Genomic DNA, 130,557 nt, shown 5'->3' with positions numbered 1-130,557 from the left:
TCGCGTCTCTCTCGCGCTCAAGGACGGATTACCCCTATCAATATCTGGACGAGTTTCCCTTCGAGTAACCTGGGACTGGCGCGTGCCACCGTTTGGCACACATACACGCGCTCTTACACACACTCTTGCCCACACACACACACACACGCACGCAGGCCGGGGAGGCCCGCGCTCGTGTGGCACGCATCGCTTCGCAGCCTCCTCGCCTCCGCTTCACACTTTCAAATACGAAAAATTCCACCATTTCTGTGAACAGATGAATTCTTCTTGGGCAAACGAGAGCACGGACGCGCGCCAGCAGCAGCGGCTGGAGCGGTTCGATGGCGAAAAAAAGGAAAATATAAATCTCTGTTTCAGGAACCGCCGCTCGATTCCGGTGCGGCGTCCGCCGGAAACTGGGCGCCCTGCAGGGCCCTGGCCGCGGCTGTGGCGGTATGAGGATCTGAAAGGTTAGTGCCGTTGCCTTGCCGCCTTGCTGCCTTGCTGCGTTGCCGTTTGACGGCCGGACCCGACGGCCAGGACGGTCCGGACCAGAGCGAAAAAGAGGAAGACTTTCCACTCGAGCGCATTACAACGGTCCGGTCCCTGTCGTTTCAATCACACATTCCGGGGTGGCCGATATTCACGCGCGAGGGAGCCTTCGGCCTTGCCTTCGACCCTCACTTTGAAGCGCGGCAGCGGCATGGACCGGCAGCACGGGCAGCGCGCGCACCGAGCGGCAGCGTCCAATCGCTGCGCTTCGCATTGGACAAGGCCCGTGCAAGGGGCACCCAACTCAAGATAATCATTGCACGTCCAGTTGGTAATCAGTGAAATAATCAACATCATCCAATGAAATGACAATCATGCTTTCGGGGACTCAATCACTTTTGACCATTTTTGCGAGACCACTGCTCCCAAACTATCAGCGGTCAAAGCCTTCCCGAGGCGGGGCATAACAGAGTAGGGTCTTCAGAATAGTAAGGCGTCGAGGGGGACCTTTGACCGCAACTAAATTGGATGCAGTGACCGCTCAAAGTCAGCAAAAACGGTGATTTTCTGAAATTCATTCACTTTTTGACCATTTTTGCGAGGCCACTGCTCCCAAACTATCAGCGGTCAAAGCCTTCCCGAGGCGGGGCATGAAAGAGAAGGGTCTTCAGAATAGTAAGGCGTCGAGGGAGGCCTATTTACCGCAACTAAATTGGACGCAGTGGCTGCCCAAAGTCAGCAAAATATTTTTAATTTCACACTTTAACAGCTTTGCGAGGTCGGCGCTCCCCAAATAAACCCCCAAAGCTTCCCAATAAAAGAGAATCTTCAGTAGTAACTCAGGGATATTGAAAAAATTTGAGAAATCACAGTAAAAGTCACAAATAATCAGTGTTTTCTGAAAATCTTACTTGGTTACCTTTGGGACGGCCCTGGGGTCCCAATGCTTCAGCGGACAAAGCCTTCCCCGGACAAAAAGACGAAATGACACGCAGAATAGACGGGCGGGGCGAACAGACAAGACGCAGGCAAGGCAGGGACGTGCAAATGTAGTCGGGGGAATCTGGGGTAAGGGCCGCGCGACTAACAGCTGTCCGGTCCCTCGTCAAACAAACTGCTGCCAAATTTTCCATAATCACATAACCTCCTATAATCAGTGATAAATAATAAAATAACCAAAAGAAATCACATGTAATCATACTCTAAACCTAATCAGTGTACATGAAAATCTTGAGTTGGTTACCCCTTGGGCCCGTGCCGTGGCGTCGCCTTGCGTCGCGGAGCGCATGCGCTTCCCCGGACAAAAAGACGAAATGACACGCAGACGGACCTGGAGACGGGCGGGCGAACAGACGGAAGACGGCAGGCAAGGAATGGGACGTGCAAATGTAGGTCGGAGGACCTCTGGGGTAAGGGCCGCGGCGACCACACTAGCTGTCCGGTCCTCGTCAAACAGCTGCTGCTAACCCGGCGACTGCCACGCCACGCGCGACGTCCTAGCTCCGAGTAACGTTCTTTTCCGGACCACAGTCAGGTCGTCGCGTTGGTCGGTCGCGGGGCGGAAGGGAGGGGGGAGGGGGGCATGCGCCGCAGTGCGTATAGCAGGACTCGTTCCAACAACAGGACGAAAGTGAAGGTTTGTTCTGGTGTTCTCGTATACCGTGCCGCCTCGAGACTGGGAAGAGCCTCATTCTACGCCACCGGTTGCTGGCTCGGCTAGTCCTTGAAGAAGGTATTGAAGTCCTTGGAGGCGCCGAGCTCAACGTACTGGAGATCCCTTCAGTTTGTGCTTCCGTTTTAGGAAGCCAAGAAAGTAACAATACGGGTATTTAAGAGGATCCTGAATAAAGAAATCACAGGCTTTCAAGGAACCGAAACCACTAAAGTCCACATTCCACGAAAGGTCCTGCTGACTCGAGCGGTCGGAGGAATAAGCTGGAAGCTCGAGCCACCGACTGACAGAGTAGCAGGGCCCAGCAAGTCTCTGGAGGCCCTGGAGGCCCTGGAGGCCCTGAACCACGACACACACGGGGAGCCCCGGCCCGACGCGCGAAAGCAGTGCTGCAGACTCATCAAGACAAGACGCCCGCTCGCCTACTGGCTGCTACTGGCATGGCCTGTCGGTTTTCGATATCTCATGTTCATCGGTGCATGCTGGAGCTAAGTACAAGTTGCGAGGGTGGCGGGGAAGGCGCCGTAGCCTGCCCTAAAGTTTCACACGCCGTGCCCTAGGCCGGGCCCTGGGGGCCTGGGGCCCTGGGCTGGCCCGAGGGCAGTGCCCTTCGAGGCCTTCCGGGCCGCCCTAGGCAAGGCCCTACGGCAGCCGGTCGCGTCAACATGACTCGGCTTGGCTAGCGCGCTGCGATTTATCACTACCACGCTGACCCCCTCCCCGCAGGAGATATAGACGTTTTGCGGACTCGAATCAAAAAGAGACTTACACCATTGAAGGGCAATATGGCCATGAAGCCCCCAGATCGAAGAGCATCTGCCTCTTCTTTGACCCGAGAGTACTTTTTGGTGGGGGCGCCGCGCTGGTCCAGCCTGGCAGGCCGCTGTGCGTAGCTGGGGACCTAGGGGTGTAAAAATACCGGTAAGATTCAAAGTTACGTAAATAACGGTAAAATACGGTATTTTAGCGTATTATACGGTATATTTGGGTAAAGTTAAATTTTATCGTTTTGATCAACTTTGCTGCAATACCGCTCCCAAACTAAGGTGGCCAATCGCACTCCGTAACAAAGGTGTTCTAAAGGAAGGCCCAAAGACCACCCACCCGTTGGGGGAGAACGATTATCCCCCTTAGATTAGACGCAGTGGCTCCCCAAAGTCAGACCAAACCATGATTTCTACACATTTGTCATCGTTTTGACAAACTTTGCTGCAATACCGCTCCCAAACTAAGGTGGCCAATCGCACTCCGTAACAAAGGTGTTCTAAAGGAAGGCCCAAAGACCACCCACCCGTTGGGGGAGAACGATTATCCCCCTTAGATTAGACGCAGTGGCTCCCCAAAGTCAGACCAAACCATGATTTCTACACATTTGTCACCGTTTCGACAAACTTTGCTGCAATACCGCTCCCAAACTAAGGTGGCCAATCGCACTCCGTAACAAAGGTGTTCTAAAGGAAGGCCCAAAGACCACCCACCCGTTGGGGGAGAACGATTATCCCCCTTAGATTAGACGCAGTGGCTCCCCAAAGTCAGACCAAACCATGATTTCTACACATTTGTCACCGTTTCGACAAACTTTGCTGCAATACCGCTCCCAAACTAAGGTGGCCAATCGCACTCCGTAACAAAGGTGTTCTAAAGGAAGGCCCAAAGACCCCCCACCCGTTGGGGGAGAACGATTATCCCCCTTAGATTAGACGCAGTGGCTGCCCAAAGTCAGACCAAACCACGATTTCTACACATTTGTCATCGTTTTGACAAACTTTGCTGCAATACCGCTCCCAAACTAAGGTGGCCAATCGCACTCCGTAACAAAGGTGTTCTAAAGGAAGGCCCAAAGACCACCCACCCGTTGGGGGAGAACGATTATCCCCCTTAGATTAGACGCAGTGGCTCCCCAAAGTCAGACCAAACCATGATTTCTACACATTTGTCACCGTTTCGACAAACTTTGCTGCAATACCGCTCCCAAACTAAGGTGGCCAATCGCACTCCGTAACAAAGGTGTTCTAACGGAAGGCCCAAAGACCACCCACCCGTTGGGGGAGAACGATTATCCCCCTTAGATTAGACGCAGTGGCTGCCCAAAGTCAGACCAAACCACGATTTCTACACATTTGTCATCGTTTTGACAAACTTTGCTGCAATACCGCTCCCAAACTAAGGTGGCCAATCGCACTCCGTATCAAAGGTGTTCTAAAGGAAGGCCCAAAGACCACCCATCCGTTAGGGGAGAACGATTATCCCCCTTAGATTAGACGCAGTGGCTCCCCAAAGTCAGACCAAACCATGATTTCTACACATTTGTCACCGTTTCTTTTTTTCGTGGTCCGTTTTGCTTGGCGTCCTCACTCGAGGACGCCTCTGCGGAAAAATTGAACCGAACAGCGGGCCTGGCCGGGGCCGGGCGCTCGGTGTGCCGTGGAACCGAAACATTGGGAGGTTTGTTCCGCGCGGCGCGCGGCGTACTGCGCCATCTCCATGGGTGGTCGGGGCGGTCGGTCGGCACCGTTCTCTTCTGTTTTCGCCGTTCGCCCGGGGCGGTTTACCTGGGTCTGCCTCCCGCCTGCTGCGGCGGCTGTGGCCAATCCGGGGGCGGCTCGCTTGTCGCTGCCGGTTTGATGGTTAGGCCGGCCCGATAAAATTGGAGGGGGGGGGCAACAGTCTGCGTGGCGCACAACAAAAACACCCACACCAACATGCCCAGGGCTGAAGCCTTCCTCCTCTTGCCTCCGTGATGAGGGTTGGAGACGGAGGACAGCCTAACCTAACCTCGCCTCGGACACGTATTCATTGGCCGCGTGCATACAGTGCGTGGCGGTGCACGCACGTGACCGAGAGTGACCGGTCCCGGAGGTACGTGCGTGGCACGGCGCGGCGCGGCACGCCGGTCGAGGATTACTTGTGATGGGTGAAAGCAAAAGGATATACTACGCACATTGCGCACGGCGGTCGCGGCTTGGTCGCGGCCCGGTCGCGCCACCCCTCGGCCCTCGTCCGCGGGGAAGGGCAGCCGACGGCAGCGTGGCGGCCGGCAGGCCCGGCAGCCCGGCAGGGAAACGGGCTGTCCGCGTGATACCGCAACGCGCCGCAACGCGCCGCAACGCGATAGGGGCGAATCGGAAACTAACATGAAAGTGGCGGCGGCCGGTGCGTGCCGCGAGGCTGGCCTGGCCGGCTGGCATGTCTGCGGCGGCCGTCGCGTCGCGTCGCGGCGTTGTCACGAACGCGCTCGGTCAGAGGAGCGGACTTCCCTCGGCACAGCCAGGTGATGAAACCCTCCGGCCGGAGGTGCAGGCAGATGCTTTGCAGAATCAGTTTCGCGCCTCGCTCGGCTGCCCACGGAGGTGCTGGATCTCATTGTGCGGGGCGGGGCGGGGCGGGGCGGGGCGGGGCGGGGCGGGGCGGGGCGGGGCGGGGCGGGGCGGGGCGGGGCGGGGCGGGGCGGGGCGGGGCGGGGCCACCCTTCCACTTAGTCGCGCCCAGCCAGCAGCACGCAGCCACGCGACAGGAAGGAGAAAGTGAAACTGTTATTGTGTCGCGTGCAGGCTGCAGGGCGGCGGGGCGCTCCGCCTGGCTCTGCCCCGCCCTGTTGTGTAGACTTATGAGTGCCGGAGGCGAAAAGATGAAACCTCGGTTTAGCGCGCGGGCCGCAGGCTGGCCCACGTTCCCGCCAACTGTGCAAAATTTGGCAAGAGTTGCTCTGAGGAGAGTAGCCCTCTTGTTTGGTTGTGCGCGGCTCAAGTGAGACTCCGAAAAACAAAAACAAAAATATGAAAATAATTTCGTTTCCTGGATTTGGTTGCACCCGGATGCACTTCTGTCAGCAGTTCGTGTTACGCAGTTTATTTTGTTTGACGTGGGCTGGCTGCCTGGCTGGCTGCCCGGCCGGCCCTTCACCGCCCTGTGGTTCCAGGAGGCCTCGCTATCGTGGGAAGACAAGGCCATCAAGCGCAGGGGAAGTGCGGAAGGAGAAAAGAATTTGTCTGAGCGCTGCTAGCGCGCCACGAACCTACACACACCGACACAGACACACACGCACTTTGCATATCTCATAACGTCATTGTCTGCACGTGGGCGCGCGGCGGCCCGCGACACGCCAGGAAGCTAATAACACCGATGGACACCGCGTGGCCGCGCTTTGCCGCGTTTCTGCCCGGCATGGACTTCTCGCCGGGCGGCCGGGCGCCGGGCCGGGACGGGCACTCACATAAACTTTCATCGGGGACTTCCTTCTGCTTTATCTGCATCCATTCGGCCGACCCGTCGCGGCTGGGTTTCTTTTCTATCTTCATTAGCTGGCCGCGCCGCCTGCCCGGCCTGCCCTGCCCGCGTTGCGTGTTTCACAGTTTTAGAGCGCCGCTCCTCATATCCAACAGGTGGCGACGCCGGCGACGCCCCGGCCGGCCCAGCGGTGTCCTTCCCGTCTTAATTACCCCAGCACCCTTGCGTGCCGCGCCACCGTTTTCGAGCTCTCGATTTCGAGCTCTCGTTTTCGAACACTCGAAAGTCTCAAGGCCGGTCCCAGTAGGGCAGGGCAGGGCAGGCAGCCCGCGGCGACAAAGTCGGGATTGCAAGGCGACGACTGTATAATAATTCACAACAAGAAAACAATTTAGTCAAATTTCCGGGGCGGCGCGCGAGGCGGCCCGGCCGAGGGCCACTTTCCACTTGTTCGTCGTCCTTGTTTTGGGGCAGTCCACCGGCCCTTGTCGACGATGCCTCGCCTTGACCTGGACCAATAACGTTTATGCGTTTGCTCCACATTTCTCTCCTCGATGAATGCTGTGAAGCAGGGGCCGAAGCCGAGCCGAGCCGGGCGGGGCCGAGCGGAACAAGCCCGAGCCGGCCGCAGGAGGCAGGCGCGCGGTGCGCGGGGCGGGGCGCGGCGGGGCGGGGCGGGGCGGGGCGGGGCGCGGTGGGGCCTTGCGGCGACCACTACTGGACGAGCCCGAACGGCCCGGACGGTCCGCCGTCCTAACGGGACGTTATACCTCTCGTCCACTTTGTTCTCGCCTCCCCCCCTTCCCCCAATCGGTGGCCCTGCGCCGAAAACCGTCGGCCGCATCGCGAGACCATCGCGACGAGTGACTCGCGCTGCAGACGAGGCGAGGCGCCATCCATCAAGCGATCAATCATCGATCATGGCGCCGCGGCTCCGCTGGGCATCGCGTGGGGATCTACCCGTCCACCGACTACCCGCCGCGACTAATTCATCGGCAAACAAGGCGAACGCGAACGCGCTGGGCCGAGTCGCATTACGCGCTCGCTTGGTCCTGGCCGCGCGGCGCGGCCTGGTCGGAACGTCGGAACCCTTTGTCGCCGGGATGCAATTGGTCCAATCGAATAAAGGGCACGACACGGCACTCGTTGTAGGGCGGCAGGCCGGGCCGGGCCGGCGGGCGAGCCCGAGGCCAAAGGGCCCGAAGGCCTTGGCGACGGAGCGCCCCTGTCGCGTACCTCTGCTCTGTGATCTCAGCGGCCGAGGGGCCGAGCACTCCGCCCCGTCCCGGCGAGATTAATTTCGCAACCGCACGCCCTTCCACGGCCTTGCCCTTTAATTCGTCCCCCCGTACGCGGTCTCGTTATCGGGTTCTATTGTCCGAATCTTCCGGCCTCTCGTTAGACCTGGCACATGTTACTTTACCACCAAACTATGCAACTATTCTCCAAGACGGGATTTTCCCCGCGCTGCTGCGGTATGTGGAGGGCAGTGGCCGCAAACTCAAATAAAACAAAGTTTGATTCTGATTTCTAGCTCTCCCCCCTTCTTTCCCCGCCCCTTTTCGCCCACCCCTCGTAAACGCTAAACAAAACGATGGCGGCGACGAAAATGGCGCGCCAAATGACACGGGCGGCGCAAAGCGGGGCAGAGGCGTGACAAGGAAGGGGGAAAGGAAAGATTTGTCCCTTTTATCTTTTTGCTCCCTTTCCTCCCCGCCTCTGGAAGGGAAACTTTGCGATGAGACCCCGCCTTGCGGACGCCTTGGGGACGTCAGGCAAAGGCGGGGCGGGGACGGACGGGCTGCGGTGGGGCGGGCCGCGGCGGGGCGGGGCGGGGCGGGGCGGGGCGGCGACGCATTCAAATCATCGACCCATTCAATTCAGTTCAAAACCGCCGCCGCGACCGGGAATCGAACCAGGGGGCGTGGCGCGGCGCACGTATCAGGCAATTACACGGCCAATGGAATCTGATCACGTGCCGCAGCAAGGCGGCCAGGCAGGCAGGCAGGCAGGGCTGCGGCGGGCAGGGCGGCGGGACAGGCAGGGCTGGCAGGCAGGCAGGCCTCGCGTGGGGCTGCAAGAGCAACTTATCATCTTGCACAGATTCCCCCTGGGACGGCGGCATCCTCCTCCTCACCCGGGGCAGGCAGGGGCAGGGGCATGGGCAGGGGGAGGGGGAGGGGGAGGGGGAGGCGGTATTGACGAGGGCCTTTGTTAGCCGCTAACGCCAAACAGAGTCACACTAGTCGCTCACGTCGCCATCCACAGTGCACTCTCCTGGTGCCAAAAATACTAATACGCTGGTGGTGGACACGCATCGCTCGCTCGCAGGCAAGCAAGTCCCGCACCGGACCCACGAATCCGCCTCTAACACACCAGCACTCCGCGCTCACCGCACCGCTACTCCTCCTCCTCCTCCTCCTCCTCCTCTGCCTCCTCCTCCCGCTTCCCGGAATTTACAGGCGCTGATTCTTGTCTGTGCCACCGACTCCCATTTTTACGAGGTTGCTTGAGGAACGGGCTGGCGGCTGCCGTCTGGCGGGGGAGGGGGAGGGGGAACGCAACCTGTGCATCTGAAATTAGAGTTATGTGTTTTGGCGCGCTGCTCTATGCAAGGCGCTATGCGCCCGCCGCGGCCTGGCTGCAGCCATGGCCGTGACGTGTGTGTTATCGCCTACAAGGGGCGTATTTTCAACGAGAGGGACAGAGAGAAAAAAGTGCGCGTCGCCGCCGACGGTGGGACTCGAACCAGCCCCTCCCGCGACCACACTCGTTTCGCATAAATATGTCGGGCGGCTCGTCGCGCGTCGGCGGTATCCGCGAGTGCATCTCGCGCTGAGGCGCTGCGGCCGAGGCTGCGGCGCGCAAGTGCAGTAGTCACCGGGTTCGAAACCCGCCAGAGGCTGTGTGTCACCGCGTTGTGGCGACGAGCCAATTAGGGCCAGAGGAAAACCCCGTCGGATTTCAAGGCATGCACTTATTAATTTTGCGAGCGCGAATCACACATAAGTTTCGTTTCTCTCCAGGGATTAAATTTTATTACCTTCGACTATAAACGGCGTAAACTGCGTGTGGTCGGTCGGCCTATTCCGATGCTCTGGAACCAATTTTTTTCTTCATCCGGGTATTTTTAATGGTGTCGTTACGGCCATAGCGCCCTCCTCGTCCCTCCACGTGTTTCTCCTCTCTCACTCGCTCGGCCGTCCGGGCCGGGAATCGCGGTATAAAGATGTAAAATCGGGCGTAAAACTCGGCGCGCCTCTTTCAGACTCTTTGTCTCTGTCCGGCCGTTGGCTGCGTTGGCTGGCGCGGCGCGGCGCGCTCCGGGAAGAAGGGAGGAGCTGAACCGACTTGTTGAATGCCGCCGGGGTGGGTGATGCGGCGCCGTGGCGTGGCGTGGCGTGGCGTGGCGCGCTGTGGCGTGCCGTGCCGTGCTGTGCCGTGGCGTGCTGTGCCGTGGCGTGGCGAGCGCATTTCCGATCAGGAATGGTCAGGGGCCGGTATCCCTCACCGCCCTGCCCGCCCTGTTGACGTGTGATTTCCAAAACAGTTTTCTCTTCCGGAGAGGAAGCCAATAAACGCAGCCCGGGATGCCGCTCGCTGCGCCGCGCCGCCACCGCGGCCCGACTGGAGAGCGCTGGAGAGCGACGGGGCAGGGCGGGGCGCCACACAGTGGGCCAGAAGACGGGTGGAGGCGGCCAAAACTCTAGACGCGTTTTGAGCTCCAGAGTCGCTAAATGGGAGTCGAACCGAACGTGTGACCCCACCAATGAATTGCTCTCCGAACGAGGAATCCATTGGTGGGGTCACACGTCCGGTTCGAGGCCTGCCTAGCGACTCTGGAGCTCAAAACGTGTCTAGAGTTTTGGCCGCCTCCACCGGTCTTCTGGCCCACTGTGCGCCACCGCGGTGGTCGCCTGGTCGTGGCGGAAGCAGCGAGCGGTCGTCCACCACGGGGCGCTGCTTCGCTCCGCGCGGCATAATCCAGTGGAGGCGCCGCGGAAGGGCCCGACCACGACGATGGCGACGATGACGCGACGCGGCGAAAGTGACAATATTTGGGATCCGCTCGGGAAACAGGCGATTTGAAGCGACTTTCGGCTGAGATGCAACGGGGCAGGCCCGGCCCGGCCAGGCCGCGGCTGGCGGTTCGATTGACAGCTTTAGAGCCCTGTTCTGTTTGTTAGGTGCTGATCTGGCCGCGGGGAGAGGCGACGAGAGAGCCAGAGCCGCGCCAGGCGGGAGGCGGGGCGGGGCGGAGCGTCCCCGTCCCGTCCGTGGCGAGCAAAACGCCGGCCGCGACGATGCGCGCTCGGCGCCGGCAGCGGGCCGCGCAGAGTGCCTCATGAGTGCGAGAGAGACAGAGCGACGACGGCAGGAGGCAGATGAGGCGGTCGCGTCGCCGCGTCGCGCAGAATGGCGGACGCCGTGGACGCCGTGGACGCGGATCGACACCATTCCGACTAATTTTAACGGGACGCGTGCCGCGCTGCACGTCACCGAGTGCCCCAGAGTGGCCGTGTGGCCGCGCGGCCGGCGCACGCAACGGCGTGCCTTGCCCAGCCCTGCCTGCCCCTGCAGGCCGCCTTACACTGTGCCGCCGCACTGCCGCCGCACTGCCGCCGCACTGCCGCCGGCCCATCGGCGACGGCGACACGTCTCGGCATCATTTCCAGCGGCAGAAGCAGCGGCGCTGCGAGTGGCTGGGGCTCGCTTCCCACCGTGTAGGAGCGGGGCACACGGCACGGCGAGGCACGCGTTCCGCTGTACTACGAGCAAGGCGGGCCCCACCCGGGCCTACACTGTAGGCGCCTCCAGGCCGGAGAGCAACGAGAGCGCAGCCGGTAACATCTTACTCCCCGCGACTGGGTCAAAACCGCCTCGCCGCGCCGCGCCACGACGCCGGGGCACGCGACCGCGGCTGCACAGTGTGCTCTCCTCGCTCTGTCCCTCTCGCTCTCGAGGGGCACAAAGCGGAGCGAGAGGGACGGAGCGACGACTTGTTCCAAGTCGTTGTGATTCTGGCCGCATCGCGGAGCACGCTCTGCAGGCGGATGACAGGCGGCGCGTCGATGCGTCTGCTCCGACACGCTGTATGTCTCCGCAGCACATGCCCGTGGCTTGTTAAGCGACTGGCAACACAGCGGCGATGTGAAACAAGTTATTTTAAAAAGAAATGCTCAACTTTCAAGCACACAACTTTTTCAAAGATACGCAGAAATGTTGTCATTTCTGTAAGTGTGTGGCGCATTTCCAGCGCGGCCAGAAAGCAATTGGCGGTGTCCCCTTTGATGTGTCGCGCCGCCTGTGCGTCTGTGCGTCTGTGCGCGCGTTTCGGTGTGAGAGTGGCGGCGAGGGGCGCCGCGCGACATCCTGTTGCTTGTGTCGCCAAAGTCGGCAAGCCCGGCCCAGCCCGGCCCGACCCAGCCGCCCCCTGTGCTTCCGCGGCGGGGTGGAGGCGGCGGCGCGCTGCTAAACACACGCGCCTCACTTGCGCAGCCAGCGCCACACTCAATGAATGCCCCCGCCCCGCCCCGGCCCGCGAGGCAGTGCCAGCTCCCTAATGAGCAAAGGGACGTGGAAAACAAACACGACGACGCGACTATTCAGACCTATGCTTCAGGCCGGGCTTCCTTCCTCGGAGTTTTCGTTGAGGCCTCGTCTGACTCCAGCACGCCCCCAGCGGCGCCAGTAGTCTCACTCCGAAAAGTCGCTCTCTGTCTCTCTCGCGCCTGCGCGCAACGCCCCGGGAGTGCGAGAGAGAGGGGGCGACACGCTGCCCGGCTCGGAATCAGCCCGCGTCGCCTCCGTGCGCGTGAAATTAATGCCCGCACGTTCCACTGCGACGCCCCTCTGCCGCGCTGCCGCCGACACGCAGGCCGGGAGTCGTTTTCGTCGCTCTGTCTCTCTCTCTCTTGTGGGACGACGCGTATGGGTGCGGGAGAGACAGAGCGACGAAAACTACTCTCGGAGTCAGTCTAGTCTGCAGGGCGCACCACGCCGCCTACGTGCCGCGCCGCCGCCTTCGAATCTCACCGAATCCAGGATTCCGTGTCGCTTGATGGCAGATCCGCGGCAGTGCGCGCTTCGCGACGCCGGGGCGCCCCGCGACCTGCGAAACCTGAGAAACCTAAGAAACCTGACAAACCTGACAAACCTGCGAAACCTGACAAACCTGCGCAACCTGAGAAACCTGAGACACCTGAGAAACCTGTGAAAGCCGCGGTGGCCGTGACGCCGAACCGGGTTTGGGCTGCAGCGCTGCGCTCCGCTCGAGCTGGTCCGCCTGCGAGGTAGGCCAGCGCGACTGCCGCTCGACCCGCGCGTCGCGCAGGCTGGCCTACCCTGGCGTTGACAGGCGCTAATGGGACGTGTCTCGCCGTCGGCCCGCTCGGCTTGTCTCTCCGACACTGCCTCTGAGCGTCGATCTTGCCCAGATTAGTCCGTCCACCTTCGACGCAACGCACGCAACGGTACTGACAGTGGCGCGACGTCGTGGCCCAGTGCGGCGGAGGCAGGACACAGCCAGGGCACAGCGGCCTCGTACCCAATTCCTGCCTCCATCCTTCTCGGAAGCGTCGCGCCGCAGCTGGCCGACACGCAGTGTACCAGTCCATTCTTCGCAGACGGTAGATGAGACGGTCCGGACGTAACGATCCTTTCAGAGCGAACTGGACAGTGGACTGGACGGACGGGCCGATACCGATACCAGGTCGGCGTCGGCACGTCGCCACCGGGACTCACTTCCTAGCTCCACGACGTTCTGCAGGCAGACTCCGAGAGTCGTTTCCATCGCTCCGTCTCTTTCGCACTCTTGGGGTGTCCCGTATTGGCGCGCGAGAAACTACTTCGGAATCAGTCTGCTGCACCGCGTGCCGCCGTCTGTCACCGCCAGGCCCGGCCAGGTCTATACGGGACGTGTATTCCCGTCCACTCCACTCTCATCACTGCCCACTGCCCGTCGCTCCACTGCCGCCACTAGTTCACCGGCACAGCGCGACGCGACGCGGAGCCTGCCGACCGATTCGCTCCGTCTCTCTCGCACCCCTGCAGGCCGTGCGGGCCGCCCCACGAGTGCGACAGAGACAGAGCGACGGGATCGCTGGGCGGGGCAGGAAGCTTAGCGGGAGTCCGGCCGGTCCCGTAGCGCCGCGTAGCGCACCACTTCTGGCCGGCTCAGTCTCGTACGGATGTCATTACCGAGGGCGGCTCTTCTTTCCGGGGACCGCATTGAATGAATGCAGGTCTCGCCTGGGCCTGCCTCCACAGTGTGCCGCACTGTGCCACAGTGTGCCGGGAGACCCGTTTAGGCCGACGGCAGGCTCGACCGCGGCCCGTCGGCCCTTCGGCGCGCCCATGTCCCTTCAATGGGACTCGAACCAAACACGGGCCGGAGACGGAGCTGATGGATTACCATTGGAGCGACGAGTCCATCTGTACCATCGGCATACTGTTTGATGCGAGTTCCATTCGAGGGACATGGGCCCGCCAGGGTTGTGTCCACACAGACTGCTGGCTCTCAGCAGTCTGAGTCCGAGCAGTGCTGCCGGCGCGCCGTCTCTCCCGCGCCCCTACGGAACGCCCCGTGGGTGCGACGGAGACGGCAGCGTGCGAGGCGCGGCAGGCTTCTAATTAGAAGGAAATGGGGATCGGAGGCCAGGACGGCCGCCAGGCCGCCAGGCCCCGGGGCAAGGGTCCCGGGGGAATGGATGCTGGATGCAGCCAATGCAGCCATGCTTTGCCGGTGCCATTGCGGGCTGTTACGGTACAGTTACAGTTCTGGGCGGTACGAAGAGACGGCACCGAGGGCGGGGCGGGGCGGGGCGGGGCGGGGCGGGTCATTTCATCTCGTCGGCGTCCCTTCCCTTCCAGCACAACGACTGGCCCACTTCGGAGTCCGTCGCTCGAGGCCGTGCACTGCGGCCGTGCTGGAGGCCCTGGGGGCTGCGGGGGGCACCGGGGGGAGGCCTCATTGACGAGCCGGACAGAGCCGAGCCGAGCCGGGCCGAGCCGAGTCGGGGGTACGTGAAACCATCTGGGAGACGCACGCGCCGGCAGGCCGACGGCAGCCCGAGGCGCCTCGGGGCAGAGACGGGCATAGAGGGGCGTGGCTGCGAGCGTCTGCGTCCTGGACCCCTCCAGGGGCCCCAGGGGCCCCAGGGGCCCCAGCCGGGGAAGCTGCCTGATGGTGAATGCAAGTGCGGTGGTCTTTTTCATTTCGACGACAGGCCTCGTCACGGCGATAATTGCACCGCTTGAACCCCCCTTCCCCTTTCCGCTCCCCTCTTCTCCTCCCCCGTTTTTGCGCGAGACCGCTTCCATAGCTGAGAATCAAGTACCCGTGTCGCGAGCGAGTGTCTGCTGCCGCGGGCGGGGCGTCCCGGCAGCGCCGGCCGCGCAGCTGGATCCACAGCAACAGTGCGCGGTGCTGGCTGTGCTGGCTGTGCGCTGCCAGGCCGGCGGACTGGCGTGTCGGCGGCTCGCGGCGCTGACGCACGGGTAGCTAACTACTACTTGCTGCCTGCCTGCTGCACGGCGCCCGAGTTTACTTTCGAAAAGCAAGCGGCCCTCCCGCGCCTCCCGCGCCGCTACAACCAGCACATGAGCAGCCTACGCGCAGCCTGGCGCAGCCTAGCCGAGTCCAGCGGCCACGAGACTCAGCCCAGTAGTCTGGCGTCCAGGAGTCCACATTTCCCATAGCTCGGCCAGTTATTAGCAGTGTGTGTGTGTGTGTGTGTGTGTGTGTGTGTGTGTGTGTGGCCGGCTATGCGAACACCGTGTATACAAGTACTTCACCTCCGCGTGTACCGCCCAAAGTTTGCCACTCGTGAGGCTTCTGGCAATACGGCAATGGAAGTTTACCCTGCTCTACAGCAATGTTCGGGAGAGCGCCGGCCTCGTTAAGACGAGCGCTTAGGGTGGGAAGGTGCTGGGAAGGAGGGGGGATATTCCGTCGGACAAAAATTTGCTTTCGTAATTAACGGGCAGCTGGCGGAGGGGGCGGTGGGCGGCGCGCAGCAAACGAGCAAGCCGGTGTCGAACACGCCGAGCACGCCCCCGAGCTTCCGTTCTCGGCCGGAATGATGCAATCGGAACCCCGCGCCGCGCCTTCGGAGGAATTTGCTCCCGGAGAAAGATGGGCGGCGCGCAAATGAAGTGGCGATGAGTCTGGCAGTCAGTCAGCGAGTGGGTGGGTGCTCCCTGTCTCCGCGCGCGGTGCGCGGTGCGGTACACCTGACAGCGTGCTGCTTACGGGCTAATTACAACCTCAGCAGGGTTATCTGTCTCCACTTACTTGCCTGCCTCGCCTGCCTCGCTTCTCGCTAGCTCGGTGGTGCGGAACAGTTCTCAAACTTCTTGAATGTGGAGCCCCCCACCCCCACCCCTTGGCCCCCGGTGGGGCGCGCGTCCCTGCTTATTGCACCGTCAGCCCGTTTCCTAGTGACGTCATCGGCGCGAGGAAAGCCAAACTCTTTCTCCCGCGACACTTTTGGCGGGACTTTTGTTAAATGGCGACACCGCTGTGGCGGGGCGGCGGGGGCAGGCGGGCCGGGCGGGGTCCCTGGAGGGGCACTCCGCCGCATCCTGCCCTCCTGCCGCCGCCTCGACTGCCCTGGGCGGCCCTGGGCCCCTGGGCCCCGAGGTGCAAAGCAGGATGCGGGGAGGACCGGGAGACAGGGCCCCGTGGGAAGGCGCGGCGCGGCTGCGGCTTCGCGGGTCCTTTTGGCCGTGGCGGAAAAGTCCGTCGGCATGATAGGCTTTTGGCGGCCGAAGGCGGAAAGCACGGAAGGCGCGAATGAGGCGGGAAATGGGGAAGGGGTGCGAGGCTATCGGCGAGGCCTGCCAATAAGTAGGGCAAGGAGTCATCGCGGCGCTGCGGCCATGCCGCCGCCATGCCGCCGCAACGCACACATGTCCGGAGGGAAGTGAAAACGAGCAATGGCATCGGGGATCGATTTCTCGCACCTGGAGGGCGGCACCGCAATCTCATTCCGTCTCTCTCGCACTCACGGGGCGTGCCGTGTGGGTGCGAGAGAGACGGCAATGAGCCTGGCGCCGCTCCGTGGGATAGTGAAGGAGCGGTGTGTCCCGATACGTAGATCGGTCGGTCATTTACTCTGAGGCGTTGGGCCGCTGGGCTCGGCCTGGTCGGCCGTCAACGCGGCGGGCTGCATCTCCTTGGCCAGGCGGGGCCGCCGGCCCGGGCCGCGCGAGGGGCGTGGCTGGCTGGCTGGCCGACGGGGACCGCACGCAGGCTATAAGTCTTCCGAACAGAAGCCGGCGCTGATGCGCGCCGCGAGGGCCACCCTGCGCTGCGGGCCACCCGGCACACTGCCGCCGTGCCGTCGACGAGCTGCCCGCGTGTCGGAATAAGGTCATTTATTTTTGTGACACTCGCTTTCAAAATTCCCCGTGGCGCCGTCCGTCGCTCCGCTCCCCTCCCCCCCCCTGCCACACGCCAGGTGACGTGATCGCCCTGCCTTGTGTGTTCCAGATTCTGCATTCCGTGTCCGGCGGTCCGGCGCCGAGCACGCGCGCCCTTCTTCGCGGAACCGGCTGCGCGGCGTGTCGTTGCGCGGCGGCACGGCGGCACGGCGATGCGGACATGATGGGACAGCATTAGGTGCCGCAGTAGGCCATGCCGGCCGTGCCCGTGTCCCTGCCCGAGGCCGCGGCCCGCGCGGCGCCCCTGCGGACGTAGCGCCAGCGCAGCCATCACCATCATGGTCAAGTGCGAGTCCGACCCCGACGGCGGCGGCGTCCCCGGCGGCACGGCCGCCATGCTGCTGGACGCGGGGGGCGGCTTCCGCCTCGACTCGGACGGCGGCCACGAGGCGGACGCCCTGGAGGCGCTCACCTGCACCTCGACGTCGGCCTCCTCCTACTCCATCTACAAGCAGCGCATCGACTCCATGTTCGACGAGACGCGCTCCCTGCTGTCCGGCTACGGCTACGTGAGCACGGCCGCCGCCACCGCCAACACCGCGGTGCCGGCGCCGCCACCGCTGCCCACCAGGTGGGTGCAGCCTGCAGCCGAGGGCCATTCGCATGCGCAACGCGTTCGCCCCACTGCTCGAGCTGCTTTTCATCAACAATCACTTGCCTATTTGTTTCGTTATCAATTTCGCGGTTTACGCGGGCAGTTAAGGGGCGCGGACTGGTCTGTCTCGTCTCGACTAGTCCTGCTTCGAGTCTCGGACTTCATCATTGAGATGAGTGCCCCGCCCCGCGCCGCCCCGCCCCGCCCTGCTGATTGATAGCTGGAGGCTCGCGGTTCGCGGCCCGCGGCCCGCGCTCGCAGGCTCGCCGAAGGAAACCTGTCAGCGCGGCGATTCGGCATTAGGCCGTGATGAGAACCGGAACGACGTGGGGCTGCACCGCGTCGCGTCCGCTCCTTGGTCCGCTCGGTCCGTTCAATTAGCTCCCTGCCGTCGGCTCGGCTCGGCTCGGCTCGGCTCGGCTCGGCGGTCCGTGTCGGTCGGACCCCGCCCCGCCCGGTCCGAACCGTCCGAACGCTACGGAGCGCTGTCGGTGGCCACAATGATGAATCTGTGCATACTGAGCAGGAATGCACCCGCGGAGGATTGTGTGAGCAGTGCGTGCCACTTTCGGATCGGCCGTGAGCACCGTGAGCAGCGTGAGCGTGAGGGAGAGACTGCTAGGCTCCAATTGTGCAGTGTCGGAGTCGGAGGGAGAAAGTCCTCGGCTGCCTGCTGCTGCGCTGCCACCTGCTGCTCATGTCAAACGACGGGGGGTCGTCGTCGCTAATTCGTCGAGCCGCGGACTGATTCCGAGAGTCGTTTTGGTCGCTCTGTCTCTCTCGCGCCTGTGGGGGTCGCCCCATGAGTGCGAGAGAGACAGAGCGACGGCTGGGGGAAGAGCGCTGCCGCGGCTGCCGCTGACGGACTGACGGCGGGCCTCGGCCTGGGACTCCGTAGGACTCCGTGACCGACTGGCGGCTTCGCTGGCTTCGCTCACACCATCCTTGTTGCAGGCTGGAGGCCGCGGCGCGGACAGAGGCGGAGCGGCGCTCGAGGAAGAACGCCAACGCGGTGCAGGCCCGCATCGAGAAGATGTTCGCCGAGATGTCCACCGGCGGCTCGCGCAGCGGTAAGCTTCCCTCGGACAGGCCCGGCCGTTTCATGTCCATAGGGGAAACTTCTTCAAATTAATATGTACACTGAACTGTACCTGTTGCAGGCCTGGTGGAGCAACGCTTCTCCGTGGACTACCTCGGGTCCGTGCCGCTCGTGGACAAGGTGACCACGCTGCAGGGACTGCAGGGCCCGCTCAAGGACCTTTACTTCGGCTACCGGCGCGCACGGCGCGGCTCGCAGGCTGGCGCCGAGCCTGCCACCGCCGAGGCCAAGCAGTGCGGGCAGCAGCCGCTGTGGACGCCCGGCTTCCTGGAGATCTCCGGCAACGGGCTCCGCGTGCACCACGCCCTCCCCGACGACCAGCAGGCCGGCAGCCTGGGCCAGCTGGAGCAGCTCAACCCGTTCCCCAGGATCGCCGTGTGGGCCGCCGTGCAGTTCGTGTGCCGCGAGCGCGCCGCCACGGCCCAGGCCATGGAGTGCGCCTTCCTGCCGCTGATCCCGGACCCCGCCCACGGCGGCGTGGACAAGGACGCCCTCTTCCGCGACCTGAGCGGCGCCGAGGAGCGCGTCATCCGCTCCATGCGCAGCATCCTGCGGCCCGGGGCCGACGCCGCCGACAACGAGGACGGCCACCGCGCGCCCATGTTCGCCGTGGTGATGCGCGGCAAGGACAAGGCGGGCGCCTCGCGGCAACTCGAGTGCCATGGCTTCGTGTGCGCGTCGTCGGAGGACGCCATCATCATGGCCGCCAACCTGTACCAGGCGCTCATGGCCAGCATGCGGACGGCCGCGGCGGCACACGCCAGCAGCACCGCGGCAGAGGGCGCGGCGGCGGGCATCGCCGCGGCGGTGGCGTCGTCCGCCATGGACGCACCACCCAGCGGCGGCAGCAACAGCGGCAGCGCGCCGCGCCTCCTTGGGGGTCGCGAAGCGAGGATGCACCACGAGAACGGCATCGGGCGGCTGAGCATCGCGGGCAGCGTGTGCGGCGACGGCCCGGCCGCGGACTCGGGTTCGGGGCTGGGCTCCATCACGGCCTCGCTGTCCGGCGCGGGGACGTCGGCGGAGAGCAGCTGCAGCAACGTGGACAGGACTCCCGAGGACGCGGCGAGCTTGGCTGCCCTGCAGGCCACCAAGCAGGCTGCGAGGCAGCCCGTCAAGCAGCCCGTCAAGCAGCCCATCAAGCAAGGCGCCCAGCCCAAGAGGGGCTCGCCACCCCCACTGCCCAAGGTGCCTCCCCCGGTGCCGAAGCGACCGCCGAGGAAGAAGAAGACCTCGGGATCCTCCACGGACGGCGAGGACCTCATCGTCCTGGAGGACACCAGCGAGCTGCCTCGCAACGGCAAGGCCACCGTGTCCTCCATCCGAGGCAGCTACCTGCCCAGGGCGGGGGGTGGCGATCGCAGCGGGGGCGGCCCGGGCCGCTCGGCCGGCATGCGGCGGTCTCAGTCGGGCCTCATTCCCACCCCGGAAGTGGGCTGCGGCACTGGCTCGAGCGCGCCGGGGGACATCCTGACCAAGGTGGCCATCCCCCGCAGCCACAGCTTCCTCAACGCCAACGGGCCGCTGACGCGCTACAGCCGCCGGCCGCCCAGCCACACGCGGCCGCCGGGTACCGTGGACCCGACCGCAGGCTCGGCCGCCCTCCACGGCGGAGGCGGCATGGGTCGCGCGGGGGGCGGTGGAGGTGGCAGCCCTCTCGGCTTCAACGAGCTGTTCACCGAGTTTCGCCAGCAGGAGGGCCTCGACAGCCTGGACGACATCCTGGGCGCTATCATCGACGCCGAGGGCATGTCCTTCAACGACCTCAAGCCCATCTACAAGGAGTTCCTGCTCAAGCTGGCGCTGACGCTGACCAAGGACGAGCTGTACCACCGCAGCAAGGCCATCATGCGGCGGCAGCGCAAGAAGCAGCTCCTGGGCGCGGGCCGCTCCAGCCGGCGCAGGGGCATCGCCTACACGGCCGTGTACATCAAGAAGGCCGTGCGCCGCTCCATCAACAAGCTGCGGCCCAGCAAGCGCCTCGGCCTCGGCAAGCTGCTCTTCAGCGACAAGGCCAAGGCCGCGGCGCCCAAGGCCAAGGTCATCGCGCACAAGAGCAAGTGCAAGAAGAGGGCCAAGCCCGTGGCCGTCGTGTCGTCCTCGTCCATCTCGTCGTACCCGTCGTCCAACTTCCGCATGAGTCGCCGGCCCAGCATCAGCGTGAGCCAGGCGGCCAACGCGGCGTGCAACGTCAACGTCAACGTGAGCATCAACAACCGCGCCGCCAGCAACGTCACCAACGTGACCGGCAACAAGGCGCGTTTGCCGCGACGCCGCAGCAGCAGGAGGAGCAGCCGGCACCACCAGTCCGCGCTGCCGCCGCCCGTCACCAGCACCTCGGAGGACAGCGACTTCTTCACCATGATCCGCTGCGACTCGGCGCGCGGCGGCCGGCCGGGGGCGGCCACGGCGTGGGGCACCAAGGGCGGCGCTGGCACGGCCGGCGGTACGGGTGGCGGTATGAACCGATCGTCCAGCGGCTACGTGTCCTGCTCGGACTGCAGCTACGACAGCGAGTCCTGCACGTGCCTGTCCGCGGAGCGCTGCTACTGCTCGCTGTCCAAGTACCGGCCGCACCCCGGCGCGCTGCCCGGCAAGCTCCCCAACGGGCTGGCCAACGGCCTGGCCAACGGCTTCAGCGACCGTCTGAGCTCCCTGCCGCCGACGGCACTCTCGGGGCAGCCTCACGTCTGCGGCTGCGACACGGACTCGTGCCAGGGCAGCGACAAGTGCTACTGCACCCAGCGCACCCACAAGGGCGACCCGCTGCCGTCCCTCGCGCCGTCCGCGGCGTGCTCGAGGCGCAGCGCGCGCGGCCACGGTCACCAGGGCCACGCGCACCAAGGCCACGGCCACCAGGGCCACGGGCCGCGACAGCGACAGCGGCGAGGCTCCAGCGCGTCGGCCGTGCACATGACCACCGCCACCGCCACGCCGCCACCCGCCAACATCTTCGAGCAGCTGCGACAACAAGGATTCGCCGCGTCCGACTCGAGCCTGTCGCGCGCCGAGTCCCCGATGACGGCCTGGTGCAAGAACGAGTCCCGCGTGTCCCACGGCGCGCGCCACCGCGGCAGCAGCGGCGGAAACGCGGGGGGCGAGCGACGACGACAGCGCGCGGCCTCGTCCGCGGGGAGCATGCGGTCGTCCAGGAGCCTCGAGTTCCTGCAAGGCCCACTGCTCGGGCACCTGCAGGGCCAGCACCTACTGCCGCAGCAGCAGTACCCCGGGCCGCAGGGCTCCATCTGGGACCGGCCCGGCGGAAAGCCACCCAAGGGCAAGGGCAAGGCCTCCAAGGCCTCCAAGGCCTCCAAGCAGTCCCCCAGCAAGGCCGTGTTGGATGGCTTCGGCTCGGCGCGCAGTCGCTGCCCCAGCAGGATGGACATGTACCGCTCCAGCTCGCGGTCCTGCTCGTACGTGGCAGCCGCCGTGCTGGAGCCCCTAGGCCTCGGACACAGCATGGGCTCTGGGCGGCACGGCCGGTCTCGTTCCGGTTCCACGTCTGGCCTCGGCCTCGGCCCCCACCAGAGCAGAGCCGCGTCGCGCGCAGGCAGCAGGCCATGCAGTAGGCCGTGCAGCAGGCCGTCCAGCCGCGCGGGCAGTCACTCCGGCAGCTGGGTGTGCGAGGACGAGGACGCCGACGAGCCCGTGGACGAGACCGTGGACGAGGACGACGTTCATCTTCTGCTGGGCGATGCGTCGTCATCCTCTCGGCGCCAGTCCTCTCGCTTGCAGGCGCGCCAGGCTCGGCAGCAGCGGAAGGTGCTGGTCGTGTCGGCCCGCGACCCCACCGGCCGCGTCATCTACATGGGGTCGTCGGCGTCGGCCTCGGCCAACGGTGCCAGCAGGGCGCGGCAGGACAGGCAGGACGCTGCGCAGGGCCTCGGCCAAGCCGTCAAGGCCGGCCAGTTCTTCCCCCGGGCGTCGCTGTCGCACGGTTCGTCCAGCCGTCGGCAGTCGCGGGGCAGCATGTCTCGGAACGGTCTGGACCTCGGCATAGGGCTCGGCGTGGGGCACGCCGCGCTCACGGCCAAAACGTCGGACCGGTCGGACTCGTACCCGGACCGCCCCAACGGCAGCATCACCAGCATGGCCGTGACCGGCGAGGCCCTGTCCGTCAAGAAGTCAGCCGAGATCGCCGCCCTCTTCACGGGCGTCAAAGTGAGCCAGACCACGGACATCGTGGCCACGGCGCGCAGCACGGACTGCACCGTCACGGACAGCAGGGACAGCAGCACGACGACGGGCGACGGCGACGGCGAGGACATGGTGTACAGCTCGCTGGACGGCCGCGGACAGGGCCAGGGCGGCCCAGGCGGTCAGGCACAACGCGCGCGCCCGGGCATGTACCTGAGCCACACCGTCAGTGTCGGCAGCAGCCTGGAGAACAGTCTGGGCTACCTGCCGTAGTCGGTACCTACGTATCTGGGTTCTTAGGGTAGGTAGTCTCGGGGAACCGACATCATTCAAGTCAGCCCCAAGAAAGGGGCGAAAGTGTTCACGAAAACTTAAGAGTAAAAGTGTCTTGTGATTTGTAAAAAAATTATGCTGTAGCACTCAGGTGGGGTGTACTTCAATCAACTAACAAATTGGTATTTTTCTCGCAACACAAAATTGTTGTTAAGTGATATGCGGTAATGTTATTATGATATTTTTATAATTTATTTTCTATAGTTTTTATACTGTGATGGGTGTGACTGATAAAAGTATATTACAACGTTTGAATAGAGGACTTAGTAAGTTGCCCTGTGTGGATTTTAATTTTAATCGTATGTATAATGCCATTACATGTTCTTTAAATAAAATCCTCATCGTGAGAACAATGTGTATAGCTGTTCAGATACTTGTCTTTTTAATCTTCCTTCCAACGTCCCTTCATTCCTTGCTGCAAGGGTTCAGAGTCAAATATGTGGTCTACCTTCCGGGCAATTGGTAGTAATGCAGTAATAGTGATCTGCTGATCCCTTGCCTTGTGTGACTCATTTTAATAATTGGGAATTGATACTTCTTAAAATGATAGAGCCAATAAATAAAGTTTTCATTTTTTATTATAACAGATTTTCTTTTAAACAATACATTTTAAGCCTTGGAGTCTGATTTCTTCTTCTTCTTCTTCTTGAAATTGGTTTTCTTCTGTGAAGATCCATTGCTGTGCCCTTCTTGAATTTTCTCAGTCTTTTTAGATGAGTTATTACCTGACACTTTCCGTTTCTTCTTACTTCCACCAGAAATAGATTCTTCTGCCTTCCTCTTCTTGATCACCTTTGGCTTCTCAGGTAGAGGAGGTAGACCTTTCTTTCTCCTTTTACCATTTTCAATTTTTCGCCTGAAATAAAACTTAAAGTTAAAAAGAGAATATTGTAACATACAAGAAGATATTCAATTAAATAAATACATACTGTAAGTTCTCCTGTTTCTGTTTCTCTCTCAAGGGAACTGTAGATATACTTTCACGCTCAGGTGCATGGTTCTCGCGCTCTCGACGCACTTTTTTAGTCACTTTTTTCATTTCAAGCATGTAAGCAGGGACATCACAACCAGAATCTTTCATCACAGTGGCAATGCTGTTTGAGAGACAAAAGATACATTATTAGCAAACAACAAAAATACAGACAGAACCATTCACATCCAAAAGTACGTTGACTTTTACCTTCTCAAAATAGCAGAATCTGATACAGTGAAAAAAGTGACAGCTCTCCCTTCTCTCCCTGCACGGCCAGTTCTACCTGAAAAGAAATTCCCAACATGTTAGATCTCAGATATGAGAAATGTGAAGGAGTAAAGGTGTACAGAAACAAGATCGATATTGAAAGAAATCATCTTACCTATTCTGTGAATATATGATACAGCAGAAGGAGGGAAATCATAGTTTATAACCAAATTAACTCCTTTGAAATCAATACCTCTCCCCATAAGCTCTGTACATATAAGGACCCATATCTTCCCTTCCCTAAAACTTCTTACTACGTTGTCTCTCTGCAACAAGGAAAAGAAAATCCAGTCACGCACATACAGAAGATATCAAAACACAATCATAGGAAAATCATACCTGAAGTTGGGTGCGCTCTGAATGAATAACATCAACATTAATTCCATCATAAAGAAGCTCAGAGAATAACTCCTTTGCTCTGTCCTTAGACTGGACAAATACAAGCACAGGTGGCTGTAAACCCTGTATAACATAGAGAGCATGTCATGCAAACAGAAGAGGCACTAAAAATGCTCACACATGTGACATTTTAAGTCAGTTCCTACCTTACTGATCATTTCTCGCATAGCTATCAGTTTCCCTTGTTCACCTCCAACAAACACTAGTTCCTGCTTCACTTTATCTGTTGTTGTATTCCTAATTGGTGCAAAAGACAAAGTTCAATAAAAGGTAAATACTAGACAAAACTACAAGTTTTCAAACTTTAAGGACATACCTGTGGCCCACAGTGACAGCAATTAACCCTTTGAGGTTTTGCTTGCACCATTTTGCTACATGAGCTCCATGAGTAGCACTAAACATACCCCTCTTTATGTTCTTGGATTCACAAGCCTGATAAATAGCTGCTAGTTGATCTCGAAAACCCCTTGGGCCTGCTTCAAACAATTTGTCAGACTCATCAACAATAAGCCACTGTACACTGAAAATAATAGGAAATTAATACACTATCATGAGAAAAATTCATATTTACAGAGTAAAACCATTTTTTTTTTTTTTTAAGTACCTCTTTAATGATATAATGGCTGGTTCCTGATTCAGGAGAAAAAGAAGCCTATTGGGGGTGGTGATAAGAATATCTGGAAATTAGATTAAAAGTAAAATTAGATAGCTAAACAGAGGACAGTTTTCTTTTTGTATTTCCTCAAATATCACATCTACACTCACCAAATTTATTTGTCTTTGCAAGGTTTAGCTTGGCATTGGTTAAATTTACTTTACTAATTATGTGTACATTGAGTCCAGTATTTTCTGCAAGTCGCTGACATTCTCTAAAGTGGGGTAGGACAACAATGAAAATGGGAAATTATACTTCTTGACAAGTCTAAGGCTGACTAAAAATATCAAAATGAAAGTAAGTTCCATGTGTTACCTATGAGTTTGTTTGGCCAATTCTCTTGTTGGACTAACAATCACAGCACGGATACCATCCCTTCTTAATCCTCTCAAATTGTGAAGTAATGGCAACAAAAATGCAGCCGTCTTACCAGATCCAGTAGGAGCACAGGCTAGTATTTGTCGGTTCTAAAATGTTGAATATTAAAATAAATTAGACTACAAAGAAGGTGTGTAAATGGTCATATTGTAATAAAAGCCCTTTACCTTCAGCATGACAGGCCATGTTTGAGACTGAATTGGTGTAGGTTCAGTGTACCCTGATTTGCGAAGGTTGTTAATCAGATTGGAGGATACACCATAAATTGTTTGCAAATCGTCAAATGATTCAATTGGGGCAGGAACACCATCGCCACTAATAGATAATCGGAGCTTCTTCCGAATAGCATTAATTCTTTCTTCTTCTTGAGCTTTCAACTTCTCTTCAGGAGATAACTTTTTCTTATGCAGTTTTTTTTCCTTTTTAACAGTGATAAGTTTACCACTTTGGTCAGAAGACATATCTCCAAGAAGAGTAAGAGGCTTATCATTGTCTTGTATCACTTTAACTTCATCTTCCAAATCAAGTTCACTTCCATTATGTCGTCTGTTTTTCCGAGGCATTTCTTGCTGACTCTCGTTGGGACTGTCATCGTCATCGTCATCGTTGTCATCATCGTCGTCATCACTGTCATCATATTCCCCATGACTGTCATCCTCATCACTGCCTGAATCCAAACTTTTCTTTGGATCTGCATCATCATCATCATCAGAGCCAGCATCACTCCCTGCTTTCATCCATTCTTCTGCAGCATTGAATACCTCCTCTTTTTTCACTTGAACTGGACCAAGCGGTTTCTAGAAAACACAGCAAAATGTTAGGGATGTTATACTGGCATTAATAAATTACATTCAATTGATGGGACAAAATGAAACGAAACTGAAGAATTAAATTAGAGTGTGTTTTGACAGAGATAAAAGCCATGTTCAAAAAATTAATGCAAACTAAACAGTCACAAGAAGGAAAACATAACCCTCTCGAACACGTTAGATGTGCAGCAGACAGGACTGTACACTGACCTCTGCATGGGCTACAGACGGTCCGAATTTTTTTCTGTTAAATCTGACTCCGTTGGATAGTTTCTTAAATAGATCGTGAGCATCCATATTTGCGTCGTTTCATAAATTTACAAATATATATGTATGCTTAAAATCACAACACATGCAAGGAGGGGAGAAGAAGTGGGGAGTAAGAAAAGTCACGCAGCATGTCCAGGCAAGGAGATGGGAGTAAAAAACCTCTTGTAATGAGATTAATTTTTATTTATTTTAAGACAACACCATTCATTTCAGACGAAATGCTGAAAAAACTGGACAAGTGAAAATTTAATGTGGTACACATTTTTAGCGGGCATACCTAAAAATGAGATCATCTATACATCCCCTTCAGAAAAGCTATGTTGGCAAACCTGCTACCTGCCATTGGCGCCACACTACAAATATTGAAACGACCTCTCCCGGTGAGGTCAGAGTGGTGCGAGGTGCATTGATGCGGTACGTGCAGTGCCACTGACTTAAATGTTAATCGGACGCGAAAGGGGAAGGAGACTTTGTGTGGAAGGCGTTTAGTCGGTAAGGCGAGTGCGTTCCGAAAGGGCGCGCGGCGCCTGCGCACTGTACTGCGGCACTGCCTCCAGGTTGCAGTGCAGGGCGCAGGGGGTGGAGGGAGTGAGGGGGGGATCGATAGCCGCCTCTAGGAAGTCGACGACCCCTTGGGCCTTGCAGGCCCTTGTGGCATGAGGCACCCGCAGTGCCCCTGGGCTCAGAAAAGCATTCTCAGTTGCCGCACAGTGTAAAACACGCGCACGGGGATCATTTCCTAACGTAAAGATCTGTACTGCGGTTGATCATTTCTGCTGTTGGGCCTTCCCCGAAGCAGCGTCCAAAGGGGGTGGGGGTACCCCAGCTGGCGACCCCGGCGGTCCAGGGGGCCGTGCGCCCCACCACAGATCCATACCTAAACAAAACGCCCCAGTGCGGACGTGGCACCCCCTCAGGCAGGTCGCCCCTCGCAGCATCCGCAGCCCACTTCCCCGAGTGAGGGTTCGCGGCCGTGCTGCCCGCGCAGCGTTCCCCGGAGCCGAAAGTCGAGTCCACGTGGGAAACCGGGCCTGTGTCGTGAGCCCGGTCCAGCCTTCGAGGGTCCTGCAGCTCAACAAGCCACCAGAGAGAGAGAGAGAGATGGCCGGCGAGAAGGCGTCCAGGCGGCGCGGCACTCAAGGCTCGCTGCACCGCGACATGGCGTACGACGACAAGCTTCGCGCCCTCAACGAGGAGCTGCTGTCCTTCCACCAGTACTGCCAGCAGGCGGGCTTCACCGCCGAGGAGATGGAGGTGATCTGCGCCCCGCTGGTGGACGCGGTGCGGGCGGCGCGGCTCCGCTCCACGGCCAAGACGACGGCCTTGGTGCTCGTGGCGGTGGGCGTGATCGCGCTGCTGGCCGGCACCGTGTCCACCAGCCCCAGCCTGCACCTCACCGCGCTGGGCAGGCTGGTCATGATCAAGGTGCTGCCGTTCTGGGACTGGACCTCCATCTTCTACGAGTCGTGCCTGGTGGCCAACCCCTTCTTCGGGCCGCCGCCATTCGCCGAGGAGGATTGCATCGTGAGTGTCCCGGACAGTACGCGCGGTACGCGGTGATTCACTCCTGAGTTTACTTCTGGTTTTCATCATCTTGCGATTTAATTTCAGGCGTGTGAGTCACTGGAGCGCGTCGACCGTCTCGCTGGAGTGTCCTACGACCACCTCCTGGACAACTACCTGAGCAGGGACGCCCCCGCCATCGTGGTGGACGCCATGGAGAGCTGGCCGGTCATGGCCACGGACCACTTCTACTTCGACAACATCACTCAGGTGAGTAGAGAGGCCGAGAGTGGGAGAGTCCAAGTCGCGTCAGTTTTGACACCTGCGTGACTGCCTGGCCGTGCCCTACAGATCTACCTCGAGGACGACAAGCTGCTGGACACCGTGCCCTGCATCTTGACCAGCAACCTGCGCACCGGATCGTCGGACCTGCACTCCTTCCTCAAGCGCATCCGGAACCCGTCGGTCGAAAAGTGGTTCGTCCACTGGTGAGTGCGCGAGCGCCTGCGGAGTCCGGGATAGGCAGCCCGCCAAGCAGATCGTGCCTGGCGGGACTGCCTATGCTCGACTTCGCGGGCGCCATATCTGTGGCGGTAGAGTCCTGGCGAGGCTGCCGCACGAGCTACGGTTGCTCTTCTTCCCAATCGCATTTAGCGGGTATCCAATTTCATGAGCAACACTCACTACCATAAAACATGTGCAGGCAAAACTGCGACATCCACGCCGTGAAGGCGCTCCGGAGAATGTACCAGAGGCCCTACTTCCTCTCCAACTCGGTGTCCCCAGCGCACTTCAACTGGGTGCTCATGTCCTCCAACTACAACACCAGCGTTTACAAGAAGGTGAGCGCCACCCGACGGCATTGCGCTACTCTGAAGAGCCTGAGCTCTCCCAGGGGCTGGGGGCTGGGCCCGCTGCCAAGTCATATTTTTCATGTTTTCATCCGATGTGTTTTTCAGGTCGAGCCTGACTCGGGTTTGATCATGCTGGCTCAACTGCGAGGCTCCACAGCCTTTCGCCTAACACCTCACAAGACCTGCAACTCGTCGTGCTCTCAACTATTGGGAAATTTGCACGAGGGAGAAATGTGTAAGTTTGTTGCAAGTGGATTTCCTTTTCTTAGGACTAGGCACTACCTATTAAATACGCTCATGTTTCTTTATTTCAGTGGTCTTCACCAATTTCATCTGGTCATTTGAGTATTTCCCAGGCCGGAACTTAGATAATGTGGCAATTCTCACAGAGACAGTGTGGGGAGAAAATCTTTAACTTACCAATGTGCATAAATTTAGAATTAATCTTTCAGCTTATGAGTGAACGACTCAGCCTCACCGTGTTCATTCTTCAATAGTGTATAAAAGCCATGCATTTTATAAATTGCAACGGAAAAATAAAATGCATAATGAAATCTTTAGAAGATTTATTCGCAATCTTAAAAGTACATAACAATACATGCTATAAAAATATCAACAAGACATTGTTCCAATGAACACCAATCTTTAACAGTCTCAATACATAGTGTGAGCTTAAAGACAAGAGAGAACAACTCTAGACGAGTCTGTATCAATCATCATTTTAAAAATGAAGAAGCAAGTGGTTTGACACACACAAATAAATATTAAATTTCTCTTTAAAAATCAATTTTTATAGAAAACAGTTTCTTTTAGGACAAAAGAAAACAAACAGACAAGACAAGAAAACACAATTATACCATACAGCATTATTTGTACATACTATAAATCACAATCTTCTCAGAACATAAATCAATAGATAATGCCCCAATTCTTACCTATTCCTCTCAATAAAAATCAACACACAATGGCAAATACAGAGGAATGACAAAAATGCAGTATTATACATCCTTTTTTTCATTTCCAACATTTTTTTTTCCTTTTATAAATAGTGACAGGTGCACCATTTCAAAAAATTTCAGAAAGAAAATAATGTGTAACTTGATGATTGCAACTCATGGTCAGGCAAAACAAGTAACAACATAGGTAACTATCAAGCTCACATGCTGAGACTTCTTATAGCATGATGTGAAAACAAAAGAAGAGTATAGATATTTCATGAAGACTTCAAAACCATATCCAATGTGATAGAACATGAGATGATGAAATTATGTGACATTTTTATTTCATGAGAGCATGCACAACAGCCTTTGCATTGAGAGCCTTGAGATCTGTATAGGTTTGGCCGGTACCGACGAAAACAATTGGTTGTCCAGTGATGTAAGTCATGGAAATAGCTGCACCAACCTAGAAATTTTAACAAAGAAAAAAGATTAAGAAAGAAAGTTGCAAAAAAAATAATATCAAGGTAGGGTGGCAGCCCAAAGAAAATGAATGCAAACCTTGTCATCAATTGTGTCAAACTTAGTTAACACAATACCGTCAATGAGATGAGGATTCACAGCAGATGAATTATCTGCCATTGCTTGATTGAACTTAACCAACTGATCTACAGCTTCATTTCCAACCAGAGCCTCACCCACAAAGAGGACCAAATCAGGTTCATTGACTTTCACAAGCTGGAGAAAAAAAGTTGTAGGTAATAATGGAGGTACTGGAAAATTAAAGAATCTAGCCAATCTCATGGTGCAACATTACCTTAGCCAGAGCAATCATTAGTGGTCCATTATCTTGCATGCGACCAGCCGTGTCAATCAAAACCACATCCATTTTCGAATCCCGAGCAAAATTAATTGCTTCCAGGGCAATGCCAGCAGCATCCTTGCCTACAAAAGGAGAGCTATTAATTTAAAACCACAATGCAAAGTCACGGAATTATGTAATAATATTAATATTATTATAGGTGGTTGTCAATAATAATAATAATAATAATAATATTCTAATGTTATTTATGTATGAACTTCAAACGTACCATAACCCTTTTCATACAAATTGACCATTTGGCGCCCTCCATGTCGTTCAGGAGGGTGTAGGGCATTCAAATGACGAGTATGGGTGCGTAGCTGCTCAACAGCACCAGCTCTGAAGGTATCACAAGCAGCAATCAAAACTTGGAGGTTGTTTTCAATCAACCAGAAGCAAATCTAAAAGTAAACAAAAAATATGTAGTAAAAAAAGGTTGTTTAGTCTTTGTATCTTTGAAATAACTACAAGAAGTGAAACACAAACTTACCTTTGCTAGGTTGGTAGATTTTCCAACCCCATTCACACCACAGAAAGCCATGACAAAAGGCCGGCCCTGCTTGCGAGCTTCCAAAGCATCTCGCAAAATGTCAATACGACGACGAGGAGACAAAATTTGCACTAAAGACTCCGTCAAGGTGTTTTTTACAGTAGATGCAACAGTTTCAAAAGTACCAATTACCTAGAAGGAAAAAGTCAGACAGATATATCAAATTATAATATTTGTAAAGAAAACAATAAAAGGGTTTCCTAAGACATAATGCTCACTTTTCCTTCAAGTTTGGCAGCCACAGAGTCACATAACTTAACAGCAATATCAGCAGCAACATTTTTAGCGATCAGGTGATCTCGTAGCTTATCAAGGCAAGGCTGCATGGTTTCTTGGCTCAAGTTCTTACTGCCCACCAATCCCCTGTTTGAAAGAAGAGATAAAATTAGAATTGATTTAATTTATAATTTGACAAAAAACTGAAGTAAGTAAATAACTTACTTGAATATAGAGAAAACACCACCGCTTTTAGCAGCTGGTTTTGTTTGGGTGGCAACTTCCTCTTCATCCTCTTCTCCCTCATCATATTCATCAGAGTCACTTTCAACTTCAATATCTTTAATGCCACCAACCATACGGCCAACCATCTGCAACAGAAAGGTCAAATTGTTTGATAGCATTGACTTATTGGATCACCACAGTATTATAGATCAGGACTAAAACATGACTTCTGACTGGCACTCACATTGGATGCTGGAGTGAAATCAGATGTAGCATCCTCGGGTTTATCCTTGGAACGGTCAAGACTAGTCATATCTTTAGCATTGCCTCCTAATTCCCAAACTCGGGGTTTCTTGCCTTCTTTGCTTGGCTTAGGGCTCTTAGTGCTGCAATATGTTAAAAGGAAAAATTTAGCAACCAAACAAAAGTTAGAAGGAGCTCTCAAGAAGAGACAAAACAAAATATGCTTACCTTTCCTTCTTTTTTGGTCCAGCAGCCATTTTCTGAGCAAGCCGCAACCTGTTCTGAATCAGCACATCTTCAGAAATACCATTGCCATTTGAAGCGGGGGCAGTGGATGCAGGAGATGGGGGAGTTTCAATCTTCGGAGGCTCAGATATTTTCACTGCAAAGAATAAGCATTTTTTTCTACAGGCCCAGCAAACATCTTGATGACTTGTAAGCAAACTTGTTTTTTGTTTTGAATATGTTACCTTTTTTCTGCTTATTTTCCTTGTCTTCCCCTTTCCTTTCAATCATAGATGAGACAGTCTTCTTGGATTTCAAAGATTCTCCAAAGGAACGCATCTGTTTCGGTAACTTTGCTTGAGATCTTCCCCAGTCCTCCGCAGCTTGCAACACTCTCTGGAATGACTTGGTAAACTCGAAGCTCTACAGGTAGAAAACAATCCATGGTGATAATAAAAACTCTGCTTCCTGCAGCTTAAATGAAATGTACGTACATGTTAAATGATTGTTAATTGTTACCTGAAAATATCTTCCATTCTGCAAATCATCCTTATACTTGTCTCGAAACTCCAGATGGATGTCGGTCAAGAACTTGTCAACGTAAGCTAGCTGCAGAATTTTTTGGAAAGCGACCACAAAGACCAGCTCAAACTCATTGTCAAGCTTGTACTTTAATGTCAGAGCATTATGGTCAAAATTTTGATTTCCAGTACGTTCCTGTCAAAATGTAACAGATGACATTGAGTTAGGCAACATATGGGACATGAACGAAAACAAGGGCACTTTAAGTCAAATGTTGATAAGAAATAAATGTGTTCTAAAACGATAACGCCATGAAAAGGCAAAGGAAAAATCGCCAAATTAACATAAAGTGTTGCTCAGTCATCAATTCAGGTTAAGTCTCTCCCTGGACTTACCTGCAGAATAACAGTACGAATCAAGGCATTTACTGAAGGAGTAAATATGTCCTTCGTACTTTGAAAGCACCATAGCACAATTCCACCCTTGCTGAAAATTGTAAAAAGGTCCAACATTTTGAATCAAGCGAAAACACGAAGTTTCCTTGCAGTTTCAAACAGATGTTTACAAAGACTCGCAGAAAGCACGACAACACGTCACTCGGTACAATCGATTATCCCACCGGCACTTTCGAGACAATCGAAAGCGAAGTGAAAGGAGGGAGGAGCGGAAGCGGAAGCGGCGGTACAGTGTGGCGGCAAATTTCAAGTGATGCAAAGTGGATCGGCGCGGATCTTGTATCAACCTGTTTTGCCACCTATTCCCTGTATTACCGGACGCTTCTTGCTGTAATACTTTGGAATCCGTATTACTTTGTCCACGGTTTAGGTGATCGAGTCGGTTACCCTCGACGCACGACGTTACTGAATCGTGGCTGGCTGGCTGGGCGGCTGGAAAGATGAGAACAAATGTGCCCTAACGAAACAAGTGGCGCGGTTTCAAGGACGTTCACCATCATTTCGACAAAAGCGGACTCAAGTCGTATCCAACACAGTCGGGTCCTCCTTCCACGACAAGGTTTCAGCCAGGCCCCTCCCAGTGCGTATCACGTACGGCGTGTGTCGTTTTATCAGTCCTGACAGTTTTCTCGACGTGTTCTTTTTCTGTGACAGGTTCGCTTGCGGGAGCTCTGGGGCGCGCTGTGCTGGCGCTGTGTCGGTGGGGCGGAGGGGCAGGGCGGTGGCATTCCCCAGAAGGGTCGAAGCATCGAACCATGAGAGAAGATATCGAACGAGCGCGCGGAGTGGAACCGGTGGAACGGTGGAGGTAGCGTGCGGGGCAGGCCGGTCGCCGGGCCCCACCGTGCCCCGGGGGCGTGGACCTCGGGGGGCTCACGGCCGCGTGGCCGTGGCTGCATGCTGAGCATGTTGGGTACACCGGCGTGCCGGTGCCGTGTCCAGCGCGCCCAGCCCAGCGCAGCGCGTCACTAACCACACCCAGAGCAAACGCCAGGAACTGGTCTGGGTCGACGCCACGGTCGCTGCCGGTGCCGTGTGCCTGGCTTTCCACTGCGGCCGGCAGTGTGTCCCAAACGAGCGCCTGCATGCAAACGCCGACTGGAGGCTCGGGGACTCGACGCCATGTCGTCTGGGTCTGGCGGTCTGGCGGGGCTGGGTGGGGCTGGTCAGGCGTGCCTTCGCCCAAGCTTCGCGCGGCCGTTCGCGGGGGCGTCTGTCGCCCAGGGAGCTCTACTCGTCGTGCATGAGCGGGGGCGGGTCCAAGATCGGGATTGCAGGGCAGGCAGTGCGGGCAGTGCAGGCAGGGCACGAGGAAAGGATGCAAATTAACCTCTCCCCCCGCACCGCCCCGGACAATAAAATGGTCCCCGTCCAGACTTGGCGCAGTGTGGCAATCGAGTGCTGCAGCCTGCCAGCCCGTTTGTTTGTGTTCAAGTCGTGTAGGGAAAGCCAGCGGCGCCCACCGCTCTGGCGCGCTCTGGTCCCCTTCGGTCGTCTGAGACGACGCCAGGCCAGGCTGCGCTGCTGCGCTGGCTGGCCGCGGCTCGGCCGGTCAAGCCCAGGGCTGCCCGGAGCCACAGGGACTGAAAGGGACGCGGACGAATGAAATGAAGCGCTGTCCGCGGCTCTCCGTCATTGGCGTCCTTGGTCCTTGGGCCCCGCATTTTATTTCTGGGCGAGCTGGGGGAGGGGGTTCGCGCGGCGCCGTGGATGGGCGTCGCGGGGGCGCAGGGCGCAGCGGGCAGGGCTGAGGGCTACTTCGCTGTAAGTAGGCCAAAGTAGTCAAAACGCAAACGCACATGACTCACCCTTTACCAGCCCTTTGCTGCACGACACGCACAGCAGCAGGGCTCGCGCCTTGCTCGCCCCGCCCCTCGCCACCCCCAACGTGCCGAGCGGCCAGGCGTGCGAGTGTATTCCCGCCGGAGTCCATACGCCCCCGCACAAACCGAGAAGGAAACACTTTTCTTCCTGCATGAATTAAACCGTGCGCCTGTGGGGGTGTGCGCACACTGTGCGGTGTGCCTGCACCGTGGCGACGCGGTGTGATATACCGCCGCGCCGGCCCTCCAAAGTGGCGTTGGCTTGGGCCCTGCGGGGCTGGGGCCGTGCCGGCTGCGCTACGAGGGGGTAAACCCTTCACGAAATCGTGTACAGACTACTCGGTATTACGCTGTATTACACGGTATTACCGGCCCTCAAATGCCAAATTTGGCTCATTGACCCAAAAAGGTATTACATCACGGTATACGCGTAATACACGTGTACAGGTATTACGCGAGTGGTTACCCCCTCGCTGCGCTACGCCATGCTCGCGCTGCTGGAGCCGTTCTAGGCCGTGCTGCTGCTGCTTCTGCTGCCTATCCTGCCACGCTGTGCACCATTACGGCTATTGGACTTCCGCCCCGGGTATAATGGCGGCACAGCTGGACTGGCGGGGACTGCAGGGCAGGCGCGACGCCACACACACATATGCACACACACACACACACACACACACACACACACACCACACACACACACACACACACACTGCGAAAAGAGGATGCACCTCCACGATACTCCACGAGGCTCCGCGCTCCGCACCGGCCGGCGCTCGACCCGCCCGTCAATTGCCGCCAAAGTGGCTCACGGCTCACGGCAGTGTGCTTCCGAGCGGCGCCCCCCGTCTCCCTCGCACTCCGAGAGGCTGTTCCGTCGCGGTGCGAGAGAGGCAGAGCGAAGCAGAGCGAAGCCCTGTTCGGAATCAGTCCGCAAGGCAAGGGCATGACGCGGCGCTCTTCAGAGGGATTTCTCTCGGGGACGGAAAAGAGCGGGGGAGGAGCTAGGCCGGCGCGAGGCGAGGCGCGAAGGGAAGCCCCATTGGCGTGCCCGCGTGCGCGCGGTTCGCGGTTCACGTTTTGACGGATGGCGAAAGGAAGTTTATTTTTAATTCCGCTTGCAGGCTGCCCGCCTGCCCGGCTGTAGTCATCCTGGCGCCACTCGCAGCACAGCACATATGCTCACGCGCGTGCTGACTGTGCCCCCCTCCCCTCCTCCCCCCGCGGGGCAGCCGGGCCGGGAGTATTTGCATTCCCTCGCTCCTTCGTGCTTCCTGCCCGTTCCTGCCCGTTCCCGCCCGCCGGCCGGCCGGTCACTAGGAACTTGGACACGCGGACTGTCCGGCTGTCGCACTGCGCTGCACGGCCCAAACACGGGCGGAGGAAGCGCGTGGCGCGTTTGGGTCTGCCTGCGCCGTTACACTGCACGGAAATTACTCGACGGGCCGAAAACCGATCAGGATCAGGCATCGGCTTGGCGGCTAGGCTTCCAGAAGCCGGAAGGGCGGAGGGCGCGGAGGGCGCCGAGGGCGGGCAGTGAGGGGGTCGTCCGGTTCCGTCCCTCCGGTTTAGTGCTAGGACCTTTCTACCCCCGGTGCCTCGGGCGCGTCCCTTTCCCGTTTTCGTTTGATCCGGCGTGGGAACTCGCACGTGATCGTGTTACAGAGGGGCGTGCCGGCGTGCCTGAGGGCGAGCTTGTCGTGCTCCGGGGCGCCGACCACGCACCGCCGCACGCACCGGGCCACCAGACTGACTCCAAATGTGCTTACCGTCACGCTTTCTTTCTCGCACCCCAACGGAACGTCTCACGGGTGCGAGAGAGACAGAGCGACGGAAGCGCTGTCCGGAACCAGCCTGCGGGACCTTCCATGGCCACCCCCTCGATGCGGGAGAACGGAAGGGTTGCCTATGACGACGGACGACTTGCCGACGTCGGCACGGAGGTGGAGGTGGAGGTGCCGGAGGTGCGGCACCCCAACACCCCCTGAGGGGCAGGCAACCCTTCCGACACCGCGTGCGTCGCTTGGACAGCTCGCGTTGCCGAGGCCGAGGCATCGGAAGCCGAACTGGTGGGCGGTACACTGCGGTACACGGTACAGTCCTTGGCTGGCTGATAAAGGGCGGGCGCCGCAGATCGGTACCGAGTCATTTCCACCGAGATTTAGTTATGCGTCATATTTGATTCCTGGAGGCGGGCCCGGGCAAAGGAACGGTAACTCCTGGACTGCTGAAGTCAAGTAGAACCCCACTGAACCTGGAGGGGAGCGCATGTGAGTTTGAAGTGGTTTTAAGTATCGATTGAGAAAAGAGTCACAGGTTTTAATACGGTCACGGTTTCCTTGTTCCTTTGGGCGAGGCGTGGCACTATTCGCGGAGCTCGATTCAAGTATTTTGAGTAGGGGCGTCCTCACTGACTCGCGTAGTCCCCCTTGACAAGTCTGTAATGTTTTTCCGTGGGAGTTGTTGTGCGTGAATGACTTGATCGCTTTTTCGGATATGTAAACGTAGCGGGGCCAAACGGCGTAATTTTCGAAGGGTGAGGTGAGTCGGGAAAGGAGGCGGGTTCGTTTCGGGCAGTACTGCCTGGCCGCCGACGCCCTTGGGGCCAGGGGCGTGCGAGTGTCAGTACACTGGAGTGCCGCGCCTCTGCTGCGAGCGGGCTGCCTGCCATTTAGACTCAAGCCAGGAGTCGGGGCGGGGTGGAGCCGGTTCGCGAACCTCATCCCCGTTCAATGCGACCCCCTGGTAAAGAAAGCTAGCTGGTTCGCTGTGTGCCTTGCGCCCTGCGGGTGTGCGCGACGCCCCAGCGGACCTGGAAGAGCTTGCCATTGACGTTTTTGTTGGCTATGTGGCCCACGTCTCGCCTTCTCGCCCCGCTTGCTGCCACTGCTTGTGGGGAACTTGACTTAAATTTGTGTCTGGGGATTTTGTCTCTTGTCTCGCTGCAGTGCGCCTGAATCGGTCTATTCGCCACCAAGGGAGATGTGTGGAGCGTTCGACCCCACGCTGGAGAGGGCGTGAGCTTCGGAGGTGGTGACTAGTGTCGGGTTGCGGTTGGGACACTCCCTTCCAGGAGCGTAGCGTCTGACACTCGTCGAATCGAGTTATTTTATCGTTCCCTTTGTCGCTTATTATCACGTCGCCGTCGCACAGGGCCTATGCCTTTCTTTTCTCGCGGCATCAGCCCCAAATCCTTGCCAAAGCTTTAAGTTTACTGATGTTCTGTGAGCGTCATCTAACCTCAATCTTTTCTCTCACTATGTGGGCGCGTTGTAAACAAACCAAAAGTCTCGATCAGGTCGTATTATCCCCTTTTACGACGTCCATACATGCTTATGGAAACCCCTCTTCTGGAAAAGTTTTTCTACTGTCTCTACATCTGTCATAGAGGCATGTCTTTCATGTCCGACACAATTTTATTGCAGCTTAATTTATTTTGCAACCTTTATTTTCAGGTCACGAAGTATTTTTACCATGGGGCTTGGAAAGATGAAAGGATCCCTGATTTTCCTTGCTGCTGCAGTGTTACAAGCATCTGCTCTTGGTAATTTATTTTACCTGGTGTTTGGTCTTCATGCGTATTGTTCTGGCTAGTTAATTTATGTTTTTTTGTTTCAGTCCAATCTCCACCCAGAATAGTAAAACAGCCTCCCACAGATGAGTTACTGTTTCAAGTTGTGACACAACAAAATGAAAACGATAAACCTTTCATCATTGAATGTGAGGCTGAGGGAGAGCCTGCACCAAAGTACGTGTCTCATTGCACGTAATGCCTTTTCCTTCTACCTTCTTCTTCCTTACCTTCTACTAATTTTCTCTACTTCTATTCAGGTATCGATGGATCAAAAACGGCAAACCTTTTGAATGGCAAGCATATGATGACCGTATGTCTCAGCAACCAGGAAGAGGTACCCTAGTTATTACATCTCCTCGAGATGAAGATTTGGGACAGTACCAGTGCTTTGCTGAAAACGAGTGGGGTACTGCTACCTCCAACTCTGTGTTTGTTCGCAAAGCTGAGCTCAATTCATTTAAGGATGAGCCTACGAAGACCCTCAGTGTCACGGAAGGAGAGCCTTTCCATCTCACTTGCCAACCGCCTGATGGATGGCCCAAACCGAATGTTTACTGGCTTATTCAGGTAACTTATAAAAACGAGCCCTCTGGCTGAGTCAACATATGTAAATACTTGTTTTAATTTTCTTTTGTGTAAATTTAGAATTCTGATGGTGTTATCAAAAGCATCAATAACTCTCGAATGACTCTCGACCCTGAAGGAAACTTGTGGTTTTCCAATGTTACTCGTCATGATGCAAGCGATGAGTTTGCTTATGCGTGTGCTGCCACTTCTGTTTTCAGGTAAGTTTTCATTCAATATTTTCAGGTAATCTAATTTATGTCAGTCATACTTCATTTTATTCATGTTTTTCCCTTTAACTCAATAATATAAATTACCTAGGAATGAATACAAGTTGGGCAACAGAGTACTGCTGAATGTCCTGGCTACAGGTGTATCATCAGCTCAAAATAAGCATGAACCTGTCAGACAATATGTGTCAAGAAAAAATGAAGTTGCTTGGAGAGGGAAGAAAGTAGAGATGTTTTGTATATTTGGTGGAACGTGAGTTAAATTTTTGACTTTTTCATTTGTGTTTTGTTGTTTTATGCAACTGATAACAATTTAATCATACTATTTGTAAAATTGCTTGCAGGCCTCTTCCACAAATAGTATGGAGTAAAGATGGAAGGCAAATACAGCCTTCGGACAGAGTTACCCAAGGCCACTATGGAAAAAGTTTAATCATAAAACATTTAACTTTTGAAGATGAGGGTGCATACACCTGTGAGGCCAGTAATGGTGTTGGATCAGCAAAAACTTATTCCATTAACTTACAAGTACTTGGTATGTTACTTCAGAATTTACAATGAGTTATCTTTGGTTCCTGAGCAAGTCTGGTTTAATGACAACATTGTTCTGAATTTAGCTGTTCCATACTTCACTGTGGAGCCAGATGTGAAAAATGCTGCTGAAGATGAAACTGTGACATTCCGCTGTGAGGCCTCTGGTGTCCCTGAGCCTGAAATCAAATGGATCCATAATGGAAGACCTATCAGCGAGGCTCCCCCCAATCCTCGAAGAAAGGTTACTCCTAACAGCATCACAATTGAAAAACTAACCAAGAAGGACACTGGAAACTACGGTTGCAACGCCACAAATAGTTTGGGCTATGTCTACAAGGATGTCTATGTTAACGTGCTTGGTATGATCCTACACATTTTGTTTCTAATGCTTTTTTGCCTTAAGTTCACATCATTGAAAATTAATTTCATGAACTTTTTTGTTTGTGTATTTTAGCCTTAGCTCCAGAAATAACTGACCCACCAAAGGATGAGGCCACTGTAGACGGACGCACAGTTTCTTTGACTTGCCGAGTATTTGGTGCTCCCAAACCAGAAGTGAAATGGATCAGAGGAGGCTTGGAATTGACTGGAGGCCGATACTCTGTCAAGGAAAGTGGTGATCTCGAAATCAGGGATGTAAATTTCCTGGATGCTGGAGACTACACCTGTCATGCGACCAACAAATTCGGTCATGCTGAGAATACTGGCAGTCTGGCAGTAAAAGAACATACCCGCATCACTAATAGACCTGAAGACTATGAAGTTGCTGCTGGTAGCACAGCCACTTTCAGGTGTAATGCTGTGTCAGACTCTTCTCTTCCTCTCCAAATAGACTGGTTGAACAATGGGCAGCCCATTGACTTTGATTCAGAGCCCCGCTTTGTCAGGTCCTCTGATTTCTCCCTTATAATCACCAAAACCACTGAACTTGACTCTGGACAATACACCTGTTTGGCAAGCACTGATCTGGATGAAGACAGGGCATCAGCGACCCTGACAGTACAAGATGTTCCTAATGCACCTCGTTTGAAGGATTCCATTGTTTGCAACCAGAGGGATGCCGCTCTTTCTTGGCAGCCAACGGGTGACAATCGTGCTCCAATTCTGCGCTATACCATTCAGTACAATACCAGCTTCACTCCAGATACATGGGAGGTTGCATTTGAGTCTGTCCCTTCCACGGATATGACCTACACTGTTGCTATGAGCCCATGGGCCAACTATACCTTCCGAATTGTTGCCTGGAACAAAATTGGTCCATCCGTTCCATCTGCACACTCGGCAGTGTGCACTACTTTACCTGATGTGCCTTATAAAAACCCTGACAATGTGGAGGGAAAAGGAACAGAACCTAATAATCTCGTTATCACATGGACTGTAAGTAGAATTGTTTTGCATGTGTACTGTGACATTATCTTTTAACAGCAAGTGTTTCACAGTAACACTTTTTTTTTGCAGCCAATGCCGGAAATTGAGCACAACGCTCCTCGCTTCATGTACAGAGTTTACTGGAAGCGCAATATTCCTGGTGAAACATGGAATTCAGATGATATCAATGATTGGCATCGGAATCACCTTATCATCCGAAATCAGCCGACTTTCCAAGAGTATCTCATAAAGGTAGTGGCAATCAATGGAAAAGGTGAAGCAAATGTAGCTCCTAAAGAAGTCATTGGTTACTCCGGTGAAGATGGTGAGTATTTTCACAGGGCTGTTCTGTCAGTTTTCATTTACTATAATTTTGAATTTGTTCAGTACTTAATCTGTGTCATTTTAATCTGAATCCTTAGTGCCACTCCAAGCGCCTCAGAATTTTACCATTGAAGAAGTCACTTCTGCTACAAGTGCCATGCTCAGCTGGAACAGTGTACCTCCAGAATCAGTCAGAGGTCATTTCAGGGGATACAAAATTCAAACCTGGACAGAAGGAGATGGTCCTGAAAAAATGAGGGAAATTCTTGTGAAGGGTGACATTCACCGTGCTATGGTGACAAAGTTTGTGGCTCACTCCAAGAACTTTGCCCGTGTTCTTGTTCACAACGATCGTTTCAATGGACCTCCTAGTGACACGCTCAGCTTTGACACTCCTGAAGGAGGTGATATTTTTAACAATAAAAATAATTTGAAAATGTCGGACGTGAAACAAAAGTGTCAATGCGCTAATGCATACTCTTCATCTATTTTTCAGTCCCAGGAACTGTTACATCATTTGAGGCTCTTCCCATGGGATCATCTGCACTGTACCTTATCTGGAAAAAGCCTGAGCATGAAAATGGAATTCTTACTGGCTATAAAATCTATTACCAAGTGGTGAAAGGTACCAAAGTTGGCACTTTAATGGAGCGTGAACCTCACATTCATGATCCTAAAGCTACTAGAGCTAAGCTTGCTGGCTTGGAGCCAAACACCAAATATCGAATTCACATCAAGGGTACAACTCGAGCTGGAGAGGGAGAAGGGTGAGTTTCTCTTGGGGCCTGACAACATTTAAATTTAATTTATGAAATATGTGCTGATTGTTAAATGACTTGTTTGTAGATTCTTCATTGAACAAAAAACAAGGGGATCTGATTCAATTCCTCCGGACACACCATCTTTCAAGTGGCATAGGATGCCGTCTGATAATGGCTATGCCAAAATACGAGTAACTTGGATGCCCAATTTGGATGGAAGACCAGGATCTCACTTCTTTGTCAAGTACAAGTAAGTCTTTGGATGTCATGTTGCCTCAAGCTCGTGAGCTGAACCACCTTGTAAATGTATTTCATGTTTGATTATTATTAGGCTTCGAGGTGAGACTATTTATGAAGAAACTCCAGCTGAAACAAATGAAGACTTCATTATATTAAGTGGTCTTAGACCTGGGGAAGTATATGAGGTGAAAGTAGTTGCAGTTGATGGTGAATTTAACACTGAGAGTCATTCTGAAGATGTTGAAACCTTCAGTGTCGGTGAGTTCAGGCAAACTTCCATAGTAGTGGGTCACTTACTTTCTGGTTTCAGTGTTTTTCAAGTGAGATTTCCTGTATTTCAGAAGGGCCAATTATTCAGCCTAAAGAGAATGTGGCCACAGCTGGATGGTTTATTGGTATGATGTTGGCTATTGCCTTCCTTCTCCTCGTTCTAATAATTGTTTGTATAATAAAGAGAAATAGGGGTGGAAAATATGCTGTTCACGAAAGAGAAGCTGCTCATGGAAGGCATGATTACCCAGAAGAACCTGGTTTTCATGAATATTCCCAACCGTGAGTTGCACTCAGTAAATAAAATATTTCAATGCTTGCTGTGTGCAGGGGCTTTATCATTATTAAGACTTTTTGTGTTCTCAAGGCTGGACAACAAGTCGCACGGCCGAGGGTCTATGGGGAGCGACTTAAAACATGAACCTGAGAGTGATGCAGATTCCATGGCAGAATATGGTGATGGAGACACAGGTAACTATCATTTCATCTTACTTAATTAATCTGAGTGAAGTTAAAATGCATGTTTGGAAGAGTGTTGTGTGGATTGTCATTGGAATAAGTTGTACATAGATCTTGTAAACATGCTTTAAACTCAATTACTATGCAAACACAAATTCAATTCATCTTAAATTTTGGTAATCTAATTGAAGAAAGCTTTCAATATTTAAAAGTTGACTTGAGATTGTCATATCAAGGTGATTTAAGATTGCAATTTTCCTTGTGTTTAGTTTGAGTACTAATTTCTTTGGCATACAAAACATTTTTGTATGGTGTGTGCTGTAATTTGAATCAGCTTTAAAGCACTTGCCTTGTTTTTTTGTTTTTTTATTTCTTCCTTCATTATTAAAATAATATTATATTAAAGTTCCTAACTTTTTTATAAAAAAATCTTTTTATTGCCTTTGTTGCACTTGTAAATCGAATAAGGGCGGTAGACAGATTTAGCCCTTTGTTGCTTTGAGTAGTTGTTGATTCGCACTTTTGTATCTGTTTGGTTACGCTTGATGCAAACAGAAGGCATGAACGAGGATGGCTCATTCATCGGTCAGTATGGTCGGAAACAGCGTCAAGGTGAAACATCATCAGCAGGTTTCGCCACTCTTGTGTAATCCAGGTAAAGTACTTAAACTAAGTTAGACCTGCTAACATCAAGTAAATTTTTGTAACAGGCAAAGAGCAGTTTTTTTTCTAATGTTTGAAATTTTTTTAAGTTTCTAAAAGAAACTATAAACAACAACCCAGTGGATTAATTGGAGCAAGGTGCTTACAAACACATTGTAATAATTGTTTTCCTTTTTCTCAGGACGGTTCACTGAAGATGGTTCATTTATTGGCCTGTATGGGCCTGGTTCAAAGAAACGGCCTCAATCAGAGCAGCCTTCACCATCAGCCATTGCCACATATGTTTAGTGCACTCTGGTGGGTACAGTCTCATTCAAAAGGAGGAGAGACTTAGTTGCTGCAACCAAGCCTACATTTGTATAAGTAAAGGATTTTAGGTTACTGGCACTCTTCTGTTTCATCCTACTTTTGAAGGTTTTTATTTTCTTTTGTTTTATTGTTGTAAATCTTGGACTGATTAACTTCCATAAAGAAGATAGGAAACATCTTACTTTTTATGGGAATCAATGACATAAGTATTTTCTTACCTTTAAAAGTGAGTTGTCATATTCCTTTTTTAAAATAAATCATGCACTTAGAATCTCAAGGCAACTCACCTAGCATTTTTGTTCAAATGCCATCTGTTTTTGTTGGGAGGACATTTGTCATTTAATAGTATTAATGAGAAAAGCAGCTTTCAGTAAGCTTGGGTAGTTATATGAACTATTTAAGAAGCTTTTATTAGCAAGAGTGTCAGTATAAATGAATGAATGTGTGAGTGCTTTTAAAGTTTTTTATTTCTTTTGAAACCATGAACTCAATTCGTTGTTTTCTTTCTTTTTTTTATATAAATTATTATTTTTATTTTATGAGGTGTGACTGCCTCAAGAAATGTATGTGTATAAACAAATCACACTATGTGATGCCTTCTTCATATTTTATTTGTACAGATTGTTTTGTAGTGCAACTTTTATCAACATAGTTTTTGTTGAAATTGTGACAAATGTGATTTCAAACAATGTGTGAACCTGGCCATCAGCTAAGTAGGGTCAATTATTATAAAACTGGAGGAGTTTGGGTTGGGCATATTGAATATCTAGATGCTGAGACAGACGCAATATATTCCTGTTGATATAACTTCAGGAAAAGAGAGTTGTATTTTAATTATGAAAAAGATATTTCTCTATATCATGTAACTTCATCACATGTAGACAAATACTGGTGATGTTGCTATAAGTACTGATGTAGATTTATGTACTTTACTGGTCCATGGCATATCTTGCACAGCTTTCTATTTCTGTGAAATTTCCCTCAAGACTTAAATTGGAATTTGACTCTTGACAATACTTAATTATGTATTTAACTAATCTTGTCTTCAGTAGAAATACCCTGCACAGTTTGTGTTAATGCTTTATTGTTCAAATCGCGTCTTCTGTGCTCTTTTCAATGCCCTTCTCCCTATGTGATGGTGTGTTAATAACATGTATGGTTTACCTGTTAGCAAACATCTAGGACAGGATTTAAGGGAAGTTTTGTTTTCCCTTTAGGCAGCTAGCTTTTTCTGCCCCCACAGGGTCTAAAAGGGTAACAGTGTCTTAATTTTCATTTCTGTTGAGTGGTGTATGAGATCTGGTGAATTGTGTGTTCTTAGTGGAAGTGTGAGGCTTGCATTCAGGGTCTCGCATCTGTGATGGTTTATATCAGAAACACAAAATTAACTTTCAGTTTGGCAATATAATGTTAAGTGTTCTTTGCTATCCAAGTTGTGATGTAGGTTTTCTAGCTTTTCAATTCCAGGGGAAATGGTTGTTAACTAGGAGGTCTGAGTCTCACATTTTGTTTTGCTGTGTTATTGTGAAGCACACAATCTCCAGCTTCCAAAAGGCTTTGTCCCTTTAGGACCGTAAAAATTTTGTTTTTGTAAGTTGTAGTCTGGGTGCTGTTTTTTTCCCTTATTCAAAAATTTTCCTGTGTATAAATACCGTGACAATGAAGGATGTGAGTAAGAAGCTTATTGCTCTCCCTAAGATATGCACTATGTTATGTTATGTTAGTTTGTAATTGCACTGTAGTGTTGGATCATGAAATGTTAACTGTCGCCTTTCCGCACCTGGCACTTTGTCTTTGCTATATAAAATATATTGATTGTCTTTATTGCATATAATTTGTTGATTGTACAGTATAATTGCTAAGCTTCTTCTGTATATGAGGTAATATGTGTAAAGTATACTGATGGAATTGCAGTATTTTGTTGAAGATTTATCTTTTCATCTTCCTAAACAAAGCTTATGATCAAACCTGCGATATAGCTTGCTTTTTTATTTCAAATGAACCTGTGTGATTGTGATCCAACAGGTTTGTTCAATATATAAGTTAAACTCTTTATGAACTGCCATCATGTAATTTACATGACCTCATAATTGAATCTCAATGCATGCCATGAAATGCAGACAGGCCCTGCGATTAACCAATATATTGTTGGCCTGTTACCAAATTCAAGTTGCCTTCTGTAGGCTGAACTGGTTGGCAAGTGTACAAAGGGTAGAGAAGTTTGAAAATGTTCACATTTATGCTTTGCTTTCCAAAACTGAATGTTGTCTTACACACTGTGTGCTTAACAACGGTATCTGTCTTATATTTTCACTTGTTTTACTGGAACATCTTTTGAGAAAACTTAATTTTGGTCATAACACTATGGAACGATCAGATCTGTTTTCTGCCCAATGCAATGTGTTGTGTTTAAAAGAGGCTCCAGTTGTGAGAACCCCCATGTGTTCATTCTCTTTCGTTATGTTTTTGGCTTGTATCATGTTGTCGTTTGATATAGAGTAAAATTGCTTTGTTGTTCATTTAAGAACTACGTTGTAGCAGTGAGTGCAAAGTCCTTGAAACTTACACATGTTGTGTATTTGAATATCATCTGTCTTAAATTTTGACTTCTGCTTATTGAAATTGCTTAATGTTGCTTTTAAAGCTTTTTCTTTTTCTTCTTTTCAATATTGTTGTTGATGTTGTGTGTCCCCTTGTAACAGCACAAGTGCCTTAGGTTAGGCATTATGTACAGTGCACCATAAGGTTTAAAAGACATTTATTGACTGAAGCAAAGGCATTGGTTAACGTAATCTTGCCCCTTCCAATTGTGGGTCAATGCTTTGATATAATGTAAAAATTTAGAAAGCCTGATTTGCTGGTATTTTTATTTTTATACTTTTGGATTGATTGGCTTTACCAGTAATAACTTTATGTAAACAATGGTCGCACTTAGCCTTTGCCTATATTTTGTGTTAAAATTGATAAATATACACTTTGCCGTACTCTTTTGAAGACTTAAACTGTCCCATGTGGATTAATGTAATTGTGTGCTTTCATTTAAATTGGGGAATAATGCTCCTTGCCCTTCAAAACAGGCCAGTCGCAAGGTACATACACAAGTGTATCATTATTGAGATGATTTTTTGCATTTCTCTGTTAAGTTCTGCAGGTTTGTGCATGTTTGTATTATCCGTCTCCAAGATCTCTGACATATTTTTTTTTTTAATCTTATGTTTATTTTTTGTAGTGGTAAATCATTTTGATGTGTTCATGCTGGTGAGCATTTGTATGTGTTTGACAACTGCTTTTGTTTGTTTCACAAAAATCTTGTTCAGTGGTTGGGCTTATTCAACTTGACTTGCTGGTGTCAGACACCAACTAAAAGTACAGTAAATTAAATTTCACTACCAAATTTCTTGTAACATCACATGTTTTATGAACTTGTTCATTGTTTTGTCTCTTAATATTTTATCACTTTGAGAAGGCCCAACCATTATGTTTGTTTCTTGTTTGTATGCTTCCGTCTTTAACATTCCTTGCCTTACTACTATTTAAAATTTATGTGGGAGACAGTCTAGTGAATAACAGTTATGATTGATTTATTATTTAGTGTAGGTTTTAGTTTTTCCTTGACTTATTGAGGAACAGAACCTCTCAATTCTACTTAACGGCCAAATATTGGGCCTCCTTTATTTTCTCTACTCTTCCCTCCCCTTGTTTAATAGCTAAGATGGACTTTTAATGGATCTATGTTCTTTGTCTGAGTTAAAAGCTATATTTATCATTATTTTGTCTCCTGCGATATCACTATTGTGCAATATTTGTAATAATTGTGTCTGCCATGCTCTTGACCAAATTAAAAATTCATCCCTGAATGTATTAGCACTAATTGTGTGAATGTATGATGTGACAGGTATGTGAAATGTAGGCTGCTGGGCCTGATTAATGCAAGCAAAAATCTACTTGTAGATATTTTTTTTATGTTTTTCAGCCAAAGTTGAACTTGAAAAATAAACAGATGGTAAATCTTTGCACTTTGTGTTTGAAAATTTCCTTGATATCCACGAACAGACATGGTCACGTGACGAATGGATGGTAAAGGACAGGGAAGGGTGTGAGAAACTCAGAAGACGGTTGAAACCTAAACCGAACCAAACAAGGCGCGGCGACGAGGACAGGGCGGGACAGGGACTTGTCCAAGACCCGACCGGACCGGTCTCCCGTCTGTCATTTCCTCGTCGGCAATGCTCGGCAAGGCACAAGGCACTGCAAGACAGGCCTGCATTTTTCCGCGGGGGAGGACCCCGTGTTGGAGCTCGATGGGTTGCCTACCCACCGGCGCTCAACCTAGGACTACAGACTACATTGCGTCGAGCCATGGGACTCTTCTCGCTTGGCAGGACTCCTAGCTTTGCAATGAGCCCACATATCCGTTTCCATTATCGACACCCCTCCCCCTGAAGCAATGCGGACAAAGTTTAGAGGCACCCTGTGAGCGAGACACTCGACTGGATTTACTGTCACCGACAAGGCGTTTGCGGATTCCGATTCGGGCCGTCCAGGGTCACTCGCGAGTCCCAAGTCTTGTTTTCTGATCCGGTCTGCCGAGCCGAGCGTCGTTGTGTGGGGTGCGTTGGACGCGTTGGACGTTAGCAGCGTGTACCATGCCTGTGCTTAATCGCTGCCACGCCCCCTCCCCCTTCCCCCTCCTCGCACATCCCAATTAAGATGAAACCGGGTGATATGAGTTCAGAGCAGCGCGTCGCACCAGCACCGCGCCGGCAATCCTGTTTCTACATTTGCGTCCGTCGGGTCGGTCCGTGCTGTCCAAGTAAATCGAGGGCTCGCGCATGGCTTTCGCTCTGCCGCCACTATCGCTGGCCGGCGCCATGGCGGCTCTGCCGAGGGAATTCCTCGCCGTCCGTTCCGCCCGCCTACGCCCGCCCTCGTCTGCTCGTGCGCCTTCTGCTCGGAGCAACGGACAAACAGGCTTCGTGCAGCATCCCCCCGAACCCATTCGCCTGTGACGGGGGACATGTCCCCCCCCCCTTTTTACCTGGCCCAGCGGTTCCCAACCTTTTGCGGTTCGCGACCCCAAATTTGTAGCCAAAACTTTCCGCGACCCCCAGGAAAAATTTCGCGACCCCACGCGACCCCTCCTTTAGCATGCCTTTGTTATGGAGTGCGATTATCTGCCTTAGTTTGGGAGCAGTATTGCCGCAAAGTTGATCAAAACGGTCACAAATGTCTTAAAAAATCGTGTTTTGGGCCGACTTTAAGCATCTACTGCGTCTGATCCGAGGCGGTAAATCGTCCTCCCTCAACGGGCAATTGGTCTTTGGACCTTCCTTTTGCATGCCTTTGTTACGGAGTGCGATTATCTGCCTTAGTTTGGGAGCAGTTTTGCCACAAAGTTGATCAAAACACGATTTTTCAGACATTTGTGACCGTTTTGATCAACTTTGCGGCAAAACTGTTCCCAAACTAAGGCACATAATCGCACTCCGTAACAAAGGCATGCTAAGGTAAGGTCTTAAGACCAATTGCCCGTTGACGTAGGACGATTTACCGCCTCGGATCAGACGCAGTGGATGCTTAAAGTCGGCCCAAAACACGATTTTTTTACAGACATTTGTGACCGTTTAGACCAACTTTGCGGCAGTACTGCTTCCAAACTAAGGCAGATAATCACACTCCGTAACAAAGGCATGCAAAAGGAAGGTCCAAAGACCAATTGCCCGTTGAGGGAGGACGATTTACCGCCTCGGATCAGACGCAGTGGATGCTTAAAGTCGGCCCAAAACACGATCTTTTACAGACATTTGTGACCGTTTTGATCAACTTTGCGGCATTTAAGCAGCCAGTGCTCGGCGTGTGGGCCAGCCGGGAAAACACCGCGACCCCAGGCGACCCCAGCCACCTCGCCGCGACCCCTCGAAATTTTTTCGCGACCCCATTTGGGGTCGCGACCCCAAGGTTGGGAACCGCTGACCTGGCCGTTGACCACCTCACCGCGCACCGCGCCCTGCCGTCTGCCCATCTGCCGGGCAGCGCTTGTGCGCGTGCACCGGCTTACACCTTGACGCGTTGCGCGCAGGACGCAGGACTCTCTCTCTCTCTCTCTCTCTCTCTTTCTCTTTCTCTCACAATGCACGTATGCACTCACACACACGTGTGTGATGCGCTCAACAGGGGAGCGGGGGGCTACTGTGTGCTACCAGTGCTACTGGAGCGGGGAGGGGAGGGGAGAGGCGAGGCGGAAAGCCCGCTGCCCGCACATCCCGCACCGGCCCCCACGTCACCCCCGAGCCGTCCGTGGGCTCCGTGGGGAGAGACAAGGAGGGGCAAGGAAAGAGAAAAGAGGATAAAAACAAGGAGGATAGGGGATAGGGGCAGGGGCAGGAGGGGGAGGGGAGGGGGGAGGAAACCGCCCGCTGGGCAAGCAGAGCAAACACAGAGCCCACGGCCGGTCGGGGCCGCAGGCCGACCGGGCATTATGTTGAGGAGCTCAGCCCCGCGCTCCCCGCCTTTCCCCGCGCAAGCCGAGCACAAGAGGCCGACTCGCTCAGTTCCTGGCCAAGCAGGCCACTGTCTTCACCGTCCCCGAGGCCGCCAGAGGCAGCCTCTGGCGCCGCCCGAGCTCGCGTCACGCGTAGTGAACGCGTCCGCCTCATGTCTCTCCTCGCAGGATGCGGTGTGTCCGCATAGCATCGGCCCGACATGTGGAAAAGCCTGCTGCTGTGTTCACTGGCAGCTCTGGTCAACAGTTTAACGCGCAATGGCGGAGACCTCTCGCTGTGGATTAGCGAGCACCAGGTCAAGATGTTTAGCGGTGAGTCCGGCTGTCCCAGTGACAGGGCGGCCCTCTTGGCGGGAGCCCGGGCTACGGGCTCCCCCGCCGGCGTTAACCCCCCCACCACCCCTACCCTTACTAACGCCCCCGACCCCCGTAGGTCTGTAGTATCCTTACCTTGGGATATATGGCTGATGTTTGATCAGCGTTCGGACACGTGCTGGGATTGGTTGGCCGTCGTTGGACAAACATCCCTGTATGCGTCCGTTCAAAAACTAAAATAATAATAATTGAAAATTTTTGGAGGCAGTGTTTTTAAAATTCAAAAGTATGCGTTTAGTTTCAGTATAATTTTTTCTCTGTAATCTTATGAAGTACCCAGAGTCGGAGCTAATGTGCTATGGCAAATAGCTATAGTGATCCTTTAGTCCCTTGAAGGTTCCAATTTACATGTTCAATCTGATTTTCCAGGGTTCTCAATGGAAATCTATGCAATTGTGGATGGACATGTACTACCATACATCCTGGATCCAAACTTCGAGAAGTACCTGCCCATCATTCCCTCAGAGGTGAGATGGCATGATCATCTCTGGACAGTCTTAAATAGATTTTATATTGATTTTTTCAAAGAGACTATGTTGACTTTGAGCTCAAATCTGGCTTTTCAAGGCTCTCAGACAAAATAATTTGATTTTTGTGAAATTAGAATAATACAGCTATTCATATCATGTGTAAATTATATTAAAATGTACTTCACAATAGGTAGGCTATGTGAACTTCACATGGAAATCTGGCATAAAGAAGTATTACTACAACTTTGATCGACTGCAGTCCTTTGACGAGAAAATTCTTGAACCTCCAGTAATTTCCATCAAAACACGAGGTCGAGTGCCACGAAGACCAAAGGGTAAGGGAAATTTACGTCTTAAAGTTGAATTTAAAGCCTAGAATTGCTATATTATTCCAGTCAGTTAAAAACTTTTAGATTTTTTTTAGGGTACAAGAAGTTGCCTTTTCTATCACTTGTGGTTTTAGTTTTCAGCGTTCTCTTACCTTGTTCTGGAAATGGAAGTGGCATCGCTTCCTTTGGCATAGGATTACAAATTGACAGTCGTAAAGGACGTCCCTTGCATGGCACCCCGCTTAGACTAAAACTGCGTAAGGAGTGCGCCCACAGGGGTGAGTACCTCACTGGTAAGTATAGCATTAATGCCCAATTATCACAAGTGCAAAGTACAGAAAAATCTATCTGCACATTGATAAGAACCTCTATGTTAGGTGGGTCTGAACAGAATTAGCTGTTGCGTCATTTGTCATTTTAAAAAAGAAGTCTCAGCTGATGTGTAATTTATAAGGAAATTAATTTATGTTTAATCTTATGCACAATTTCTGTGGAAGAATTTCAAATTTTAAATTGCACTAGAAGCAAATGGCTTAATTACAAACATAAAAATATACATCATCATTATTTCTGTTAAATAAAATCCATTTTTGTTTTTACAAAGAAATTTCCTGTCTGCCTTCATTTATTCAGGCCCAGACCCCGAATGTGACAAGAAATGTGCTAATGGAGGCTGGTGCAACCATGAAAAAATTTGCCAATGCCCAGAAGGCTACATGGGACAATACTGCAAGACAGCTCTTTGCTACCCTCAATGTATGAATGGGGGAGTTTGTTCGGCACCAGGTAGCTGTTCTTGCCCACCAGGCTTCCAGGGTCGACATTGCGAAGGAGGTGAGAAATAATACAAATTCCAACTGTGGATCTATGTTTTAACATGTAATAGTGAAATATGGTAACTAACATAACATTATCTCAGTCAGTTCAAATGCTGGTTTCAACTTCAACCCTACAACTAAACAGTTTTTGATAGTGTAATAGCTGCCTTGCATCCAAGTGAAATGATCTTTGTGAGCCCTTCATAAAATGGAGCCTGTTCTGCTCCATGCTCCAGCCCGAGATCATGGTGTTCCTGTTCTTCGTCACGGAACTTTTGAATTACATCCAAAAGCTCTTTGTCAGCATTAGGATCGGCCATTAGTGTTCTGAGTTGATCATTGTAGTGCTCAACAATGACAGATTCAACTGCCACCGTACAGGCCATTGCTGCCTTAGGCCCAAGTAAAGCTGTTCCTGTGAATCAAAAAAGAGGCATAATCAATCATTCAAAGTCCAAAATTTATAAGCTGACAGCTTGAAAGGAATACATACCAGCTCCAAGCACAAAGCCAGCCACATTCCAGATTGGCACTAATGCTGTTGGTCTTACTCTGTGCTTGCTAATCAATTCTTCAAACTTTTCTTTGTGTTTCTTTTCTTGATCCCACATGTGCTGGATCTCTTTCCCCATGCGTGTATTGCCAAGAACAGCCATCTGACCAGCATATATACGGTCGGCTCCAAGTTCTCCAGCATGGTTGACTCGTATCATTCTTGCAACTTCTGTGGATGCTCTGTGTGCTCCTCTTTGAACTACATTTAAGACTCTTGGAGAGCTGGATACCAGCTGCTGTGGTAATTTGTTGGCCAACATTCTGTAACAAAACAATTTTTTTCTTTCAGGAATTTGTGCGGAGAAATGCCAGAATGGGGGTAAATGTGTACAAAAGGACACGTGTCAATGTTCAAAGGGCTATTATGGTTTACGCTGTGAATACTGTAAGTATCCCAAAAACTCCGCTTAACTTCATTTTGATGTTATCAAGATTACTGAGGAAATTTTTCTTGTTTTTTTCTAGCAAAATGTATAATTCCCTGCCTAAATGGAGGTCGGTGTCGAGGTGTTAACAAATGTAGGTGCCCCCCTGCCTTCAGAGGAGACCATTGTGAAATAGCAGGAAGAATTCCACAACGAAGTACATGCAATAGGCCTTGTCGCCATGGAATATGTCGACAAGTTGACACAGAGGCCGAAAAAGTGGCCACCTGTCTTTGCCATCCGGGTTGGTCTGGACGACTTTGTAATCAGAGTAAGACAATACAATTTTAATCATCTTTGATATAAAAGAAGGTTTCAGGCTGTTCATATATCTAAAAACATTTCCAGAGGTTATCAGCAGCTATGATGATGAGGATGAAGACCATGAGGAGGAAGATGATGATGAAGACGATGAGGATGAGGAAGATGAAGAAGACGATGAATCAATCAGAAAGAAAACACATGGAAAAAGAGTGAACATTTGAAGATAACATGACCAAAATGACTCTCAATACATAAGAAGTACCTGAACGCATCATAACGCTTGATAAATTTACAAAACTCACAATTTTAGTCATGTGGTTTGAGAAATAAACATTTCCCTCACAAGTAGTACTTTCTTCATCATACATAGGTAAAAGTTCACTATTGGTTTGCAACACTTTCAGGAGAGCAATAAACCATAATGAGGTTTAACTTCACTCCACTTCACCTTATCATTGAGAACCCGATCAAAATAAATAATAATAAAAACAATTATTCTTGAAAACAAAATGATGGTTCTTACCTCAACTACTATACTCAAATACTGTTGAAAGAAAAGAAGTCAGCTGTCGGACTTGAAGTTGAAGTTAACTTCAATTGTGCAATGGTTCAGTCCTCCATCGAAAATACCAATCAGGACACACAACAGGTACAGTAAATAAGAGCTGTGTTATGTCACAACGTTCTGTAGAATTGCTACAGAATCCTACAGTGGACAGGTTAGTTTTCCTCCAAACTAAACATTTGTACCGGAAGATGGCGCTAACTGACATTGGACGCATGACGTAGTAAAGCAAAGTGACGATAGGTGGCGCGAGTGGCTACAGTCTTCAACTCTCGATGTCTGTGTGGTTAAACAAGACGCTTCAATTTGTCCTGAACTCAGATTTTTCTGCGCTTCAGACTATGTTTTTCTGTGCACAGCAGGTATGAAAATAACCCTTTAAGTCATTTATTGAATCGTATTGGCTGCTAACGAACGATCGGTTTAAAGAGCTCTCGCATAACACATAAATATCGTCTGCTAAAAGTCCTATCGCGCAGGCTCGTCCAGTCCAAAATGGCGAATCAGAAGCTTCAGAATATTCGTACCAAGTAGTTGAAATGCCTAAGTCTGTACTTACTGAGCAGTCACTTTTTCTGAATTTCACTTCTCGACTTGTAAAATTGAATAGAGCGATGCAGACCATTCACAGAATACACTTATCAGTACTTAGCTGAAGGTGATACGCGGCCGGGTTTGAGGCTCAGGCTTATGTACGAGGCCAACAAAGTTAAGCCCCAGGTACGCAGTCGCGGTTGCGTCCTTATTTATGTCCTTATTTCGCCGATTGATCGTCGACTATGTATTTCTCGTCACTCAGTTTATTGAGAGAAACCATGACTTGAGCACCCTGCTCTTTCTCGCGCAGCACCATTGAAAACGAAGCAACGAGCGCCATCACAGGACATTGAGTAGACGAATTCTAGGAAGTAAACATTACAACCCTTTACCGGTACTTTGCGTGTAGAGTTGTAAATTGATTTATTCACACTGAACAACTATTTTACATCTTCTCGGCATGTTAATGGACGCCTAGAACTTCATTGTGTGTGTGCAAAGATTTTTATCACAATTTACCATAAAAATTTCAAGATTATTATTAACAATTATAATGCAAGTGCGGCAAATTGATTAATTATACCAATTGTTGTTCAAATATGGAGATTCAATGTAAGATAATTCTCCTGGAAAGTTAAATTGACTCATTGCTTGAGGTTTCAAAGTTTTTATCTCACGGTATTTCTATCACAATTGTTTCAGATAAGAGCATGGTGACTGTGATGGAGACACAACAAGACTCTATGGGGGTGGGTAGTCACATTGACTCCGATGATGATGATGACTGCCCGTCCTCACCTGGATCTCCCAGTTTCGACGATGGGGCTCTCATGGCAGCCGCCATGGGACATGATGTTACTGCTCAGCTCGCTGCTGCAGGTTGGCAAAATATCCATGGTACATTTGTGTTTGCTTTCTTCCCCCTCCTCATTTTTATTATTTAAAATAAATATTATTAGTTTAAACCAAATTATGTTTTGTTCACATAAAATGTTGTGATTTGTTTCATTTCCAATTCAGATTTGATTTGTAATGATCCCTATGCTGGTTTGTTTGTCTTTTGGGTAATCACATGTGTCAGTTTGTAGCAGTGTGTTATGGTTTCCACATCCATGTTTTGGCTTGTTTGTTGCACTGCTAATTTAGTATTATGCAACTTGCTTCTGCATTAGGCAAGGTGAAGACCTGAGGCACTTCAATTTCAGAACTGCACTTTTGATTTTTATATCTGTGAAATTGGAGCGATTCAGGGCTGATACACCTTGTTTCTGGGAAATTCTTGTGATAAGCTTTTTATGGCTTTAGTTGTTTTGTATGACAATAACTGTAAACAGAAAAATAAGTTGTGCTGTGCTTGTTCTTAAATTAAAATGTTTGACCACTCAATTATTTTTTTTCTAGAATAGTTGCATGTTTTTGTAAACAAATATGAAAAATATTACAAAATTTTAACCTTATTCCATCCCTGTAGGTACTGTGGGCATGGCTGCTGCTGCTGCTATTGTTTCTTCAAAAAAGAAGAAGAGACCTCATTCATTTGAAACCAATCCCTCTATACGGAAACGACAGCAAAACCGCTTGTTACGGAAATTAAAAGTAAGTACAGTGTTGCCTCAGTTGATGGATTTGTTTGCCTCAAGATAACTCATATTTTCTGTCTCAGCAAACTATTGACGAGTTTGCAACAAGAGTTGGCCAACAAGCTGTTGTCCTTGTTGCAACTCCAGGGAAACCTAATCCAAGTTTCAAATGCTTTGGTGCCAAGCCTTTGGAAGATGTGGTAAGAAATGGAAATTTCCAAATTGTTTTCTGGTGTATATATCTTGAACTCATCTTATCTTTGGTTTGTCAGATGAAAACTTTAAAAGCGTCAATTTTGGATGAATTGGAGCATGCTTTGCAGCGCCAAGCTCCACCTCCTTCAAGAGATGATCCATCGTTATATGAACTTCCGCCCTTAGTTATTGATGGTATTCCCACTCCTGTAGAAAAAATGACTCAAGCTCAATTAAGAGCATTTATACCTCTGATGCTTAAATATTCGACTGGTGAGCAACAGCATTTATTGTAGCCTCTCTATTTTGGTCTACATTATGTCATAGCTACATTCAAACCTCGAATTGTTACAGGGCGGGGTAAGCCAGGGTGGGGCAGAGAATCAACTAAACCATTGTGGTGGCCCAAAGAAATACCATGGGCCAATGTAAGAATGGATGCAAGATCTGAAGATGAAAAGCAGAAGGTATTTGGTACTTTAGAGCTTTCCTCACAACTTTGGGTAAACAAAAATTAAACATTTATTTCAAATACTGCTTTTCAGTGTCGTAATGAACAAGTCTCATGGACCCATGCACTTCGTCAAATTGTTATCAACTGCTACAAATTCCATGGTCGAGAAGATCTCTTACCTGCATTCCAAGAAGATGATGAGCACTCTCATCTGAATGGGATGGCTGATGAGACATCAGATTCAACACACAATGAACAGTTGGTGCAGCATGTAGCTTCTGTTGGTGTCCTCAAGTATCATCAAGCGGGTAAAGGAGTCAGTGCCCTATCACCAGCAGGAGTAAGTCTGACCAATGTTGTCAGCTCTGCATCTGCAAGCACGGTGTCGGTTTCTTCGGTTTCAACTAACACTAACACAATGACAATGACCTCTGCTCCTGTGAGCGTCTCATCTGCCTCACCCACTCTTGCTCAAGCAGCCCAGGTGTGCTTCACTTCCTGTCATCTTTTTTACAGACTTGCTGCCCTAGTCATTTGCTTCTATCCCCTTTAATTTTGTTGTCTTTTGTGGCATGGTTTTTTGGGTTTTTTAAATTTGTAGATTTGTGTTATCTATGATTTTCCGATATTGCTTGAGTTGAGTTGCTGTGTTTTTATTTTATTAGGTACTTAAAATTCATTTTGAATTACTTTTCTTCACTGTGGAAATATTTTTGCCACTTTGATGTGCATGTGTTATAATAGCATGTGTTACAATTTTTTTTTGGAGCACTAGGTTTTCTTGTTACAGTATTCTTATTCTGATAATACTGTAAAACCTTGAGAAGTATTATCAGATATTTTCACATTTGAATCTTATCTGGTAGTTCTCCTCTGTATTTAGCATTTTACTAAGGAAAAAGAGGGAGTGGGGGTAATGTAGCTTTATAGCAGCTTTTGTCAGTTTTTTGTGTTGTTCCTTCTGTCAATCGTTTGGTACTTAAAATCATATTTATTCATTTTTGTTTCTTGTCCTCAGTCAGTTTCTTTGCAAACCAAGTCTCATATTAATTTTTTTTTTCTTTCCAATTTCTAGTATGGAACTGCAACTGTCTTGCAAACAATCAACAATCCAGATGGTTCAGTTTCCCTGATACAAGTAGACCCTAACAATCCTATCATCACATTGCCTGATGGCACGACTGCTCAAGTTCAAGGAGTTGCATCGGTATGTATGAATCTGTTGTTAGCAAATTTGAAGTCTTGTGCAGCACATGGGGTATTTATAATTTTCAAATCTTTTAAATCTTTTAGGCATTGACTGATGTGACATCAGATGGTGTCGTTGACATCAACAATGTTACAGAGGCAACTCTTATTAACCATGATGGCCAACTAATTCTTACCGGAGAAGATGGTCATGGTAAGAAAATAGATTTTTGTTTTCATGGAGTACATTTTACTTGTTACCTCCTTTTCATACATTTTGTTATCAAATTTCAGAATATGCTGTGAAGCTTTGCTCTGTCAATGAGAAACTGTGGCAGCAAGGATCCACTTTAGAAAGTGAGTATACAACTTTCCAGAAAAAGTATCAAGCTAAAATTTTCAGTTGGTAGATTGTCTGCATTAAAGCGTTTTATTTTTATTTGTTGCTTTGTTGTAAAACTCTGATCAGCCGTTCTGGCAGTTGTAGTGATCTCCAAGTCTATACCCTTATTTTTGTTAAGTACATTGTACATCAATATTTTCTTGTTGTTTGAAGTACAGCTTTTTTTTTCTTTGTTGAAAAACAAGCTCAATTGGTAGATTATCCACTAAATAAAGTAGATAAAGGTTTCCCCAATCTTAACAAATTGGAACTTGAAAGCTTCCTTTCTATTTTATTTGCTTTTTTTGATTCTCTTTTATTTTTGCCTATTTTTCTTTTTTTTTTGAATGTGCTTATCTTGTTGGATTTGTTGCTGTGTGCCTTTGCCAGAAAGCTTGGTGTCAACAAGTAGTCAACGAGCCCAAAGTAGTGCCCAGTCAGCCCTTCGGTCTCAAGCACAAGACTCTGATATCTCTCATTCAGGTAGTACTGAGCTTTTGATTCAAATGCAGTTGTAAAAAATTAATTTTTCTTGTGTGTGGGCTGGTAATTTTCTACGTCACTTGCGTGGGAAAAAAAAGTTCTGTGCCCACTGCATTTTTAGGATTACGTTCTACAAGAGTTATCCACTTGTAGTCAATCTCCCTCGAATACAAATTGTATTTGCTATTGTAGCTGATATCAATTGTGGTTTCAATGGGATTCATTCAAAGTGGAGTTTTATCTTAGTGGATTTCACTTCAAGTAGACTTTAATGTAACTTTTCCTTTTATGTTTCAGCATATCCTGTTTCGGTGTCTAGCATGATTTCAGTTCCAGTTTCTGCCTCCATGTACCAGACTATGGTTCAAAATGACTGCACAATGCAGGTATGTTACCTCTGGTAAATCCAAATCCTTGTGATAACATCATTTTGTATGATGTTTTGCTCATTTAAACATTGTCTACATTTTAGGTGGTGACCGTGCCGAAAGTGGAAGCTGGATCGTCTAGTGGTGAAGTAGAAACCATTAGTATACCCAGTAGCATGGTTGGAACTCCAATAATGATGTCAGGAAATGAACCTCAAGTTCTTCAAGTATTCTCTCTCAAAGATGGAACTGTTCTCAAAACCATCACATCTGTGGCTGACATCAAGTCTGAGGATTCAGGTGAAGTCCTTGGACCATCGTAATTATTAGGTTCTGTGATAATACACATCTCAGTCAAAAATAATGCAATACTTCAGCATCATATTATCATGCTTGGACATTTTTTGAAACCTATATAATTAAGGTTATGTGTTAGGATGGTACAATATTATTTTTGTCTATGATGATGTTGCACTTCTTATTATACCCTACTTGATCTTACCTTTTCTTGTGTCATTAGAGAAAACTACTATTTCATACATTTTTTCTTAAAGTATATATATTACTGACGTTTGATATGAATGAACTTTTGTCAATGCATGGGAGGAATTAATACTTAAGAAGTAAAATCTGTATTTTATTGATCACTACTAGGAGTGCGTATTTGTATTTCAGTATGCTACTTTATATTATCTGTTGTAAAGTGTCGTGAGGATCTAAATTGGACTCTACTGTACCTTAAGTTATGTTTTGTTTTCATTTTTCACAACTTCTGTGAAATTGTTTTATTGTCTGATAGTTTATGCTTTGACTCAGGATGCATAGAGGGAAGACCTCTCTGAAAACAGATGGAATTTTTTTATCTAACCTGTGTCATGTTTTGTTTCTCCTAAACTGACTTCAGTGATCATGTTCCTAAGGATCAGAAATTAGGAGAGAGTAGACCAGTTTGTGGATGTGTTGTGGAGCCCTGTTAAAATGACTATCCACAAGGACAGTAGAAACATCACTTTATCCTGGGGGTTTGTTGTATCAGGATTTTACTTGACTAACAAATGGTCCTGGTGAGTTGTATGACTAATGCTGTTTGGATGATTGCAGCTTATTTTTACAGTTGTTGCGTGATTAGTATAGCAAAAATGTATGAGTTTGGAATTCAGCTTGTGTGTCATTTGATAAGGAAAATTTTAAATGTAACACAGGACTTTTCTTCCTCTGACCTTTTGTTGTCATATCTTAATAGATAGTTGAAAATAATTTTGATTTACCAATGCACAAATGATTGTCATTTTGCACATGTCAGGTGAGTTTAGTTGACCAAAGATTGTCAGTGTCCTCAACAGAGTCTTGAAAAACAGGTTTTCAGTTTGTGTTCTCAGGGTTACTCTCTGTCAGTCCTTTTTTTCTTTTCCACATATCACGGTTTAAACTACTATTTATTGACAATTGTCAACCATCGTCAACACTAATGGCAGAGACCTAATTTGTTGTAGCCAGTCCCTTATTTTAACAGTTTATTTCTATGCAGTTTTCTGAGGAGTCTGTGATTTTAGTGCCATGCTTAGAATGTACAAAGAGATAGGGGTGAAGAATGCTCTTGTCTATTTTATTTATTTGTCAGACTGTCAACTCCCATTGGTGGGAATTCTTATGTTGCAATTATGTTTGCATAATCATCCTGGTTTTTCAGTTGCCTTATCCTGTTGGCAATGCTTCTGTATTTCTAAACCAACCTCCCTCAGCATTTATAATTTCTTCCATTGTGTGCTACAAGACACTATATTTCTCTAAGCTTGAATGAATTCACCCACCTGGTTTTTGTCCTTGTGCTTTCTTTAGTTCTTATGAATACCTGTTACTCTTCATCTACCCTCTCAAAATCTCCAGTTACAGCAGTATCATGTCTACAATTGCTGTGAAGTAACGCATGGCTCCTAAATCTGTCCCAGATAATATTAAGACAAGTTACTTGTGCTTTTGTTTGAGTTGCATGTTAAGGTAGTAAATACTGTTCAAGAAGTGCTATCAGATTATTGTGTACCATTAAGTCAATTGATAAATATCAATCTCAGTTTACCATTCCAGTGTTAGTGTTAAGACCTGTGTTCCATGAGTGAACTTAAGTCATTAGTGTTATTTATTTGTTTTTCTTCATAAATTCTCCAATTTTTGTTATTATTTGTGTATTGGCTTTGCTTGCTTGGGATGGCAGTAATACTGTGATATTTGCAGGCATACTTATACCAAATACTGTCATAGTCAGGTCAGGCTGTATCCTGTTGTGGTTGCGTGTTCCAGTAGTTTGTAAACATGCAGATTATACTTCTCGTCCAATTTATGCCAGTCTCCTCAAGTTCACCGTACATAAAATAAAAGGAGGAAAGAATGCAAGTTAATTTGCTATCCCTTTTCCTTGGCCCCTCTTCAAGGGTAAGCTACTAAACTTACCATAAACCTCAACTGAATATCAGTTGAGTACCAATGTGAGAGGTACAAGTTAAATGAATTGGATGACACAAGTTTTTCTGAAACTGTAAGTTCTATCCTGGAAAGAATTCTTTTGAAAATTTTGTTTGAGCATGTCGTAAGTAGAAATTGATGATCAATTTCTTGTTTTAAATACTTTTGGTATTTTTACAATGGAAAATAGTTTCATGTTTGCAATGTGTCATGTATGTTAAGCTAAGTTTGATGTGATTCCATGTATTAAACAAAATGAAGTCCCTTTGGACAAGTTTACATGTGCCTTTCTTTTTGAACTAACCCAGACATTCACCCCTAATGGCTCACATCCAATTGGCTCAATTGGACAACAATAGTTTCAAGTTCAAAAGGATCTGTCTCATACCATAGTTTAAATGGTACATTGAAACAATCAAACTACCTAAAATTATTTCAGAAAATTTGCATTGGCAAGAGTTGACCATAGGTGTGATTTATCTTACTAAAACAGTTCCTGTCTGATAATTATCAATTGTCAACACAAGAGGAGCAACTCACCATGATTCAAATAAAATGCATTTGTACGTTAAGTGTATGAGAATGACCTATGGACAGGACGATGTCATCAAATATCAAACTCACTTCCATAATAGATTTATTTAATATTATGTACATAGAGGATAGAGACCATGACAATCAGGAACAATGAAAGTAAAGAATTTTGAAAAGTGTACAGTCGAGACTGTCGAGTGCACACAAATTGGCTACACTTACAACTGGGTACTCTAATGGATTGAATCGACATCTTCAATAGCAAGCTCTGGTTTGTCGTATCCAAGCTCCTCAGGAGTGTTGACACCCAGCTCATCCAGGGTCGGCCTAATTTCCTGGATGATCCAGGGGTAGATTTCATTCACTTTGGGGCCGCACTTGTCCTTGACGGACTCGAGGAACCTAACCGCCATGGCGTAGTCGTTGAGGCGGCGGCAAGCCTTGAGGGCCGAGACGATGATCTTGGGCTCCGGGATGAGGTCCATCTTGGCCAAGTCGTTCATTGCTTTACGGCATTCCCATCCATCAAGGTTGGGACGGTTGAAGAAGTCGACGTACTTCTGGTCGAATTCCGCCTCGCTCAGCTCGGGCTTGCCATGGGCCAGACGCTGCTGGACGGCCACCGGAGATTTGACGGCGGTCTGGAGCACGCCACTTCGAACGGCGCCGTGAAGCCGGAAGGCGACGGATCTCAACATTGTGGAGAGAAGATTTCTGTTCTAAACACAACTCTTTTCCAAACTTGTCCTAACCTTCTCTACGTCCACCTTCTGCAAGACAGAAGACGACAGACGACGAGGGTAAAAAAGAAGAAGAAAAGAAACTTCGAGTTTCGAGATCGATGCAGAGTGCGTTCAGAAAGCGCATCTTCTTTTTTTACTCTAAAATGTTTTTACAAAGGAATCCCGATGAGTGTAAAAATTTATGGCGCGTTCCTACTCATCTCAGCCCAAAATCTGAAAAAAGCGCTGCTTCATAAGGGGTCTGCAGATGCCGCGGGCTATCGCGGGCTCCAGGGAGAGCGGGGAGGAGTCATATGGCGCGAAGTTCGAAACACCTCGTAGCTCACGCGCTGCTTTTCCAAAGAGAACGATCACTACACTGCAAGTAAATTTGAGTGTGCACCGAGTACACACCTAGAGCACTGGAGTGTGCAATGGGCATAAACTTTGGCCTAGCGGCTGTCGTTATCCCGCTTGTGTGGAATCCCCTCGTCGGATGCCCGGATGTCCATCGGCCCATCGTGTGATGGAGCTCCATGACGCTCCATTCACGGTGTCTCCCTCTCGGAAACGGCCTCGCACCCTCTGGGCAGGATTTCCTCATACCCGCGTAATGTAATTGTCAAGTTTGTGCCTCGAACCCGCGAGCGCGGGGCCCACTCTAGAAATTGTGACCCCCCCCTCTTCTCCCCGAGGGGCATCGATCGTTTATCCGCGGGGCTCGGTGCTGCTGCTGCTGCCCTCCCTCACCGCCGTGGCCCAGCCAGCCCAGCCAGCCCTGGGTGGAGGGGGAGGAAGGGGTGGCAGCTTGGCGGGGTGGTCGAGGAGGCGCGAACCCACCGCCCTCCGACAGTCGCTCAGCCCGTGCAGGTGTGTAACGAAGGCGAAAACCAAAAGCCAGAACGGCTTTCGCACACGGGTACCGTGTACAGCGGCCGCGATATTCAGCGGAATCATGGCCCTGCCGGAGCCTAGCGGGCGCCCCCGCCTGCAGGAGTAGCTGGTGAGCATTCGGGGGTGGCTTTCCAGGCTGCAGAGTTGTGGGGGTTGGGATCGGAGCGTGTTTACAAGCTGGGGGCCTCAACTGGAGTGCGCTGGAGTCGACCGTGTTGTGGGTGTTGTGGGCTCCGCGGCGAATGGGCACCGTTGGAATGGAGCCCGTCGAAGTGAGCAGCCTGCTCGCTCGGAGTCCAGGGTGCTCTTTGTTTGAGAGTAAGACGTTCTTCGCCCTCCAGCGCACCGGTTCTTGCATCTCGGTGGTTCAGGCGGGAGATGTGGCTCAGCTGGAGCACTCGACACCGTGTTGGCGTCGGACCATGGAAGTGGAAATAGTGACCTCGAGACGAGGGCTCAGTTTTTGTCTCCTGCCTTCTTTCCGAGCGCGAGTCCGTCGGTATGAGTTGGAAGGACTCGGTCGTCTTGTTGCTTGGACTCGCGGGGGCGGGGGTGGGCTGCAAGTACAATGGCGGATGATGCTGAGCTGGGGCGCTGGACCCGGCCTGGTGAAGAGGAGGGGGAGGGGGGGTCACAGAACGCCAAAGTATTTCTGAGAGGATATACTTTTGCTGGTCTCATACAGCAAGACGTTTTATTTTCGCGATTTTGCGGTGGCCCCCATGTTTGGCCGTGTTTAGCCACATTGGTGGCGCCTCGTCTAGCCTCACTTGTGCTCTGCTCCTGCTACAGAGTCGGGGGCCGTGTTGGGGCCGGGCGGACTGCGGACCACCGCGATGAACAACGCCCCGCCGGTCCAGATCGTCCAGATGAACGGTGGGAGCACGACGGGGACGGGCGTGCCCGGGGGGCCGCCGCCGCCCCCCATGATCCCCTCGCCCGCCGCGCCGCAGGGTGTTCCCCAGGGCGTTCCCCAGGGCGTTCCTCAGGGTGTTACCCAAGGCGTGCCCCAGGTGATGGCCCCGGGCGGCGGCGAGGTGCCTCACATGACGGCGCACATCCCCACGGCGCGCGTGGACGCCGCCCCGCACGCCCCGCACGCCCACCTCAACGGCGGCGTGAAGCGCGCCGTGCCGCCGCCCATCAGGACGGTGTCGCTCAAGAAGCCCATGGCCAGCGCCAAGGCCGCCCCCGGGACGCCGCCGTCGCGACGGAGCAGCACCGACGAGCACACGCCGCGCTGCACGCCGGGGAGCTTCGCCCTGGACCTGCTCAAGGTAAGGGTGCCAGCCAGGCTGGGCACGCAGAGGAGGCCGCCCCAAGGAGACCCAAGGACTGCCGCGTCACTGTAGCGTGCTTTACAAAGCGACCACGTGCCTGCGCAGAATCTGGGAGTGTGCCTGCTGGTGGTGCTGTACCTCATGTTCGGCGCCTTCGTGTTCCTCGCGCTCAACGAGGACCTCTGGGACCCCCACGTCATCCCCGTGGTGTCCGGCTCGGCCGTGAGCGGCAATGGTGAGGACGTTTTAGGCGGAGGTCGTTGCTTCGCGCTGTACTGTTGACTAACGACTCGCGCCTCTTGCAGGGAGCGTGCAGGGCGTCGCCGTGGCCGAGGAGCACCTGACGCCGCTGCAGGTGGCCATCCAAGAGTCGCGCACGCGCACCATCGAGCGCATCTGGGACATCACGGTGAACCTCAACATCCTGTACCGCGACAACTGGACGGAGCTGGCGGGTCGCGAGATCGAGCGCTTCCAGCACCAGGTCGTGGAGCAGCTGGCCGAGGAGATGCGCCAGGTACGTGCTTTCCTTGAGGCTCTAGTAGCGCGGTGGTCGTCGCCGCCCGGCACATCGTTCGGGGTAGAAGCTCCGCGTCGACGGCCTGCTTCTTGTCCTTCCAGAGCCGCCGCGAGAAGCGCCACGCGGACGGCGCCATGGGGGCGGCCATGGGGGTGGCCTTCCCGCTGCAGGCGCCGCCGTCGTCCGTCATGGTGCAGCGGCCGCGCGTCAAGCCCGTCTTCCACCACCACTCCGTGCGCTGGAACTTCGCCCAGGCCTTCCTCTTCTCGCTCACCGTCATCACCACCATCGGTGCGAACACGGTTCGAATGCTACACCGCTCTCAAGTGCAGCGTGTCCAGTAACAACCTTTCCCTCCTCGCAGGCTACGGCAGCTTCACGCCGCTCACGCAGGTGGGCAAGGGCGTGACCATGGTGTACGCGTCCCTGGGCATCCCGCTGATGCTACTGTACCTGTCCGCGGTGGGCGGGCTGCTGGCGCGGTGCGCGCGCGGCGTGTTCACCCGGGCCGTGTGCTGCTGCCTGTGCTCCAAGTGCGGCTACTGCTGCTACGACGAGGAGCGCATGCTGGAGCGGGAGCGGCGGCTGCGGCGGCAGCGCGAGCAGCAGATGCACCAGCAGCAGCAGCAGCAGATGCTGTTCTCGGTAAGCGGCGCGCAGCCTGTAGCGCCTAGGGTAGGCCACCTTGTCGGCTGCACGCACTCGTGTGTGGCAGGCTGCCTACCCGCCGGACCGCAGGCGCTAGCGTGAAACTCGCACAGGCTTATGCCGAACAGTGCTTTCTTCGCTCGGTCTCGGTCGTCGCACTCACAGAGCGTTCTGTGACGGTGCGAGAGAGCTGACCGCTGCCTTGGCCTTGACGCCTTGCCCACAGACGCCGTACTTCGTCCGCGGCATGGACCCGCGCTACCCCGGCGGCCACACCTGCGGCCGGCGCGGCCAGGGCGGCTCCGGGTCCCGCAGGCCGTTCTCCGGGTCGGTGCTGGCGCCCGTGCTGCTCTGCGGCTCCATCATGCTCATCTACGTCCTGGGCGGCGCCGTCACGCTCTGGGTCATGCAGGCCTTCCACTTCCTGGACAGCGCCTTCTTCTGCTTCATGAGCCTCACCACCATCGGCTTCGGCAACCTGGTGCCCGGCGCGGGCATGGGGCCCGTGGGGCCCGTGGGGCCCGCGCCCCGAGGCAGCCGCCACAACGCCGACGTGGTGCTGTGGTTCTGCTCCGGGTACATCCTCATCGGCATGGCGCTCACCACCATGTGCTGCAACGTGGTGTACACCGTGCTGCTGCACGCCATCAGACACGCCAGCCGCCAGGTCGTGGCGCAGCGCAACACCAAGCACATCAAGTGCTAGGCTGCCAGGCCCAGGCCGTTGTGCTGCGGTTCACTGGGATTGGAGACTGAGGTGCGCGGACGGCGGAACGAAACGGAACGGAACGCACACCGGGACAGGGATCGCGCAATGGACGGAAACGAGAATGTTTCCTCGTTGAAACGGCGTCTAAAAACCCTGTTTGAGGGGTTTTGAATTGGTTTTTAAGAGCCGAAGGTCCTTTATTAAGTTTTAATTGTTCGTTAGGAATCTAGGCGTATCATTAAATGCGTAGACTCATCAAGGACTCTGACAGGACACTGAGGCTGCAGCGGAGGCACAGCTCAGACAGGCTCAATTGGACGAGGAAATCGCGAGAAATCCAGCGGAGGCTCCAAATGACTATCAGGATTATCAATATGATTAAGATTTACTTAAAACGATCTCTTTCACTTCTTGTAGTAGTTACTTTTTGTAAGAGTTATAAGGTAGCAGTGCCTAGGTATTTCAACTTTTCCCATGGAATTCCGAATACGAAAGCTCACGGTGCTGCCGAAATAATATCAGGTAAAATATCTCATCGTTCCAAACTTTCGTCTTCCAATCGTGAACATTTACTCACTCAATGCTAACAGCGTGTCCGTTTCTGTGAGTGTCAAAAGAGGGGAATGATTGTCTTAAGGTCATAACATGTGTAATTTTTATTTGACTGTTGGTTGAAGAGTGAAAATAAATGTTGTAGTTTTGTTTATGAAACGCTGCAGTCTTTCATGACATTGCCTTGGACCGTAAAATTAAAACTATGGGCTGTGCCCAAATCCTTGTTTCGGCGGGTCCCAGGGAGAGGGAGGACTCTAGTTTCGGCGAGCGAAAAGGGCGGCAAACGACGAACAAAAGAACACGGAAACAGACGAACGATGGCCGGCATTACCAACAACAAAAAACGAAACAAAGCAATAACAGTTAGTTTTGTTTTTCATTTAACTTTGTGAAATCAATTATTGTAGTCATTACTGTGACTGTATAATTATAAACGTGCTGCAGCAGAAAATTTCCGAAGAGGACGCCAAAGACCACAGTCACACCTTTCTCATGGGGGGAGTTCCAACAGATGAACCAACATATACGAAGTCAACAACAAAAACACAAAAGATAAAACGGGACGCGAGAAAAACGTAACCCGGCGGACACAAGCCGATGGAAGAGTCTTCGCCATTATGTTCAATGTCATTGCATTTCAATGAAAGTCCAGTTAAATGCAATAATACGTATTTTGTTTACGTTACATCACTAAGATTTTGGGCAGCGCACAAATTGTCCACACACTTGCAAAAACAAAACGAATCCCTGCTAGAGCCCCGCCGTCGGCTTGCTCGTCCCGGAGAGCAGTGACACTGACACTGATAAGGTACACCACTTGTCTCCTTCCGAAGGGGTCATTCCCCCAAGCGCGGATCAGGTGGACGGGCAGGAAAGAACGATTGCCTCCCCCCCCACACACACCGGGAAAGGTATGCAAAACGCCACACGTTAGTCAGCTCTGGGTCCGCCACTGCATTCGCCTGTGGCTAGGCCACCACAGGGAAGGAAAGACAACAGCGGTGGCTGCATTGTATGTGGGTGGGTGTGGTTCTTTGACGTGACCTTGATACTTGCGATAACAACACCCCTGCCGGCCTTCGCCCCCACCCCCCGCCCCCTGCCTCTGTCGCGACTTGCCTACCGCCCCCCGCCCCCCCCGCCGCCCCCGCCCCGCCCCTTCCGCCCCCTCTCCCCGCGCGGTCCGCACAGCCGCAGACGACAGCGCCCGCCCGGCCCCGGCCCAGCCCGTCAGAAAGAAGAGGCAGCTGGCTGATTCCACTATCATGGCTGCTGTATGGACAATGATCCGCTCCTCTGGGGCCCTTAAATCGCCCTGTCTGAAGCATGTCACGTCAAGGTAGGGAGATTGCTGGCAGGCTCAACATTTCCTTCGTGTCTTCTTTGCGTGTTTTTGGTCGCGGCGCGGCGCGGCCCTCCCGCCGAAGTCCGGCTAGCCCTGTGTTTTCCAAGGGTGCCGCCGGCGGGCTGGGACGCGACATGACGCTGCAATGTCACGATCCCGGACGCAGACGGCAGGCAGAAAGGCCAAGCCCAACTTCGGCCTTGCTGTGTGCAAAATTTGTCACCCACTTGAGCCAGATTGGCAGCCTAATAAACGGGAAACAAGGCGGATGGGCAGAGGTTATTTAGGTTAAACAGGCTGCCAGAACAGCCTGAACAGAACAGATTGATGACCTTTGTCACTTGAGATCTCTGATCGTCATTTTGTTTAGATGCAAGTGCAATATGGAGAGAGCCGGAACCCTTTACTTTCTTCACATCTTTTTAACATGTCTCCGTCTTCTGCATGTCATCTGTTACTTTTGATACTGAACATTTTTCTTATTTTCTTGGCCCTTTAGGTCCCTGTCAACCACTTCTTGCAACCATGACAACAATGAGGGATGGTTTTCAAAACTCCTTGTTCGGCGCATTGAACCGACAAAGGAACCCCATTCCAGGATGCTAGCCGACAAGGAAGAAATTTACGAGCTGCAGACTCATAACATAAGACCTGATTCTACGGATAAATATTTAAAGAATTGGTATGTTGTCATCTACCTTGTACAATCTACCCTTTATAAAGAGACGAGGAGCTCTAGTTTATAAAACCTTCTTGCAGTAAAGAAAATGCAGGCCTAATAGCTGCACGCTCAGAATTAAATTGTGAGCTTGTGGCGTCATGGACTGTCAATGTCGGCGACTTGGACCAAGCTTTGCATTTATGGCGTTACACAGGTGGTTTTAACTCAGTTGATAAAACTAAGCTCATTCTTGGAAAAGATGAGGTAAGTTAGTGTATATGTGCTATTTTCCTCCCTTTTCCTTGGTTTCTCCATTCAAAATGTGACTCAATTTCTTGTCTTTGCAGAGCTTTTTGAAGCTTCAGAAGGAGCGAGGCAATTACTTGCGTTCAAGACACCTTCAGTTTTTGCTTGCTTTCAATTTTTGGCCTACCATTGAATCTCGCAAGGGTAGCAACATTTATGAGATCCGTAGTTACAGCCTCAAACCAGGCACAATGATTGAGTGGGGTAATAACTGGGCTCGAGGTTTGAAGTTCCGTAGAAACAATAATGAAGCATATGCTGGGTTTATGTCGCAAGTTGGGAGACTGAACAATGTCCATCATATTTGGTGTAAGTAGTTTTATTTCTCTTGAATCATTTTAATCTCATTGTATGAAAAAAATTATTATTTTTATGGTTTGTTTTCTCTCAGGTTATGAAAGCCTTCATCAAAGGAAGGAAACACGTGAGTCAGCTTGGCGTAACCCTGGATGGGATGAATGTGTGGCGTACACAGTTCCTCTCATCCGAGAAATGCACTCACGTATCCTAGTTCCCACGGAATTCAGCCCAACTCAGTAACAACATTTAGCAGCACCTGCTTCTCAGAAACATGGTCTTGGAGATATTATTTAGTCTCATTATTTGGACTATGTACTGTATTACATCCTGTTTTATTCAACCTTTGGAATTATAACTCTCCAAATGCAGTAGGTTGGTTTTTCAGAATGAATGTAATATTTTTGAGTGAATCATCATTTGGAAGCTTTGTAGCATCTGTTCTTGGTGGAGATGTACTTTTGCCCATGTTGCACCGACACTGAATCACAAAAGACAAGTGATGTAGCTGCCATCCTGCCATAATTGGTATTTTGTCTCTTAAAACTGGCCATAAACTGATACGTACTAAAATTATCTTCCCTTTTGGTGGTTGTTATAAACATGGAAATGAGGAAGGTTTGAAATTACATTCTGATAGGAGTTCAACAGATTTCAAACCTACTGAACTGCATTGCCATTGCCTTTAGCAAGGTAGTTTTCTAATTTGTGGTATTAAGCTATTTGAAGTACAGAGAAGCTAACATTTTGTGCCTGAAAGCATGTTGTCAACTGGACTCATGTATACTAGAAAGATTGTGCATCTCATAAAAATAGTTATTTTCATGGAAATGTTATTTTGGCTGATGTAATTTTTGTTGATACATTTATGCTTCATTTTCTTTGCATTTCTAGCACATCAATCTTGAACTTGATGTGTAGATATTTTTCCATTCCGTAGACTTCCTGCCCATGCCTAACCTAAGCAAGTATTGGCTGTTTTTTTCTTGCCGTCAATTCTGGCCTGTACTATGTGTTTCTATGGACTGGATAAATCTTTCAGAAGGATTGTATCATTTAGACATGGTGCTGGAGTCTACTTTTTGAATGTGATGTTAGAAATCTGCCTTTTGTATGTTTACATTTATTTCATTTCTATTTTTGTTTTATGTATTTTTATTTTGTTTTATCATAGCAATGTTTTCTAATGCTATCTTAGCAATGCTTTGATCCAGAAAACTTTTTATACTATGAATTTTCAGTCATCTTGTGGTTATTAGCTGTGGGTTTTGAATTTTTGTTTTGAATTGAAAGATATCATGCAATTAACTTTGTTGGAGATAAGAAGATGATCCTTTTGTTTATATGATGTTGATGAGGATTAGGGAATAAATTGTGATAGACTTCTAAACAAATTTGTACCCCTGAGTTTTGTAGTATAAACTCCATCAAATGAATTACAATTTTCAAAATCTTCACTTTTAATAATTATTCTTTTGGTGTGAGATGAACCCACTCAAACACACACATACAAATCCAAACAAAATCACATTGTTGTATAAACTCAAGAATTGCTACATCATCAGCACACAAATCTTTGATCATATTTGCTTTTTACCATGTATCACAAGCTTATGTCCGTATGCACCAGCATGTCAGATTAATTCTAGAGTAGATATCAGTAGATTTTAACAACTTTTAACTTAAAAAATGCAACGATTTTCACAAGGAATCTTGATCTACACATGGCTACATTTTCATTTTAAAATTAAAGCCAATATGGCTGTGAGACATTGATCTGACTGGAGCTGGAACAGCAAAGTCATTTCCATGACTAGGTGGAGTTCTCACCAAGTAACAGCCCTCTTTACATTGAAATATTTACAAACAGCTGGATTTTACTAAGTCCATAGGAAAAATTAGCATTGTGTCTCCATGATGGAATACTCTTGTTTCCAAAATATTTTTTTTAAAAATGCCAGTACAGTATCATCCATTGCTGCAAAACTTATGAGTTAATGCCACCTTCAAGCAACAGTTGCTTGTTTTTATCTCAAAACGACACTAATCTTTGTTTCAGCACCTATAAAAATACGAATAAATAAACATGGCAAGACCTATTAACTATACTCGTGGTGCAAGGGGGCAAACATGATTCTGCACATGTTCACTCGATTTTTGCACCAGCCCAAACACTAGTATGTACTATAGTAAGCTTACGCTAAAATGATTGTCATGGACGGAAAATGTCGGCCTCAACTCCGAAGTTGAGCGTTGGCGCGCAGAGTGCCGACTGGTGGTCCACCCGATGCACTCTGATAGGCGGGGGAGGGCAGGGGAAGGCCCACTTGGCGCGGCCGGGCGGTCCTCGCCTCTCCTGGCCTCGCCCCTCGCGTCCCCCTGGAGGGGAGGGGAGGGGAGGGGAGGGGAGGGGAGGGGAGGGGAGGGGAGGGGAGGAGGGAGGGGAGGGCCTAGATCACAGCATCACAGTTCTCATTGGCCGCTTGAGGCCTGTCGAACCGCACAACTTGGAATCGCGGTGGTAGTGCGCTCGGCGGGTCTGCTTCGACACCTAGCGCGTACTAGTGCACTAGAGTGTTGGTTGGGTCAGGTGCCCCGGGTCGCGGGTCCCGGCGGCGAGGTGCTCAGGGCGTGACGGCGAGGCCCTGCGCCGCGTTCCGCACGATGTCCGGGTGCAGCAGCAGGTCGGAGCCCTGCAGGCCGCGCACCACGGCGGCCATGGCCGCGTCCAGGGACCTCCGCGACGACGTGGGCACCGCGTAGCGCCGCACCTTGTTGGTCTCCGAGGGCGCCATGGCGTCCATGTACTCGGGCGCGAGCACCAGTGGCTGCGACGCCGCGTTCGGCTGTGGACAGAATGCCGTGAGAGAGACCTCACTCACTGCGGCCGAGTGACTCCGAGTGGAGTGCCTCTCACTCGCACTCATGGGGCGGCCCGTAAGGGCGCGAGAGAGGGAGAATGAGTCACCCTTCTGAACTCACCTGCGACGCGAAGATGGCGAGCGTCTCGGAGGGGTACGGCGCTGACGGCGTGGCGGCGGCGTCGGCCACGGTCATGGTGGGGGCGGGCACGGCGGCCGCGTGCTGCGACGACGCGGCGCCGAGGCTGCCGGCCCTGTGAGACCCTGACGCGGACGGAGCGGGCTGCAGCACTAGTAGCCCCGCCTGGAGACTGCCTGGCACTTGGGGAACACGGAGGGGTTGGTGAGAATGGGGTCGAACCACTAGCCCGCATGCACATGGTTGAGATTGAAAGCGAGGTTTGACTCGTGCCGGTCGGCGCGTTCTGTCTCTGTCGACTTACGGGTGCCTGCCGACCCAGTCGCCGAGGGGCCGGTGGGCGCCTGGCCCGCGCGGTGCACGGGGTGGTGCCCGGAGTGCCCGGCGTGCCCGGCGTGCACGGACGCGTGGCCGTGCGAGGAGGCCGCGGCCATGGCGCCGAGGCCGTGGGCCAGAGGGCCCGCGGCGTGTCCGAAGCCGGCACGGCTGTACTCGTTGAGGAGGGACACGGCCGAGTTGTAGCCTGGAAAGCAGCATGGCAGTGCGGCGCCACGGTGCACATCGTTATTGCAGTGGGGTGGTGGCCCGGCTGGTAGCAGCGGGTAAGGCAAATGGGCGAAGCGAAGTCATGCTTGGTGCGTGCCTGCGGGGTGCTCGCGGACTTACCGTGGCCGGAGGGCGCTGGCGGCAGGTACTGCGGTGCGCCGTACTGGTACCCGAGCGCGGGGCCCGAGACGGGCGCGCCGTAGACGGGGGCGGTGAAGTGCGCGTTGGCGGGGCCCGAGGGCGCGGACGCCACCGTGTGCACCTCGTCGTGGCCGCCGTGGCCGAGGGCCTTCGCCAGGACGCTCTTGCCGAACTCCGTGAGCTCCTCGCCCTTGGACGCCAGCTTGCGGCCCTTCGCCGCCACCAGGTGGCCCTTGGCAGTGATCAGCTTGCCCTTGAGGGCCAGCACGCCGCCGCCGATGGCCTTGGCGGCCTCCAGCAGCTTGTGCAGGATGCCCTTCTTGAACTCCCAGAGGCTGAAGTGGGCCTTGTCACACTGCCAAACAGGAATCGAATCATTAGCCACGTCAACACCGCGATCAGCTTCTCCTCAAGAGGTGTCGTGGCGGAAACCTACGGGAACAATCCTTCGGATTTCCCATCATTGCCATCGCGAAATCCACATCCAGCATGCTGTAACATTAGCCCATCTCTCCCGCACTTGCCGCCAAGACGCCTCCCGCGCTTGAATGGATCTGGCCTGACGAGCGCGCGTGTCTACGAGTCGGGGGCGTGAGGGGAAAGGGGGGGGGGCGTCCCACGCGGTCTATCACTTTCTCCGGGCGTGCCATAATCCCCGAGGTCCGCCGTGCGCCCCGCCGCCCCGCCGCTCTGGGGCGCCCCGCCCATGTCAGCCCGATGCCCCGTCACTATCAGGCATGCGTGGCGTTGCGCCGCGTTGCTTCGTTGCGCGGCATCCTCCCCCTCCTCCCCGAAGCACTCCGCGGCTTCCGGACAGGGAGTATCCACGCCGCGGTCAGTCGCACCGCGACGACGACGACAACCCGCGATCCGCGCAGCCGGCAGAGCGCCTGCCAAGAGCGGGCTAGGCCAGCCCGCAACACACGACGCCGCGGCGGGCCGGCCTAACCGTCGGCCTGGCAGGGGCCCGGCCAGCCACGTCACTCTGTCTCTCTCTAGCACCCCCGCGGAGAGCCTCATGAGTGCGACAGAGACAGAGCGGCGAGACGACTGTTCAAGCCGTTCAAGCGGTCGACTGGCGGTGCCGGGTGCCGGGGCTCGACCCGCCCGCCGCCGCCGCCGCTCCTCTCGCTTCCTCTCGCCGCGTTTACTTCCTGCTCGCGGCTCGCAGCCTGGCTCGCGGGGAAGACCAGGACCGGTCGCGCGGATTGGGGCCTATCTTTGAATGCAGCTACTCGCGCAGCGGTGCGAACCACGCGGACCACGCGAACCCCGCGCCCCACCGGCAGTCTGCTTCCGCGCTTCCTCTCCGCGTTTGACCCGCTTGCCGCGCTCGCCAGCACACGCACACTAACACGCACTCACAAGCACTCACACAGACCGGCGCGCTCTACATAAGGCGCTCGGTTTATACGCGGAATGACGAGTGGAATCCCAAACGGAAAGTGAAACCGCGCAGAACGGCGGCAACGGCGGCAACGGCAGCTGCAGCGGGTCGGCGTCCGAGTCACACACACACGCTCACACACTCTCACACACACACACACACACATGTGCCGGCGGCGCCACGCCCCGAAGGTGCCCGAGCGGGTGACCGCCGGACTGGACCGTTCGGCTCACGTAATGTGCGTAACAGGGCCGTGTGGGACCGACCAGGGACCGACCCGGCTCGGACTGACGGCCGGGGTCATTATGGCGTTGCTGGAGAAAACACTGTGACCGTGACGTCACGTCCAGGCGGGGTCACGTGGTCACGGAGCGGCCAAGTCCGCGTGATGCGCGTGACCACCGTGTGCGACGAGAACAAAAACGGCGCAAAACTAGGGGGGCCGGTATTACGCGGCGCGATGAGCCGGAAAAGGATTCTCGTCCAGTTTGGCGCCACTCTACGCAGAGCTCTGGCCGAGCGGCGGAGGAGAAACCCGATCTTTTGTGGGTCACTTCGCCAAATTACACGCGCGGTGGGAAACGGCCGGGACGAGACGCGACGAGACGCGACGCGAAGCGCCCACAAAGGGAAGATGTGACGGAACGACGGAATTTCGCACCGCGGAGTTGCGGAGACAAACACACTGGACAAAATGGGGCGCGTCACGCTCCGCCGCGGATTGGTGGCCAACACACACACGCGCGCATCACACGCCACCCGCGGTGGGTGTGGGTGCGCCACGCGCTGGGTGGGAAGACTCGGCGCAATGGTGATTATAGTTCAGTTGACATCGCGCTCCAGCGTCAAACAAACAAAGGGTCGAAGTGACAGGGGAAGCACTGCGTTTCCACGGCGACTCTGTGTCGTAATGAGTGAATTTGCGCTGCAAGCTGTGGCCGAAGCCGCCTACCTTGGTGTTGTAGTTGTGGAAGTGCACGTGGTGGGAGCTCTTGGCGCCGAGGTAGCCCAGCTTGTGGTTGATGACGCTGCCCAGGAGGTGCGCCGGCAGCGCCCCGGTGCGCTTGACGCGGTCGGCCTGGCCGCCGTCCTGGGGCGGCGCCCCCGCCAGGAACTGGTCCTGGCCCTGCAGGCCCTGCAGGTCGCGGCCCTGGAACTGCGCGGGCGGCTGCTGCTGCGCACTGGTGTCGCTGGCCGCGCCCTCCACGGCGTCGCGCGCGGCCGCGCGTCCTCGGCGCCGTCCTCGGGCTGCTGCCGGTGCAGCGCGCTGCTGCCCAGGAAGGCCATGAACGTGTCGAAGAAGCTGCTGCCGGTGCCGGGGTCCGCGCTGGCGTCGGCCTCGGCGTCGGCCCGCTTGTCCGCCACGGCCTCCACGGCCTCCACGGTGGCGCCCAGGCTCGGCGCGGCCAGGCAGGACGCCGCCAATAGCGCGGCCAGCAGCAGCCGCATGGCGCCGGCGTGGACCTGGAAGGGGAGCCGAGAAGCCTGTTAGGTTTTGTGCAAGTTGCAGTTGATGATGACGATAATGGTGATGGTGATGATGATGAGGGGCCGAAGAAAGCCCATGCCAGGGTTCCCGGAAGAGCCGCACCGCCCTGAGGCTGGCTGGACCGTTAATGTTATCCTTCTGACGCGGTGGCCACACCGAAAAAGGTACTATCGGTGGGGCGGGACAGCGCGACTCGCTTGAACGCGACATGGCGACCCCATCCCATGCGTGTCGCGAGTCTTTGCGTGGACTGTCCTCTCGACGAGTCGGCCGAGTCGGCGTGCCCACCATGCCCAGCACGCGTCCGATTCTCACACTTTCGCGCTTCTTTCTTCAAGAAATAATAAGTTGGTCACGCCAAACCGTCATCGCGGGAGGCAGGGCAGGCCGGCCGTAGCGAAAGTCGCCGCAACAGTGTGGGCGACACTTGCGGGCTAAAAACGGCAGCCGCCGGCCGGCCGGCCGAATGCTCTTACGGTGTAGGGGACGAGGCGAGGCGAGGGAGATGCGGCGCTGGGAAAGGCGAGAGGCCCTCTGGTCCGGAAGCGGCTGGAGTCTGCAGCGCCTGCACCTTGCCCTGCACGCGGCACGGCGTGTTCACAGCGCGGAGTAATCGTGTGGGGGTTACGGGGCTACGACTTGAGTCCGAGCTCGAATCGACGCTGTTGCCAATGAATTGCTCCTCCCACGAGGAATCCATTGGTATACGCTATTCCTATGTGAACTCTGGGCCTATTTAAGGATTTTGGAGCTCAACGCGTGTCCGGAGTTATGGCCGCCTAAACTGGTCTTCCGGCCGGCCGGCCGCGCCGTGTCTGACCGAGCCGGACCCCGCCGTCGGACACGCAGTGGACCAACGGCTGTTATCGCAGCGACACACTGGCACGGAAACGCGGTGAGGTAACCCCATCGTGGTTGGCGCTGTTATTCATCAACGGGTTTTTGTTTTTTTTTGTGCTAGGCCGCTAGGACTTTCCTACCCCCAAGGGCCGCGGCCGGGCTTTCCCGGCTGATCGGGCGTCGTCCGTCGTGCGTGCGCGGTTGCGCAACGGGAGGCGCTGGGCGTGCACTTGCAGTGGCCCATGCAGTGCCCCATGCAGCCCGCGGGCCGCGCTCCACTGGCAAGGGCTGCACTGCTGCACTCCATCCACTCGCCGTTTCCTCGCCGTCCCTCGCCGCACGGCCCCTCACGGCTCATCGCTCCGCCGATCTGCACTCTGCGGCTGGCTGGCCTGTTCCGGACTGCATATCTGATGGCGCCTCGGGCTGCCCCTCCGTTTGCAGTGCTCGTGGACCCTTGACGGTTCCCTCGGTTTTAGGGTGCAGCGCGAGCGCGAGCGCCATGGCGGTCATATACATGAGCCCGTTTCGCTTTTGTTGTAGTTCCGCCATCCTCTCGGGACTCCGTCGGGTTGGCGCTCACTGCCCCCGAGGGCGCTGTTCGGAGTCCACGCGATGGTGCCCTGCGCTCTGCGGGGTCGGCGAGGTTGAAGGGCTTGTGGCCGGTGCGGCACCGGCCGAGGCACACCCGGTCCGCTCCGGTCCGTATACAATCCGGTTATCCGGCGCTGCGCCGCGCTGGGCTACGTGGCCGTCGGCACGTCGCCGCTCAGGTGCAGCGCCGTCGCCGTGCGTCGCCGCCGCCCTGCACCGTGACCTTAGGATGCACCACGGCGCCGAGGAAGCAGCCTCTGTGATGCAACAGCACGTAACCGTGGAGGGGGCCGGCCGCCCCGCCGCCCGGGCGCCGCGCGCGCTGCGCCAAGATCAAGACCGCCCCCCTCTCCCCTTGTCCGGGGCGGGGCGTGGCGGCCGGAGCACTTTCACTGGGCTGCTGCTGCTGCCGCTGGACCTACCTACGTCCGCACGTCGTGGCGTTGTGGCGTTCTCCTCGCCGGCTCGCTTTACACTTAGCGTTTGTTGATCCGGTAAATAAAGCCAGCCCAGCCCATCACGACATCGTCGACGGCGTGCTCGCGGAGTACAAAGCTTTGCATCCCGGGGCCGTGGTCCCGCACACTGCTTCCGAGCAGTGCTTTCTTCGCTGTCTCCCTCGCGCCGCTGCGCTACGCCCTGCGAGTGCGACAGTGACAGAGCGACTCCGGCAGCAGGCGATGCATTCAGCCGCGGCGCGCGTGGGGCGGCCTGGGCCGGGCCGGGCCCGCAGTCCGTGTTGCTCCAAGGTGCATTGGCCCAATCGTGGGAGCGCCCGGCCCGCCACGGCCCTTAAGCCCTTGCCCGAACCTCACTGGCTGTCGTGGAAAAGCACGCGGCACTTGTCCGCCTCCAGGTGGTTAATGGCGCAGGCCCGGCCGCGGGCCGCGGACGCTGACACCCGATAGCAGCGGAGCAGCAGACGGATTCCGAGAGTCGTTTTCGTCGCTCTGTCTCTCACTCACACATAGGGCGTCCCGCATAGGAGCGAGAGAGACAGAGCGACGAAAACGACTCTCGGAATCCGTCTGCCGCCGCAGCGATGCAAGGTTCACTGGCCGTCTTCGGTAATCCGGCTGGAGACCGCCAACGCCGCGATCGCCGGCCTGTGGATGCGACTGGACAACTTGTCCGAAATTGACAAACGCGTCCAGGTTCAGGTCGAGGGCCTCTAACCCTTGAACGCGTCGTGGCAATGACCCCGGCCACGGCGGTGGCTGCAATCGCCCTGCGCATCCGCGGTGTCTCGCTTCGCGTGCCTGGCGGTTCGGGGAGGTATTGCCGCACGCCGCGCACTGGAAGAGCGTCGTCGTCCGCTCGCGTGCCGCAGCGCCTCTGCTATTTTCCGTCTCGCTGGCCGGCCGGCGCCCACCCGCGCCCGCAGGCTGATTCCGGAAAGTGGCGCCGTCGCTCTGTCCCTGTCGCACTCACGGGGCGGTCCTTCGGGGTGCGAGGGGGACAGAGCGACCAAAGGATTGCCGGGGTCCGGCTACTGGGCCCACCCACGCCACGCCACGCCACGCTCGGCTTTGGCGCATTACAGCGCATTGCGAGGAAAGCGAAATGATACAACATGTAGTGCGTGACGCAGTACCTGCATCCTCAAGGCGGCCCGCGTGGACGGCGCGTTGACGGCGACCTCTGGACGGGCAGGGCCGGCAGGGCCTGGAGCGGGGCGCCTCGGCGGGCACTCAGGAGCAGCACGGCCTGCGGACAGACAGCCTCGTATCAGCATTCGGGGCAAAGGCTGGAAACCGTACACGAGTTACGTAAACGGGAAGTGGGGGTGATTACACGGGCTCCTGTGAATTAGACCAGATCTGCGTTATTTTGGGGTTTGAAGCGAAGCGACGCGACGTCGGCGCCTCGGCCCGCCATTCCCTTTCTAGCCGGGATGGGGCGAAATTGGACCCCGAAAAGCTGGAGAACAGTGAGGCTCGCGGTGCGGCCTCGTTTTCGCGGCCCAGTGCGTGGCTGTTCCGGCCGGGCCGGGGTCCCGGGGTGCACCGCGGAGTGTCACGGTGTGTCGTGCCACAGTCACGGCAGGTGTGTGACGGAAGTGGCGGGGCGGGGCGCGAGATTTACAGCGGCGTTGCAGCAAGACTGCAAGACATATGCGGCCGCCAGGAAAGTAGTGCCTGCTGTCTGTCTGCCGGGCCGGGACGGGAGAGCGGCACTGCTGCCTCCAGGCCTCGGTCGCCTCGGTGAAGGCCCCGGGCCGGGCCGGGCCTCCTCCATTCGGTTTTACGGTGCCGCGGCGTCGCACCCCTCGTCTTCGTCATCTCAGCGGGCAGGGTGCCAGGTGCCGCGCTACCGGGCGACGCGCGCGCGTTCGCCGGGACCCCGGGGCGCTGCGTCAGCCTGTCTGCACGCTGCCAGAACGCGTGCAGGACAGCATGTTGGAGCACGTGGATTTCGATTCAATTCCACCATGCGTGACAGCGCCCTGGGTAGGCAGTGCCGTACTGAATGGAATCCCACGGCGTCCGTCGGCCGCCCTGTACAACAGAGTGTACAACACGCCCTCCAAAGCTTCGCTTTGTTCCCGACAGAAGATCAACGTCCACACGGCGCCCGGCCTGGCCCAGCCTCGCCGGAGACACCCGTGTGTGTCCGTGTGTGGTGCGTGCCACAACGATTAGCCCCGCGGAGCGCCAGTCGCGCAAGTCACCACGTGACGCAGCCGAGGCGTTTGTCAGCGTCGTGGTCGTCGCGGTGCCCCGTCGCGGTGCCCCGCCGCGCCCCGCCGCGCCGTGCCCTTTGGCGGAATGGCGCCTGGAGGCTGCAGGCCGCGCCTCCTGTCGCGTGGCCGTCCTGCTGCTGGACTTTAAACGCCCCGGCGGGACTGCGGGACGTCCTGTTCCTGTTTCCCCCGACAGCCGCGCCCCTCAGACGAAACCCGGACCGCGCGAGTTCGAATCCCGGCGGCCGCTACGTAACTCTGGTTCCCCGGTTTGCCCGACTCCGGATTAATTCGGGCTGATTAGCAGCGAATATCGGGCGGGCCGGCAGTCCAGGACGGCGTCAAGGCTTTCGACACCGCGGTCCCTCTGCTCCAGATATCCGCAAGCGTCGCGCCGCCACGCCGTGAGTCAATACGCAGAATGCATTTTTCACGATTCGCTCTCGGCGCGTGTTGGCTCATTTGCCTCATTTCCAAGGCGCTTTCTACCCCAGTGCTGCGCAGTGCCTCCTGGTGGTGGCAAAGAGCACAGAGCGGACCGCGGGGGAGGAGGCGCCGCCAGCACGCCAGCGACACGTCGTCGTCGTCGTCGTCGTCGTCGCGGTCTGGCCGCGGGCACGGCCACCTCGTCACCTCGTCACCGCCAATCCGCACTCATCGCGGAATAAAGTGGACGAGCTTCGCGGCGCCGAGCCGAAACGACAGTGAAAGCTTTTTCTCACGCGCGGCGGGGCTGGGCGCGGCGGGCGCGGCAGTTGAGGTGCGCGCGGCAGCCGGCTTGTGCATCTGATCGGACTGACAAGCCAGCAGCATTGTCCTTTTTACTGCCCCATTGACAAGCAAGTCGGCAAGTGCGAGCGGAGGACCGACAGGACCTAGTCGCCCTTTCGACTCACTTCCCGGCTTCCCGGCGCGGAGGACCGCCCCGCCATGGCCCCGCCGTCCCGGAGCACCGGGGCCCTGGCCGCCCGCCCCGGATAGGAGGTCCGCCCCGGAGGACGCACTGTCTGTGACATCACACTGTGGACCGCCATCCGGGTGCACGCGGCTCGGGAGTTTATAGCCTTCCCACGCCACGGAAACTCGAACTGCGTGACTCCGGCCCGGCCCGGCCCGGGCTGGAGCCGAGCTCTAGTGCGTGCCACTCGTCGCACGCTTTTCTCAAATCTGAATCATTTTTAAAATGTATCTTTCTTTCGTTCTTTTTAACAAATTTGTCGACAGGCGTGCGAGGGAAAACGGCCACCTTGAATCGGCGCAAAGTCACTCTTTCCACGAGGAACCGATTTTCAACTTCGGGTTTCAAACGTCCGAGTTACCTCAGAGGGGAGCCAATCGACTTTCGGGTGACTTGGCCGGGAACGCCGACGGTTAAAACCACTCGGTGCCCCAATCTACTCTCACTCACCTTGACGACTGCGACGCCCTGCTTGCCCCGGGTAATCCAACGGAACGCTCCTGGCACACTGTCACAGTGTCACAGTGTCACACACACGGCGAACGACGCGGCGTGGCGGCGTGGCGGCGAGGGTCGCGGACTCGGGGCGCAGTGCGTCGCGGTTCGGTTGTGGCGCGCGGGGCGTCGCGGCGTGGTCTGCGCTGGTCAACGCGGCGAGCCGCTGCGATAGCTCCACTTGACTCTCACTCCTAACCTAACCTCACTTCCTCCTTTCGTTCCTTCCTCGGCCGCCCCCGCTCCCGCACCCACCGGCACGCGGCCCCCCCCCGGGGGCCCGGGCCCCCGCGGAAGCACCCCACCCCTCCACCTCCCCGGAGCTCAGGCTCGGACTGGCCGGGCAGACAGGCGAAAAATCTGCCGGGGCCTTGGTTTTGTGCCAGAACGTCCGAAGGGTAAAAGTGATTGAATCCCCGGTGCCGTTTCGCTGAATTGAGCGGCCACTCTGATCTAGAGCGGCCACGGCCTCCCTCGCGTCCTAGTATTCTCAGACCCTACTCTTCATGCCCTGTATAGGGAAGACGTGCCACAACGATTTGCCTTTGACGCAACTTTGATTTGGGACTCAAAGTTGGTCAAAAAGTGGTCGAATCTCGGAAATTTGCGTTTTGCTGACTTTGGGCGGCCACTGTGTCCAATCTAGTGCGTAAGGCCTCCCTCAACGTCCTAGTATTCTCAAGACCCTATCTTTCATGCCCTGATGGGAAGACTTGCCACACGATTTTGGTGACCAGAACTTACTTGGTCAAAAATGGTGACTCTCGCAATTGCCCGGTTTTACTGACTTTGGGCCACGGGCCCACAGTGCCGTAACAGGCCCCCCGACGCAGAATTCTAAGCCGTACTCTTTCATGCCCTGTATAGGGAAGACGTGACGTCAACGATTTGCTTTGACCGCAGCGTTGGGCCAAAGTTGGTCAAGTGGTCGAATCTCGGAAATTTGCTGATTGCTGACTTTGGGTGCCACTGTTCCACCTATCTAGTTGCCGTTAAGGTCCTCCCGGCCGCTCCTAGCTATTCTCCAGACCCCTCTCCTCCCTCATGCCCTGTATAGGGCGACCCTTCCCACATCCGATTTTGCCTTTGACCGCAACGATTGGGGCCAAAGTTGGTCCCAGGCCGGTCGAATGGCCGGAAATGGGCCCTGATTTTGCTGATTTGGGTCCACTGTGCCAGGCTAGTTGCCGTAAAGGCCTCCCTCGACGCCCTAGAATTCTTAACCCTAGTCTTACTGTCCTGTCGGAGCTATTGACCTCAACTTGTTGGGAGCGGCAGCCTCACAAAGTGGCATGAGGGAAACAAACAAGATGATCGGGGGCCTTTTGCGGTCTTATCTGCCGGGGCCTTTTGGGGGCCAGTCCGAGCCTGCCCGCGCTGCAGCCGTGACAACTGGACTCGCAATGTTTTCGAAGAAGACGGATTCCATTCCGTTCCAGGCTGCAGCCTCAGTTTGATTGATCGAATCTCTTTACTCGTGCTAAATAAACCCACTAGGCTTGGAACAGGAGTGCGCGGAGTTCCACCTAGCAGGCGCCATGGCCCCTGCGCGGAGCCAGGTAGGCCGTCCCGTCGAACAGCAGTGCGTGCCGGGACTGTGCACCTAGCAGGCGCTCCCCTGTACTCCGCTCAAACCAGGCCGCCCGAGCCGTGCGCCGTGCGCGGCGTATCGGGACGTGGGGACACCCCGCCCGACGGCCCGACGGTGGAATGTCTGCTTGGCGACATCCATCTCATTATTGCATTGCTGGCGGCCTGGCGGTTCGTTACGAGCAGCGAGGCAGCGAAGCAGCGACCGCGGCGTCATGGCCCACTTCCTCGAGTGGCGTGTGCTGGACGATGGACGCTGCCCACCACGAGTCCGACGGCAACTCGTTGCTCTGTCTGCCTCGCGCTCATGGGCCGTGCTGTCGGGGTGCGAGAGAGACAGGGCGGAGCGGGGCGGAGCGACACAGGCTTGGCTCGCGCGGACAGGCCGGCGAGCGGCGGTGGCGACGACGTTCCGGACCAGCCGGGCGGGTCCCGCCGCGTCCCGCGTCCAGCTGGGGAGTCCGGAAGTGACCGGAAGCGACCGGAAGGGATCGAGCCGGGCACGAGACGAGCTGGACGACGGTCTGGGGAAAGAAGGGGAACGGGACGAACGGGACCAGCCAGGCCGAGCGGCGTTATGAACGTGGTTGGCAGCAGCAAAAACAACACCAAGATGCGCTGAAAACAAAACAAACCCACTGAACCCGAAGAAGGGTGTCACGGTGACGGACCCCGGTCGGCCCGTGTAATGGCCCCTCACGTAACCCCCTTCCCCTTCCCCTAAACCCGACCAAACCCGCCAATCCCGTTGGGAACCGGAATTCCTCGACAGCGAATGCGCCGAATACGGGGCGTATGGCCCGGCCGGCATGCTCCGGCCCTGGCCCTGGGCCCCGCGCTGAGGATTGAGGATTGTCTCGACCCGCCTATGGTGCCGCCATTCCCAAAACCAGGGAGAACGTATACCGGAAACGATAAAAAGTGAATTCAGACCAAATTTGGTTCATTTCATGTGAGCTTAATATGACTTGACTATGGCCAATGGCGTGATGAGCCGACTGCAACGACGGTGCCGAGGTGCGAGTGGGCGCGGCCGCAGCGGCCGCCACCGCATCGTTGTATCAGGGAAAGGTCGGAGAGGGCAGGAAGGAAGGAAGCGGCTCGGAATTCGTCACGTGGTCCATGAAGGGCCCCTCCGCGCCGCGGGCCTCCTCCAGGGCGGAGGGGTGGGTGGGGCAGAAGGGCGCCTCGTCCTCGTGGGGCTCCGCGAGGCCCAGCCGCCCAGGCCGAAACGAGCCCAGTGCGGTTCAGTGGGTACTGGCGTGGCGCGGCGCGGCGCGGCGCGGCGTGCAGAGAGGGGCCGGGCCCGACCAGCCAGGCCTCCTTCTGTTGCACGTTTCGTAACAGGATGAGACCACTCCATCCGGGAATGTTTTTCTTTATTTTGTAAGGTCGCCTGCAAGGGGGATTCAGAGCGATTTCTCCTTCAGGGGCACCTCGCGTAGCTCGCGGTAATTCGTCATCCAGCGCGGGGGCGTGTGTCGACGCTGGGGGTATTGAGCGATGGGCCTTCCCCCGAGAGGAGCGCACGAGTGGCGTGTTGAAAAGGAAGGGAATGGCCCGCCTCAAAAGAAATTGTTCTCGACGGCGGTCGGCGACGGATCTCCTCATCACCTGTCCTTCCGGTGGTGCCCCCTGCAATATTTTCATGTTCCCATTTGGTTGCAAGGAAATAAATGGAATAAAAGGCAAAGTTGTGTTTGTAGATCAAAGTTTTATTGAGATTATTTTGAAATACTTATTTAGTCTGAAAGTAAGTGAGACAGACAAAACAAGCAAAAGTATAAAATTGTTTTGGTTTGGAGATCACTAATCTTTTTTTAAAAATAGAGCAGGTATACATGATGAAAAGCATTGCTGAAGTTAATGAAAGGAAAAATAAAATACTGCTATTACAATATCATAACACCTTGGTGAGTGACAGACATTAAAAAGTCTTTGCAAAATTGCATAAATTATGAGAAATGGGAACCAGTCTTGGAACACACCTAAGGAAAGGTAAAGATAAATTGCAAATATAAAATGGGATGAACTTTTAAATGCAAGCACCAGTTGATGCACAATTGTTTATAATTAAAAATAAGGCTTCATCAGACTTTAGAATAAAATATACTGATCAAGCATACGTCTAACTTATAAATATACATATAAATATAGGAAATAATATAAAATGGAAAACATGACTTGTCACAATCCATCATAGGAGATAGTAAAGAAACAAATGAACATTGGGACAGCATGCACCAACAATAAACGACAAGCGATAATATAATAAAAATGATAACATGTTCAAGACTTGTGGAACATAAAAACAAATAAGGCTTACCTGCAGAGCACAGCATAAAGTTAACAGTGTTACCATTGTCAGATACAATTTATTTAAGTTATAAAAGTGACAGTCTTTCAAATTCAGCAAGATTTCAAGAAAGAAAAAAGGCAGTGCATATGAATGGCTGAGGGCCAGGCTCCAACAACAATTGGAAGAATGAACAAGACTAAAGCACACAGTATTTCACAGCAGGGGGAATATACTAATACAATATGATATGAATGCAAATGAAAGGTGATGGTGACGTTTGATTGCAAGAATATCACCATAACAGAGCACAGGCTCCGAACATCCATGCATTTGTACAACACTCAATATAAAAGTTCATTTCTCCTCAACACATTAATACCTCGACTCAGTCTCCCATTCCTTTCAAATACAACACACAAACCTTATCTAGCTTCCATCTATCCAAAAGGACAAAACGACACAGGACAATACATCAGAATATTACTACTTGAAAAAGAGACTGGTAGGTATTAAACACGCTAAGAAATAAAAAAAAGGTCTTTAGGGGAGAAAAGGGTCTACATGGCAACATGAAGGTGAAAACTCCAAAATGTGCATTTTGAACCCAAAAAAATTACCACAGAATTTTCTTTCTAAATGACCATTTTCAGAAAATAAAGGCAACTTCCTTTGCTACAAAGTGTGCTAGGATTACAAAAATTAGTTTATTGAGCTTAAGATTGTCATAAAGAGATTCATTAAAGATTCAGACCATTTTGAACAACCATGGGTTTCATGAATACCATTGAACTTTCTCACCACACCTAATTACCTAACGCTATACGAAGAACAAACACTTCTTACCTCACAACTGATGCCAAACGATAATAATTTCAACTACAAGTCAATTCACAAAAAACTTCCCCTGAGGGAGAGTAAGATTTTACAATGCATATCTCACACCACATCATTTCACTTCCAACAAACAAGTAATAAAGGTAAACCATTTCACAACCCGCATTTTTTCAGATAAGTTTGAGCTGGTTCATTCCCTACATTTTAAACAATGTACAGGGCAAAGTTTGGTCCTTCATTTCTAATATTGCAATGTCCCAAAATAGACCGTTTAAGGTATAAGATTTCATACCCTGTCAAGTTAAACAAATTACATCAAAAATTTGGTTGCTATTGTGGTTCCTCAAGCAATTAAAAAAATCCTCACTTTGTGTCAAGTCCCTATCGATCCTATTCCTTCCTTTCCTTTGAATGAACTGACATAATGAAAGTTTATAGCATGGTTTCGGTCGGCCGGCGATGTTGGCTCAACTCTATACACCAAGCGCACGCACACCACGGCCAGGCTCCACTGCAGATGACTGGATTTGCCATGAGACGCCTCGCAGAGTCCAAACTCTCGTGGTGCGCGACTGAATTCTATGGTTGTTGTTGCAACATTTGAGCTTGCATCTTAGCAAGCATCTCCTGCATCCGCTTCAGCTCTGCTTCTTTCTCTTGGAGGATACGGTCCTTTTCAGCTGGGATGATGGCAGCATCCAGTGACCTGAACAAGGGTTGAAAAAATTGATAAAAGTTGTTGGAAGTGACACACGACAAAATAAGACCAACAATGACACTTACGGAGTTTTCTTTGGCATGGGTGCGCCCTTCGCAAGACGCTCAGAGCGATAGTTTTCATAGTGAACTTCTTGGGTAACTTCTTGCAGGTCTTGCATGTGTGTGCTAGGTAGAAAAAATGGTTTATTTAATGCAAATACAATCAAAGGAAACAAATTTAGGATAAAAGTACAAGTTGACTTACATAAGCATTGTGCGTAGTTTAATGAAATCGCAGTGCTCCGGATTCTCCACTTCGACCACCCCCCAGGGGTACAGGCGGCCCCGCACCTTGCGGCCCCGCACCTCCAGCATGGCATTGGCCCCACACACTGCAAATGGCACAGCTTCTTTCAGCTGACGAACCTGTCAAAAATCAATCAAGTGTATTGAAATTTGAAACACACTCTAACAAAGGCTACAATTTCCTTTTAGATGAAAAAAAAAAAATGACTGAAGAATTACCTGTTCTTTGTAATCCTCATCTTCATCACTGTCACAGTCAGGAAGGGGATAAATTTTGATCTCATTCTTTTCTATTTCTTCCATCACCTGTTGGGAAAAGAAGATTAGCTATGTGTATGCATGTTCAAAAAACATCTCTCTAGAGGAAACAATATTTATTATGGAAACCTTACCCTCTTCTTCAAACGAAGCATTTCCTTTTTGGTCAGAACATCAGCTTTAGCAATGACAGGCACTATGTTAACTTTATTGTGGAGCTGCTTCATGAACTGAATGTCAAGTGGTTTGAGTCTGAAACATCCAGAGCACAAATTAGAAAAAAATTAAAATACATAGGAGAAACAACTCACCAACATGCATGTAACTTACCCATGACCAGTTGGAGATATAAAGTAAAAGCAGCAGTGAATGCGGTTGTCAACAATATTACGCCTATTCAACCCACTCTCATCTCTGAGAAATCTTTCAAACTGGTCATCAATATACTGAATAATAGCTCTGAAGCTGAAATAAATAAATTAGATTACTGTACAGCAAGCACAAAATTCCAACACATAATTGTGTTTCATCGCTCCAATCTTACCAGTCTGTGTTGTCAATGGCATCTCCAAAGCCCGGGGTATCTACCACAGTCAACCGTAGTTTCACTCCACGCTCTTCAATCTCAACGGTCGATGCATCCAGCTTTACCGTCTGAGTTGCTTTTTCTGCGGAACAAAATCAAAATATAAAATTTAAATATGTAAGATAACTGTAGGTTGTGTTTTGATGGATGAATGAATGGGGGAGTGAAGGAGGGAATGAATGGGTGGTGGGTAGGTGCAGAGGGGGGCAGAGCATGCCAAGCAAGCCGCGGCAGGGGAGGAGGAAGGGGGGGGGGGGCGGTGTTTGCTGTTCGCGCAGCCACAGTGGCGGTATTTCTAAACAAGCCTCCGTTGCGCGCCGTGCCGCGCCGTGCCGCGCCGTGCCACACCGTGGGTGCCACGCCACGCCACGCCGCGAGGCGTGCCGGCCTTGCAGCGGTCGGCGCCCTGGGGCATGCACAGTGGGCCAGAAGACCGGTAGAGGCGGCCAAAACTCCAGACGCGTTTTGAGCTCCAGAGTCGCTAAATGGGACTCGAACCGAACGTGTGACCCCACCAATGGATTGCTCTCCGGACGAGGAATCCATTGGTGGGGTCACACGTTCGGTTCGAGTCCCATTTAGTGACTCTGGATCTCAAAACGCGTCTGGAGTTTTGGCCGCCTCCACCGGTCTTCTGGCCCACTGTGGCATGCCTGCGGCCAGCGCACCCACAGCACGCAGCATTGGCCGCGGGGTGGGAGCGGAGGCGCACTGGCAAAACAAGCAAGCGTCCATCTGACAGTGACAGCGGCAGGGTGCTGGCAGGGTGCTGCATGCTGCACAGTGTTCACGCCAAAGGAGGGGCGGATGGAGGGGGGAGTGGGGCTTCGCAGGGAAGGCCGATGAATCTGGGTCCATGACTGCAACTTGCCTAAGACTCCTCACATCACAACCAGAGGGTGTGCTGGGGGCGTATCTAGGGAGCATGACTTAAATCTACTATTTGTGATTGCCTCTATAGCGAAATTATCAATGGACTTGATGTTTCTGGCACAGCGTAGACAACATAATGACTACAAGTCCTCCTGCTCCCAGCATGCAACATTCTTAAATAAATACTAAAACAGTGCAGAACACTCACCAATAGCATCAGGCACCACTCTTTCGGGATACAAATCTGTCAAGAACAGGCTGTTGACCAGAGTAGACTTGCCAAGGCCCGACTCTCCAACAACCATCAAAGTGAATTCAAATCCTTTCTTCACTGACTTGCGGTGAACCTGGTTTGGAAGGTTTGCAAAACCTACATACCCAGGAGTTTCGAGACTTGCAAACTGAAACATAAATAGGAAATACCTTTCAGGATGAGGATACTGAGAAACAAATTGATTCATATGATCAACGTCCGGAAGGTTAATGTCATAGTTATGCTAGATATAATGAAAACATGAAAAGTGGAAGGGGTGAGGGTAGGGTGATACCTGTGTCAAGCAAATTAACTTAACCTCAACGCTCTTAGAAAAACACGTCACATTATATCAAAATGAGTGCATCACAGAGCATCAAAAACACGGGGACTTGGGATACTACACAGAACATTTGGACCACAGCAGCAAAACACAAGGAAAGTCAATATAAAACAGGGTGTCTTAGCGGCAACGCTGATACCGGACGGCCGAAACTGATCTTGGGCTCTTACCGTTTTCACTGATTCGCTCGACATTTTGTCAAGTTTCAAAAGGTGTCGGCGGGCGTAAGTATATCAGGACTCCCAGAAATGAAACACGCAGCGAGAGAAAGACGCTGCCGGTCCCGACCCCTCGTCTCGTCTTCTTGACAGTTGCAAGGGCCTAAGTGCTTCACTCTTCGCTCCACTCTAAACTCTGAACGTCTACATAGAACGCGACTGCGCCACATTCCGCCCACCGCCCTCCCACCAATGCTCTGGTGGGAGGTATAGTGCGTGTGCCAGGCGTGTGCCGTGAAGCCCCCGCACATGATAAATGGAACGGTTTACATAAACACAGGAGAGTTTCATAGGAAAATAGATGTTTATGCTCCGATTATCAAAGTTATGCCGAAAGCATAGCGTAGACCGTACTGAGCGTATGTTTGAAGTTCACTATACCTGAGGTGGTGGGGGAAGCTGGGAGAATGTGGGATTGGTGTTTGCTCTCCGTCCGTGTACAGTTTGCGAAGGGTGAATGGTGCATGAAAAGTGACCGGTTGCTTTGCTTTGCACTTGCTGCGGTTTACACACGAGTGTCACGAGCCTGGCCTGCTGTGCTGTTTGCATCTTTCCAAGTAAGGTACGTAACGTCAAGCCATGCAATTATTTTTATTTGATTCTGGTTATACTGTCTAATACCTTAGTGAATTAGATTTATTGAGTTTCTCATAATCTTCTATTAAATTCAACCATTTCTTTAATGTTCTAACCTATTGCATTTAACATGTGTTATTCAGATATTCAATCCATTTTTGGTGCAAACTTGTTCAAGCTATGGGCAAGTATCAAGTCAAGGTACTGATTATTTCATTGTTTTCTATTTTCCTGATACTGCTGATCATTGCTTTGGTATGTTTGGTATGATGGTCTCACGTTTCCACAATTGCAGGTGGGGATAATTGGTGGATCGGGTCTCAACGATCCAGATATCTTAGAAGGAAGGCTGGAGCGTAAGGTGTCTACTCCTTTTGGTGAGCCTTCGGATTGCTTGATTGAGGGCCGCATCAGTGGCATTGACTGCGTGCTTTTAGCAAGGTATTGTTTCTTATGCTTCCAGCATGTGAAATCTATTTCTAACTGTTCTTTGATAATTTGCCCCTCTGGTTTCAGGCATGGACGAAAACATGATGTCATGCCAAGCAAAGTGAATTATCGGGCTAACATTTGGGCTCTAAAAATGGTGGGTTGCACGCACATCATTGCTTCTACAGCCACTGGTTCTTTACAAGAGGATATTGAACCAGGTGATCTTGTTTTGCTAGACAGCTTCATTGACAGGTAAATTTCTTTTGATATTCATCACTAAACAGTTGTCGTATTTTCAGTATTTAATTGATTCAACTTCGTTTTCTAGGACTAAATCTCGGGAAGCAACCTTTTTTGATAACAGTTGTAATGAACTGCAGGGAGTGTGTCATGTTCCTATGGATCCTGCTTTTTGTCCTGAGACTCGTCAGCTTTTCTTAGAGGCTGCAAATAAATTGGGATTGAAACTCCGTCCCACTGGTACTTGCGTCACTATTGAAGGACCCCGATTTTCCAGCAAAGCGGAAAGTCTACTTTACAAAAGTTGGGGTGTTCACCTTGTGAACATGACTATGGTTCCAGAGGTATACTGTCATTTCTACAACGTGTTTTGAATTGTGATGAATTTTATAAAAATAAGTATCTCAACCTTGGCTGTATTTTTCTTTTTCCAGGTCTGTTTGGCCCGTGAAGCAGGACTTTGTTATGCAGCAGTGGCTATGGCAACAGATTATGATTGCTGGCGGGACAAAGAAAATGGTGTCTGTGTTGCTGAGGTGCTTGCTACTTTTAAACAGAACGTTGTGAAAGTTACCAAGCTTTTCAAAGAAGTTGTTCCAATGATTGGCGCACATGAATGGGACAACACAATTGATGATCTTAAGGTACAGAAAAATATTTTCGTGTGTTCTTGACTTGCCTAGGAAGTGAATTAATTTCAGTTTTATTTTACAGAGTCTTGTGTCCAGTGGTTTCATGTCAGCACCTTCTAAAGAAACACATTGATGAGATGCAGAGGTAATAAGAAAAGTGCACCTATATGTTTCAAATTTTTTTTCAAAAACTGTTAAATTGTGGTAGGTTTATTAAATTTTTAAAATTTGAAAAGAATTATTACTGAAAACTGTTTATTGCCTGTTCAAACAATTATTCACACTCCCCATGGAAAAATTAGAATAAGATGAATATAAGTTTTTATGCCCGTATTGATAACGTCAGATAATGTATGTTGGAAGTTAGTTATAAAACGGATTATATGTTACCCAATGTGCTCTGGTTTGACTCTCATGACTCTTGTGAGATGTAAACAAAGACTTGAATACTTCAGTTGCCTTGGGATCGGCAGCAACCCGGTATGATTCTCTTGATTTTTTGAATGCAGGATCATTGAACTTATCTGTAGCTGATCTTTTGTCACCTGCAACAAATGTATAATAGAATCGTGAATATGCATACATGAACACAGCAAGCTCATTAAGGTCAGGTAGTTGACTCCCTCACCTGCAAGGGGCTTGGCACCCATCCCGACTGTCATCTTGGAGGAGCCTGCTGCAGCACTTGGAATTATTTTGGAACTGCTGGGCAGCTTGGCAGTTCCGGAAGAAAGAGTCTCCTTGGGTACTGAAGATGCTGATGCAACAGATGGTTGGAATGGGATCGATTCAGTTGGTACTCCTGAATCTTGTACTTCAGCTTTCAGTTTCTTTTTGGCTTCTGATTTAGCCTTCTTTTCTGCCTTTGCTCTAGCCTGACGGGCTTCTAATCGCACTCGTAATCCGTCCACCTCCTCTTCAGTTCCATTTAAGATGATGATGTCCTCTTCATTGAAGGGTGCCTGGCACTGAAAGAAGGTTCAAAACATTAGATCTTCACCATCCTGTTGTTGGCCTTATACCACTGAGTCAAAATGAGACATTCACCTTAAGGCAGCTTTTGGCCTTGACTTCCTTCATTGCCCGCTCAGCAAAAACACATCCACAACTCCAGAGAAAAATAAAGCGAAATCTACCAGTCACCTCAAGACCAGTGAGAGGACAAATGTAGGGTGATGTAGCTCGGTCAATGTAACCATCACCTTTTTCGGCATCAGTTTTAAAAGATGGGTTGGGAGTGAGACGAAGATCACGGATATCCTGAAGTAAAGCAGAGAGATTGGTAAAACACAAAAAAAGGTATATATGCATAAAATTGTGTGAGTTAATGAACAAATCTCAAATTATTTACCTTAAGACTCTTGATGTGACTCGCCGATTCAGGAAGCAAATTACGATCTAGTAATGCTTCTATAACTGCTTGTTTTTTGTAGAGTCTTCCAAGGCCACAAGCCGATATAGGTTCCTCCAGAGGTTCTTGAGTTATGTTGCAGTGGCGCCAGCGGAAAGACAGTTCTGAATCTCTATCTTTCTGCAACACACACAAAGGACACCAAAAATATATTAAAATACATGGTGAGCTTAGGATAAGCATTAATAATGAAAAGATGTCTTGAATTCAAAACTGGAACAACATTAAGAAATAATTGGCCATCAAACAAGGTTAACATATGAAAACCCAAGAGCTCCTAACCTTTTCTTTCTTCTTTTTCAATCGCACCAACTCGTCCCTCCGCGGAATGGTTCCTCCGTCATTTCCCATGCTTCTGCTGTCGAATTCGAACAAATATGTCAACGAGAAGATTGCACGATGGCACAAATATCTTGTGCGTCGGAGCAACAAACGTCCTTGTTTTGTTTTGGTTTCGAACGTCTCAAATTTTCAAGTGCGTCTGCTCTTCACTTTCGTTCATCGATCGCGACCCCCCCACCCCTCTGAGCTTTAGGAAAGTGCTAGGGACTAGGGAAGGGAGGGGAAGCGATGCGATGCGCGAGTCGCGCTGCGCAGTGTCAGTGCAGCCGTTTGCTGTCAGCTTTGGCTTTTCACAGCAGAAAGCAGCAGAAAGCACAAGGACTCTGAATGTGGGCGTAAAGATATTGTTCCAACCCGTCTGCGCTCTGCGCTTGCCTTGTTCCGTCGTCATGTCACCATGCTGATATAATGTATGTATCGTATTCCCCTTATCCCGCAGTTGATTGTTAGAAATTGTTTCCATGTCTACTGATATGTGGGAGCTCACTAAGCTGACAACCTGTTGGTGTTGACAAAGTAAAAGGAAGTCGGAATGTCATTATTCTTAACATATGCCATGCTTTCAAATTATCCTTTTTAATGGACGCCAGGTCTCTGTACATGTTGCCTCTGTTTCTATATTCCTGTCTCATTATATTCAAAATATTTAGTCTTTGTAAAACAAGAATATTAACCTTAAATAAATTAAATTTTTTTGTTCAGCTTTTATTGATTGAATGCTATATTTTACCTCACAAATTGATGTATTGCCAGATTTTTACTAGAATTCTCTTGCTCTTGCAGATCTAAGGATGAGTCAGGTTTTGCTGTGGCAAGACGACATCCAGGTAAATCTTGAGTGTGAAGAACATTTAATCACCAATGGAATCAGCGGCATCTGCAACATTGACTCATTCCTTTATGTTATATCAAATGAAGACAAGACTTTGCATGTTGGACAAATAATTAACCATAATGGGCAGCTCTCTGTCAAGCTAGAGCCAAGCTGCATTCAAGCGATAGATATTGCGTCCACAAAAGACAAGAATCTTTTGTACGTGACCCCTGATGGACGTGTGTATTCCATTAAGCCAAATAGATTAGAGTGTCTTGATTCCAAAGAGGAGATCATACTCGAAGAGGAGGCATCATGTTGCGCACATGGATACAGTACACCAAAACAAAGAGTAAGAGTGAAGTCAGTGAGCACCACCAACGAGGGAATCCTGTTTGTTACTCAAAATGGGCATCTTTGGGCTCAGGGAAATCATCCTCAAATAGACATAAAGCCAAGTGATGGCGTCAAACGGGTGAGCTATTTCCAGGGACGATGTGTTACTGCAGTGGACAGTGGATCAAATTTTAGTATAGCTTTGGTCCAACGTAAATTTGTTGGCAACCTAAATCAATTAAATAACACAGAAAGCCATAATGAAGAAAATGAGGATGTTTTCGTTTATGACTGCCCGCAGTGCATTAGTGAAAGCAGTGTCTCACTTTTGTCACATCATTCCATGTCTGATATATGTCCTCTTGGCCTCCCTGTTCGGAAATGTAGTGTTGATAACAGCACTTCCTCTACCACAAGTAAAGGAAACTATGACAAGAAAAGTATAGATGGAACCACATCTCCTTCAACTGAAGATGAGGTTCTACATCAATGCCACACATGCACCAGTAAAAGTGAAGTTAGTGATGATGTGTCTTCCCCAAAAACAATTTTGGAAGGAGAAACTTTGGATCGAGAAAAAGAAGATGATAACAAAGACAAAGGGAATGAATCTGGAGCTGAAGGAGAAAAGAAAAATGGCACATTTTTAAATACAGAGGTTGCCAGACAATTTTTGACAAGGCAGTTATCCTGGGTTTCAAGCTATGGCAATGCAGGAGAAGAATTTTTGGCAGAGTATACTGAAGGAACTACTAGGATTGTAAGGTTGGTACTTTTTTCCAAAACTGGGTTTATATTAATTTTTCACTTCCTCTTTTTCCCTGCATTAAATCCAACTCATTCCTCAACAGGCAAAATGTTTCAAATGTAGCGAATTTGGTGTATGAGGGAGTTCGAACAGTTGGTGATAAGGTGGCAACCTTATCAAGGCATGTGAGTGGTGGGTCTGACAGTTGTACTGGCAATGAGGATTCCTTTGAGGAATTGAGTCTGGAGGCACTTCCTGTGGCTTCTTTTCTCAGGTAATGTGTCCTTTCAAGTCTTTCTTTTTTCTTTTTTTTTTGGGCCTTAGGTTTTTACTGACAATGTAAATATTACCTTGCATTATCTTTAAAAAATACAGATTTGAAGACTTTTTGGCCACATCTAGTGCTGGTACGAGTGACCACGAGGGAGAAGGCGGTGTCGAGAAGCCTGATCCATCAATTGGTTGTGAGATGGGAGCAAATATTCTTGCCACAGAGCTTTATAGCTGGGGCAATGTAGGGCATGGTCAGTTAGGCATTGGCGACTTTATGAAAAGAGATAGACCAACTCTTGTGGCTCGCTTACCTGGAACTGGGGTAAGGAATAAATTAAGAACAGATGACCAATGAGAAAATTTCCAATTTTGATTGATGTTACTATGAATTTTATGCACAGGTTCAAGTTGTGAAATGTGGACTTAATCATGCTGTAGCTCTAACTCTCGATGGCCGAATGTTTGCCTGGGGTGCAAATAGTATGGGTCAGGTGGACTGGCAAAACACCACAAGTTTGAGCTCTCCCTGCCAGGTGCTATGTGGTTCAGTGGGTACAGGCAGTGACCGTACATGGGACATCGCCTGTGGTGATCGGCATAGTTTGATGCTCACTCAAGGCGGGGATGTCTTTTTCTTTGGCAAACACAGCAATAAGTAAGAGTTTTACCATGGTTTCATTCAAAACATTACCTTTGAACTTGCTGCAATTAATTCCACTTCATTGCAGATCCACTCAGCCTGGTGTGGGTCCTCTAAATTTACCCATACCTCATCCTGTTACTTTGGAGGAAGGTGTTGTTGCCCAGAAACACTTGCTTGCCCATGGAACCATATCTTGGTGCTCCGTTCATGCCACCCCGGCCTCACCTGCAGTGCAGGACCTTGCTTTAGAACAGGCTTTTCTTGAAGAGTGCCTGCTTGTACATACAAGTCTAGTACGTCCATTCATGAAGAAGATGGGTGCCGGTATGTTTTGCAATGTTTGAAAGTATGTCGCTATTTTATTTTATTTTCCCTCTCAAAAAACTTCTTGGCTTTAGGGGGTTCAGCTGATGAACAATATATGTATGGAATACTGTGCCAACGATACTCAGATGTTGTGAGCTTTACTGCATTGAATACTTATTCTTTGTGGGACTTTGCCAAAAATGGTCATGATGCAAGTACTATTGCAATGGTAAAAAATGTGGATGAACACATTTTGGTCTACAAGTAAGCTGAAACTCATCACCTTTGACAAGTGGTTGAATTTAATGTATGTATTTAATTGTATTTACTTTGTTGTAGAAAATACCTAGAAGCTGCCTGCAATGTCATGTCTGTTAGTGGATTCTCTTTCATGTCGAGTGTTGTTGAGCCCTCTGCAAGAGTGACTGAGTTGTTTGCAGACAGGCTACCACCTACCGGGCCATTAAAAAAAGGAATGAAACGAAACACTCATGAAGCAACATTTGCCTGTGCTCTTTTTCATCCCCTGAGTAGACTTAATGTTTACAAGTGCATTCTACAAAGTCTGATGCGCTGTAATAACAGTGCAGCTTCAAAACATAGTTCTGAAGTACAGAAAAAAATGCAGGTATGCTGAAGTCTAATTTTGCCTGAGCCACTTAAGGATGCATTCAGCATGATTCTGTCAAAACTTTATTTTATTTATTTTCAGGCGGCATTTAGCAAGTGGGAGTCCTTGTGTGAAGAGTCTGATTTCCGCCGACGGGAGGCAGACAACACTCGTCGTTTTTGGGAAAATGCTGGTCGATTGGTGGATACTGTTCGTATACCAGTCAGACGTCTAGTGCGAGAATCTCGAGCCCATCCGATTCAAGTTTTAAATTCAGGACGATTCTCTTCTCATTGGATTGTCCTATTTAGTGATGTTCTAGTTCATGTGGCTGGTTCAGTTCACACCCTCCACCCTCTTAGTACTTCATGGGTCGAGCCTGTGCCAGATGAAGATAATGACCAAGTATGTTATATCCTGCTTAAAAATGTTGTTAAAAAATTCATTATTTAAGTTTTGATTTTAAAAAAAGAAGTTGTGCATTGGATCATGATAGCTCTCTGTTTTCAGCATGGGCTTCTACTTATTACACCAGAGGAAACTTTACATCTTCATACCAATACATTACAAGACAAAGCAGAATGGCTCCAAGCGATTCAGGGTGCTATTCGTGCATGTATATGTAAACCCCATTCTCAGCTCAGTGCATCTGCAGCTCGCCACGCAGCTTACACTTTTTCTAAACCGGGACCCTTTAAAGATGCAAAATATGTTGGTTTGTATTTCCTGAATGAATGGAGAATTTTTGTTTTCCCGTATGCCTGGTAGTATTACTATACGTCCTGAGATGTTTGTTTCTTCCAGGCCGGTGGGTGAATGGTAAGATGCAGGGTTGGGGCCGACTTGAATGGCCTGATGGCAAGACTTACATGGGCCAGTTTTTAAATAATCTGCAACATGGCTATGGGCACCAAGACTCACCGAAAGGAGACCAATATGAAGGTCAATGGCGAGAGGGATATCAAAATGGACGTGGCGTTTTAAAGTTAGTATTGAGATTTTATTCATTCCGTTTTTTAGAATGAACATGTGAAAATATTCATCTTATTTTAGGTATGAAGGAGGAGATGTCTATGATGGCTACTTCAAAGATGGCCTTCCCCATGGGCATGGTACTCGTAAAGAGGGACATTTCACAGCTAGTGTGGCTTCACTCTACATAGGAGAGTGGGCAAATGGCGTGAAACAGGGATATGGTGTAATGGACAATATATTCACTGGTAAAAAACAGTATTTAATAGCTTGAAGAGTTAAATATGATGGATCTTTAAAATTAATCTTTCTTTTTCTTTTATTTCTTAGGGGAGAAATATCTTGGCTGCTGGAGTAACAATATGAAGCATGGATGTGGTCTCATTGTCACTCTTGATGGGATTTATTATGAAGGGGTGTTCATGCAAGATACTCTCACTGTGAGTTTTTTAAAAGTACAATTTCAATCTATGAGGGTAATTTTGCATGTCATTTCTTTCTATCTTTATCTTTGGTTCAGGGTCATGGCGTTATGGTGTTCGAAGATGGAACTCACTATGAAGGAGAGTTTAAATCTGCTGGATGCTTTAATGGCAAGGGGACTTTAACTTTAAACACTGGTGATCGCCTAGAAGGTTCCCTTCAGGGAATGTGGAATGAAGGAATCAAATTTGCTGGTACTCTTTTCAAGAATTCCAGTGTTACTAGCTCCCTCCCATCATCTGATCGAACTGAATCCAAACCAAAGTAATCTCGTGACTTAAACTGTAATTTCATGAACTTCTATTTTAAATGCAAAATATAAAATGATAATTTGTCTTCACCCATACAGCTCGTTTGGCAAGTTATGTGTACCACCAAATCTGAAATGGAAAGCCATATTCCGCCAATGCTTGACTCCTTTGTCAGTTCCATCCACAATTATAGAGGCTATCGCAGGCGGCTCCAAAGTCATTGGAAAACCAGAAAGCAATGGAGTCTGTGTACCTTCTTTCGATCTTCAAAGACTCTGGTCAAGTGTAGCAGTGCAAATAAATACATCTCTTCAAGAATCAGCGGCTGCTGCTCGTGCACAGAGCAAAATGAAGAGTCATGACTCTCTTACTGATTTGGACACGATACCAATGTGGGGAAGAGATAAACTGGATAAAAGTTCTTATCACAAAATGCATCATTATCTTGTCAAGGTGTGACTTCTTTCAACAAACTGCTCAATCATATATATTTTAAATTTTGATTGTCTAAAACTTGTACTTAATGTCTGTGGTAGGCTTTTGAAAGTCCTCACCATCCACTGGGGATGTTACTAGCGGAGCTAACTGCAGCTTACACTGCAACTTACGGAGGTGTTCGAGTCCATCCATTACTTTTAAGCCATGCTGTAGCGGAACTCCATTCATTGGTGGCTCGCATTTATGAGGTCGTTCGACTGCTGTTTCCTGCTTTACCTCCATACGGGCAGGAGTTCCTCTTAAGTACCTCACCATGCAGTGATCAACTTGAAAATGATGAAGAGAAAATTCCAGATGATGGGTATGTTGTGGTTGTGAGTGAGTCAATGACATAAATATTATGAGACAGCTGTTTATTATGGTTTCTCAATGTTTCCAGGGAAGTTGTGAGTGCTTCTGCACTTCTCCACCCTTTTGTTCTTCCTAGAGTTCATGCGGCGCTATTTGTGCTTTACGCACTACATAATAAAGCAGAGGATGATGCTTACTGGAAGCGCCTTCTTAAATGGAATAAACAACCAGACATGACTTTACTTGCATTTCTTGGAATAGATCAGTATGTTGAATTTTTAAAATGAAATATTTGTCTTTTTCTACATTACAATCCTAACATATTTGTCCTTTTACCTCCCTTTCTTTTACAACAGAAAATTCTGGGTTCATTATTCCAGTGAACCATCAAATAGTGTAAATTCTAGTAAAGGACCCAAACCCCCTTTCTCACCATCAAGAGAACAATTGTTTACTGAAGCAGTTGAAACTTTGCAACAATTAAAGACAACATTTTCCCCTTTAGAAAAGTTGTTAGTTATTCGAAGCACTTTTGAGCAACTGACTCAGGTAAAAACCTCTTCCCTTTGCATTTTTTTGTTACTTTGTATTATGAAATCATGTTAATTACTTTTCCTTTGTAGGCTGTGAAACGTGACATGGGAGCAGAGTATTTGTGGACAATGGATGAACTGTTTCCTGTTTTCCACTTCGTTGTTGTACGCTCTCGGATTCTGCAACTTGGATCAGAAATTCATTTTGTTGAAGATTTTATGGAGCGTCATCTCCAAAATGGGGAACTAGGTATAATGTTTACAACTTTAAAGGTGAGATCTTGGTAGCTTTTTTTATTTGTACCTATGTACTGTACTGGTTTATTTGGAAAATTTTTGAATATTCTGTCTTGTCAAATTTCAGGCATGCTACTATCAGATTCTACAGGAAAAGATCAGCCTAAGTAGTTAATCAAGTCTGATACTGTGCTGGTGTAAACGGGTGCATTAGCTAGTTTTAATAATAATTTGTCAGTTTGCTGTCAAGCTTGTGATCTTCTGAAGGAACTTTTCCTTTTTTAAATAAGTAATATTTTTGTTTATGTTCTGGCTTTTTCAGTCACAACAAACCAATTTCAGTTTTCAAATTATATATACGTGAGTTCAATGTTAATATTGAGATGTGGGTAAAGAAATTTATCCACTTAAATGCAAAAAAGCCCTTGGTTGTGTTTTGTTCAACTATGAGTTTTTAATGTAAGTCACACCAATATGTATTAATTTCTAGTGGCTGTGACAATAGGTAGGTAGTGACACTGTACTGCTGTTGTCCAAAGTTAACTTTAATAAGCCTAGCCTGGTTTTTGTTGTTGTTTTTTGTCGTAGAACACTTAGTTCTATTTTGTGTTGTGCCAAGTGAAAATTGCTTTGGCTTTGAGAAGACCTGTGTACTAGGCACTTCCAAGTAGCATTAGTTTGACATTTGCCTCGTATTGGTAATATTTGGAGGAAGGACACTATTGTAAGGTTCAACAGCCTTGGCACTGTAGTCCCTCACTTTAGTGCAATTCTGTTTTGCAATACAATACAGTAAAATATAAGAAACTTCTCTATTCTTGTTCAACTTTGTATAATTTTTGAAATGTTTTAAAATATTGTCATCTAAAGCACCTGTTATATGACTACAATCTGAAGGGGTTTATTTTTTGTATAGACATACAATATATATATAACACAGAGTTCTAGCATTGCTCAATGATGTTGTTGTGTGTGATGTGGTGTACAGTACATGTTATAATGACCTCTTTAAACCCTATTTATGTGGTTCCAGTTTCTTAAGTAACAGAAGCAATAAAGAAAAGAGTGATGGAACCTGGTAAAAAATAGTTAGGAAAAGTTCAATCTTAATTCTTTTTACATTTGGTTTTTCTCTTTATTTGTGGTGTACAAAAAGTTTCCCTTAATATTGTATGTAAATTTTTATGCCTACTGCTTGAGTAGTGTGCTTCTTCTCAATGATCTGGTTCAAATCTAAGCACTCATGTTAATTAGTAATTTAGATAGAGTTCTTGAAATATTTGGTGAAAAATTGCTCATACAATTAGAAAGTATCTGAGAAAATAAATCAATTCTTCAGGTTCCTCAGACTAGACCTGATTGCAACTAATGAGTAATGGGGTCCTCCTATTCTCAATTCATTTGATTAGCTTTGATGTTTTGCTGAGTGCTCTGTATATTTTTGTAAACGTCACATTTTTATTGACAGTTGAACGAGTTGAGAACATTGCTTCCTTACTGTAATCCTGAGGACAAATAGGAATTTTGAAACGTAATAATTGGTTCATGGACAGGTTTAAGCTAGTCTTGTTTTAAATTGGGTAAATGTGTGACTGTAATATAAGGAGCTCTTTAAAATTCCTGAGTTGTGTGTACAATTCTTAGTCATAGAACTGTATAAGAGACAACTTCCACTGAAAGGTGAGAGTTTTAAGAGATTGTCTTTGTTTGGCCAATAAGCTTCCATGCCAAAGATAAATTTTGTATTTTCTTTAAAAATAGGTTTCATTCCCACATTCTCTCTCTTTGAGCTTCTATTTCAAAACCAAGTGGGTGCTGTATTCTACCATAGTGAATCTTCCACAGCCCGTGGAAATAAGATTCATTCCACTAATATTACTCCTGTGAGTTCTCCTCCTACTTTGTGCGCATGCCTGTATTTATACATACCATTAATGTTAAAAATCAGGAGCTTGAGGGATTGCCACAAAGGAATCAAAATAGTGACTCAAGTAAAAAATAACCACAAAAATGTACCCTTGCAAGCCAGAACATATCTAAGTTACTCTTGTAGACTAGAGGACTCCACTGTAGATCAAGTGCAAGTCCTCTCATCCTAAAATAACATGTGGCATTTAGAACTTTACCAAACTTCTTATAAACTGTAATACCTTCCATGACATTGTGATATACTTGTTAAAAGTCAAGACAATTTGGATGATACCATAAGTCCTGGGTACTATTCTTTTATTGATATAAGTTGTGCTTTGCAATCCCAATACCATAAAGTGTTGTGTGGAATTTGATGATTAAAATTCATGATATTTGTAGGCTACCTACAAAAGGAAGTCCTTGATGCTATCTCTCATGCTATTTAAGCTTTTCCTCCGACGCACTTGCTCAAGAATCCTTTCAGAAAGGCTTGACACAGATTTCTGCCAGAACAAAGGAAAATGTTATATAAGATGAACTATACACGGCATTCTTGTCTTATTTCAACTTTTCTGTGGAGGTGGAGGTTAAGAACATACCAAATCGTGCAAAATCAAACGACACCCATAGCAGCAACATTCCATAATATCAGAGAGAGATGGCGAATCTTGATTACTGTTGCAGCAACAATTGCTAGCAGACCCTGAGCAACAAGACTCTGCACCTGCCGAGTAATCACAATCAGATTTTAAAATTAAATACAGAAACACTTATGCAAAAATTGCGCAAAACTTAATGCAAACCATTAGATACAAGATCTTAAGCCTCCTTACCATTGCTACCTGATATAGAAGACAATGTCTTGCTATCAAACCCAAGAGGTCCAAGAGAAGATATTAGCCTTGAAAATTCTGTGGCTTGAGCAGACGTGCAAGGTGACAAATTTACTTCAAGACGAGCCTAAACAAAAGGAACAACAAGTTAAAACTACTCTTTCACAATGATGAAATAGTAATAATTATAACACTGGCTTTAAAAACTTCTTACTTGACAAATAATGCAAGAATTATCATCTTCCTCTGAATTGTCTGGAGAGGATGTAGATCCTAATTTTTCTCCAGTGCGGAAAACTGTTGACACTGTAGATGGGAAGTTTTCCATAAGGTCCATAACAAATTGCTTGGATAAATTGTGTATGCTGCTGTCAGATGCCATCTACAGATAAAAACACATCAGTTAATACTAAAAAAAATTTAAAAAAAAATCTTCACATGCACTAAAAATAGATTAAAGTAAACCAGACCTTGGTGCAAAGAGAGGGGATGAACACATTATCAAGTTTGTGGTATACAGAATAAAAGGCAACCTCCTTGCTAGAAAGTTCTAATAGAGGTCTCAGTATCTTTATGTCTTTATCACGGAAATCACAAAATGTCTAAGTAAAGAAAGATTTCACTGTTAATTTTCAGACAAGATAAGATATAATTAATACATAGTACTGTATTCTAAACTTTTACAGTACCACATCATGGTGCATGAGAGATCCCCTTCCAAGAGAAACGTCAGTAAGTATTTGAATAGCCAAGTCTGTTGAAGTGTGAGCCATGAAAACTTTCCCACAGCAAAGCTCTTTTGCAGCAAGCAGGAGGAGCTGTTTTCTAAAATATTGGAAACAAATGATTATTTTTCAGCTAGAAATACAAATTTTGTACAAGTTAAAATGTAACGTCCATACCTCAGTTGTTTTAACATGTCTTCTTTAGCTGTAAGACTAACGATGTTTTGAAAAAGGAGTTGTAATTCGTTCTCTAGACTATTTTCTGCTGTTAAAGAACTATTTTTGTTAAGAGGGAAGCATCGAGGACCACTGGAATCAAAGAGGCACGCCAGAGAAGTGAAGTGACCACTAAAGCCGTACTGCTCAGCTAATGTTGCGATTGCCCTCAGATTGGCTATCCTTTCAGCCAAAGAGAGTCCCAATACCGCCCCTTCTGCATAAATAAGAAATGTATATCAACAAATACCCTGCAATATGAAATTTTAAAAGGCCAAATTACGAACAAGACATACCATCTACATATATAAATTGAACCTTAAAAAGAAATCTCTTATGACTCTTTTCAGAGAGACCAGCATGAAGTAAATGAAGCATGGCATGAGATTTCAAACTCCCAGAAAACGCAGCTAACACGACATCACTCGGTCTCATCATTTTCGATTTGCCCAATGTGGAGCGGAATTTGTGGTTGACGTGTGTGACAAAACAGTTTCTTGAAACAAAGAAAGAATGGTGAGTCTTTGTAAATCTAAATATTTTATCATGAGAAAATACACTACCTACTTGCAATAAGCATGTTTTATCTGCAGAATTTGTATGACTGGATTATGACCTGAGCACTTCTGACAAGTAGAGGACCACCTGAAACGTAATTATGACTAAAATAACGGCTTCAGAAAAGAAAGAAAATACAATATTAAAATGTTTTTAGCCACGAAATTAACTGACAAGGGTTTGCTCTTGGCTTCCATGTAACTCTCAGAGCCGTCCTCATTGTCATTGCGGCTACACATCGTGGTTGACACCCTGTGCGACAATGTTCACTGCAACTGTAATGTTGAATACAAATAATCAAATCATGCAGAGGACTAGTTCCATTGAGTAACTTCCTTTTGATAGCCTTGCTCTTGCAGATCCTAACCTATCCAACACCGTGGTCCCAAGGCTTCGCCGTGTTTGAGTCAACATCCCTCATCCCCCCCCCCTCCGCCCTCCACCCCCTTTCCCCCTTTTCTGCTGCCGCTGCGCGGCTGCCGCTGTCGTAGTAGCAGCAGCAGCAAGCAACAAATGAAATGAATGGGCGGCCGGCAACGGCAACAGCAACAGCTGATTGATGTTGAGTTTGGCGTTTGACCGGCAGATCACACCGTGCTTGGCCTGTGCCGTCGTCGATCGTGATAATTTGCTGCGGGGAAAAATACCAAACAAGAAGAGAGAAAACTCTTTGAGAAAGAATAACGAAAGAGGATTCAAAGGAAAGACTCCCTGTGTAGGGCCTTAGTGATAATACCAGCAAAAATTTCGCTTTTCTCGACGTCATTTCAAGGCGCGGGGTAGGTGTCAAGTTTATCACAACTGGAAGAAATAAAGTGTTTGCAACACCTGTTTTTACGATGAGTGTAAGAGTTTCAAACTTATTTTTCTTTGTAGCGTTGAATCATAGCGGCCTCAAGTTTGTTCATTTATTTTTGGGTGATATCAAAGCATGATAATCAGGGTTCAAGAAAGGTGATGGTTCTTCTTGTTGTACAGTACCTTGGTAAAAGTTCTCTTCCCACTCAGCAAAAATTGGAAACACCTTTTCAGATTTGCAAGATGCCACGGTTCATTGATGATTCATCAGAATTCCCTGGTGCACAGCTTCCGCATCAAAGAAGTTCAATTGAGTCAGAAGATGACCTCCTCAGCAGTGTGGATGTAAGTTCTTGTTTATTTTGACTGTCTAAGAAATGAATTCTGTGGAACAGAACTCAGAGTATGACGTCATAGCAGTTTAATAACAGACTTTTTGTGTTGTTTTAGGTGGCTGAGGTGGTTGATCAACCTGGAGAAGATTTGCTGAGTACTGCTGCAGTTTTACGATATTGCAAATTCAGAATTTTAAGACCCTACACACGTCTCCTAGCTGCTATGGGCCTAAGACCATTAACTTTAGAGCCAACAGAGTCTCGTTGTCTTAGCATCTTGGGTCACCTCCATTTGATTCAAGCGTTGGCATTTATGTGTATGGGATACCTGTTGCAGTACATGAGCTGCTTTCGGTACGCTAAAGCATCTGCATTGATTTCAATAGAACCAGTTCAAAACTTGTGGTGCTACCCGTGTCATTCTTTTTTCAGGAGAGATCGAGGCTTTTGTTATAAAGCTAAGCCCACTTTTGCACGATCAGTTGCTGATGTAGTGAAGTCTCATGATCAGGTATGCTATGGCAGTCTGGTGTTCAGTTATGTGCTTCCAAGCCTCCTCCACCTGGCGGGCTATGTCTATGCTTTATGGCTGTTTCGAATTCGTGAAAATGAGCAACTACAGAATCTTATGGAGAGGGTAAGTGTTTCCATTCACTCTTTTTATGGTTAAGGCCTGATCTTCTTAATTGACTTAACTTTACTTCAGGCATTTCTTCTGTCATCTGGTCCCAACAATGGTCCATCTAGCCAACGATATTTGGTACGCATACTGTGGCTCTTTATTGGCCTTAGCATTGTTTGGGTTGGATTATCCCTTGTTGCGGTCACCATCATGATGCTGGATGGATCTGTGATATTCCAATGGTTAGAACACAGGTAAGCTTTTTTTTAACAAACAAATTCAGTTTCCATTTTTTGTTTAAAATTGAACTTAAACTTTAAAAAAAATTTTTTTGACAATGATGAGTAGTGTGCTCTTTTTTGACAGTCCCTTAGAGCTTAAGTATGCTCTGACTGTTCTGCTTCTGTTCTCTACTCTGTGGCATGATATGGTGCAAGCAACAATAACAGCAAGTTATTGCCTTCAAAGCCAACTTTTAACATCACATCTCTATTTCCTACGGAAGAAGCTTTTACAACACAATTTGCAGCCTTTGGATTTTATGAGGGTAAGAAAAATAACTAAATTTATTCTTAATTATGTTTTTAAGTTAAGGTATGTGAGAATGTAAGAACCATATCTTTTTTATTTTGTAGGAAATAAATGAGTTTCAAAATTTACTTGAGTATTTGAATGAAGAATTGGCACCTGCTGTATGCATTTTCACAGTTGTCAATTTGTCGTGGGCCTCTGCAGGTCTAATCTGGATTTTCAATTATGACTCTGTAGACAAGGAAACTCACCCCATTGTTGTTGTTAGTGTCCTTAATGTCATATTGTGGATTCTTGCATCTGTAGCTCCATTCATTCAGGTAATGCAAGCATCCCTTTACTTGATAATAAAAACCAAAAAGAAATATTGTTTGAATGCTTTACAGGGCTACTTAAGACTATTGTTTTATTTTCTAGGCTGCTCGTTTGACATCTGCTTGTGAGAATACAAAACGCCTAGGACATGACGTTCGTGTTCGTCCTTTTGTCTACTTAGACGCACCCAATGAAGACTTGGACGCTGTGCTTTTATTCACATCCTCTCTTCACATGCAAGCTAAGCTCTTTCAGGTGCCAATCTGCGGCCGGCATCTATGTTTATTATTAGCGGGTACTGGTATTACCATTTTAACTTTAGGGCAATGTCATGTGTTTCAATAAGACTTCAGTTTGTGCTAAAAAACAAAATTTCAAGTCAAAACACCTTACAAGTTTTTTTTAAGTTGATTTTAAGTATGTTTTAGTGTTAAATTTGATAAGACTGTTTCTTCTTTAAAAGAGATTTAAGAAATTGAATCAATTGTGTGATAAGTAGTTTTTAGTGATACTTGTTATTTGTACTGCTTACAATGTTGTGTGTTTATTATTTCTAGATCTGTGATGTTATTATAGAAATGTTGTATCAATCTTGCTCAATATTTGTGTTCTACAGTGTTAGTCAGACACACCATTCCATTTTCCACCTACAATCATCTCAAAAAGTATTACAGGTCAGAATAGATTTTATTTTCTAACGCAGTAGGGTCGTCTAATACTGTTAAAAGCTTGTTACCAGCACCAACCCGCTTGACAGTTGACCTCTCAGATTGGTAAGAATAGTCAACAGATGCTAAATACTATAACACAAATCACAAATATCACAAAAGCTGCTCTGCCATGAGAAGCTGACAGTTACAGAGTAACATACTGTACTTGAAAGTAACTTTGATAATCTTTTCAAAATACTATTTTTTCCTTGGCATAGGAGGAACTGGAGGAGGAGGAGAGAGATCCTCATTAGGGTCAACTGCTGCAGGTGGGAGTAGCAGGGATGGAATATGATTGATGGAAACATCTTGGCATACTGCAAGTCGATCACATCTCCTCATATCCAGGTGCCGTAGTGACTTGCCATGTTTAGCAATTGACATCACACTTGCATTTGTCAGCTTTTCACATGCCTAAAATGAAAAAAACATTATTATTCATTGAATACATATGCAGCAGATTCAAAGAGAACACATAAATGTTGACTTCACAGCAACTTACTGATAAGTCTAGATATTTCAATCTTTGAAGGTTTTTACATAGTGCCTCCACTGCATCGTCGCAAACATTGTAGCACATACTGAGAACCAAGGATTCAAGGCTTGAGTTGTTCAGTGCTAAAGCTGCCAATCCTGATTCAGTTACCTACAAAACAAAATACTTGTAACTGAGGTTCATTCATCATGTTCATTCAATGGAATTATTCTTTACTATACCTGACAACATTGTGTTAGATCCAAATATTTGAGTTCTAAAAACTTAAATGCATGACAAAGGCTGATGTCTGTTATCCTTGCACAGCCTGATAGATTCAGAGAGCACAATCCTGCAATGAGTACAAAATTGATGATGAGCAAAAATAATTTGATAAAAATAGCTAAAATCAAGTACCTGGATTTTTCTTTTTAAGATTTACCTTTTAGCCTTGACAAAGAGAACCCCAAGCCACTGATGGTAGGAATGGAATCTTGGAATAACTGCAATATGGCTTTTTTCCGCTCAGCATCTATTACTATTTCTTCTTCAGCTCGACTCTTAAGAGATATTCGAAGTCTAGACTTCATACCTCCAGCAAGATTAGTTTCATCAAAATGATTCACTGGTAAATTTGAAGTTGACGCAATGGATTGGGATGAATGAGTTACCATTCCAGTAAGTCCAACATCAGTTATTTTGTTGCATCCAGAAAGCTTCAAGTACTGAAGTGAGACCTATGTGGGTTGTAAGATTGCAAAATGCATAACAAATCAAGTAATTTTAGGAAAAATGATAATAATTATATTTATTTAGGACAGACCTGATGTTGGAAAATTGCTTGTAGTGCAGTGTCAGTGACTGCTGTTATACAATATCCTAAATCCAGATGAGTTAGAAACGGCAAGCTCTCGGCTAGCTTTACCACTGTGTCTTCTGTCATATTATTGATTCCACTGAGGTAAAGTTGACGAAGCTTAGCATTCCCTTTGTTACACAATCCTGCCAATATTCCATCAGACGTCACCTAATTAAGAGGGAAAGACAAATGCCTCATAAATATAATCACTCGAATCATCAAATGATTTTGTATGTGCCAAATATTGAGCACCAACCATATCACAGTTAGAAAGATCCAATTTCACGAGATTTCTCAACTTCACAACCTCTGCAACTCCTATGTTGCTTATTGCCCTACAACGACGAACACACAGATCTTCCAAATCAGGCAAACTACGACAAATGGCAATCATAGATGGATCTGTTACTCGAGAACAACAACTTAGGTCTAAACTCCTAAGCCTATTTTGATGTTCTGTGAGCACAACAATTCCAGCATTTGTCAGCTGTTCACATCCTGCCAACTTCAAATTCTTCAACTTTAAATCTGCAACCTGAGCATAGACAAATGTCAAATTAAGGCCACAATGAATAAATCCATAAAGCATACCTATTTGAGTTACCTTTGCAAGCTGAGTGAGAGCAGGGCTATCAATTAGAGTGCGGCTAAAGCAGAGGGAATGGAGCTGACGTGATCGAGAAGTTATGTGGTAGAGAATGTTCCGAAAAGTAAGAATACTGGAAGACTCCATGGCTTTAAACTCATTGTCAGTTGCCTCGTCAATATTTTCTTTCCCTTCTTGGGACTCCGTTGAATGTTTCGGATAAAACTTTTTGTAAAGGCCCATGTGAAATGAAATCTAAAACGAAGAAAAGCAGTATTTCTTTTGGAAAAATGTTTTATATGGATACGGTTTCTAGCTTGAATTGGAACCAATTATTAAGATGATGTACCTGACAACCTTCCAGAGATACAGATTGTAGATTTGGAGCAATCGCTACTAAGCGATTAAGGAGAGCGTCAGACAAATAACTGTTGTGTGACACCACAAGTTCTTTCAAATTAATGAGAACATTCTGAAGTTGTTTGATTTCCTCTTGATCACGCAACAGTCCACCAGACCTTAGGGAGATGAAACTTGTGACAAATTATGTACATTAAAAGTATTGAAAAATACCACATTATTTTTTGAAACTCACATAAGCAGTTCTCGGCAACCACTTAATCTGATACTCTCAAGACTTTCACATTGTAACAGGATATTGGTGAAATCTCGCTCACGTATGTCACAATTAAATATATAGAGAGATTTAATACTTGGCCCAAACTGAGTCCACAGCCCCGGCCAATTCCATCGCACTTCCTCCTCCTGAAAATACGCAAGAAGTTCAGTTGAGGCGAACCGAAGCAGTCCCTGTGTGTATCAGTGTTTACCTTGAACACAAAGTGAAGAAATTCTCGGCTGCTATTTGTAACATCAGTGATGAGGGACCCGACTGCTGTGCCATTGCAATTGAAGTTCACAATTTCTTTACAAATCAGCTTTGTGTCTTGAGATGCCTCATACCAGGAACGACATACAAGACGAGCGCATTTCAGGTCAGAGAGGTGAAGGAATTGAAATATGTACATCAGAACCTAAAATCACATTACCATTGTAACAAAGAAGGACTCCAGCAGAACGCAAGACAAGCGGATCAAAACAAGGGACTAAAGCACTAACCTCAATGGGTAAATGTGGAGGTGAGTTAGACTCTTTTTTGCCATTGTTCTCAATAGTGTCACCTGTCATAATGCACTTGAGAATTTCTATAAGAAATTTCGACTCTTCTTATATAATGTCTTAATCCTCCGAGGCGCGATGTCATTCAGTGCCTAGCGGATATGTTAGTTGGGATCAGCTGATAGCAGAAAGCCCTAGCATTAGCACTGACGTCAGACGACGCAATAAGTGAGGGGGAGAGTGGGGGTAGCCCGCCAAAGAACACAGTTTAGCCAACACCAAGTCAACAGTCTTCGAAGTTTTCTTATGGGCACAAGGCTTTAATTGTTTCTCTCTGAGGCTTAAATCGTAATGCTTACGTTTTTAATTTCCAATTTTTTTAAAAACACGTACGGTTGTGTTTTTCTATTGATCCAAATTATGCGTATTGGTCGTCAGCGTTTTCAGTCTGGATTACGAGTTGCCGTTTGAAAATCGGAAAATTCTCGTTTCACTGGAACGTAATTTCATCCTTTCGGTCTCAAAGTCAATTTTGATGAGAACTGAACGAATCGAAGTTTTTTATATCTAGATTTAAGTGGATTCTCTTGAACTTTACTTGTAAGTTTGTTTTATCACAGCTTCTCCTTTAATTTGACATTGTTTTATGGAGGTTATGTTTGTTGTTGATAAATTTATTTTAGTTGCGTGGTCGGATGCACCTTACTTGAAATATGTTCGAATGTGATTTTCGTAGAGTGCAACACCGTCACGTTTTTCGCTACCCAAACAAATTTTGATCTTTCATTTGTTTACTTATTCTTCCCTCAATAGAACATGCCATGAATCGACCATGGGAAATAATGATGAATTTTCAGAAGAACCTTAAACCTGGCGCTGCTGGAGGTGGAGGGAAGACGACTACCCAAGTTCAAGTATGATTACTATTTTTGTTTTCTTATGACTGGGTTGCACATTTTCCTTTCATGTTTTCCTCTCCCTTTTTCTCTAGTTAAGTGCAGCTGCCCAACGATTCCTACCAAGTACTACTGTTATGCCATCAAGAACTCACAAAGTTCGGAACATTATCAATGAATCAACTAGAATTATTGAGGAAAGTCGTCTTCCTGAATTAAACAATACAACTGCAAGTTTCTGTCAGAACTGTACATGTGATAACTGTTCGAACGCATCCATACTTAATGGTAAGTGACATTAAATATCAATATTAAGGCGGTCTTTTTCAAACTTAGTATTTACAGTAAGTGGCTTGTTTTACAGGAACTCAACTGAACAATCCCAATATCAACACTTTGTATCTCGCATTTGAAAATTTTCTTCAAGTAAGTCAGATTTGACAGTTGTAATTCACTATGGATGAATAAATTGGTTGAACTATCAAGTTTATTGTTGTTTCAGGCCCAAAAGCAACAGTTTGTCACAATGATTCAACAAATAGCCAGTATGCAGCTCTTATTTTCAATTTCCAAAATGAATGGTTGAGTTAATTGCATAATTAATAACATTCTGTTCTTTCTCTTTTAAATTAGGTTTGGATAGCTCTGCAAGCACTGACTTCTTTACTTCAAGCAGATCATGCAGTCAGCCAGCCCTTACTGAATGTGATTCCTCAGAAAAGACAAAGTATGACTTCAAATAATATTTAGCCTCTTTACTCAAAGACAAGGATTATTATTAATTTGCGTGTGTTCTCCCTTCTGTTAAAGGAGCAGGGTGGCTGTCTCTTCAAACGCTAAGAGTACTGAAAGGAATGGAGCTACCACAGACACAAGGTAAAATTGCCAAACTGTGGCGTAGTAACATAGTAGTAACAATGTCAAAAACATTATTAGAAACTTCATTATTATAACTTAATTGATGCTGTTTGTAATTCCTCCCAGATTAGCCACATCCAGTTCTGAAATTCCAACAAGGGCTCTTGACAGAGTTGATGAGAGTGAATTGTCTGACTGCACAGTTACTGCAGCAGAGGAGTTCATAGAAACCAAAATGAATTTAGAGGAATGCATCAAAGATGAAACTTTGAAGAATGAAGATGAAAAGGACTCCAAGAACAATCCTGGGAATGAAAATCAACACCTTGAAGGGAGTTGTGCTTGTGACTTTGATAACTATATTGATGAGTCCTTTAAGCCAGTGAGAAGATCATCTATCTTGAAAATGAGAGACAGCTTTGTGCTTCTTGAAAATTTGGACACAGTCAAAGAACCGCTATGTGATGTAATGCCCTTGAAACCAGAAACAACTGGGTCCATTGATAGAACTATTCTTGTTGAAAAATCAAATTTTACTGCACCTTCAAACAGTAAGAACAAAATGAAATTATTTGTGCCCCCTGTTGATGCGACTTGCACAAGATCAGGACGTGCTTTGAAAAAACCTCAACCATATTGGACTGCAGCTTCAAGGTAAAACAATACATTTGTCTCATGAAATTTTAGCAAAGACGTGTTTTTATCACAAATTTTTGTATGGCCTATGTCTTAATTCTAGAGTTGGTATTAAAGAAGAGTTTTCTGTGGATATCAAAGAAGAGGCAATAAAACCCAGAAGAGTAGGCCGAAATGTCAGTAACAAAATTAAACCCAAGCAAAATGTTCAAAAAAAGAGTAAGAAAACTGTTACAAAATCAGTTTTGTCTAAAGAAGATATTGTGAGTGATGTGCATTAGTAAACTTTTGAATTTATATTTGTGAAATAGCATAACTACCTATTAAACTAGTTGTTGTTTTTTTCTTTTTTTTCCTTTCTGTTTTTAGAGTTGTGATGTGGACAGTAAGTCTGAACTACCATCAACATCTTCCAGAACCCAAAAGCATAATGTTGTTTCCTCAAGTTCTGATGCTCTTGTGCCGACTGGAACTGGTGCCAAGCGAGGTTTGTTGATCTATCGGATGATTCAGTTGTGCCATGTATTTTCGCAAGCTTGCACTGCCACTATGCAGTCCCGCCATGGTTGCAAAAATACATGGCTCAAGTGAAGTAACAGGTGTAGTAATCTAGCTTAATGGTAGTTTTATTCATCAATTTATTTTTATTACAGGGAGAAAAAAGAAGTCAGCAACCAATTCTGAATCTACACATGCCACAAGGGATGCATCAAAAAATATTTCTGCCAAAAGGAGAAAGGTTTGTTTATAACAGTCAAGAATTGTTTTCAGTCATAATATGAATTTCAAATGTCTATTTTTTGTCCTGTAGATAGAAAGTCAAATATCAGAGTCATCCTCAATGTACTCTGATGACAAACAGATCTCAAGTTCTGCAGCTAAACCACAAAACATCAGGTCCAAGAGAAACACTCGAAGAGGCATTCAAAATGAAAAGTTAGTATTCCATGGACAATCTTCCAGGCAGATAATTGATTGTATCTACTGCAAATACTGAAATAGGACCAAGTATGTGCTTCAAATTTTATTGTGTTTGATTCCAGTACTGCTGTTGGCCCCGGTGACATTAAGGACATCAATCAAACAGCGAAAGTAAAAAATGAAATTCTTAAATCTAATAGGGTGAATCTCAGGAAACCAACTAGAAAGGGTGAAGACAATGCTCTGTAAGTACTGTGCTGCATATCTACATTTTTCTAAATTTGATACTACCAAGAAGTGCACAAAAGAGAATGAAACACTATTTTTTTAAATCTTCAGCCTTCAGTCGCAGAATAGTGTTCGGTATCCCTCACTAAGTGGAAATTTATCTTCTGCATCAGAGCCTGAATATGAATGCTACTTAGATGTAAGTACAATTTGTAGTCGTAGTCTGAATAATAAGTGAAAGAATGAATTTACAGCCCTTGTCTAAACTGATTTTCTCATTTCCCCCCCAGGACAATCTTTCCGATTAAGTTCAATGAAAATGCAAGAGATTATATACATTATTTTTTATTTTTTTCACAAATGTAAAGTTTTCAAATTATGTTACACATGTTAATTTTTTTATGTGTTACTGGCAAAGATTTTAATGATAAATGAAAATTATGTTAACCCATCAGTGTGGTGCTGTTTTTCACTTCTGCATATTTCCTTATTTTGTCTACTTTTTGGCATGATACTCTGTTGCATCATAGGGTGATTGACTAACAGCTTACAAAGGACAGGGCAGTCCCTGTGCCATCACTCATTCAGCTGCAATCACAGCGACTCTGGACGCATCAAACATGCATATGCTTCCCCACAGTAGGCTGTACAGGTCATGAAAACTCATGGCCTCTGACATTTCAGTCTAAGTTCAAGGGCCTTTTAAGGGTGGCTCATAGACGGTAACATATGGGCCGAGCCTCGAGTACACAGTTCGAGGGAGAAGAGAGATATCCGAGGACGTTCAAAAACGGACGGAAATGTCCGAGACACAAGGGAGCGCGGCTTCCCAGAATGTGGGGCAAAAGCAAAACGGTCCCAAAACACGGACATTAGTGTTACAAAATGATCGTGCTTGTTAAGGGCGAGCGGCGCACGGCAGGGGGCCGAACCGGCTCTGCCTTTGTCGCCGTGGGAACGTCTCGGATCCACCCACCCTCCCTCACACGCACACACACAGCTGGCTGCAGTCTGCTCGAAATAACGCCGCCATTCAGAGAGAGCCGCGTAAAGCCGTTCGCTTTGGCATCGATTGCAGTGCGGCAGTGCGATGATCGTCGGCGCGGCGATACAAAGGAGTGACCAGGACGAGCCCTTCGGCCTGGCGCTACGCCTGGCGCTAGCAGAGCTTGCCGGAGAAAGCGCTACGCAGAGCGACGCCAACGCGGGACAGGACATGCGCCCCTCATTGCAGCCGTTGCATCGCCTGCGGACTGAGAGCCGTTTTCGTCGCTGTCTCTCTCGCACGCGTGGATCGCTCCGTATGCGTGCGAGAGAGACGGAGCGACGAAAACGACCCTCGGAGTGAGTCCGCTGGCCGCGGCTGGCCGGCAGCGTGTGAATCATGGCCACCGGAAAGGTCAGTGCGTTATCACCTCACGGCGTGCAGCTTGCAGTGCAGCCTGCAGCTGCCGTCGTTATGGAAACGGCGCGAAGGAAGAATGAAACCGAGAGTGAGCGCGGCGGGGCCTCGCACAGTGGCGGACTGGCTACCGGCGGCTAAAACGCCAGACGCGTTTTGAGCTCCAGAGTCGCTAAACAGGCCTCGAACCGAACGTGTGACCCCATCAATGGATCCCTCGTTCGGAGAGCAATCCATTGGTAGGGTCACACTTTCGGTTTCAGTCCCAGTTAGCGACTCCGGAGCTCTCAGCGCGTCCAGACCGCTTCCGACGGTCTTCTGGCCCACTGTGCGGCGCGCGTGACCGGGCAGGCGGGCAGCCACGCTCCTCAGGCGCGCTCGGCGGGACAGCAACAGCCCGGAACTTTGGCGCGCTCCGAACTCCAGAGTAGAGTGTGGATCGAATGAAGTCATGTACTTGACTCAAGTCGTGAGGAAAAGCCTCCGAAACTCGTCCTCCGGGCACTGCGTGCACTATGGCCGCGCAGGGACGCAACTCTAGGCGCTGCCGGGCGCTGCTCAGGTGACGTCACGCCGACGGCCGGCGTCGTAAGGACGTAAGGACTCGACAAAACGCGGCGGCGCCATGGCGGCGCATGCGGTGCCATCTGATGCATCTGATAAGGCAGAGGCGGCTGCCTTTCCTTTCCACATCTCTGCGATCGCGCGGCACGGCCAGGGCACGGCCAGGGCACTCGGTCCACTCGGCGACCGCCGAGCCCGATCGTAATTTCCCGCCATGCGTGCCAACGTCGCCAACGTCGCCGTGGCTGCCATGCCAACGGAACGGCCTCCAATTATCTACTTAGACCGATATGAGATGAGAGGCTGGCGGTGCTCAAACCCGCACTCGCGACTCCGCTGGAGCGCTCTGCCTGGCTCTGCCCGGTCCTGCCCGTGCCCGCCGCAGATGCAAACGCTTTTCGCTTTCTCGGCAGCGCGTCGCGTCGCGTCGCGTCGCGGGTTCGAATACCGGGCGGCGCGGCGCCTCGCGGTTTCGTCCGCCGGTTTGCACTTTTGCACGCGAGCGGCGGAAGGCTGGACGAATCCAGAATGGCGAGCCGATGCACTGCGGGCCTTGCCGCCTTGCCCGACAATCTCGCCGCAAATAATGCCGCCATTTAAAAGCGGCTCGAAAGGGAAACAAGAAACAAGCCGGACCTAGACCCGGCAGACTCATTCCGAGAGTCGTTTTCGTCGCGCTGTCTCGCTCGCACTCATGGGGCGTGCCGTATAGATGCGAGAGAGACAGAGCGACGAAAACGACTCTCGGTTCGCCCAGGGTCGCTCCGGCTGAGCCGAGCCGCGGCGGAGACAAAAGCTGCAGTCGGCGACACGACTGGACAGGGAGTTTCCCCGGGCGCTGCCTGGCGGCCCCTGCGGTGCGGCCCTAGCGGCCCTGTTCCTGGTCCGGCCAAATTAGGCGGGCCGATCCGATAACGCGAGGGAAGGCCCGGCCTGGGACTGCGGGCCGCGGGCCGCGGACTGCCTGGGCCCTGGGACGTACGAAAACGAGAGTGGCGCGGCCGAGGTGCCGCGGTGCCGAGGCTGCACGCCAGCCAGCCCTGCAGACTGATTCCGAGAGTCGTTTTCGTCGCTCTGTCTCTCCCGCACCCGTTCGGAACGCTCCATGAGTGCGAGAGAGAAAGAGCGGCGAAAACGAAGCATGCTACGCGGCCGCGCCCGGGGCAGTGACCTTGCGCAGCCTTGCCCAGCCAGCGGCAAGCCGCTTCGCGGCCCGGCGCCTCCGGCTTGCCTCGGTCCGGACGCGGCGGGACGCGGTGACACATCGCCGCCGTGAGACTTTTAATCCGATTTAATTAGCGATTCGCGCTTCGCGTCCTGCATCGCTGATAGCCGAGCGAGGCCCCCTGCCGCCCCCTGCCGAGGGCCGCCGGAAGGACGAGGCTGATGCCATCTGCTTGATGGACAGGGACACGGCTTCCGGATCGGACACTCGAAAATAACTCTCGAAAAAAAGCGTCGCAAGTTTTTGTTTTTGGCTTTTTACTCTGAAACGCGCTGGCTGGATTAGGGCAGGCCAAGTGCAAAGCTCTTTCTGCTCCGCAAGTCCCCCCCCGCAGGTGCAATAATTAGCGTTGCCACCTTGCCTTACGTGTTGGCGTCATTGTGTGCGGCCCATCCTGCATTGCACTCGGTGAGTGCGTGTGTGAGTATGAGTGTGTGCGTGTGTGTGCGTGTGTGTGCGCGAGCCCCATCCTGCAGCAGCAACAACAGTGCAGTGGCAGTAGCCTGGCGCATAGCAAGTGTCTGTTCCAGTTGGCCTGGCCCCACTTTCTTCGCCCTCCCCCTCGTCTACCTCCTCGTCCTCCCCGTCCTCCCCCCTCCACCGGCGCGGCGCGGGGAAGGCCTCCTGTGGCTACTTTTTTCCCCAAGATCTGCCTCCCCCTCCCCCTGGCGGGCCGGTGGGGCACAGGCCGGCCCAGCGTAGCCCAGCGGGCTGTAGCGCGTTGCGCTGGGCCCCTCAGTCGCCTCCTTCACTCACTCCTGCCGCGTCGCCTGCTAGCTGTCGTCTGCTAGCTGTCGTCTGCTCGCCGACTACCCTGCCCTACCCCAAGGCGCGCGTCGCCTGCGTCGCCTCCAGAACTCGGATTACCCTCACGCCGCCGCCTGTCCTGCGGTGTCCTGCGGTCTGCTGTTGTCCTTCCGCCACGGTGAGTCCGCTAGTGAGACAGCGACGCCCTCGAGGCCGAGAGGACCGAGAGGACCGCCTTCAGGCGCCACAGGGCCTTCCGGGACGGTCGTCGGGGCAGACCTAGGACACCCCGGATGCCCCCAGGACACCCTGGATTTGCCCCAAGCACACCTAAGGATGCCTTGCCGCTCCCTGTGAGACGTCCTGTAGGCGTCCCAGGACGTCCCCAAGACGCGGCAGGGACAACCCTCGTCGTCACCGCCTTCACGGACACCACCCGTCCCGGCTGCGCGGCCCGAGTTCAGGGCAGCCCCGAGGCGCGAGGCGCGAGGCGCCACCAGCCGCCAGCGGTTTACAGGTTTACAGCCGGATTACAAAATGGGCCGCTTTATCGCCGTCCTCGTCCGCCTCGTTGTCCCCCTGGCGCTGGCGCTGCTGGCACCTGGCTCGCGAATTGCAGCTGGCATGGCGGCCATTGTGTGGCGGCCGGGGCAGGCCTCGGCAGGCCGCTCACTGCGGCCCAGGCCCTCGGCCAGGCCACACTTCGGCAGGCGGCTCTCTTTCCCCTGCTCGCGTGAAAGCAGCACTAATTCCACCTGTCCGTACTGTTCGTTGTTCGTTACCGCCGCCGCGTCGCCGCCGCCGCGCTGCTCGGCGCCGCTCCACATGCCCGAAAACGAACAGCCCGACGTACGCGGCCGGCGTCCCCGCGGAAATCACCTTGGCTACAAAAATTAGCGCGAAAGCGCCGCCGCCGCCGCCGCCGCCGCCGCCGCGCTGCTGAAAGGGGTTCTCCGTATCAGTGCGCGCGCCGCGCCGCTTCGCCCCGCCCCGCCCCAGCCGGCTAAACACACGATGCGCTTTCCTTTCCCCGGCGAGCCCCGAGTCCAAGACCGAGAATTCGGGCAGCACTCCACGCAGTCCACGCAGCCCGGGCCGGGCAGCAGACTGATTCCGAACACTCGGCTTCGTCGCTCTGCCTCTCTCTGTCGCACACCTCCGGAACGCCCCATGAGTGCGAGAGAGACAGAGCGACGAAAGCACTGCTCAGTCTGCAGTCGCCGCCACGCCCCGGTATCCCGCCCGCGCCGCCACGCTCGATCTGACGCGCCGGGCGCAGCGCGCTGCAGCGCCCCCAACAAGTGCGTGGGCGGGGCGTCGCGCGGCGCGGCGGTCGCGCTCGGAATCGCTAAAGGGCGGTCGTGGTCCAGGAGGGCGCCCTCCAGACAGGCCCTCTGGAAGCGCCTTCCGCCCGGGGCACCGCGACGCCGAAACGCGGCGGCGGCACGCTTTCTTTGGGCTCCGCGCTTTGGGCCGCGCGACGACGCCCACGCCGCGCCCTGCCCTGCCCTGCCCTGCCGCCCCGAAAGGAGCGCGGAAAAGCACGTGCACGCGACAGCCATGCCACCACGCCGCCACGCCGCTTTCCCGACGCGCACGCGGACGGACGACGGACGACGGACTCCACTTGGCACAGGGCCTCGCCGGCCTCGACGGCCTCCACCTCGGACGCAGCGCCGCGAAGCGTGTCGTTAAATATTCACGCGACGTCGCTGCATAGGGCGGGTCGCGTCAGAAAACGGGCGCGCTGAAAAGGGAAGCGAGCAGTGAGGTGCGGCCGGCTCGTCCCGAGTTCGGCCGGGCGGGCCTCTGTGGCAGCGGCAAGCGGCAGCCAGGGCAATCTTCACAGCCTCGATAATTTTTAAAAAGTGTACTGGGAACTCGGAGGAAAGTGAGGTCTCGAACCCACGTCGCGGTACCGCCACTCTACCAGCCGGCCACGTCGAAACGTTATTCCGAAGGCTGACCCATGATTGCCAACGTGTCGTGCAGGGCGTGTTTAGTGGTGTAGGGCCACCGGGCGCGTTGGTCGCGTCGCGCCGCCCTGCGTGCCAAATGACACCGACACGCACGCGTCCGTCCTCGACGCGGTGGCGGACAGGCTAGGCGGGGCGGGCCAGGGGCGGGCCAAGCGGGCCAAGCCAGGGCCAAGCCATGTCGCAGTTCCGGTACGGCCAGGCACGGCCACCAAAACGTGTGGCTCCCTGCACCGGCGACTAATTTCGCCCTCGGTCCTCTGTTTTCACCGCGTCGTGTCGGCGGAGCAGTGCACAGTGTAGGCCACCAGGCTCGCCAACACTCGGAGGTTTGATTCGGTTCGGTTCGGCTACAACAAATTAGTTTATTTTTCCTCGCTCGCGCCTCCTCGCGGGGCTCGCGGGGATGGAGGGGCCCTGGAGGGGCCGCACGCGTTGAGGCGTGCAGATGCTTTCGTTAGATTGCGAGGCTGAGGCCGAGGCTCCGCACGGCAGGGTTTATGACTCACGCGTCGCGCCACCCCTCTCCGGGACACCGCCCCGCCCCGCCCCGCCCCACCACCATGCAGATGAAGACGATTCGCCGCCTTTCATTTTGGAATTAGAACTTTGCTCTCGGCGCTGCCGGCCGCCGCACAGTGGGCCAGAAGACCGGCGCCGGCGGCCAAAACTCCAGACGCGTTTTGAGCCCCAGAGTCGCTAAACAGGACTCGAGCCGAGCGTGCGACCTCAACAATGGATTCCTCGTTCGGAGAGCAGTCCATTGGTGGGGTCACACGTTCGGTTCGAGTCTCATTCAGCGACTCTGGCGCTCAAAACGCACGCCGGATTTTGACCGCCTCCGCCGGTCTTCTGGCCCACTGTGCGCCGCGCTGCCCGCGGCTCCTCCCTCCAGTGTCGCATCCTCCATCCTGGACGATCCTGGAATCGGAACCAGCCGGTCATGGCGGATCTGCTTTCACGTTTGAAATGCCCGGCCAGGCCAGGCCAGGCCAGGCGTGGCTTCAGCCACTGGCCGCCACTGCCACCGCGCCACCGCCGTATCGCCCGTTAATTGGAGAAAGAAACCCACACAGTTTTACCACTAACTGAGACGCACTCGCGAGTCAGTCTGGCTCTCTCAATGATAACTACAAAACGCTGCGCCTTGTTAATAGGAGCAGGCGGCCGCCTCTTCCGGTGCATCACCGCCGATATCGGCCAGCGAGAGTGACCGCCGGCTGAAAAAAAAGCGGAAATGCGCCGGCGGGATTCGAACCCGGGACCGCGCGCTGCGCGCAGTGACCACTCGATAGGACAGTCATTCCTTGAGTCGAACGACAGGAAATAGATTGTTCTTTGGTTTGTTTTCTTTCGGACGGCGAGGTATTTTTACTGGCCCCTCCGGGTCCAGCCGGTGAGGCGGTGGCCGCCCTGCAGGTGCAGCAGGAGTGGCCTCGGCGTCGACGCCCCGGACGTGCCCGGCGTGCCCATATTCGCCGGTCCGACGGCGTGGTCGGCGTGCCGGTGGCGGCCCGGCCGATTCACACGCCGCGTTGTGGAACGCGCACGCGGCTGACCCCGGTGCGGCGCGGTGCGGCGCGGTGCGCGGTTCAAGGGGTCAGCCGGTGGCCGCCCAGCTGCCCGCCGCTGGCCGGACCACGCCGCTGGCCGCACCGCACGGGAGGCTACTCCAACTTCCCCACCACGTGGGCAACGACGGACCAGCAGGCCGAGCTGCAGACCCTGCCGTTCTCGTACGCATGGGGCGTTCCGCCTGGGTGCGAGAGAGACAGAGCGATGAAAACGACTCTCGGAGTCAGTCTGCCGGCGGGGCCACCTGCGCGCTCATCGCGGCCAGCGCGTAGCCGCGTACGCGCATGAACGCGCAGGCCGAGACCGGAGACTGGGTCAGCCCCGCTGCCTCGCCGCCTTTGTCCGGCCGGCAAAGGCCCTTTGTGGCTTACGGTCCTTTATAGTGCCCTTGTCCTTATTCCTTATTGAGGCAGATGCATCCTGGGGCGGGTCGTCCTGGGTGTGGCCGCCGCGGGCCGCCGGCGCCGGGGGGAAGGCTGCCGCACGGCTGTCGCGGGGAGGAGTGGAGTCGGGCAGGTTCAGTGGCCACTCCCCTCGTCCCCGCCGTCCCCGCGGTGACCCAACCTGTCCGTCGAGCCGGACCGCCGCACTGCCCGGGCACTGCCCGAGCACTGCCGCTGGTACTGACCGGCCCGGCGCCTGTGGGCCGACTCCGAGAGTCGTCTTCGTCGCTCTGCCTCTCTCGCGCCCACACGGGACGCCCCATGAGTGCGAGAGAGACAGAGCGACGGAGACGACTCTCGGGATGAGTCTCCTGGCCAGGCCATGGCCTACACCGACCTACAACACACCGAGCCTCGTCGGACCCGGCCGGAGAAATGCGGCCTCGTCCTCCTCGGTGCGGTTCGATGTTCGATCGGCTGCTTGATGCTTGACCTCTGGAGCTAATGAGTTTATGCAGCCGGGTCCGCATATGCGGACTCATTTTTACGGCCGCAGTGATTCACGGCCTCGTCCCCAGTGTACCGGTCGCAGGCATCGCGATGGAGCGACTTTTAATCTCTTACACGTCCGCCCGCGAACGCTGCAGAGAGCAACGCGGGTCACCGTCGCGTGTGTGTGTGTGTGTGTCTTTGTGAATGTGTTTCGCGTTGGTGTGCGTGGCGAGCACGGCCGGCTCTTCATCTGGACACGCCGAAGCGCCGGAGCCGCTTTTTATGACCGCTCCCTTTCACCGCCCTGCAGGCCTGCTGCAGCTCCGACTACAGCCCCAGCCCCGCAGTGCTCCGCAGCCCCGCGTCCTTCCGGCAGTGCCACTTGTCGGCCTGCCCGGCCTGCCCCGCCTGCCGCTCGGGAAAGGTCATGCCCGTCGTCGTCGTCATGTCCGTCGTGGCCAGGGATCTGCGTGCACCCCGCGACATCCCTGCCACTGTTAACGAAAACAGTCGCGCCGCGGAGGCAGGCACGGGGTGCTGTGTGCTTCTGTACTCGGCGGTGGCACGCACGGCGCCTTACGAGGGCAGGGCGGGCCGACCCGCACGACACGGCAGCGCGACGGGCTTGCCTACCCTCCAGGCTGTAGCGCCTTGCGAGGGCAGGGCGGGCCGACCCGCACGACACGGCAGCGCGACGGGCTTGCCTACCCTCCAGGCTGTAGCGCCTTGCGAGGGCAGGGCGGGCCGACCCGCACGACACGGCAGCGCGACGGGCTTGCCTACCCTCCAGGCTGTAGCGCCTTGCGAGGGCAGGGCGGGCCGACCCGCACGACACGGCAGCGCGACGGGCTTGCCTACCCTCCAGGCTGTAGCGCCTTGCGAGGGCAGGGCGGGCCGACCCGCACGACACGGCAGCGCGACGGGCTTGCCTACCCTCCAGGCGCCTCCCCCAATCTCAATATTTACTGACTAAACGTGGCTCTATTTCGTAAACGGGTAGCGTTACGTGCGTCGGGCTAAAGACAACTCTTCTTCTGAATTCGATTTGCGAATAACTTCATGCTGGGCATGACGTTGGTAACGGCCGCCGCTGCCGAGATACAAAGGGGAAGGCGGTTGCGTTGGCATGCTAGCGCTCTGCCGGTCGCGATGATCCGTTCCGTTCCGTTCCGCTGCTTTCCCAACGATCTGCAAACTCTTCCCCGTCCGCGAGAAGCCGCGCGAAGCCGCGGAGCCGGACGGCCGATAATGAGAGCCCGGGGCCTCGGGGACTGCACCGTCGGGGCCTTCACCGCCAGGCGGCGCGGCGGCGGCGGCGTCGCGACGCGCGCCGGGAAAGGCGAGCGGTCGACGGCCTGCCAGCCCCGCCAGCCCCGCACGGCGACAGCCGGCCAGCCCAGGCAGACAGCCCAGCCCCACGGGCAGCCACGGGCAGCCTTCACAGAAATGGAAAGGGACAGACGTGGGTGAAGGTGTTGGCCGTTGGCTCACTCCCCAATAAAGCCCCCGGGGCGGCCCGGGCGGCCCGCGCATATCAAGCAAGCGACTTTCGATGCGCGGGCGTGGTGTGGCGTGGCGTGCCGTGCGTCCGCATACCGCACGGCCCCCACGCGGGCACGCTCGCGCGCTCCGGTTCCAGCTTAATAAAAGCGCGCACTTTTCGAGTGTCGTAACCGCCAAACCGCTCAACGGCCGAGCCGGACCGCGGCTGCGGTCATTGGCGGAGCCCGGCGGAGCCGCAGACTGATTCCGAGAGTCGTTTTCGTCGCTCTGTCTCTCTCGCACGCATGCAGCGTTCCGTGTAGGCGCGAGAGAGACAGAGCGACGAAAACGACTCTCGGAATCAGTCCACGGGCTGGCCACACGCGCACACTTCGGGAAAGCGGCGGCGCCGATCATGGACTGGTGGCTGGGTGGCTGGCTGCCCGCTAATATGACATATTTGCACAACACGGCGCGACGGCGCGCCGCGGCGGCCAGGTTCGCGCTGCTCTCGCCGCCGCTGGGGGTGCCGCCTCCTTAACCGTCTCGGCGGCCGCCGTGTACAGTGTCGAGGACAACCCCCGCGTCCTTGAGCGGCTTGTACCTGGCCACCGGCCGCCACGCCCGAATCCGTCACTTTCCCCGTCAAACGTCTCTATCAAACATCCAACGAGGAGGCGAGGGAAGTAAGGAAACGGATTGTGTGCTCTGTGTCTGTTTGGCCGGCCGGCACTCACTGCCGAGAAAGCCGCATATTAATGAGCGCGCGATCGTCTTTCCTTTCTTCACACTGTGCCAAGCAGTGCCAGCCAGCGCCAGCACGGCCAGCATGGCCAGCCGCGCGGTGCCAACAATGGAGGCGCGGTGCGACACTGCTGCCACAGCCATCCCTTCATTGCGGCCACTCCTTTCCGCGACTGATTCAAAGAGTCGCTTTGTCTCTCTCGCACTCATGGGGCGCCCCGTATGGGTGCGAGAGAGACGGAGCGACGAAAACGACTCTCGGAATCGGCCTGCAGGGCACCGCTTTCCTCGGACCCTCGCGACGCTCCGCCGGCGACACTTCTTAGGCCAGCGGTTCCCAACCTTTTTCGGTTCGCGACCCCAAATTTGTAGCCAAAACTTTCCGCGACCCCCAGGAAAAATTTCGCGACCCCACGCGACCCCTCCTTTAGCATGCCTTTGTTACGGAGTGCGATTATCTGCCTTAGTTTGGGAGCAGTATTGCCGCAAAGTTGATCAAAACGGTCACAAATGTCTGAAAAATCGTGTTTTGGGCCGACTTTAAGCATTTACTGCGTCTGATCCGAGGCGGTAAATCGTCCTCCGTCAACGGGCAATTGGTCTTTAGACCTTCCTTTAGCATGCCTTTGTTACGGAGTGCGATTATCTGCCTTAGTTTGGGAGTAGTTTTGCCACAAAGTTGATCAAAACACGATTTTTCATACATTTGTGACCGTTTTGATCAACTTTGCGGCAAAACTGCTCCCAAACTAAGGCAGATAATCGCACTCCGTAACAAAGGCATGCTAAAGGAAGGTCTAAAGACCAATTACCCGTTGAGGGATGACGATTTACCGCCTCGGATCAGACGCAGTGGATGCTTAAAGTCGGCCCAAAACACGATTTTTGACAGACATTTGTGACTGTTTAGACCAACTTTGCGGCAGTACTGCTTCCAAACTGAGTCAGATAATTGCACTCCGTAACAAAGGCATGCAAAAGGAAGGTCCAAAGACCAATTGCCCGTTGAGGGAGGGTGATTTACCGCCTCGGATCAGAAGCACTGGATGCTTAAAGTCGACCCAAAACACGATCTTTTACACACATTTGTGACCGTTTTGATCAACTTTGCGGCATTTAAGCAGCCAGTGCTCGGCGTGTGGGCCAGCCGGGAAACCACCGCGACCCCAGGCGACCCCAGCCACCTCGCCGCGACCCCTTGAAATTTTTTCGCGACCCCATTTGGGGTCGCGACCCCAAGGTTGGGAACCGCTGTCTTAGGCTGACCCTCAGCTTCACTCGCGGAAGGCGAAACGACCCCGCGACGCTGCACTGTCAAGAGAGACAGAGACGTCAACAGCCACTCGGGCGAAGCGATTCAGGAGAGCGGTTCGTCGCTCTGTCTCCCTCGCACCCTTATGGAGAGCCCCACGAGTGCGAGAGAGACAGAGAGCGCTGCTCGGCACGCGGGAAAGTGCGGGGATGCGTGCGACACGCCGTGCCGATGTGTATCGATCGCGCGGCGATTGGGCGGCCGAGTCGTGACGACGATGACCGCATCGTCGGTACAGTCTCGCAACGCCGACTGCCCGGGTCGTGGGCGGGCCGGGGCTACCCTCGTGGGCTCCGGAAGTGCCCCAGGCTCGTGACCCGCCCCGCCCCGCCCCGCCCCGCCCCAGGAGGCAGCAGGTCATCGTCGGTGAGCGGATTTTGCCTTTTTCCGTCGTGCCGTCAGCGGCTGGCGGCGTGTGGAGTCGCGTGTCTGGAATTCTCCGTTCGGCCACAAAAAAAAAGCCTCGTGAAAAAACAGTCCGGCTCCTTGACTTGCTTACTCTCGCCGAACTAATGGTGGTCGTCACCGGCCCGGCCCCGGCAGCCCCGGCAGCCCTGCCGGCTCCCGCAGGAACTAATCTAAAGGCGCTGGCCTGGAGCCTGGCGACGCTTGGCGAAGCCTGGAGTGGTGGGAGGCGAGAGCGCTGCGATCGGTGGCGGCGGCGTGGCCATGGCGTGGCGCAGGCGAAAGGCAGAACGGATTTAAATTTCCCTTTTATGATGAACAGAGCGGCCGAGTGTCAACCCGCCGCGCGCCGCCCCGCGCCGCGCAGTGGTGACAGTCATCAAAGTCGAACCCATCAGGAATAATCATTCGGGAGTCGTTTTTTCTTTGTTTTTTAATGCCGCGCCGCGGCACGGATTTATCGGTTTGATTTTGTTGCTGAGCCGCGGCTTTTACTGCCATTGAACGGGCGCCCCACGGCGAGACGGGCGAGGCTCGGCGACGCGGAGACCTCGACGCGCGAGCGGACGCAGAGCGCCGCCCGGGGCTGTGCGCGCTGTGCGCGGCGCCAGCCAGCCAGCAAGCCAGGCAGGCAGCCAGCCCGCGGGGGGAGGCAGAGGTAGTCATAGTTATTCAACGAGCCGCGGGCCGTCGCCGTCATCACGCTTTATAAAATTGACCGGCAGCCTCCTTGTTTGACGCAACGTCGCCTTTCCCCAAAGGCCGCCCGAGGCGGAGGAGGCGGCCGCTTCCGGCCACCGGGCCGCCCACACGACGGGGACGGGGCAAGGATAGGCTGCCGGTGTCGTGTCAGACCGAACGGGCGGGGCGTGCGAACCCACACTCACACACTGCAACGCGAGCGCACACACGGACATGCACTCGGGCGGTCGGTGCGCGTGGGCGGCCCGGCGTGGCCCGGCGTGGCTGCGCTTGCCGTCCGCCACCGACAAGCCATGCCGGCGTACCGCGGGGGGCGTGGCTGCGGCAGGGCTGCGGCAGGGCTGCGGCGCGGCGCTCTCCGCGGCAGGGCCGAGGGCCGAGGGGCGGCCGTCGTTGTGCGATCTCTCGGATGCCTTGTCAATGGACCCTGCAATTTGACGACGCCGCGGCGCGGAAGGGGAAGTGGGATGAATAATGGGAGAGAGGGAGAGAGAGACGGCAGAGTTGTGGGATGACGACGAGTGGTGTGATCGCATTCTGCCTGAAAGTGAAAGGTAAACAAACAGAGCGATCTCTCTGGTCTCTCTGCCGCTTTGAGTCGTCCCCGTCGTCTCGCGGATTCCCATTCTCGCGCTTCCACCCGCCGATTCGCTGCAGACTGATTCGTCCGCGGCCTGGCAGTCCTGGCCGCAACGGTCGCGGACCGTTCGAGCTTCGATTCTCGGTGTGTCATTTGCCGCGCCAAAATGGAATGTCATCACTCTTCCGGCGGCGCCTCCGTTTGAACCGAAAAAAGGGCCCCTTTTTGCTCTGATTAGCTTTCTAATCGTTTTTGCCCCTTGCTTTCCCCGCATCATCACCACCCGCGCCGTTTAACCTCTTGTTGCCGCCGATAACTGCCGCGGCGGGGCAGCAGACTGATTCCGAGAGTCGTTTTCGTCGCCCCGTCTCTCTCGCACTCACGGGGCGTGCCCTACAGGTGCGAGAGAGACAGAGCGACGAGAACGACTCTCGGAATGAGTCTGCAGGGCGGCCGCCACTCCGGCGCGTCGTGCCCAGAGCCGCGGCCAGCGCCTTGGCCAGCCTTGCCGAGAAACCGCTTCGTTTTGAATTTACGCGCGCCAGGTCGATAGGTCGAAGCGTGTGGCGTGACCCGGCCGGCCGGCCACGGACTGGCGGGGCGGACTGGCAGTGCCCGCCGCACACTAATGACCGGGTGCAGAGGAGGGAAAACGAAAACGAACCGCAAAATGGCTTTTTATTTTCCAAAACGAACGTGAACGTGGAGAGCAGTGAAACTGAGACACACGCAGCGCAGCAGGCGGCCGGGGCCGGCCCGACCAGGAAGGTTTCTGCCTGACCGAACCCGGTTACTGCCGCGCCCCGTCCGTGCACTGCACACTGCAGCAGGGTTGCCTCACAATCCTCTTGCGAATGAAAAGCAACAGCTCGCCCCAATCCGCTGGCCACGTCGTCTGGAGGTCTGGAATGGAATGGTCGCGGCGCAACCGCTCGCCTTGCTAACGGCCTGTGTC

General features: G+C 51.0%; 20 protein-coding genes across 40 annotated transcripts; 11 read left to right on the top strand and 9 right to left on the bottom strand.

The window, feature by feature from the left end:
• The first annotated feature begins 17,094 nt into the window (after window positions 1-17,094).
• Window positions 17,095-23,351, top strand: LOC117642961. Its single transcript, XM_034381598.1, has 7 exons — window positions 17,095-17,325; window positions 17,515-17,531; window positions 18,366-18,481; window positions 18,572-19,035; window positions 19,093-19,263; window positions 19,417-21,300; window positions 21,388-23,351. Exons 1-7 carry the CDS (start codon window positions 17,095-17,097, stop codon window positions 22,918-22,920), a joined length of 4,416 nt encoding a protein of 1,471 aa, XP_034237489.1. The 3' UTR covers window positions 22,921-23,351.
• Window positions 23,352-23,540: 189 nt separating this feature from the next.
• On the bottom strand, window positions 23,541-26,855 carry LOC117642618 (probable ATP-dependent RNA helicase DDX52). Its single transcript, XM_034380950.1, has 12 exons — window positions 26,672-26,855; window positions 25,820-26,449; window positions 25,590-25,741; window positions 25,385-25,488; window positions 25,224-25,296; window positions 24,936-25,139; window positions 24,766-24,856; window positions 24,560-24,682; window positions 24,336-24,486; window positions 24,161-24,236; window positions 23,910-24,074; window positions 23,541-23,836 (listed from the first exon to the last, which is right to left on the bottom strand). Exons 1-12 carry the CDS (start codon window positions 26,756-26,758, stop codon window positions 23,590-23,592), a joined length of 2,103 nt encoding a protein of 700 aa, XP_034236841.1. The 5' UTR covers window positions 26,759-26,855; the 3' UTR covers window positions 23,541-23,589.
• Window positions 26,856-27,636: 781 nt separating this feature from the next.
• Window positions 27,637-29,642, top strand: LOC117642655. The gene is made up of 6 exons (XM_034381068.1): window positions 27,637-28,255; window positions 28,343-28,504; window positions 28,586-28,722; window positions 28,938-29,076; window positions 29,194-29,323; window positions 29,403-29,642. Exons 1-6 carry the CDS (start codon window positions 27,833-27,835, stop codon window positions 29,501-29,503), a joined length of 1,092 nt encoding a protein of 363 aa, XP_034236959.1. The 5' UTR covers window positions 27,637-27,832; the 3' UTR covers window positions 29,504-29,642.
• LOC117642654 (signal recognition particle receptor subunit alpha homolog) lies at window positions 29,638-33,473 on the bottom strand. Its single transcript, XM_034381067.1, has 12 exons — window positions 33,265-33,473; window positions 32,867-33,064; window positions 32,593-32,770; window positions 32,351-32,504; window positions 32,124-32,265; window positions 31,880-32,025; window positions 31,657-31,801; window positions 31,379-31,570; window positions 31,118-31,289; window positions 30,844-30,971; window positions 30,588-30,764; window positions 29,638-30,492 (listed from the first exon to the last, which is right to left on the bottom strand). Exons 1-12 carry the CDS (start codon window positions 33,379-33,381, stop codon window positions 30,367-30,369), a joined length of 1,875 nt encoding a protein of 624 aa, XP_034236958.1. The 5' UTR covers window positions 33,382-33,473; the 3' UTR covers window positions 29,638-30,366.
• A 4,007-nt stretch (window positions 33,474-37,480) lies between these two features.
• LOC117642139 (neuroglian) lies at window positions 37,481-48,456 on the top strand. 7 transcript variants are annotated; one of them, XM_034380017.1, is made up of 18 exons: window positions 37,482-37,680; window positions 38,600-38,688; window positions 38,763-38,892; window positions 38,976-39,285; window positions 39,364-39,503; window positions 39,604-39,765; window positions 39,857-40,047; window positions 40,130-40,405; window positions 40,501-41,423; window positions 41,505-41,739; window positions 41,837-42,142; window positions 42,235-42,505; window positions 42,585-42,749; window positions 42,831-42,997; window positions 43,081-43,291; window positions 43,377-43,480; window positions 44,024-44,123; window positions 44,313-48,456. In XM_034380017.1, exons 2-17 carry the CDS (start codon window positions 38,619-38,621, stop codon window positions 44,116-44,118), a joined length of 3,756 nt encoding a protein of 1,251 aa, XP_034235908.1. In that variant the 5' UTR covers window positions 37,482-37,680; window positions 38,600-38,618; the 3' UTR covers window positions 44,119-44,123; window positions 44,313-48,456. The 7 variants fall into 7 exon arrangements, with proteins under 7 accessions (XP_034235912.1, XP_034235908.1, XP_034235906.1 ...); XM_034380015.1 differs by having other exon boundaries at window positions 37,482-37,685; XM_034380016.1 differs by lacking the exon at window positions 37,482-37,680 and adding an exon at window positions 37,744-37,889.
• Window positions 48,457-50,869: 2,413 nt separating this feature from the next.
• On the top strand, window positions 50,870-54,670 carry LOC117643204 (protein shifted). 2 transcript variants are annotated; one of them, XM_034381966.1, is made up of 8 exons: window positions 50,870-51,254; window positions 51,687-51,784; window positions 51,978-52,122; window positions 52,251-52,394; window positions 52,750-52,950; window positions 53,779-53,874; window positions 53,955-54,185; window positions 54,263-54,670. In XM_034381966.1, the coding sequence occupies exons 1-8, from the start codon at window positions 51,143-51,145 to the stop codon at window positions 54,397-54,399; spliced, it is 1,164 nt and encodes a 387-aa protein (XP_034237857.1). In that variant the 5' UTR covers window positions 50,870-51,142; the 3' UTR covers window positions 54,400-54,670. The 2 variants fall into 2 exon arrangements, with proteins under 2 accessions (XP_034237857.1, XP_034237856.1); XM_034381965.1 differs by having other exon boundaries at window positions 50,871-51,254; window positions 52,251-52,409.
• LOC117643205 (5-demethoxyubiquinone hydroxylase, mitochondrial) lies at window positions 52,974-54,841 on the bottom strand. The gene is made up of 3 exons (XM_034381967.1): window positions 54,702-54,841; window positions 53,428-53,750; window positions 52,974-53,349 (listed from the first exon to the last, which is right to left on the bottom strand). The coding sequence occupies exons 2-3, from the start codon at window positions 53,747-53,749 to the stop codon at window positions 53,072-53,074; spliced, it is 600 nt and encodes a 199-aa protein (XP_034237858.1). The 5' UTR covers window position 53,750; window positions 54,702-54,841; the 3' UTR covers window positions 52,974-53,071.
• Window positions 54,842-54,980: 139 nt separating this feature from the next.
• Window positions 54,981-62,669, top strand: LOC117643201 (DNA-binding protein P3A2). 8 transcript variants are annotated; one of them, XM_034381957.1, is made up of 14 exons: window positions 55,126-55,463; window positions 55,591-55,892; window positions 55,983-56,177; window positions 56,752-56,876; window positions 56,944-57,060; window positions 57,133-57,328; window positions 57,410-57,522; window positions 57,601-57,993; window positions 58,585-58,716; window positions 58,803-58,911; window positions 58,992-59,054; window positions 59,470-59,562; window positions 59,860-59,948; window positions 60,035-62,669. In XM_034381957.1, the coding sequence occupies exons 2-14, from the start codon at window positions 55,880-55,882 to the stop codon at window positions 60,251-60,253; spliced, it is 1,857 nt and encodes a 618-aa protein (XP_034237848.1). In that variant the 5' UTR covers window positions 55,126-55,463; window positions 55,591-55,879; the 3' UTR covers window positions 60,254-62,669. The 8 variants fall into 8 exon arrangements, with proteins under 8 accessions (XP_034237850.1, XP_034237848.1, XP_034237847.1 ...); XM_034381956.1 differs by having other exon boundaries at window positions 55,543-55,892; XM_034381959.1 differs by lacking the exons at window positions 55,126-55,463; window positions 55,591-55,892 and adding an exon at window positions 54,981-55,105.
• A 341-nt stretch (window positions 62,670-63,010) lies between these two features.
• On the bottom strand, window positions 63,011-63,738 carry LOC117643206 (cytochrome c oxidase subunit 5A, mitochondrial). The gene has a single exon (XM_034381968.1). The coding sequence runs from the start codon at window positions 63,620-63,622 to the stop codon at window positions 63,158-63,160; it is 465 nt and encodes a 154-aa protein (XP_034237859.1). The 5' UTR covers window positions 63,623-63,738; the 3' UTR covers window positions 63,011-63,157.
• A 760-nt stretch (window positions 63,739-64,498) lies between these two features.
• Window positions 64,499-68,608, top strand: LOC117643203. Its single transcript, XM_034381963.1, has 7 exons — window positions 64,499-64,649; window positions 65,333-65,817; window positions 65,926-66,055; window positions 66,126-66,337; window positions 66,442-66,631; window positions 66,705-66,985; window positions 67,215-68,608. Exons 2-7 carry the CDS (start codon window positions 65,377-65,379, stop codon window positions 67,692-67,694), a joined length of 1,734 nt encoding a protein of 577 aa, XP_034237854.1. The 5' UTR covers window positions 64,499-64,649; window positions 65,333-65,376; the 3' UTR covers window positions 67,695-68,608.
• Window positions 68,609-69,434: 826 nt separating this feature from the next.
• On the top strand, window positions 69,435-72,261 carry LOC117642622 (protein NipSnap). 2 transcript variants are annotated; one of them, XM_034380969.1, is made up of 5 exons: window positions 69,435-69,591; window positions 70,097-70,279; window positions 70,357-70,522; window positions 70,606-70,873; window positions 70,956-72,261. In XM_034380969.1, exons 1-5 carry the CDS (start codon window positions 69,518-69,520, stop codon window positions 71,102-71,104), a joined length of 840 nt encoding a protein of 279 aa, XP_034236860.1. In that variant the 5' UTR covers window positions 69,435-69,517; the 3' UTR covers window positions 71,105-72,261. The 2 variants fall into 2 exon arrangements, with proteins under 2 accessions (XP_034236860.1, XP_034236861.1); XM_034380970.1 differs by lacking the exon at window positions 69,435-69,591 and adding an exon at window positions 69,951-69,969.
• Window positions 72,262-73,485: 1,224 nt separating this feature from the next.
• LOC117642960 lies at window positions 73,486-80,458 on the bottom strand. The gene is given in 8 exon segments (XM_034381597.1): window positions 73,486-73,707; window positions 73,844-74,043; window positions 74,166-74,384; window positions 74,528-74,903; window positions 76,888-77,163; window positions 77,166-77,331; window positions 78,707-78,819; window positions 80,453-80,458. Coding segments are annotated over 8 exon segments (1,578 nt in total).
• A 5,820-nt stretch (window positions 80,459-86,278) lies between these two features.
• LOC117642746 (septin-1) lies at window positions 86,279-91,394 on the bottom strand. Its single transcript, XM_034381245.1, has 9 exons — window positions 91,206-91,394; window positions 90,648-90,840; window positions 89,525-89,648; window positions 89,311-89,445; window positions 89,115-89,232; window positions 88,942-89,028; window positions 88,682-88,842; window positions 88,501-88,602; window positions 86,279-88,423 (listed from the first exon to the last, which is right to left on the bottom strand). The coding sequence occupies exons 1-9, from the start codon at window positions 91,227-91,229 to the stop codon at window positions 88,297-88,299; spliced, it is 1,071 nt and encodes a 356-aa protein (XP_034237136.1). The 5' UTR covers window positions 91,230-91,394; the 3' UTR covers window positions 86,279-88,296.
• Window positions 91,395-91,645: 251 nt separating this feature from the next.
• LOC117642747 (S-methyl-5'-thioadenosine phosphorylase) lies at window positions 91,646-93,374 on the top strand. Its single transcript, XM_034381246.1, has 7 exons — window positions 91,646-91,815; window positions 91,973-92,030; window positions 92,125-92,270; window positions 92,346-92,513; window positions 92,590-92,845; window positions 92,936-93,145; window positions 93,216-93,374. Exons 1-7 carry the CDS (start codon window positions 91,661-91,663, stop codon window positions 93,264-93,266), a joined length of 1,044 nt encoding a protein of 347 aa, XP_034237137.1. The 5' UTR covers window positions 91,646-91,660; the 3' UTR covers window positions 93,267-93,374.
• Window positions 93,372-95,048, bottom strand: LOC117642748 (replication termination factor 2). The gene is made up of 5 exons (XM_034381247.1): window positions 94,827-95,048; window positions 94,485-94,664; window positions 94,181-94,393; window positions 93,762-94,101; window positions 93,372-93,678 (listed from the first exon to the last, which is right to left on the bottom strand). Exons 1-5 carry the CDS (start codon window positions 94,893-94,895, stop codon window positions 93,497-93,499), a joined length of 984 nt encoding a protein of 327 aa, XP_034237138.1. The 5' UTR covers window positions 94,896-95,048; the 3' UTR covers window positions 93,372-93,496.
• A 91-nt stretch (window positions 95,049-95,139) lies between these two features.
• On the top strand, window positions 95,140-104,208 carry LOC117642741 (alsin). 2 transcript variants are annotated; one of them, XM_034381235.1, is made up of 20 exons: window positions 95,140-95,296; window positions 95,670-96,801; window positions 96,888-97,058; window positions 97,160-97,379; window positions 97,459-97,712; window positions 97,786-98,024; window positions 98,108-98,270; window positions 98,346-98,634; window positions 98,719-99,021; window positions 99,127-99,331; window positions 99,421-99,601; window positions 99,670-99,836; window positions 99,919-100,028; window positions 100,109-100,335; window positions 100,421-100,775; window positions 100,859-101,121; window positions 101,200-101,376; window positions 101,468-101,660; window positions 101,735-101,917; window positions 102,009-104,208. In XM_034381235.1, exons 2-20 carry the CDS (start codon window positions 95,678-95,680, stop codon window positions 102,054-102,056), a joined length of 4,872 nt encoding a protein of 1,623 aa, XP_034237126.1. In that variant the 5' UTR covers window positions 95,140-95,296; window positions 95,670-95,677; the 3' UTR covers window positions 102,057-104,208. The 2 variants fall into 2 exon arrangements, with proteins under 2 accessions (XP_034237126.1, XP_034237124.1); XM_034381233.1 differs by having other exon boundaries at window positions 95,141-95,296; window positions 98,099-98,270.
• LOC117642745 (cytoplasmic tRNA 2-thiolation protein 2) lies at window positions 104,091-106,570 on the bottom strand. 2 transcript variants are annotated; one of them, XM_034381242.1, is made up of 11 exons: window positions 106,492-106,570; window positions 106,299-106,399; window positions 106,134-106,211; window positions 105,863-106,062; window positions 105,528-105,783; window positions 105,315-105,450; window positions 105,096-105,227; window positions 104,840-105,007; window positions 104,626-104,752; window positions 104,392-104,516; window positions 104,091-104,295 (listed from the first exon to the last, which is right to left on the bottom strand). In XM_034381242.1, exons 2-11 carry the CDS (start codon window positions 106,361-106,363, stop codon window positions 104,197-104,199), a joined length of 1,386 nt encoding a protein of 461 aa, XP_034237133.1. In that variant the 5' UTR covers window positions 106,364-106,399; window positions 106,492-106,570; the 3' UTR covers window positions 104,091-104,196. The 2 variants fall into 2 exon arrangements, with proteins under 2 accessions (XP_034237133.1, XP_034237135.1); XM_034381244.1 differs by having other exon boundaries at window positions 106,299-106,536.
• Window positions 106,571-106,641: 71 nt separating this feature from the next.
• LOC117642744 lies at window positions 106,642-109,315 on the top strand. 4 transcript variants are annotated; one of them, XM_034381239.1, is made up of 9 exons: window positions 106,642-106,903; window positions 107,001-107,078; window positions 107,157-107,267; window positions 107,373-107,611; window positions 107,690-107,894; window positions 107,964-108,133; window positions 108,228-108,426; window positions 108,515-108,730; window positions 108,828-109,315. In XM_034381239.1, exons 3-9 carry the CDS (start codon window positions 107,166-107,168, stop codon window positions 109,068-109,070), a joined length of 1,374 nt encoding a protein of 457 aa, XP_034237130.1. In that variant the 5' UTR covers window positions 106,642-106,903; window positions 107,001-107,078; window positions 107,157-107,165; the 3' UTR covers window positions 109,071-109,315. The 4 variants fall into 4 exon arrangements, with proteins under 4 accessions (XP_034237130.1, XP_034237131.1, XP_034237132.1 ...); XM_034381240.1 differs by lacking the exon at window positions 107,001-107,078; XM_034381241.1 differs by lacking the exon at window positions 107,001-107,078 and having other exon boundaries at window positions 106,642-106,969; window positions 108,246-108,426.
• Window positions 109,316-109,393: 78 nt separating this feature from the next.
• On the bottom strand, window positions 109,394-112,690 carry LOC117642742 (SCF E3 ubiquitin ligase complex F-box protein grrA-like). The gene is made up of 11 exons (XM_034381236.1): window positions 112,475-112,690; window positions 112,186-112,389; window positions 111,951-112,120; window positions 111,705-111,873; window positions 111,374-111,610; window positions 111,026-111,304; window positions 110,734-110,937; window positions 110,353-110,647; window positions 110,153-110,262; window positions 109,938-110,081; window positions 109,394-109,849 (listed from the first exon to the last, which is right to left on the bottom strand). The coding sequence occupies exons 1-11, from the start codon at window positions 112,541-112,543 to the stop codon at window positions 109,634-109,636; spliced, it is 2,097 nt and encodes a 698-aa protein (XP_034237127.1). The 5' UTR covers window positions 112,544-112,690; the 3' UTR covers window positions 109,394-109,633.
• A 97-nt stretch (window positions 112,691-112,787) lies between these two features.
• On the top strand, window positions 112,788-116,467 carry LOC117642743 (serine-rich adhesin for platelets-like). Its single transcript, XM_034381237.1, has 15 exons — window positions 112,788-113,074; window positions 113,288-113,388; window positions 113,466-113,658; window positions 113,735-113,796; window positions 113,873-113,915; window positions 114,004-114,097; window positions 114,181-114,246; window positions 114,355-114,882; window positions 114,968-115,127; window positions 115,234-115,351; window positions 115,518-115,603; window positions 115,676-115,800; window positions 115,908-116,030; window positions 116,125-116,212; window positions 116,304-116,467. Exons 2-15 carry the CDS (start codon window positions 113,296-113,298, stop codon window positions 116,319-116,321), a joined length of 1,797 nt encoding a protein of 598 aa, XP_034237128.1. The 5' UTR covers window positions 112,788-113,074; window positions 113,288-113,295; the 3' UTR covers window positions 116,322-116,467.
• The last annotated feature ends 14,090 nt before the right edge of the window (window positions 116,468-130,557 follow it).

Source organism: Thrips palmi, unplaced genomic scaffold, assembly GCF_012932325.1.
Source record: "Thrips palmi isolate BJ-2018 unplaced genomic scaffold, TpBJ-2018v1 HiC_scaffold_16, whole genome shotgun sequence".
NCBI classification, from domain to species: Eukaryota; Metazoa; Arthropoda; class Insecta; order Thysanoptera; family Thripidae; genus Thrips; species Thrips palmi.
The sequence above is the reverse complement of the archived record's forward strand: the minus strand, read 5'-3'. Positions and strand labels throughout refer to the sequence as shown.

Excerpts from the sequence above, each read along its gene's own strand:
- LOC117642961 (XM_034381598.1), top strand. The coding sequence starts at position 17,095 with ATGGTCAAGTGCGAGTCCGACCCCGACGGCGGCGGCGTCCCCGGCGGC. Across the intron at positions 19,036-19,092 it reads TGAGCGGCGCCGAGGAGCGC|GACGGCCACCGCGCGCCCAT; the intron begins GTCATCCGCTCC and ends GCCGACAACGAG. Across the intron at positions 21,301-21,387 it reads CGTCCCTCGCGCCGTCCGCG|CGACAGCGGCGAGGCTCCAG; the intron begins GCGTGCTCGAGG and ends GGGCCGCGACAG.
- LOC117642618 (XM_034380950.1), bottom strand. The coding sequence starts at position 26,758 with ATGGATGCTCACGATCTATTTAAGAAACTATCCAACGGAGTCAGATTT. Across the intron at positions 25,742-25,819 it reads CATGGCCTGTCATGCTGAAG|AACCGACAAATACTAGCCTG; the intron begins GTAAAGGGCTTT and ends TCAACATTTTAG. Across the intron at positions 25,140-25,223 it reads GCCATTATATCATTAAAGAG|TGTACAGTGGCTTATTGTTG; the intron begins GTACTTAAAAAA and ends TATTATTTTCAG.
- LOC117642655 (XM_034381068.1), top strand. The coding sequence starts at position 27,833 with ATGGCCGGCGAGAAGGCGTCCAGGCGGCGCGGCACTCAAGGCTCGCTG. Across the intron at positions 28,505-28,585 it reads ACTTCGACAACATCACTCAG|ATCTACCTCGAGGACGACAA; the intron begins GTGAGTAGAGAG and ends CGTGCCCTACAG. Across the intron at positions 29,324-29,402 it reads TTTGCACGAGGGAGAAATGT|TGGTCTTCACCAATTTCATC; the intron begins GTAAGTTTGTTG and ends TCTTTATTTCAG.
- LOC117642654 (XM_034381067.1), bottom strand. The coding sequence starts at position 33,381 with ATGTTGGACCTTTTTACAATTTTCAGCAAGGGTGGAATTGTGCTATGG. Across the intron at positions 31,802-31,879 it reads GGTGTTTTCTCTATATTCAA|GGGATTGGTGGGCAGTAAGA; the intron begins GTAAGTTATTTA and ends TCTTTCAAACAG. Across the intron at positions 30,765-30,843 it reads TAATGATTGCTCTGGCTAAG|CTTGTGAAAGTCAATGAACC; the intron begins GTAATGTTGCAC and ends TTTTTTCTCCAG.
- LOC117642139 (XM_034380021.1), top strand. The coding sequence starts at position 38,619 with ATGGGGCTTGGAAAGATGAAAGGATCCCTGATTTTCCTTGCTGCTGCA. Across the intron at positions 40,406-40,500 it reads TGTCTATGTTAACGTGCTTG|CCTTAGCTCCAGAAATAACT; the intron begins GTATGATCCTAC and ends TGTGTATTTTAG. Across the intron at positions 42,143-42,234 it reads CTTTGACACTCCTGAAGGAG|TCCCAGGAACTGTTACATCA; the intron begins GTGATATTTTTA and ends TCTATTTTTCAG.
- LOC117643204 (XM_034381965.1), top strand. The coding sequence starts at position 51,143 with ATGTGGAAAAGCCTGCTGCTGTGTTCACTGGCAGCTCTGGTCAACAGT. Across the intron at positions 52,410-52,749 it reads CAGGGGTGAGTACCTCACTG|GCCCAGACCCCGAATGTGAC; the intron begins GTAAGTATAGCA and ends TCATTTATTCAG. Across the intron at positions 52,951-53,778 it reads GGGTCGACATTGCGAAGGAG|GAATTTGTGCGGAGAAATGC; the intron begins GTGAGAAATAAT and ends TTTTTCTTTCAG.
- LOC117643205 (XM_034381967.1), bottom strand. The coding sequence starts at position 53,749 with ATGTTGGCCAACAAATTACCACAGCAGCTGGTATCCAGCTCTCCAAGA. Across the intron at positions 53,350-53,427 it reads TGGCTTTGTGCTTGGAGCTG|GAACAGCTTTACTTGGGCCT; the intron begins GTATGTATTCCT and ends TTTGATTCACAG.
- LOC117643201 (XM_034381957.1), top strand. Across the intron at positions 56,178-56,751 it reads AGGTTGGCAAAATATCCATG|GTACTGTGGGCATGGCTGCT; the intron begins GTACATTTGTGT and ends CCATCCCTGTAG. Across the intron at positions 57,329-57,409 it reads GATGCTTAAATATTCGACTG|GGCGGGGTAAGCCAGGGTGG; the intron begins GTGAGCAACAGC and ends GAATTGTTACAG.
- LOC117643206 (XM_034381968.1), bottom strand. The coding sequence starts at position 63,622 with ATGTTGAGATCCGTCGCCTTCCGGCTTCACGGCGCCGTTCGAAGTGGC.
- LOC117643203 (XM_034381963.1), top strand. The coding sequence starts at position 65,377 with ATGAACAACGCCCCGCCGGTCCAGATCGTCCAGATGAACGGTGGGAGC. Across the intron at positions 65,818-65,925 it reads TCGCCCTGGACCTGCTCAAG|AATCTGGGAGTGTGCCTGCT; the intron begins GTAAGGGTGCCA and ends GTGCCTGCGCAG. Across the intron at positions 66,338-66,441 it reads TGGCCGAGGAGATGCGCCAG|AGCCGCCGCGAGAAGCGCCA; the intron begins GTACGTGCTTTC and ends TTGTCCTTCCAG.
- LOC117642622 (XM_034380969.1), top strand. The coding sequence starts at position 69,518 with ATGGCTGCTGTATGGACAATGATCCGCTCCTCTGGGGCCCTTAAATCG. Across the intron at positions 69,592-70,096 it reads CTGAAGCATGTCACGTCAAG|GTCCCTGTCAACCACTTCTT; the intron begins GTAGGGAGATTG and ends TTGGCCCTTTAG. Across the intron at positions 70,523-70,605 it reads TCATTCTTGGAAAAGATGAG|AGCTTTTTGAAGCTTCAGAA; the intron begins GTAAGTTAGTGT and ends TTGTCTTTGCAG.
- LOC117642746 (XM_034381245.1), bottom strand. The coding sequence starts at position 91,229 with ATGTCGAGCGAATCAGTGAAAACG. Across the intron at positions 89,233-89,310 it reads ATATCTCCAACTGGTCATGG|ACTCAAACCACTTGACATTC; the intron begins GTAAGTTACATG and ends TGGATGTTTCAG. Across the intron at positions 88,424-88,500 it reads CCCATGCCAAAGAAAACTCC|GTCACTGGATGCTGCCATCA; the intron begins GTAAGTGTCATT and ends ACCCTTGTTCAG.
- LOC117642747 (XM_034381246.1), top strand. The coding sequence starts at position 91,661 with ATGTGGGATTGGTGTTTGCTCTCCGTCCGTGTACAGTTTGCGAAGGGT. Across the intron at positions 92,846-92,935 it reads ACATGACTATGGTTCCAGAG|GTCTGTTTGGCCCGTGAAGC; the intron begins GTATACTGTCAT and ends TTCTTTTTCCAG. Across the intron at positions 93,146-93,215 it reads ACACAATTGATGATCTTAAG|AGTCTTGTGTCCAGTGGTTT; the intron begins GTACAGAAAAAT and ends TTTATTTTACAG.
- LOC117642748 (XM_034381247.1), bottom strand. The coding sequence starts at position 94,895 with ATGGGAAATGACGGAGGAACCATTCCGCGGAGGGACGAGTTGGTGCGA. Across the intron at positions 94,665-94,826 it reads TGAAAAAGAAGAAAGAAAAG|AAAGATAGAGATTCAGAACT; the intron begins GTTAGGAGCTCT and ends TGTGTGTTGCAG. Across the intron at positions 93,679-93,761 it reads GGGTGCCAAGCCCCTTGCAG|GTGACAAAAGATCAGCTACA; the intron begins GTGAGGGAGTCA and ends CATTTGTTGCAG.
- LOC117642741 (XM_034381233.1), top strand. The coding sequence starts at position 95,678 with ATGAGTCAGGTTTTGCTGTGGCAAGACGACATCCAGGTAAATCTTGAG. Across the intron at positions 99,022-99,126 it reads CAGATGAAGATAATGACCAA|CATGGGCTTCTACTTATTAC; the intron begins GTATGTTATATC and ends CTCTGTTTTCAG. Across the intron at positions 101,918-102,008 it reads TAATGTTTACAACTTTAAAG|GCATGCTACTATCAGATTCT; the intron begins GTGAGATCTTGG and ends GTCAAATTTCAG.
- LOC117642745 (XM_034381242.1), bottom strand. The coding sequence starts at position 106,363 with ATGTGTAGCCGCAATGACAATGAGGACGGCTCTGAGAGTTACATGGAA. Across the intron at positions 106,063-106,133 it reads ATAAAACATGCTTATTGCAA|AAACTGTTTTGTCACACACG; the intron begins GTAGGTAGTGTA and ends CTTTGTTTCAAG. Across the intron at positions 104,296-104,391 it reads GTTTGATTTTGCACGATTTG|AAATCTGTGTCAAGCCTTTC; the intron begins GTATGTTCTTAA and ends TTGTTCTGGCAG.
- LOC117642744 (XM_034381238.1), top strand. Across the intron at positions 107,895-107,963 it reads TACAGAATCTTATGGAGAGG|GCATTTCTTCTGTCATCTGG; the intron begins GTAAGTGTTTCC and ends ACTTTACTTCAG. Across the intron at positions 108,134-108,227 it reads TTCCAATGGTTAGAACACAG|TGTGCTCTTTTTTGACAGTC; the intron begins GTAAGCTTTTTT and ends AATGATGAGTAG.
- LOC117642742 (XM_034381236.1), bottom strand. The coding sequence starts at position 112,543 with ATGACAGGTGACACTATTGAGAACAATGGCAAAAAAGAGTCTAACTCA. Across the intron at positions 110,648-110,733 it reads AAGCAATTTTCCAACATCAG|GTCTCACTTCAGTACTTGAA; the intron begins GTCTGTCCTAAA and ends CAACCCACATAG. Across the intron at positions 110,082-110,152 it reads ATCTAACACAATGTTGTCAG|GTAACTGAATCAGGATTGGC; the intron begins GTATAGTAAAGA and ends TTTGTTTTGTAG.
- LOC117642743 (XM_034381237.1), top strand. The coding sequence starts at position 113,296 with ATGAATCGACCATGGGAAATAATGATGAATTTTCAGAAGAACCTTAAA. Across the intron at positions 113,389-113,465 it reads AGACGACTACCCAAGTTCAA|TTAAGTGCAGCTGCCCAACG; the intron begins GTATGATTACTA and ends CTTTTTCTCTAG. Across the intron at positions 114,098-114,180 it reads GATTCCTCAGAAAAGACAAA|GAGCAGGGTGGCTGTCTCTT; the intron begins GTATGACTTCAA and ends CTTCTGTTAAAG.